Source organism: Melampsora larici-populina, assembly GCF_000204055.1.
Source record: "Melampsora larici-populina 98AG31 unplaced genomic scaffold MELLAscaffold_17, whole genome shotgun sequence".
NCBI classification, from domain to species: Eukaryota; Fungi; Basidiomycota; class Pucciniomycetes; order Pucciniales; family Melampsoraceae; genus Melampsora; species Melampsora laricis-populina.
In genome coordinates, this window is record NW_006768781.1 from 531,426 (window position 1) to 663,231 (window position 131,806).

Consider the following 131,806-nt stretch of genomic DNA (forward strand, 5'->3'; position numbering starts at 1 on the left):
AGCCGGGCACGTGCCCGGGCATGTGCCCACAAGTCGAGATCCCAATTTTACAGCCAAAATTCAGGATGTGGACTTCCGGGCACATGCCCGGCTACGTGTCCACAAGTCCAGATCCCGATTTTACAGCCAAAATTTGGGATCTGGACTTGTGGGCACATGCCCGGGCACGTGCCCGGCTCTCTACTTTGTATCCCCTATTTGTCATCAGTTACATATGTCAAAGCTTGTCTTATCAGGCTGTGAAAGGTATCAACCATAGCAGAATCATCTTTTTAGTAATCTACAACCTTCAAATCAATAGTAACTGAAGTGTTATGAAAAAGTTATAAAGGATCAAAGTCAAGATATCACCAAATTTGGCTTACATGTGCATATGTAAAATGGCTTTTAGAGATGTAACTTTTTCAAAAAAATTATTTCATCAATCTTTACAGCTCAATTACCGTCTTTCCATAAAAGCTTGTCCAAAAAGCTTTCAAGAGTTAGAGCCTTGTTTGTAAATCTAAAAGGCAATCGAGCCAATCTCGAGTAAGCCAGGTCAAACCTGACCTGGCTAAAGACCCTGACCGTGTCCTACCCTTCCCATATTGAGATGAACGGGGTTCATTTCAGGTTGATCATCTTTGGTTTTGAGGTTTCTGACGAGAAGGTTTTTGACCACCTATAAACTCTTTCCGACGTCATTGATTCCCATTGCCTCACCTTGCTGACTCTTTACTTTTGATTTCACTCTTGTTCTCTCACTGGATGATGCTACACTTCATCATGGTGGTCAGATTGTTGAGCTTTGTGCAGATTGAGTTCTCCTTTTTATTTGAAAGTTTAAAAATTGAGGATACATACATACTGACATCCTTTGAATGGCTTAAATCTAGGTGTTTGCCTAATGGTGTCACCATTCTGTCCTGAGTTCAGCCCTATTGATCCATGCTTTCATCCGATCAAGTCTGTTCAAACACAATACAATTCTGGAAACTTTAAATAAAGACCCTTGGCTGATTTGTGATCAAGCTTCCAAAAGCCTCATTATCATATCATCTTTATTAGCATGTCTCTATAGATGTAGTTATGATTTCCCCTCAGGATATTACCATTTTGAATCAAAGCATATATATCTTTGTTTTCCTTACTGCTGTTTGTTTTTTGTTATTCTAGAATTGATCTACTGACTATCTTCAAATTCTTTTATTTTCAAATGTTCTATTGTAGGTCTTGTTTTCCTTATGTGATCTTTGTTGGGCCATATTTTCTGCTCAAGTTTTGAAATAGAAAGAGTTTGAAATTCATGCAATTGATGAACCTTTCTCATCTTTTTGGCTTAATCTTAGCCTTGCATGATCTCATTGTTTGTCTCACATAAGTGGTTTGTTTGTTATTGTTTTTTCAGAAGAATTTCAACTTGTTTTATAATGCATTGATATACACATTCCACTTCACTTGATTGTGTCTGATAGTGTCTTCATCAGTTGAAAAAGTGGTAAATCAAGTAAAAATATGTACAAACAAAAGAGCTCAATTGACTGGTCAAAGAAAACTAAGAACAGGCCCAGTACTAAAGTGCATTATTTATCATTTCTTAATGATCTTTCTTACTACAGAATCTCATCATGAGAATAATTGATGAGAACTGTTTCAATCATATAAAAATGGTAACATATAATATGACCTGCTGCTCCACTGTGAAGCTTGCTATATCCTATACCAGCCAAAACAACAGGGTAGCAAAAATTGATCCGTGTGTAGGAGGAAAAATGTTCACATCAGCTTGATGAACAAGGAGTCATGAGGTATAAACTACATAGCATCTCGCCAGTCCTTGAGGATATACAATGCAATGCAAATCAAACTTTTCAACAATACCTAAACAAACAAGATGGCTAGTAAAATCAACGCTGATTTTGGAATAGCTGATGAGTACTCACTTGGTAGTTCCTGTAAGCCGCCGTCACCTAATCCATACTTGATAAACATCCAAGAACAGCTTATCCTACAGCTTTTTGGGACTGGGTATGGTGTGCTCTTCCCTAAGAGTCAAATTGTTCGAAAATCAATGATGAATAGGCAAAGTTCAAGAAAACCAATCAGCAAGGTGTATCAAGCTCTTCATCTAACAATTCAAACTGCACTCACCTCCTTTGCGATATACGCAACAAATCAAGAAATAATATTTTCTATGACTTGCAGCTCCTTTGAATAAAGGCCCGCATGATTATGGCACACATGATGACAGATGAATTCCCACAGTGGGAAGAGTTATAAAACGGCGCTGAGTGAGAGAACAAGAGTGAAATCAAAAGTAAAGAGTCAGCAAGGTGAGGCAATGGGAATCAATGATGTCGGAAAGAGTTTATAGGTGGTCAAAAACCTTCTCGTCAGAAACCTCAAAACCAAAGATGATCAACCTGAAATGAACCCCGTTCATCTCAATATGGGACGGGTATGACACGGTCAGGGTCTTTAGCCAGGTCAGGTTTGACCTGGCTTACTCAAGATCGGCTCGATTGCCTTTTAGATTCACAAACAAGGCTCTAACTCTTGAAAGCTTTTTGGACAATCTTTTATGGAAAGACGGTACTAATCCATCACACATCAGAGATAACTCTTGTGATGCCAACCATTGATCAGAATCACAAGATCTACAAGATGTTTGGTGGTACCCAAAGGCACGACGGTACCACCGCTTTCCATGAGACGGTGTAGATATTGCCCCACGTCAATTCTGGGAATTGTATCCTTCTACTGAGGATACAGATTCTCTGACGCGCAGGGATCAACATCCGTCCGGCCCGCTGTAAATAGTGCTACATATTACATAGCGGAGCGCCATACACTATACTCATAGCGTTATATTTATAGTTGCCTGCTGGCCCGCTATCCGTCGATCACGAGTGGTGTTGTAGGATTTCTGTCCTGTTATAACGTAGTGATCAGTTGTATAGCGCTTCAAAGCGTTATCAAGCGCCATATGTAGCGCTATGTGTATTGCCACATGTAGCGCTATACACAGCGCTATGGGTTAGGACCGCAGAGAGCACCGGGGTCGAATGATGAAAACCCCTTGCTGATTTTAAGTAGGTGCATCCGAATTAGGCAACACAATCCCTCAAGCATGTCTCATACTACCAATCAGCACATTCCTCCCAATTGAATGTACCCAGACGCAATCAAGCCAGGGGCTAGACTCTACCAGGTGAGTACAAGTATCCTAGTTCCATTCACATTCCTTTCCATCATTCCTCCCCACCTCTTGAATCTTCAGTTTTTTTATTCTACCTAACTTCCATCGTCATTATTGCTAATTATCTTACCTTTCCTTCTTATTATTCATTTATATTTAATCTACATCTCTTATATCTTATTTTATATTTGATAGATATCTAGCCTCCAATTCCAGTTCCGTTTCCTAATTCTGCTCTCCATCATGTCCGGAACACAATCGACGCCTTCTAGCTCACTTCTTCGCCTGCCAGCTTCAACAGTTACCCCATCATGTCAAAGCACACGAGCACGTGTACCTGTTATATCTCCCAATATGATTACTACATCGCAAGATTCTCGTCTATCTCTCTCTGTATCTCACCCAGCACATCTTTCTTCTTCTCGTAATCAAGGAGATCTGGACAAGGACACATCTTCTCACAACAAAGGAGAACTACAACAAGATCTAGGTTTGCAACAGTCCCCTACTCCAAAGACTCAAACAAAGAACGGTAAAAGACCCCGGAAATCAGTTGAATTGGACCCAGAAGGCCCTGTCTCTCACAAGCGAGGACGGACTAATAAAGTTAGTTGGATCCTCTTACCTTTCCTTTTGTTATTGTATTTTACTGACGATATTGGTGTGGCCTTGCTAAGCACATACCTGTTCCCGAGGTTATTGATGTGGACCAGGACAATGATCATGATCAACCAAAAACTTCCACTCGATCGAAGGGGATCCGAATTCAATATCAGGAGGACGCCGAAAATGTTCAATTATACTTTCATGAGGCAGAATACATCAAAGGCGAGGTAAACAAATTCCATCCCTATCAAGACTTTCCTCGATTACAATTCATAAACCTGTTGCTATATGTCTTACTAGGAATCGACCGGGATCAAGAGGGGTTATCCGTGCAAATACTGTCCTGGAGTATTTGCCAAAGGACCTGCTGGATGGTCCAATCTCAAAGGCCACCGAGACGGAACCGAATCACGTCCAGTTTGTCCAGGCCGTCGACTAGCTTCAAAGGATTTACCCAATCTGCCACTTACTTATCCCAAATGCATGGCTGCTGCTGCTAGAGGCGCGAAAAATAATGCGACGCTTGACAACTTTGTTTCAAAAAAGAAATTTTGTCAGGAAACATTGAATGGGGTAATGGTGATATGGCTCCTTCGACACGCGTTGCCATGGGCACGGATGGACGATCATCCACTGCGAGCAGCCTTCAGATTGGCTAACGTGTCAGCTGCTATTCGTTCGAGTGTATGGGCAGCACAGGCAGCTACCACCATATTCAATGACATGCAAAGTAATGTGGTCAATATGTTAAAGGTCAGAGGTTTTGCTCTATCTTGGTTCTCATTTGTATTCACATTTTTCTTTGTCTCAAACACTAGAACATTCCTGGTCGCTTCACTTTGGTCCACGACGTGTGGACAACCAAAGGAAAGCGCCATGCCTTTATTGGAATCACAGCAACTTATATCGATAGCGATTGGAAGTTCCAAAGCGTCCACTTGGCTTTCAAATTAATCGCTTGGCATCATTATGGAAACCTCTTAGCTCGTCCTGTGGCTAAGTTCCTCATTAAGCACGGACTACATAAAAAGATGAGTGTTTCCTTGGTATGAAAGGAAATTTGTTCCAAATACGATCCTGGATTGTTCACTTGCTGACTTGTTATCATTCATTTGTTTACATGTACGCACAGACAACTGATTCAGGATCCAATAATGCGACATTGGCCTCTGAGCTCGCAGATCAGTTTGCAGCGGCTCAGCAACCCGTCAAGTGGAATGCCGATAAAATGCAGATTTGATGCATCGCCCACAAGTTTGCCTTGGTTGTAAAAGACGGTCTGAAGTCTCTCGACCTTGCAGCCGGTCACATCAAACCTACAACCCCTCACAGTTCTCTTCCGACTTTCACCTTAAATCAAGGTCAAGACGAGGTTGTCATTCCTGAAAATGAGGAAGATTCAGATTGTGAAGATCATGGGATGCACGCCGAACTGAGCGATGACAAGGAGGGCACTGGAGTAGACCTAGATGAAGACGTTGCAGTTCGGGGAACTCCGCCAGCACCAGCGGACCCAGTAATGCCCTCTGGTGGATGGAAGGAGGTCGATGTACGACTCGCTGTCCGTAAGGTACGCTCGTCATCCTGTAAAAGAAACCTTCACCAAATCTTATGATCAATCTTTTTAACAACATGTATTAAATCGTTTGATTAATTCATCCGGTGGCAGGTGGACAAGGCAATCGCGTTGATATCTTCAAGTGGACCGCGCCGTGATCAATTCAAGGCTTTGAAAGGGGGTGGCAAAGGCATAGTCTCAGGAAGCTGTCACCGCTGGAACGGGAAGCATGACGCTCGGCAGCGTGCATGCGACGGTTACAAGGTATGTTCTCTGTCATTTCCCGTATGTATCTTGTCCTACCTACTGATTCATTTTGACTTTGGGTTTTCTTATCCAGGTTATCAATCAAATGATGTCGGACGAATCGGGTGGCTCTTACTACGGTGACCTTCACATCACCGGAAGCGAGTGGGCCGCTGTTCGGGCTCTCAATGAAGTGACCGAGGTAAGTGTCTTTCAAATTTGCAATCCGCTTGGTTGAATATTACTGATGTATCGAATGAATTATTGCAGCTTTTCTTGAAAGCCACTTACCGCGTCGAGGGGGATCATCCCACAGCTGCTATCATGTTGCGCGAGTATGAAATGATATCGGCTGCGCTGCGGGCTGCCTGTGCTAAATGTCCTTATCGGCAGATCCAGACAACCATTCAGCGAATGTTAGTCAAGTTGCATGGATACCAACGTGAAGCAATTGAGTGCGATGCTATTGCACTTGCAACTATCCTCAATCCTCGACTGCGAATGTCCTACATCGAAAATCAATTCCCAACCAATCATACCCGGATTCAAGACTTGCTTCAATCTGAATACGATAGATATGAAGAGGAGTGGATCGCTGAAGGTGGTGGCACTGCCACCCCAGAGACGCCTGTAGTCGAGACTTTGGCTGACCCACATCTGGCCGAAACGTGCAATCCAAAAGCTCGTGACTTGGCCAGTAGGACAATCAAGTCTGAGCTAGCAAGGTATCTCGACTGGGATCATGACTGTTCAGATCCGAAGATGACAATGCTTGACTGGTGGAATGTATGTGACTTTCTGTCTCAGATTGGAAACTTACTTACCACTGCTTCCGATTTGCAGGAACATGCACGTTCATATCCTGTTCTCTCAAGGATTGCGCGTGATGCTTTGGGATGTGCAGGTACCTCATGTACTGTTGAGAGGACGTTCTCTTCGGCGGCAGATGTCTGCACTACTCAACGTGGCGCAATGGCTCCAAAGCAGATGGAGCGAGCTGTGGGATGTCGCCTATGGTTGAAATCAGAGATCGTGAAGCCCGAAGGCGACTTCAAGGAGGCATGGGCCCTCATTCAAGAAGAAATGTTGAGGAGTATTGAGAAGAAAAAGGCGTAGTTGTTATTTGTTTTACTTCTTGTTTTTTCGATCTCATGATTTGTCCTTTATCATTTTGAATCTTCTCATTCTACTAATTACACTTTAATATGATTTTTCTTAACCTTAATTTCTCTTCTCTTTAATTACAATATATACTTTTTCTTCCACTTCCTACTTTAAAATTCAATAATCAAACCTTTTGGTGCTATGTTTGTTATCACAGCGCTACAATCTGGTCTCACAGCGCTGTAACTTGGGGTCATAGCGCTCTGTAACGGCGTATCTCCCGAGCGCTCCAGAGCGCTAAATATCGTATAGCGGCGTGTGTATAGCGCCTCGGGCGAGCCGCTATCTTCAAAAGCCATACTAATAGGCATGATATTGGCCAATAGCGGGTCGCTATATAGCGCCCGCGCGCTCCACTACGAAAATTCTACAATATAGCGGCTCATAGCGGGCCGGACGGATGTTGCAGGGATAGGGGAATGCTGAGCCGGAAAATTTCTTTCCGTTCCTCTCTCCCTAATTCTCCCCACACGTCAGAATTTTCTGTCCGCTATCCTTCTCTCACCGCCGACTTGGAAAGCCTCTCTCATCCCTTCACAACTTCTCTCTTTTTTTGAAAATAAACACAGTGTTGTTTTTCAACAACCTGCGCTGTCAACCTTTGACACACTACCTCAGCAGTGTCATTTTTCAATAACCTGTTTTTTCTCTAAAAACCTTTTTTCTTTTATATACAAAACTCCTCAACCATGTCCGAAGAAAACAGAATTGTTACCAACCTAGAGAAGTTCAATGATAATGTGAAGAGGACCAGTCAGCGACTATCTAACAGAGCGGGATCAGCACCTTTAGAAGACAGACCTTTTACATCTGGCACAACCATTGAGACCAATAAAGGCACCGACACCACCAACAGCGCTAGAGGTGCTCCGTCAAGAGGCAGGGGTAGAACCCGGGGGAAAAAATTGACAGCTGTCAATACCAGAGCTAGTGCCGCTGCTCAAACCCTCGCCACCGAAGCTGCAGCTGCAGCTGCCGCCACTGCCTCAGCTAACACAGACACATTGACCTCTGATGCTTCTGCCAACCCAACCAGGAATGTTGTGAATCCTACCAATAAGGAAAACCCAGCTTTGAATACCAATCCAGATGAGGATCTGAGTAACAGCATAGGAGATACCTCGGGACCTACAGGTCAAATTGAACGAGACGAGACTACTGAAAATTTGACTTGTAAGCAAATTGTCACTGCGACCCTTTTAACTTTACCCACCAAGGTGCTGCCATGCAAAGCAATGCCACATGTCATCCATGTGTAGCCATCATTTTGATGTTGCCTCCAACTGAGAGATGTTCCCAAATACGATGGATCCTGACCTGGTTTGGTTTTACTCTTCATAATTTCTGCTTGTCTGGGTTCAGCTACACAATCCCCCGCACGTCAAAGCACCATTACCAGAGCAGGTATAAGTCCTCCTAGACTCTAGAGGCTTCCATTCTTGGCTGGCGGCCAACGGCCTCGCAGTCTTACCAGCATCAGATCTTTTGTCTGCTTCAGTCACCGTTAACACCTCCGGCAACGTGAACTCAGTCACTAAATGCACGTCAGTCCCAACTGCAAAGCCTGTGCAGAAGAACAAAAACATTGGTTTTGTTGATCTCTCGAATATCGACAACGCAGAGAGTGACGGGGCCAAAAACTCTAGGGCGGCCGAGACTACTAAAGGACCTGAACCTACTACCGCAGACAAGGATGGTAAAGCTGAGGTTGATGACAAAGGAATTGATTCAAACGGTTTAGTCTCTCTGTTGGACTACTTTGACAAGAAAATGAAAGGCCCCAAGGGCTATATACCTCCAAGCGTCTTCAACACTCAATGGCTGAAACAAGACCTCATCCAACAAAGCTTTTGTAGTTGCACTACTCAAGAGAAGGTCAATCACGTCCACATTGGAATGCCTGTTCCTCTAGAGTGGAAAATGTTGTTTGGGGAATGGGTTGTTGTGTTTGACCTATTCGTGGCCTATCTTTGATTCTACGAACACGGGAATCTAGCGGATAGATTTGTCACTCATAAAGCAACGGTCATGGAGATCAAGAAAGAGAATTTCAACTGGCCCATGGCCTTCAGGTACAACATCGCCATTCGTACCACGGTTATGACTGTTTGAAATGCCAACGTGAAAGTTGCGAACCCTGCCGTTAGAAACAAACAAATCGAGCGTAATGCCTTTCGAGATACGGAACAATTTGGAGATTTTTTACCAGCTTTCAACGACATCAACCCTTACGCTGATGGGTGTGTCAAAGCCACCTTCAATCCAATTACTGGAGAAGATATGCACAATGCTCTGTTATCTCAAAACTCGGTCACCGGCTCCTCTGCCGACGTGCATAGTAACAACCTGCACTTTGAAAATGTCCCTTTCGGTACTGGTTTATACAATGTCAGCAATCACGGACCTAGCAAACCAAACGCCAGGTCGTGGGCTCACACCAACCAACCGATTTACAATGGACCAGGTGGCTCACCCCACACCTATTGGGAGGATCGTTGAACCGGTGGAAGAAATGTTTGAGGTAGAGGTCGCGGGGGTGGATGGCACAATAATTTGAGCAGAGACCGTAGTCCCCCCACACGCAGATCCAATGAAAATTCTTGCAGAGGCGAAGGTGGCGGGTCGTGGTGTCGGGATGATAGACAAGACAACCGTCACGCTGAAGACCGAGATCATCACGGTGGGAAATATTTCACTGGAAATGGAAAGGCGAAGTAAGCCTTGCAAGAATTTGGTTTCTTTTGAATTGGTTTACTCTTATGAGTTCCCTACATACCTAGGGTGTTTTGAGTACCTTTTGGCAGCCATCATGTTTTCAGCCACTAAAACATATAAAAAAATGTTACTTCTTGTTTGTTTGTTCCCGCTTTGCAATGATGATCCTGTGTTAGATTGGGCACTCTGTTGTTGTGGCTTCCGATGTTGTCCTTGAACATTCCTATTGGATTGTGATCTTGCAATTCATTCTGTGTTGATTGGTGTCAATGACCGCATGTCTGACGTAATTTTGCCTACCTTGTCCGTAAACTTCTTTCGACCGTTTCATAGAGAGCCTCAAGAAATTGAAGGTGTGCGTCCAACACCTGGACCTTGTCATCAAACCCTTCCACGTGTCGTTCCTGAGGTACAAAAGTCAGGGAAGGTCAAGATGATTCCTTATGGGAATTCGGGAAGCTCTTGCTGTGGAAGGTGGCCTGATGAAGAAGCAAGCTGCGAATTGAATATACCTAAGTGGCGCTCCTTGGTAGACCAACTAGAGATAGGAGGTGACGCACCGGAGGTCTTGAAGGGTTGCAAAGAAGGTTTCCACCAAGGTATCCCCCAACACGACATGGGGTCACGTAGGTGGTTCACTCCAAAGAACCACGAGTCAGCTATCCTGGCTGAGGAGAAGATCAAAAACACACTTGCAAAAGAAAAGAGAGCTGTGCGGATCTTCGGTCCTTTTACTCACAAACAGGTGTATGCAAAGATTGGTTTCTTCCGTTCAAACCCAATGGGGAGCGTCCTTAATGGATACGGCTCCTTTCGGATTATAAATGATCTTTCTTTTCCTCATGACAAACCAGAGACACCATCCGTAAACAGTTTTGTTGACAAGAAAGAGTTTGAAACCAGCTGGGACAATTTCAAGGCGGTGATTTGGTTTTTAAGAGGAATAACGTAGACTTAATGTTAGCGTTGTTTGACTGGGAGAAGGCATATTGTCAGATAGCCACTCACCCGTCCCAATGGCGTTATCTATTCAACCTAGACCTGTACAACCAATTGTGGATGGATACTTGAGTGCAATTCGGTGGTGTCTCCGGCTGCGGCGTGTTTGGACGACCGGCAGATCTGTGGCGGAAAATCAATGTAAAAGCCTTCAAATTGGAATCAGCCTTTTGATGGGTTGATGATAATTTGTTAGTAAAGGAAAGAACGAATAAAACCACGATTGCTGACATTGTCAAGTTAAGCAACAAAATTGGTGTTCCCTCAAAACCAGAGAAGGTCCACAACTTTGCCGATGAGCAGAAATATATTGGATTTATCTGGAATGCCAAGGAGAGGACAGTTAGACTCCCTGTCGAGAAATTAGAAGAAAGAAGAAAGCAACTCACGGAATTTCTCGCACCAAGAGCATCCTTTTACTTAAAAGATGCAGACCAATTTGTAGGAAGATTGGTGCATACTTGCTATATAGTTCCTCATCTTCAGTGCTGTATGCCTAGTCTATGGAGATGGAAAAAGGGATGGAAGAACTTATCAGCAAAAAGGAAGATCCCAAATGATGTACATGATGACCTTCAAGAATGGGATGAGGCACTGTGTACCTTTGATACAAGGAGAATAATTCCGTACACCACACCAATAGACCTAGATTGGGTCGGCGACGCATCATTGAATGGTATAGGTGTTTTGGTTGGTGGTAAACACTGGGCGCAATTTACTCTGATAAACGGTGGGAACGTGGGGTCTGGCAATGGTATTGTCCGAAACATTGCTTGGGCGGAAACTGTTGCGGTCCGTCTAGGCTTTATCATTATTAGCAAACTTCATAAAGTAGGTGGGCAACGTTATGTTGTACTCACCGATAACACTACGTCCCAATCGGCTGTAGAAAAAAGGCGATCAGGTGACCGGGCGGTAAACATGGAATGGAAATCCATTCAAAAGCTACTCTTGAAGTTGCACGCAGATGTGGTTGCCCATCGAGTGAAGTCCGGTGATAACATGGCCGATTTGCTCTTGAGAGGCCTTGATAGTAGAGATGTGGCAGATATGATTTTGATTGACATGCCGGTTGATCTGAAACCGTTTGTTGTACAATGCCTGTGAAATGCATCTGAATTTGATTCCTCTACTTCTTTTTGTGACACTTGTGACACCTCAGAGTTTTTGCACCCAACCCGATAGCTGGAACTCTTGGGCCATTCAGGTTGACTTAGATCACGCTCACACCCGATGCCCTGATGCCTCGTGGCGCCACGGCAGGGCTCAGGGCAAGGGCCGGGGCCTCGGCCTTGGCCATGCCCTGGCCCTTCTGTGTGATTTCGTGTTCTCTGTGCTCCAATGAGGGCGAGTTGGATTTGTTCCGTCTTTGCGGCAAATATCATGAAGGATGGTGGCATTATAATGTGTATAAATTGTTGAATTGTGCCATGTTTTTAAGGCCATGCGTGGCATAGGCCACGCCCTGGGCCACAAAAAAGTCACCGGGTGTGAGCGTGAGACTTAGATCACAAAGCCTTGTTCACTCACAATCGCTCTTCCACCCCTTTTTTTGCTATCAATTGTTTTTAATCCTTGCTTGACTCTGGGTTTGACGTACCACATCATTCTGTAACATACCAGGTTCCACCCCATCAACATGGAGTTCTTAAGGGGACCTGATGTGACGGACTCCTCTACAGACGATCACATTAAAACTTACATCTTAAACGGTACCTGGGCATCTACAACTTTGAAGCACTATAACGCTGGAGTCGCGAAACTGATGTCGTATGCTTTGGAACGATGTGTTCACCAAAGTCGCCTTCTACCGTTACAACCCGACGTTCTCTATGACTTCGTCGTATGGGCTAGTCCACTTTTATCCATGAATGATTCAACCCAAGGATCTCCGCTGATCAAGTCAACAACCGTTTGGTCTTATCTATCGGGCATAAAAGCTTGGCACCTCCTGCACGATCTCAAGTATCCCCACGACGCAACACCACAAGTAGAGGCCATACTGACAGCAGCGGCAAAACTAGAGCTACTGAAAGCCCCAAAGGTTGTGAAAAACCCAGTCATGGTAAAACACTTGTTCATGTTGTTAGAGACTCTCTCCGGCGGTAGTTTACAGCAGCAAGTAGCTTATACCGTGGCACTGGTGGCCTTTTGGGGCATGGCCCGGCTGGGCGAATTGCTGAAGTCCTCGACCAAGGTGAATCAAGTAAAGGTCAAAGACATCATATGGCACCCAAATTATAGATACTGCATTATCAGGATTTGAGAAGCAAAGACGGCTACGGTCGGGGAGGTTCAGGAGATTCATTGTAAACATCAGAACTCTTTGTTGGACCCAGTAGGGGCTGTTAAGTGTTTAATTGCCAGTTCAGGCGCGACCAAGGACAACAACTTATTTTCTTATCCAACCAACGGAAAACATGTGACTCTGACAAAGGCTTGCGCCATGAAGTTATTTGATGATGTATGGAAAGACAAAATTGGTGGGAGACTCACGGGTCACTCTTTCTGTGTAGGAGGTGCTTCGTTGAGGTGAAATTTAGAAACTCCAATAGAAGAGATTGTAGCAGTAGGGCGTTGGAAATATAAAGCTCACAAACTTTACATTAGAGAATTTGATGATCATGATCTGTGTAATACTGTCAATTTGTTGAACAACCTTAGGTTTCCTTGATAAGCTCGGTTAATCTGTGCAGCTACGAAATGAAGGAATATCTGTGCGCCCTTGTTTAGAGGCCTTTCGGTATTTTTTTTTGTGTCTCTTAGCAACTTTAGTTTGCAGAGCCACCGTGTTTGCTTGGAGGGGACCTTGACACTGGCCACCGTAGTTGGGAGTTCTCAGGCTCAGGACGATGCCCTGAGTCAAGGGGAAGAGCTCTCCCATCTACAGAGGCAGGTGTCCCCTACCGCCCCCTTCTCAAAGCCCCCCCCCAAGAAACCTAAACCTCCCCAACATTAGGGAAGTTGTGGTTTGCCTAACCAGCAATCTTGATTTGAATTAATACATTTGAAATATAATTCATGTCTTTCTAGTTTGACCAAAACCTAGACATCTCTTAGTTTGAGAATGGATGAACTTTAGTGATCAAAAGTTAGAGCACTTTGGATAAAATCTCTATTCTTACATATACTTTTCAGCTCAGTTTACATCGATTTGAAAGCTTAATTAATCATAAGAATAAATTAACAATATTCACAGTGGCTTATTTAAAGTTGTATTAATATTCATAAGATCATACAAGGATTGTTATTAAGATGTGTAGAAGTGGTTTTTCAGAGGTTTTTGTCCAAAAGGATTGGGTTTTTGAGGCTGTTGACCATTATTCAAAGATTCTATTTGAAGTTATATAGTATGCCAGGTTGATGATTTTGGATATTTTTTTCACTTTGCCCTTCATCATTTTGCTTATCATTATAAACTTATTTTAATGTTACCTGGTCACTTAAATCAACCCTTTATTACAATTATAAAGAGAAATTCACTTTAGTACTATAGCTTTGTGACTTGTGAAGTCTTTTTGAGAAAAATACCAAAAAGATATTGCACTTTTTTCTCTTTGTTATCAGACTGGAATAACTCTAAAGGTGTTGAGAGATGATTAAATCAGTTGCTTTCATTTTAGAAAACTGATGCTTTTGGTCCTTTTAAACATTGAGATATATTTCACTTTGGTTCCTTATCAGTACTCAGATCAACAGAGATATTTCAAATTGCAGGTTTGTTTTAGGAGGGCAGTTAGTAGACATCTTCTACTATCTATTTTATCAGTAAATTATCCCCTCTCAGCTTTCTATAACCCTTGTTGGGGTATAATCTCTAGACTGTGCCTATTTTGAAATCTTTCCTTATATTTCAGACACTTTCATAATTTTTCAGATTAAGTATTCTTTTTTTCATGTTTCTAACATCTTACTTTCCAATCTAGGTCACAACTGATTTGTATAGGCTAGAAGTCTTGCTTATAAACTTACCAACAAATTTGTGACTTATCAGGCCAATAATAATAATCTTTGAAAACAAGAGACCTACTCTCATAGCCCCCCCAAAGATCACTGTCAATCTGTGATAGATTAAATAATCTCCGCCTATTTTGACATCTTTCCTTATCTTTCAGGTCACAGGTAATATTACGGTACTCAAAGTTGTGTATACTTTGCTGTGCATAGTTTTCTTTTCTTTTTTCACAACTTCACACAACCAGGGAAAACTATGTTTTTGGCTTAAAAGTACATATCTTTGAGCTTCAATCAAGAAACATACTTTTTCCAAGTTGTTTGTAGTTGCGAAAAAACACAAAAAAACTATGCACGGTACCCCCTGCTTTACCTTAAACAAGTCCTTATTACATTGTGTCCCTATCCAAATGAGTTGGTTTCTTTCTCCCCAAATTGGCTTTACAGGTACCAAACTTGAGTATGTAATGGCTTGTACCACAAATATACATGCTGGCCTCCTGAGAGCCGAGTTATAGGTGGACATGGCACGCTTGATCAAGGCTGTGCTATGCTTTTAGGTAAGCAGTCAGCGGGAAGAAGTTGTGGTAATGAGTTAAGTCATGTGGAAAATAATCCATTGTAGAGGGGACTTCTTGAGCTTCGTCCCTATCGAAGTTCACGGAACCAGACAATCAAGGTCTCCGAGCCGAGCCCATAGATTCAAGACTCTTGAGCAAACTCAACATATTGGGCCATGCGTTGGCAGAGAACATATCATGTGTGATGATATCGATTCGGATTCCTACTCCTCCACTTCCCCATGATACTTGTACATCAACGAGCTAGCTCTCACGGGACCGTAAACTGGTTCATTATAGACAAAAAACAAAGTTTTGAAAACAGAGTGATGATAAACGGGCAAAGAAGTTACATGGCGTGCTATTTGATAGAATAGAAAAAGAGATGAAGAGATAGTTGTGAGAGCATCAAGATAAAAGGGATTCCAGGTGATTGGTGATCGCGTATGATAACAGAACAGAAGATAAACAAAACATGGGAAATGAGAATGTGAGATTCCTAATCTGTATGAAAGCGGTGACCTGTGACGTGGAGCAAGGCTTACTTTACGGGTGTGTTCGCGAGCAGTTGCCTCGTATTTTGCTCGGTCGGTTTTGTACAGGTTGGCTATCTCCGGTACGAGTGGATCGTCCGGATTCGGGTCGGTAAGCATCGAGCATATGGAGAGTAATACTGAAAAGGACGGCATGGTTCATGAACATTGGTAGTCCAATCAAAGTAAACAATCAGACTAGTGCAAAGCAGGAGGTTGACTAACCTTTGGAGATGGTGAGAGCTGGTGACCATTGTTCCCTCAGTATATCAAGGCAGATAGAGCCGTTCGCGTTGATGTTAGGATGATAAATTTTGGTTTGAAAGCAAACCTTGGGTGGCTACAGGCAAAGATGATGAATGCGGTTCAGCACATTCACATAGAGAGAGTACATATGAGGCTAAGAGATGTACCTTGAAAGGATACTGGGGGATCGAAACAAAATCGGCATTAGTCAATTTATAATCGAGGAAGTCATATCATCAACCAACTCTCTAAAATGCACTTACATCGGTTGGAAAAGTGATTATTAAGAAGAAAACACCACCAGCGTAGGGACTGTCGGCGGGTCCCATGATAGTAGCTTGCCATCTACAAGTAGGAAAGAATGATCAGATTTGAAATAAAGTGCCTGGACAGAGTAGTAAGGAGGTTAAGTGAAGCATATCTTACTGAAACATGTTATCGCCCTGTGGACCAGCTGAGCAAGAGGAGGGAGGGTCGCGGCCGAGATCAAGCAACTCCTGTGAAATTAAAGTACCTCGGATCAGCAACTTACGAAGGGTCAAGTTGAGATATTTGAGGAGTGATCAGACCTTGTTGATACGTTTAAGAGCCATGTTGAAGTTGAGATGCTACACAAGTTGAGTAGTTGATAAACCTGTGAACGATCGATGAGAATGAGTCAAAAAGGACCGAGAAAAGGGTGATATCCGGATATGAGAGGGTAAGATGATTGAGGCGTAACCAGCGAATGTGATGATGATGATGACGATAATATGTGGTAGTAATCGATGTGTAGGAGAGTGAGGAAGGGGAAGACGACTTACCAAACCTGTTGTTGAAGTAAAGTTGATTGAAGTTGAGATATTGGTAATTGGTAATTGGTAAAGTCGAAGTGTTCAATTGCCAAAGAGATAACAGCTGATATCAAATCAATCAATTAATAAAAGAATCCTTAAGTTCTAATTTGTAATTTGAATTTAGAGGTTTAAGTTTCTAGAAAGGGTTATTGACTTTCTCAAACAAAACACTTAATTCAAATGATCTTATCTGCTGTTTCCTAAACTTTGATGAACTTTGGTATTTTAACTCTTTTGGACTGCTTGCATTGTCCTCATAATCCCGAGGCGGAGAAAGCGTTTGTCTAACTAAAAAATGTATATCTTCAGAAGGGTTAGGTCCATCGATCGAGATGGATATGGTTGACAATTCTTTCAATCTCTATGAACTTTCATTCCTTGACGACACCGTTTTAACTCAGTTTCCAGAGAAACTTTGATCGAATATAGATATGATGGTCAAAAGAAGAAGTGAAAGTGTTGGTTATTTGAGGATCATTAAAGGACATCTTAGCATCCATTCAATCTACCAAATTCACGCAAACAACGGGCTGGATTCATGCATGGTGCTGAATAATCAAATGAACTCGCTTCATCTCGCTTCATAAACAAGAGGCCCTTTCCTCCAACCCTTTATGAAAACAATTGTCAATAAACAGAGAGTTGACGGAGTTGGTGTACCAGCCGGAAACAGCAAAGACAGAATGGAATACGGTTTCCTCATGTGATTGCGATTCTAGATTCCAAGGCACGCTGTCATTCAAGACTTTTGACCAATTGCTATGCATCATATTGATCCGCAATCGATTTGAACTTGAGATCAGGAATCACACTTCTTCATGTATGTAAGAGGTTGCATCTATGGATAAACTTTGCTGTGGGACATCCAGGAATCTCGCTATTATGTATCATCAGGTATCATCTCGTCTGGCATTCCCATGTGAAGCAATGAAATTTCTTGTTTTGTGTTTGTGACACTCGAAAATGTTTCTGGTGCAAGTTGATGTTCCCCATAAAGCTTGGCACTGCAAGATGAGCCGACGTGAAACGGAAGAAATTGATCACCGAGTTGTCCAGAGTTGCAGTCAGTCTTGGTTTCTATGTTTTTTTCCAAAATGTAGCTCATCGTCTTGAATGTATTGCCTTCATCCTTTGTGCTATGTTGGGTTATTGATTTCCACAGCTTTTAACCCTGGATCATTCTGAAGATCTCAAAATATGTTGATACCATGATGTTGAGCTTGGAGATAACCTTCGGCTAATAATAATGCTGAAGCTCTACTCTCAAGGGATCAATGACACTCTTTAGGAATCTCAACTGACTTGACTATATGATAAACTTTAGTAAAAAAAAACGATATTTACAAAAGAAAGACCAAACTGAAATCTAAAACAAAGATTAATCAAAAACATGACAAAAATCTAACAGAGATAAAAATAAAATGAATGATATATTAAATTAAAAGATGGACAGGAAAACCCCAGAGATATGAGAAAAAGATTGGCTCTTTCAAATGCTTTGATTGGTTTTTTAATGGATCTCTTGCAAAATATAAATAATTTCTAATTTCTTTTGAATACGAAACATTAAAGGAAAGAAGAAATGGAAAAAAATATATTAGGATTTAACATTCGAATGGGATGATGATCACAACACTATGAAATTTTTTAAAAAAAAAAAAAATCAAATAGAAAAACCAAAACGTATTTATGTGTATGTGTATGAAAAAAAAGTTAAATTTTTTAAAGAAAATTAAACACAGATATCTTCCTTTTCTCATTAAATCAGTTCCTAAAAATCACAAAAAAAAGACAACAAAATAAAAAACTAATATGAAATGAAAGATGAAAAACATAAAAACCAAAATCAAAAAGAACGAGTTAAAGAAAAACTCAACAACGATAAGAAATTCAAATCATAGAATATATAACAAGTTTGATCAAAATCAAAAGGGAAGAGAAAAACAAATAAACTCAAGATCTTCTTGGAGCAGGTGGAGGTAAATTCGAAAGATCCATAGATCCAGTTGCCGGTCTTTTCTTACCTTTGATGACTCCATCAGAACTGTTGGCTTGTAGATCTGATCCAGATGTACCAGGTCTATCAGGATAAGCTGGGGAACTAGGATAACTTGTGAGAGTTAATCCATTGAAGGCAGTTGGATCTAATGATAATGGTCTGTTACGTTGTTCGGGAAAATCGGAAACTGATGGTGAATGATCTTTTTGTGGTAATCTTTGATGGTCATGTTCGGTGATTCGAAATGTCGGTTGAGTGTCTTCTGTAGGTCTTGCAAAGAGCTCTTGGGTTGGAAATGGGAATCCAACTTTACAAAATAACAAAAGTTCATATCAGTTCTTGTTGATGAATGGTCAAACAACGATCAAAACAACTTACCATTTCCGTTGGTAAGCACTTGTAGCGTACGATACATCCTACCACATACATCTACTAGAACATCCTGACGTCGTCTAGTCTCATAAAGCTCTCGATAAAGAGCTTCATAACCTTCACCGACTCCATGAAACCTAGCAATCATTTCATTTCTAAAGCTCGCAAAGTTTTCGTTTGGTTCACTGTTCATTGTGTTACATGAATCAAGTGGTAATCCCAAAAGATTATGATTCATTTGTAGATTAGTAGGATCAAAGTGACCACTAAATGGTGATAATACTTCAGGCTCAAGTCCTGCTGTATCAACCGTACGAGGCGAATAAGATTGAGATCCGTTTGTATGTAATTGATTCGAAGGAACCGATAACTTTTGCGAATAAACTTGAGATGGGATCGATATGGATGATCGATGTGAAGCCGAATCAGGAGGAAGTGATGAAAAGTTTGAAGTCATCTCACCATCAGGTTTTTTAGATTTTTCTGGTAAGAGAGATTGAGTTGGATTGATTGAAGGAGGAGGGTAAGAAAAAGATGGATGTGGTATATGACTCATGCTGAATGCTCTAGTAGGTGAGATGGGATAAGGTGGTGGAGGTGGAGCATGAAGATGTGGATTAAGAGTTTGTAACGGTGATGGACCTCCACTAGGAATAAAAGCACTATGATCATTGATCATACTACAATTCGTCGTAGTCCGTGAAGCTTGAGGATGTATAAAGAAATTCGTAAGGTTCATAGAAGTTACATCCTTGCGTGGGAATGAGCTTGATTCACTCTCGAGAGGTTTCCGTCTGATTTGTTCAAGTAGATCTGGTCTACCTCTATGGAATTTATGATGAATAAACTCCCATGATGCGTTATTATCATTCCCACGTTGACCTCGTGGAGTTTTATTGACTTTGTGAAATCCATACATATTCAACTGACGAACAAAGCTCGAGAAATTGCTAGAGTGGAACTCAAAGGTATGGTAAGCTCAGGTTACACATATATGAGCGTATAAATGAGATATTTGACTGACTTGTGTTTGAAATGTTTGGGTAACACAACTTTACTAAACTCCTGAACGTTGGTGACGGTAAATGACTGACCATTCGAGTTGAACGAAATTAAATGTTGAAATGAGGGATCGAGTAGCATCTAGGTAAAAATTGTAAGACTGCGCTCAGTCGACCATCTCACATATATGCTCAAAGTCGAACCTCGCTGAACATATTTCAACTCACATTGTAGACCTTGTAGACAAATGCACCGGCTCCTACTCCACCCTTCTGAGCAATGATCGCAGCCGAGTTGTGGGGGTCCACCATCATATTACCGCCCACGCCAATCCGACCAGCAACATTAGGACCGATAGAGCTAGTGGAGTTACTCGGATGACGAACATGAGACGAAGTTGGATGGGTAGCAGAGCCATTTGATTGTGGTGATCGGGTATCTTTGGTAGGCAGAAGTTGAGATACAGGTACCGAAGAAAGTGGAGTTGATGAAAGGAAAAAATTAGCTGACGGGCCATCTTCTGAAGAGTTTGATGACGAAGAAGATGAGATCTGGGATAAATCATTGGGCCGCAAACCAGATGGAAGTGATTGATAGGTGTTTGTGGTTGTACTTGAACAGGTTGGAGGAGGTGACATGAAAGCCGTTTGAGAGTCGGTTAAAGAGATTGGAATGAGCGGACGAGGCGAAAGAATGAATTGATGAGCTGCTTGAGCGCTCAGCGGAGTAGTAGTCCCACTCTGATCAATCTCAAGGTGAGTATGAGGTAGGGTAGAACTAGTAGAGATGCAAAGTGAAGCCTTGTTTCGAGCAGAAAACCCTGTAGGACGACGATATTGTGAGCCATGGTTGGAGATTGAGGAGGCAGATTGCTGGAGATCTGGTTCATTTTTGATGTGATCATTATAATTTAGACTCGAATGGGATTGCTGTTTCTGAGGTTGTGAAGGTTTGATAATATTAGAATTAGGATTAGAATCAGAATTATTGGAATTAGAATCCGTGGAAGTAGTAGCACTAGGATCACAAGTATGTTGGGTAGACATGCTATTATTATTGTGAATATGATTAGTATTGGAAGAAGTCGTGATTTCTGATCGATCTAGTTGATTAATGTGGTGAGGAATTTGAGAGTGAAGATCAGTTCTAAGTTGTTGTTGAGTTGAGAGTGAATGAAGAGGTGAAAGAGGAGATGAATCGGATTTAGGTAGATGACCGTGAGCCGAGTAAAATGTCAGATCGGGATTAGTTGTTGGTTGAGGTGGGATTGGAGAGGTGGTAATGATATTATTAGGACTGAGCTTGTTAGTATTAACATTATTGTGATTTCCATTGAGCTTTAAATGTTGATGCTGTTGTTCTTGATGATGGTGATGATGATGATTAAGTTGATGAGATTGAGGATAAAGCGAAACTAACAATGTCTGTTTTGTTGAGATGGTGGATTGGATCAAGTCATCAGTTTTCATTCAAAATCAGATCACAGCTCAGCAAGATGAGACTAGAGGGATACGCATTAAATTCACATTACTGATCCCATTGTTAATTTGATTTCTATACGTTTGTCCTTCATGCTCACTGTCCTCGAGATTAGGTGACTTCAATGGCTGATTGAAGTGATTTAATTTTAGTCCATTCGATTCATCTTCACACTTTTTAGCCTTGCCAAACCAAAAAGTTTAGAAAAATCAAACCAAGTTAGAATCAGTTACTTTGAGCTATTCGCTTTATTCTCCGCGTAATTCAAGATGGTCATGGTCAAGATAATGATAATGTTGTGAGACAAGGCGTGTAGATAAATATATATATCGTAGGATTAGAGTAAATGAGTGCATATATCACTTGATTTATTTCCTCACAAGGATTATCAACATCTCAATTAAGCCTAGTCACTTGATTATCATTGAAGCAACTAGCAATAACAAAGAAATCATCACGATTGAAAGTATCACTACTATTACTAGGATGATCACTAACATTATCGCTAACACTACCATTACTACTGACCAGACTAGTATTACTCGATTCGTCGGATTCCATGCTTTAATTTTGTTTTGATCAAATGTTGGATCAAATTTGCTAAAGAAAAACAACACCCAAACAAACAAAACAAACAAACAAATCAAGTCGTGATCAGAATCGAATGTTCTCTTTCTTTTTTCGATGAATCGAATACAAAGAATAGAAACTTACGTATCTGTACGGTGAAAGAAGGCGTCTCACGAGACTGGGTCGGTACCGTTTAAAAAAGAAAGAATCTATAAAAGATAAATTGGTGACAGCTCAAATGAAAGACAGAGAAAGAAGGGCAGCAAGTGAGACGGAATAGGATGGGGTGCAATAGGGTTTTGGGGACTGGGTTGTGAAGGAATTGAAGAGTCAGATCAGGAAAGGATAGAAGCACGAAGAATCGAAGATGGAAATGGAAAACTTGGCTTAGATGAGAAAATGGTTGAAGGATGGTGAATTGTGATGAACTGAGAGACTGCAAGTTGAATGGGAAATCAAAGTGAAAGAAAGAAATGCGAGAGCAAAAGGAAGTCAGAGATCGAAAGCAAAGGAAACGGAAAACTGGCCGAGGAGACAAAAGAGAGTAGAACCCTTCTTCCTTGCCTCCCACCAGAGACCCAAGCCACTTTGAGCCCCACACCAATTCTATTGCAGACCGTGCACACCCTAAAAGTTATCCACAACTATATTGGTATCGGCACAGACAAACTCAAATTCAATTCAATCAAATCAGTTCAAACTTCAAGCACCAGAACATAAAAAGATGGGAATATCATTTCATCAAAGATTTTGAAATGATTTATTTTATTTATTTTGGAATTGTATTCAGATTGGCTCAATTCATCTCACATAGTCTGCTAAAATTGATTTTACTTACATAATTCCTCTTCAAATGTGAGTTCTTTTGACTAAAAAATATGTTCAAAATAAAATGAAGCTTTCTCAAACCATCATCAGATTCAATTCAATCAAGTCGTTAGAATTGGATATGGTCCACATATCATGAGATAAACTTCAATTGAGGATCATTTGACAGTTCATGACTTTGTAAAAATGATGATTTTAAGCTTGGCATGGTTTTGTGGTTTGCTGTGGTGTCTTCCAACTGTGCTAAAAAATTTAGATGAACCACCTGGCTGTTTGAGATGACTGATGAACATCATTTCGAAAAAAAAAATCTAAAAACTGATTCATCTTAAGTTTTCTCCCGCAGGCATGTGGCATGGTGTTTATTGAATCATGCTGATCGACACAAAAGTAAGATCCATGACCTCATCGGAATTGACCGATCTCGTGGTCCATGGAGAAGAAAGTTCAAGACAAATCGGTCTTGTTTTGCTCACCGATGAATCAGGATCATGATACAGTCAAACCGGAAAAGCTTGCCACCAATTCCCCGCCAATTTGCTCGAGTTTTGCGGGCAAAATCGGTCAAGCTTTTCCGGTTTGACTGTACAAAGGGAGATGTTTACTCACTCTGTAAGCTCGTTCCGGTCTCCCTTGGGCCTTGAATCCCTATCATAATCAAGATTCCTGCACGTCTTGAACATCAAGCACCGGTCAAATCCCGGAGTAAGATGACGTCAACCTTCATTTTGGGTGTTTATTTGTCACTTGGAAGTTGGTAAGGAGCGACTTTGAATGTTCGATGTGTTGTTATATGCATGTTGATATGTACAGAAAAGTGGTAGGAAATGGCTCCTGATGGCTGACTCCGGGGATGGATTTTGCGTCAGAGTTCAATCAAATCTATATGTGTCATTATGGTGGAGGTGGTACTTGACTAGTTTTTGGCTTTGGCTTAGAAAGTTCAAAGCGTAAGCCACCTTAGAAAACCAGTCTTGATTCTCTGGATGACCGAATTTGCCCATGCTCAAGCCTCACTTCTGGAGCTTAATCATCATCATCATGGCGATTTCGTAGCCGGTCGAAAGATTAGATGTTCCTGTAAATGAATGTATCCACAAAGTCAAAAGTGCAGAGAATCACCAATTTAGGTTGAAGGTAAGATGTCCGAAACTAGCACCAATTTGACTCTCAATCAGACTTAACAAGCAACCAACCCATATGAGTTTCAAGCATGTTGGTTTTTCAGAAAGAAGGTGTTGAAAATATCCAAGGGATGTTTAAAGGTGTTGAACATATTTAAGGGATGTTTAGAAAACCGCATAGATCACACTAACCAGAAAAAACTTCTTAAGACAGATTCAGTCGTACATAGACCAAATGAAGATGGACCATGTTGAGAAAATACCTGTGTACTTCAACTATGGAGATATAACCTTCATAGATACACGGAAACTCAGCTCATCAAGGGTATCTACGAGGTCATCATCACAGGTTGCCTTCTTAAGTAGTGGATTGAGTTATGGTCATTGGCTCCTCGTACCTTTTAGTGTAAGATTTTTAAGCAAGATGCACTCTCAAAGTTATACATTGGAAAACCAAAGCTTGTGAAAATAATTAAATAAAAGCAAACTTCCCATTGCAAGCAAAAGGTTAAAACACTAAATAAGATACATCTCGAGTGGATAAGACATAAAGAAGAAACCAAACGATCAAAAGTGAATTAAATTTATTCAACAATTGGACTTAACACATGATCAAAGATCAAAGTACCATGATAAAGTTCTTCTAACCTATCTCTTGTACGGTCCAAAACACTAAATGTATCCGAAAAAAAGCAAATAGGATAAAGTAAGTGATCTTAGATATTGGATTATAAGAAAACAAAGAATTCAAACTGACTTTTGATGGATTCCTAGTGTACTTGAAACGGTCAAAACGTCTTTCCATTTCAAACCTGGATCTAAATCTTTCTTAACCAAACCTGGATCTAAATCTTTCTGGATCGATGGATTCGAGTCTTTAAGTCGGATTTGTTTTGATTTTCGATTGACCGGATTCCTTGGTACATATTTAATAAGTTCGGTCAAGAGTGATTCGAAAGTAAGATGGATTTGATTTGAAATAGAATTCGATTGACTTTCATTCAACTCGAAATCGAAATCTTCATCATCCTTCAATAAGTTAGATTTAATCTCATCTTTTTGAAAATAAAATCGATTTAATAATCCTATGATTTCTTCATTAAATGTCCATTCAGATTGAGGACAAGCTGATAAATTTAATGGCCAGAGTGTAAACGTTTTAGAATACATATCGTATGGTTCAGTATGGTTTCTTAGTTCATGATCCCATGTGATTAGTGAAGTTGATAGGTCTTTGGAGATCAGGTTGGATAGTTGTGCGATCGTATCTCTGTAATCTTTGGTACTTTTCTTGCCTTCATTGTAATGATTTAATAGAACTTGTATCTTTGAGTTCTTGTTTGAAATGATATGAAGGTCTTGATCCTGTTCTTGTTGATCTTTTTCCTTTTCTAGTTCTTGTTGTTTTTGATTTGATTTGTATTTTGATTGAGTTGGAGTGATTTGATCTTGTTCTTGTTCTTGTTCTTCAGATTGAATTGTAGTGAATCTTGATAGTTGTTGTTGTTTTGATTGAGTTGGTGTTGATGGTGATGATGGTCTGGTGATTTTGATTGATTTTGATTTGTTTCTTGTGATTCTTTGTTTGGTTGATTTGGTTGTTAGTTCTTGTTCTGAATGTTTTCGTTTCATTTTGTTTTTGACTGAGTTTGGTAATCGAATCTGAAACTGAAAACTGTTTGACTATTTTCAGTTAATCTCCAACTCCATGTCCAATTCCGATTCCGATTCCATGACCATGACCATGTTGATGACCATCTCCATGGTTTGTGTAATCATTTGCCATCTCCAGGGCTGAGAGGGTTCTTCATATCTTCAATCCATTTAAGTTTCTTATCTCTTTCTCTTTCTTCTCTCTTTCATCCTCGCATTCACATTCACATTCACCCTCACCCTCACCAGTTACTCAATCAGCAATATGTTATCTTCAAATCATCATCCATTCTCAGCATCTTATAAATCTCATTCATCTCAAATACCTTCTTTCTCAAAAGAACATTATACCTCTCCTCAACATCTTGAAAAGTTAAGTAGATCATCACAATCTATCTCATCTCTTGACCATCACCAACCTATCACCAGTATCATCGCCAAAAAACCAAAGAGTTGTCATCATCAAGAAAGAAATTCAATCCATCTTAAACATAGACCATCTAGTATCTTTTTCCCTGAACTTGTTTCGGCTCAAGATCGTGATTTCAATCGAGTCAAGACCATAATCCGAAAGGCTATTGCTAACCGCACATTGGTTGTAGATCTTGCGTTGAGTTCAATTTCCATTCTCTTTCTTCTTTACCAAACTTAACTTACAAAGATTGCTTTCACTTTTTGATTTCAGTAATCAATCTCTCTCTACGATTCCAAGTTGTATCAACGAACTTGAAGTCTTAACATCCACTTCACGCTTAGAAACAAAACCTAATGATCCACCCAACCCATCCATTCCAACTTCTCGTCATCGTACTTTAACTCGAGTTTCATCAGCACCTTCATCATTTCACAATTCATATACATCCAATCAATTCACAGGTTTGAATTTGATTTTATCAAACAATCATTTAACGAACATCAAACCAATAATCACTAACCTGAAATCGATCACAAGACTTATTTTACGATCTAATCGAATCGAAATCATTCCAGAAGAAATTCAAGAATTAAATCAATTAATCGAATTAAACTTAACTAATAATCATCTAAAGTTCTTACCAAGTTCAATTCTTAATCTAATCCGAAATAATCATTGTCAGTTACTTCTTTCAGGTAATCCTTGGTACCCAAAACCTTTGAAAACTTTAAACCTTTCCAATCAAAGAATCGTTTCAGAACCCATCTATGATCCTCAAACTGATTCATTACAAAAAAGTTGTATCAGAAGAATCTGTGTAAATCAAAACACCGAAGAAGAACCAGTTTTGAAATCATTGACCATTCAAGATTTGAATTCAGTTCGGTTACCTACCCCTTTAATTCATCAAATCTTAAACCCAATGGAATCCTTTTGGAAATGTGATGAGTGTAAAACTTTAAAAAATCATCAACCAATCGAATGTTTTGAATGGATTGAAATCACTAAAGAAATCATTCCGATCCAATTCAAGTTTTGTCATCCCAGTTGTTTAAACCATTTCTTTACTTAAGTGATGATTTATTATCACTCATCAAAAATTCAAGCATCCCTCTTGTTTCTTTCAAAAAAAAAACCTTTTGTTGTTGTTGTACATCTCCAAAGAATTTCTTTCCTTTTCCTTTCTGTATTTCTTCAATTCTGTACACTTTTGCTTAGAAAATATATCTATATCACATGTATCTGTTATTGTAAAATCAAGCATTCTTTTGCTTTAAACTATCTGTTTATCGAATCCAAAAAAAACTCCAATGTACTATATTTTTTTCTTATAATCTTTCTCTTTGAAATTTATATCAACCTGACGCAAAATAAAACTAGAGAATTTATAAAACTTTTGAAACTTCTTGGATGTTTGTGTAGGCATTTGTGTGGTGTTCATTGTTTAGATATCTGAGAGGACAGTTATCCAAACTTTTAGAAATCGAGCCAGCTTCAGCACCAGTGGCCACAAACTGTCACAGTGTTAGCTTTCCATTCGGTGACATTGGACAGTGACAGGTTGTGTATGTAACATATGGGTTTAAAGAGGTTAGCCTATCACTCAAGAGTCAAACGGTAAACCGATCATCCACATCATCACGATTCACCACCTCATCACCATCACCACCACCATCCTCAAAGCAAATAAAATTAGAAACTTCAAATCAACTTCATCAATCAAACCTCAATCACAAACAACCGAAACGAAAAACTCATAGAAAATGATCAAATCAATCATAACAATCTTTTTGATTTTCTTAACATATCAAACTAAATCACAATTCGGTAATATCTTCGAAGTAAATTTCTAATCCAAAATCCATTCATTTATCTTAATATATATGTTGACTCATTTATCTTTTTTTGTTATATAGCAATTCTTTAATCAAGGAAATGAAGAATCTCATCATCATCATCATCATCATGAACATCAAACAGGTTCATCTTCATCAGATAAACTTCGACAAGTTTCTGAAAAATCAATTTGTTCAAATTACCTTTGTCCAACGTACGTCAAACACCATGATTTCCTAAAACCTTTTCTCCTTTTTCTGAAATCCAAAATCGAAAATCCAAAGAAACATATCTTTCTAATGATCTGTTTTTTTTTTCTTTCGGTTGGGGTGGGTATATTTTTTTTGTAGATCATTTGAATGTGTTTCAAAACCCGTCGATTGTCCTTGTCCAGATCTAGAAGATATCAAATGTTTAATTAATGATTCATCGAGTTCTGAACCCATCACTTTTCTTTGTACTCGTTCTCCTGGTTGTAGTAGGGTTGAAGAAGCTCTTAAACTTAAGATTCAGTAATTTGGATTTCACTTTCATCAGTTTAGATTTACTTGTGAGGCGAGGGTTGAGATCAATAGTTTGGTATCATGCAGATGCAATTTAGATGGGTTCTTTATTTATCTTTGGTCTCAACCTATATCACAAAGAGTCTGCAATTCATTGCCATCATTGTACATCTATTCTAGTCATCACTTGTAAAATACCCATCTGGAAAGATTCACACGTTTCAAACTTGGTCAATCAAGAACCAAGATGAACAACAACAAAAAACCGTCGTCATCATTACATCCTCATGTTACCCATCCCTTTAGTCACTCCTCCTAGACCACCGGATTGAAGGTTCCAAATCACTACCTTTCCATCTACCCCACTCGTACTAACTTGATTCACCGAACCCGAAGCCCCTGAAAAAGGTCGAATGCTAGTGATCGTATTAGAATGAACTGTATCGACTCCTGCACGATTGCCTCCAGCTACGGCTCCACCTGATGGTCCAGTCACACCACGTGAATCAGCAGCTCTGAATAAATTAAACGCTTCATTATTCAGTCGACCGATCCCTCCAGCCGGATTCCCTCCACGTTGTTGTTGAGCCGATCCACCTCCTTTCTGTTCATCTAAACTCTTGACTTGTTGCCAACCATTTCCTTGATCACCCGAGAACAAAACCGGTTGACAATCATGACCAGCCGTCACAAAGACATCCTCGGTACAGAAACAGAGTGAAAGGAGTGGTAAGCTAGCTAGTTTGATCGTCCAGATGGCTGATGGAGGTTGATCTGCTCCAGAAGGATAAACGACTGTGACGGTAGCATCATGAGAAACGAAGGCTAGAGCATCACCACTAGGAGAAAAGGCGACATCGTGAACCCAACCACCAGCCGGAGATCCGAAATCGCCACAAACCGTATTAAAAGGTAATCTTTCACCCCATTTATTCGGTGCAGGTTTACTATCTACTCCTTTGATAAATGCACTGAACACACGACAACGACCATCAGCAGCACCAGAAGCGAGTAAGACGGAATTCGGATGCCAATCTAAAGCCAAGACGGTCGATCTTAAAGGTTTCTTGATATGTTTTGCAACCCACCAATTCGATTCATGATCATATTGACAAACTGCAATGGTACGAGAACCAGAACCGACGGCAAATTTTTGTTCATCTGGTGACCATTTTACTACAGTAGCTGATCGATTCAAACGTAACAAAACTAAGGTTGGATGCCATCTTGCTTTGGATGATGGATCTAATGGATCGATTTCGTAATTCCAAACATATGCATTACGGTCTTGTGAAGCTGTAACGATTTGGTTTCGGTTTGGTGCCCAATCTATTGAGGTGACTACTTTATCATGCTAAAGAAAAGATCAAGTTTGAGTACAGATTAGTCTTGATAGATTGAATTCTCAAATCAAAGTAGAATTCGAATTCGTGTAGATAGTAGAAAGTAAACTTACATCTGTAAGGGTTTCAGTTAAAGACCAGCCAGATCCTGATTTCGAATAAAGTTTCACTTCATTTGTATTTTCACAAACCGAAAGTTCTTATAATCGATCAAAAAAAAAAGACGTATGATCAATAACTAATCGGATCATGAATAGGTGTTTTCCCAAAAAAAAGAGACGTCAGAAGAAACCAAGAGACTGACGAGATCGATCTGCATTAAAGGCATGAGCAGTAATAGCTGTTGTACTGAGTTGATTGACTTGTACTGCCATGATCGATGAAGGGTTGGTTTTGTTGTTCTTTGTTCTTTGAAGGGAGGACTCTAGCAGTCTACTACCCAAAGTGAAGATGTGAGGATTGCTTCAGGTTCGATTGATCGATCACCATTAGAAGAGAAGAGTCAACAAGACAGACTGATGATGATATAATGAACCCGATCAGATCGGGTCTTGTGTCGAGCCCCGAGGGTGACAGGCCCGACTCCTCATTGTCACAGTCTTGGAATTTGTTTAAGATCACACAATTCAAATATGAATGAGTCTTTTGATACGCTCATCATTAGGATTTGATAGCGGACATCAACTATACTGACAAGAGCTAATTAACTTTGTGATGAGATTTCCACACAAAAAACAAAAGATCTTTCGGACATAATCAAATGAGGTTTTCAAGAGTTTTAAATCCATATTTCTGAATAAAGCTGTTATGAAGATTGAAATCAATTCAAAGATATCATAAATCTTCATACATTCACAATAAAGATATAAGTAAAAGATTTTTATTCAAGTGATTTTTTTTGGTGAGTCTTGGTAATTGAAACATTGGAATGATCTTGAAGGAGTCCTTGATGGTGATTTTATCAGTCTAATTCTCATATTAATATTCTGATAAAGTTGATCAGCAATGGAAGAATCGAAGTCCATTTCTAAATCAACTTGTTCATGATCTTGGACACGCTTTTGCACAAGATTTTGATCACTATGTATCTTCCACACTACTACTTCATACATCAGCTTACATAATTTATTACAAAGATAGAGAAAGATAGAAAGGATATGAGTCTATGACTGTATAGACACAAATATAAAAACAATACAAAAATTTTTAGATCTTTATATCATCCAAAAATTGAGCTGGGTTTTTTTACTTTAAACCAAGATCTCATATCAATCATACAATACATAATGAGAAAGAAAAATCAAAAGGAAAAAAGAGTTTGGAAGTTTAAACAAAGATGAAATTTTGCCGATGAACCCTAGAGAAATAAGTAAGCCATGATGAGAATGAGATATAGAGACTAAAGAAAAAAACCAAAGTATACAGATTTATAAAAAAATGTAAGTTTGAGTTGGTAAGAAAAAAATTGTGAAGAATTGGACGTGAAATTTCAGAAAAAGAAGAAAAATCGACTGTGAACCCGAGAGAAATAAGTAAGCTACATAGAGAGCTATAGGAACCAAAAAAAACAAAGTATACTGTTACAGAATTTAAATAATGAAGGTCCGCGTTGGATTTGATTCAGATTTGGATTGATTGGAAAAAGAGATTTGAAAAAGGTGATCATGAACAGAAATTCACTTGAAGGTTTTGAAACGCAAGGATGAATAGAAAGACAATGATGACAAAAGTCAATTTTATAAAAAAAACTTCGCTAGAAAGTTGGGTTGATTAAATCATGGGATCGGAATTCGGTGGTTTTTCTATTGGATAACTGGAATGAATTTCTTGAAATGAAACCTTTTCGTCTTGATTCAAAAATTGATATGAAGTTGATGAAGAGAAGTTCGATTGTTGATTCCAGATGATCTTAAGGGATTTGAATAATTTAAGAAAACTCTTTAGTTTTGGAAATTGGAGACTGAGTTGATTGAATTGATCATTTAATGCAAAGTGAGGTTGATTTTGAATGAGAATTGATGGAATCCAAAGTTGATCGTCTTCTTCACTTAATCCTAATTCGAGATCGAATTCTTTCCTTTCTTTTTGAAACATTTGATGATTCCATTTGAACTCCTCAAGTTGAGTGAGGTGAATCATTATTGGGGTTTGATTGATTAAAACTTCATCTGGTCTATCAATTGTTTTGTTTCTCTTGATGGTGTTGAATGATTTGATGATAAACTGTACATGTCAAGAACCCTCAGTCAGGTCAGTATGCGTATTTCTTTGGAAAAAGATATGAAAGTGATAAGTAAAACTTACGTTGGTGACTGGAACGAAAAAGTTAAGTGTAAGTAAGATCAAAAAGATTTCCATCAAATAGAAATAACCTAAAATGATAAGTGAGCTATGTTTTTTTATAAACACACAACAAAGTTGACAAAACAAGATAAGTAACATGTTCATTCATAAAATAGCAAATCAACAAAGGCTTAGAATACTTACGTTAGAGACGAAAAATAAAGTAAGGGTGAAGTCTTTGAACAAGTAGTCGAATTCAATATCAATAAATTCCCCATCAAAAACCAAACCCACGAGATAGTTTTCAAAAAATCATAGAGAAGTTGTAGATAAAAATGATATTCGAACTCATGATCATCATCATCATTAGAATCATTAGAATCTTGATTGATGCCTGATTGTTTGAATTCAATGAAATTAAAATAAACTTTGATTGGAAGAGTTAACGAAATTTTCATCAAGTACATCGTTAAGTATATTTTCAATGGTTGATCACAATTTTGAGCTTTAGTTAAGATCAAAATCACTAAAAAGCTTATCATTTGAAATAAGTCAAAGACTATTAAACTTGAGATCTGAAACGTTGTTCTCAAATTATTAAGCGAAGAAAAAAAATTATATAGCTTAGAAATCATTAACTTTGATTTGATTTTGTTTAAGAATCTTGTGTTCGAATCAGGTGTTATAGATGTGATGAATTCTGAAGTATTTATGATTTCTTTGGTTGTTTGAGGTCGAGTGAATGAGAATGACATGATGTTTTTATTCTTCAAAAAGGCTATAAAGACGAAGATGTCAAGGTAAAAGAGTTTATCGATTAGAATTCTGTCTACGAATGAACAGGTATCGAGAAGAAATGAATGGATGGTCGAAGTTATATTTAAATACACTGGTGAGTGAGAGGTTAACGATGAGATAATCAGCTGAAGAGAATCGATCAAGTATCATGGATGAAGTGGATTAGGTCATTCAAGATTAGCTCATCATGAAGTTTGACAATTGATGAGATCATCAATCCTATGAGTTTGTATCCATTAACTGATGTTTCATAAATCATTATCAGGTAAATTAAAATTAACTTATCAGGTAACTTCGCTAATTTGATCACAACTTGAACTTATTCACAGCTTTATACTTACACTCATGACTTAACAATGGCACTGAAGTCAACCGCTGATTATCTATTCAAGTCCTAAATAGTGATCAAAAGTAAGGAATACGTTACGAGCTCGGCCTGGCACAGGTGAGCTGGCGTTTACAAAACAAGGTCTAATGCTTGATACACAACAAAGGGAAGTTTTGATCGAGGGCGGTTAGAGGGTGTAGCTAGTGCTGTGGCGTTTAAATTGTTCTTTGTTTTGTAGACGTTTTTCCTTGAGGAGAAGTCATAAGTTACAAATAGAACGCAGCAGCACAGAAGATCAAAGCTTGCGTCGAGTCAAAAATCATGGGAGAGGGTTATCGACCTGCAGCTCAACTCAATCGATGTATTTTCTGGGGCTATTGACAATTGTCCTATGTTATGGAATCCCTATCTCCAATGATGGGGGTCATTACTAGTGATCATCGAATTCAGATCTATCGGTTAAAGCTTTTATCACTGATAGAATTTTAATCCTATCTTGGCGCACGTAAGTTGGGAGTCACTTGGTGTTGTTTTTTTATGTGCGAAATTGCTTGAATTATGGCCATCTAGTCGGAACTCAGAGTTTGCAGTGTCTATTGATTTTTATATCCTTTGACTATCAGTTTTACAGAAGAACCTCCACAGACTTAGCTTTGATACTCGTCCGCAATCTTATAGAGGTAAAACTCAGCATTCCAAGTGCTTGATCGGTTCACAAATGGCAGCCTTCAACTGTAGACCGCCATTCGGTGGCATTCCTATTGCGATTATTTTTGAAAAACTTTCTATCTGTTACCTTATTTGTCCTTTGATCAATCCATATTTTCGATTCCCTTCCGCCCTTATCGCGATGACTTGATTTGCTTTTATGGTGGTTATCTGTCAACTCAGTTTTTTGTTCGATTGTTCAAGCCTTCAAGCCTTTCTGCTTTGTATTTTTCATTTCATGTCCTTGTGTTTTTAATCTTTTCTATATTTCTGTTGCACTGTCTCGTAAGTTGTCTTATGGTCATCGTGCGGGTGTCTCTTTTTTTTTGGTTATTTCGGTCTTCTTGTGTTTTTTCCGACGGGTTTTCATTTATGCCAGCTAGTCACTCCGTGGGATGTTGTCTATTTCACAGGACATTCCCTTGGAAATCAGCATTGGGAAATTTATCCAGAACTGTTCCATTTCCTTGTAAAGACCGAGTTTTCGTGACTTTGCATCTCTTTCGCTAAAGGGTGTCCCAGCCGTTGTTTTCGGATTTGTTTTTCATATCCGCGGTATTCCACCTTTCAGGGGAAAGCGCAGAAAAAGCTAATCACAGGGCCTGAGGTTGAATCAGGTCGAATCTACGATGGACGAGAGAGGAGGGTGGAGGACAAACCTCAAACCCCGAAACACAAACCTGTATTGCCCTGTACAGATACTCGATTTTCGAGTAACTCTCATCAGACCTCACCATAACATCAGAGAAAGCATCTAGACGATGCCAAAGACGATTCCAGACGGCTCCTGATTGAGAATGCCGTTGAGCCATTGGATCGAAGCAAAAAGTAAGTCTTCAGATGACCAAAAACAATTCAAAATCGAGGTGATAAGTAATAACTATGGATTCTTTTGACTTTTTATCGAACAAAAAGATTAGCTTTGAAAAATTATCATCTTTCACTTTTCATCACAGACAAATATCAATCAATATTTGTCTCACCTTCTCTACATCAATCAGTATAATCAAAATGGAAGCTATATTCAATGGAATACATCATTTTTGTACGAGATCTGTAGATGAGAGTAGGCATGCAAAATTAAAAATCTGTCTTTTTGCTTCACATTATTCTCCACAAGAAGATGATTAAGACATTCAAGTTTCCAACTTTACAAAGACTGCTTAGATTGGAATTTGGATCACATGATTGTTACAGTCTGTCATAATCCAAAAGATCAGCCTTAGGAAGAGATGGTAGAGAAGGTGATCAGACTCACCTTGAAGATAGTAAAAATCCCAAAGTTTCAATCCAATGCGAGAATTTTCAATTCATCATTGATGTCTAAACAATGATCAGAAAAAGACCTAAGTGTAGACATCGAATCCAAAAGACTATTTGGATTTGAAGCAACGAATTGAAGTTCAACAGCTTGTGGAACAATGTATATAAAAAGGGTCCGCATATTCAAATGCGCTAATTTCATGTCTTTCTCTCCTGCTCTGCTCATAAAACACAAATTTGAATGTTTTGTATTATAAGATCAAATCAATTAAACTTGTGATTGATTCATGTATGTATGTTGTTTTTTTAAAAATTTGCTGAGTGACGTTGTTTGGAATTCCCAATGCATTTATTCCTTCATTGTTGGAGTTGAAAACAGCATAGTTTGGTTTATGTTTGAGACTTTGGCATTTAGGGTACTCAAAGTAAGTATGCACACGTGCATGCTTTTCTGTACATACTTTTTTGTAATTTTTTTGGCGGGGAAAAAAAAACTATGTTTGGGTCCAGGTTTGAGGACACCACACATACTTTCCCCAATATCACCTACTTCCATCATGCCTCGTCCTGGCTGAAGGCAAGAAATATCCAAGGATCTTGCTCAAGCCTCTGCACAGGTCTTATCTGTGCTCCATTCCACTGCGCAACCGCCGTCTGATTTTGTTTTATACACCTGCCTTCACCTCAATTTGATAACTACTACGACCTCAATGTTGTTGGACGACTCTGAAGAAGTCTGTGTGTTATCAATTCTCTCCCTTCTTCAAGTGTTCAATGATTTCCTCAAAGGAAGCTGTGACCTACAAGCTATCACCACATCTCAGCAAACCATCCATCAACACCATCTCAAAATAGCCCTAGCAATTGGTGAAGGTTTTGATGATCTAACTCACATCCAATATGTTGAACCTCAATTTCATAATTGACTTACTATGTTGCAACATCTAAGATTTGGGGCGGTTTTCAATGGATCTGAAAGAAACTTTCTCCATCATGTACATTCCATTTCTTCCGTTGGCTAATCTGACACCAATCTGATATTGTGCATTTACTTTAACCAGGCACAAATGTCCAAAGAAAACTTCTACCGGTTGGCCGGCCTCATTCGAGATGATCCGGTCTTCTTGAACAACTCAAATGTGCCTCAAGCACAAGTTGAATGGCAGTTGATGGTTACTCTATGTAGGCTGGGACTTAGCAGAAATGGTGGTAGTGATTATATGATAGGGCAGTTGTTTGGAATCAGTGGTAGGTCAAAACTATCCAGCGTTCAGGTGACAATAGCGACTGACCCTTGGTGTTCTTAGAAGGGTCAGTTCACAACTACACACTTCGATGTTTAGAGGCAATTTTAAAACTCGAAAAGGAATACGTTTACTGGCCAAATCAACATGAAAGAGACCAAATCAAGGCTCATTTTGGAAGCAAGTCTTTCTTCAAAGACTGCGTAGGCTGTATATATGGAACCCTCATACCTTTGGCTTTTGCACCGGTCAAGAATCACAAAGACTTTTGGACTCAAAAGCATATTTACGCCCTCAACACCCTGTTAGTTAGTAATCACCAAGGTCGAATGATCTATGCTAAGTGTGGTAGTGCTCACGGCCAATGTGTCTTTAATTCAACACATGTAAGTGAAAATACTCGTGGTTTGTCATTCAATTTGGTCTAATTGAGACTTTTTCTTTAGCTTGCTCAAAAACTAGATCTATACTTTGGGGAGAATGAGTATCTCTTGGCTGACTCGGGTTACACATGCTCAAAGAACATCATACCGACTTTCAAAAGCCCATGATTACAGAGTTTCAATGCTTTGAAAAGAGATTTTAACAGGGCACTCAGTGAACAAAGAGTGATCAGCAAACATGGAAATGGCCAACTCAAGCTTTGATTTCAGTCTTTGCAAGATTTACGGATCCTAATCAAAGACGTCCTTTCAGCTACACACGCAACCAACTGGCTCCAGGTGTGCTGCATACTGCACAACTTTTCAATCAAATTCAATGATGTTTGGATTCCGCAAGCCCCTCCAACTCCAAATATGGATTATGTAGATGTAGACAATGATTACGAACCAATTGTTTTGGAAAGAAACACTGCATACCGCAGACGGAACAATCTCTTGGGTGAATTTGGAAGGTATTGCCAACATCATCATTAGCTGATTCCCTTAGAGTTATTATGGAAGTGTATGATACAAAGCAAATTCTAGGCATATAAACGTTAGCAGTTGAAATGCAATGATTTGGTCTGTTAATTTAAACATGAATCACGTACCCAAAAAGGCCCTTTTGACCCCAAAAAGACTAGTGACACATGAGTGAGTGAGGTCACAAAGTGAGCCACTTGATTAAATTTTTATGTAAGGATTTAATCAAATACATTTCATGTATCCTCAGAAGATAAGTATTTCATAAATACATATCATTATTTTTTTATGTGATCAAATTTCAAAACACGCAATGATGCTAATTTTCAAAGAGAAAAACATGTTTGATATCATTTCATATATAGTTAATAAATTCTTTTTTTAAGTAGAAGACAATTTTTTTTGAGTACCTTGTTTGATTTCTGATAGATAGAAGAATAAGAAGCAAAACACACAAAAAAACAGAAACATGACTATTTTATTTATTCATTCTCAGAGACCAATATTTGGTAGTTTAGAGAAATGATAACAAAAATCATATATCACAACTTTTTTTTCATTTCTGATAGATAGAAAAATCAAAACTCAAATATGAAATAAATATTTCAATTGGACTAATTGTAAAATCATCATGATAAATTCTTGATCACTTCATCAGCCATTCTTTCAGCCTCGGCATATGGGATGTTGGAAGCAGAAAGTTCAGCAATCATAGCAATCCTTTCTCGAGCTAAATCAAGTTTGGACAACCCAGATCCATGGCTGTTCTCTTCCAAAGCTCGTTGCTCCTGGGCCAATTCTCAATCTAGTTTCAGCATTTCGAGCTCATCTTGCTTCTTTCTTTTTGACTTCCTCAGTTCAATGTCTTCAGCTGATAGGTCATTCTTGTCCAAAGCGCGTTTATCAGAAGGGTTTGTAATACCAAATTGAGCTCCTAAGATATTGGCCCTTCCAGTTGAAGCGCCTGCCACTTGTTCTAGCATCAGTCTTTGATTTTCATTGGCCCTTGCTTTTTGCAGCCCACACAAAATCCATGTAGGCTCTGCCAAAACAGCGCCTACATGGCTGTTTCCCACAAAAAAGCGCCTGCATTTATGATGTAGGCGCTCAAAACATTGTAAAATGACGCCTACAGATCAAAAAACCCATGTAGGCATTGTTTGGCTACGCCTACATGCTAAAAATGAAATGTAAGCGTAATTTGATTACACCTACAAATTGTAGGTGCTTCAAATTTACGCCTACATCTCATTTTTGAATGTAGGCGTAAAATTCAAGCGCCTACATATGTGGGCACTTGAAAATTACGCCTACATGTCTTTTTTTGCATGTAGGCGTAGTTGTCAAGCGCCTACATCTATAATTTGAAATGTAGATGCTTGAATATCCCGCCTACATTTCTTTGTGGGGATGTGGGTGTCATTTTCAAGCGCCTACATGTGTATTGAGGCAAGGGACTGCGCCTACACATGTGTGGATGTGGAACTTTGGTCCAACTTCTCTTCCGTCTTCCAATAATCTCTTTTTGAGTCCAAACTGCTTTGTCTTTCTTCCGATACTCTCATTTCAAGTCCAAACAGCTTTGCCCGTCTTCCAATACTCTCATTTCAAGTCCAAATGGCTTTGCCCGTCTTCCAATACTCTCATTTTGAGTCCAAACTGTGTTTTCTGTCTTCCAATACTCTCATCTTGACTGGAAAATAGTTCTTCATTACCTGTCAAACCAGTTTGGAGTTGCAGGTGCTGGAGTTGTAGCGCCTACATATGCAAGACTGCAAGTAGGTGCTTATTTGAGCCAAAAAATTCATGTTGGCGCTTGTAATTTACGCCTACATGTGTTGAGATTCAATCAACACAAGCATACATCATATTATGCTTATAGGATATTTACCCCAATATTTGTACATATATATACAACAACAAGTTATCCTCTATCAGTCTTCTTTTCTCATAAATGAAAAGAAGACTGTGAGTGAACTATTTCTTTAATTCTTCAATCTTGATCTTTGTGACCTAGTCTGACCTATGTTACTTTCTTATAGTCTTGCTTGTTATCTTTATCAGACTTGTGATGAGGTTCTGAACTTGTTTGTTTTTCCCAACTCAGGTACATTTTATCTTATCAATGAAAAGAAGACTTCTTGCTTGTTATCTTTATCAGACTTGTGATGAGGTTCTGAGCTTGTTTGTTTTTCCCAACTCAGACCGTATTCCAAGACTTTCTCAACATGCCTTAAAAACCATGTAGGCGTAATTTCCAAGCGCCTACATAGCAGGTGCTCAATTGCCAACGCCTACATACAGAAAATGGAATGTGGGCGCTCAAAAATTACAAAAAATCATGCCTACATGTTTTTTTTGAGATGTAGGCGCTTTTTTTGAGCGCCTCCATTGAATTTCCCATGTAGGCACTATTTTCAAGCGCCTACATGTTGAATTGCATATGTAGGCGCTATTGTTCTTCTGGTTCTGGTATTGACTCTTGAGTGCTGGACTTAGGCAATTGATCAAGGGGTTTTAGATAAACCCAGCTCCTTGTGAGTAATCTCTGTGACTCAGTTGAATCAGTGAAGGTGGAGAGTACACTCCAACTTACAGGGACGGGTGAGGATTCCGACTCTTGGGACATCAAGACCCGCATATGTCTACAAACAAGTGACTAGGAGAAAGAGTTTAAAATTCAGTTTTTGTTCACTTGGCTCAAATTAAAAAGAACATACGTGAAGTTGATTCATCTCATATCTTCAGAGAATTCCAAGATCATTGTGGTTACGGACAACACGAGTCCATCGCTTGACACTTCTTGTATGGCTAGGAGATGTTTTGTATGGTTTGAACAGAATTTTGGAACACATTTGGGCTAGACTTCTATAATGAGAATTCAAAATCTAGATTATAGAAAACTTTCAGGGTAGGATGATGTTTGCGTGCAGATGATAACAGGGAAACTAGGAGGTGTTAGATCAAGCGTCACAATGAACTTTGATGGTCTTTCAAGAGCAATCAAATGAAGTATTTATATGAGCACCCAGATCAATGGGAAGTGCTCAAAGTAGTCCTTTGAAGGCGGGAGGGCTCACCAAAGCTGGATTGGTGAGGATCTACTGGATGTCTTGCATGATACCAAAATCATTTCCGCAATTTGGTCAAGGTAATATGTAGGCAAGCAACATCTGTCTGGTGTTACCCATGCAATTGAATGAAAACCTATCTCATGAACGTTGCATGAATGTTTCAGTGCGGACATACATACAAACCTCAACATAAAATAAGAGACAAGCGATATACTGATATTATTGGATTCAAGAAATTATCTTTGATATGTCAACAAGACAGCGGAAGTCTTAAACCGTCTGTTGTAACAAAGGAAAACGGATGTGGTGCACAGTGGAAATTGTTGATCTTACACTACAAAAAATATAATGTTTTCCAGGCAGAAAATGAAAATATTGATCTACAAAAATATTGGGTGGTCAACAGGAGGGCAAAAAATACAAAAAAATATGGCTGTTGTTCCTGGTGTTGAAAGCTTCAATCTGAGTATGTTTTTGTATCTTTAGAGTGCATATTGTTGAACGTACTAACAAAAAACCCCATATTCATCAGATGTATACCTGTAACAGATGCTGAAATTTGGTTCCTCAGATTGGAGAGGACAATTTGAAATCTACAAATGCTCATAACTTTGGCAATTGGCAAGGAAAACACTCAATTATTGGTTGATTAGAAAGCTGAACTCTGTCTCCAGATCTTTCATTAAGGTGATGGGGCTGTGTCCAGCTTTGCAAAGAATCTATGTGGCTTTGAAGAAGATATTTCAAAGTGACTATAGCTGCCTTGTGAGATAAAATGAAGCCTTGAATCATTTTGAGACATTTAGAGAGAGACTGTGGCTTTCTAATGAGCCTAAAAGCAAGTCTTTTGACCAAGAATTGTGAATTTTATGAGCATTTGTAGAATTCAAATTGTCCTCTCCAATCCAAGGAACTGAATTTCAGCATCTGTTACAGGTGTATATCTGATGAATATGGGGTTTTTTGTTAGTACATTCAACAATATGCCCTCTAAAATACACAAAAATACTCAGCTTGTTGCTCTCAACACTAGGAACAATATCCATATTTGTTTGTATTTCTTGCCCTCCTCCTGACCGCCCAATATTTTTGTATATCAATATTTGTGTTTTCTGCCCAGAAAACATTAGCCGTGTTCAAACCTAACCTGGTTTCCCAAAAACCCAGTTACCCACTTGATTTTTACACTAGGTTTACCCAGATGTACCGGGAAGGTGTAAAAAAAAAGTCAAATAACAACCAAGAGCCTGTTTCCCTTTCTCCACAATTAATCAACACACCATGCCACGCAAACAGAAACCCAAGAATCCCCCTCCCAACTCCAATTCAACAACAGATTTCCATCAAAATACAGCTACACCCGCCGTCTCGAACACCCAAACTCCCAAAGAAACTCCCAGCGCGAGTAGCTTAGTATCATCTATCCCAGCCTTCCAAACTTTGCCCTTGGCTTCCCTTTCTCAAACCAATTTGATTCATTTGGGCCAGGCCCTGGCAACCTCAGCCACATCAGCCCCGTTGCTTTTGGCTTCAACTCAAGGTGTTCTTGATTTTCCTTCACCAACCCCACCTGCTATTTTAAATCCAGCTTTCTTAACAACTCTGGGAGCTCAGCCAACTGTAATATCACCTATCACCTCAATGAGTCAAGTCACAGTTGCTAAAAGAGGACACAGACGACCTAAGAAATCTGAAAGCAAAAAGATATCTGCCATTGAAAAGAAATCCAAAATTGATGCTAGTGAAGAGAAGTCAAGTGCTGCTCAAGCCTCGTGGTTTGTGGAGGGAGTAGATGGCTACTCTGACATGGACATAGTTGCCTTATGGTGCGCCGAGTTAGATAATTTCAATCAATGGAAGAGCTGTACTCCAAGCAAGATAGCAGTAGCTTCACTTTTGAGTGAACATATGGCACAGAAGAATTGACCCGGTCAAAACGCACAAGAGTGCAACAAGAAAGTATGTACATCTTGTAGCTTATGATTCATGTTCAGCAGTTGGTTCATCTTTTTTCAATCATCTAGATTGGATGGCTTGAAACAAAGTTCAAAAAAGCTTGGGAACAAGTGCAGTCGACTGGCCAAGGTATTCTTGACAACGAAGATTACAAGAATGAGTTGAAAGAATTGGACTTGTTATTGGTAACTGTAAACAGTGATGGTGAAGAGCAGTTAAATGGAAAGATTTATCAAAAAACTTTGGAACAAGGCCGTTCCCGAGCCCCTGCAAGAGGTTCTCCTTTAGGTACGTGTGTTTTGGTTATCCTGTACATGTAAGAGGTCTGACACAGTGCTCAAATCATGTAGAGAAGGCCTTAGGAATCTGTCTGTGGTATTGCACCTTGAAGTCTGTGATGCTCGAGCATTTGAATATCATACCTGAAGCAACACATGATACTCTAGCAAACACACCTTTGACTCCACTTGACTTCAAGGACATTGATAAGCAGATCATTTTGGATGAAAGTGAAGACAAAGACGGCAATTTGATCAACAATTTGGTGGCTTCAGATCTTGAGGATCAGGAGGAGAAAGTTAAGGTTGGAGATGTGATGAATAAAAAGGGGTTGCCTCCACACAGAATGAACAAATTAGCAAGCCGCCAATGCATTTCGAGTTTATTTGAAAAATATGATTTTGATGTATGCAACTTTAGAGTCCAGACGAGATTCCAGGAACAGCTCTGCTTCACAAGACCCGCTTGGTCTACAAAACCTTATCACCAATATTCTCCCCTCAAAAGCGGAATGTCTTGCTTTGGCAAAGGAAGAACACAAGAAAGAGAAAGAGCAGTCAAAATTGATGTACAAGATAGCCAATGCAATTACGGTCATGTCAGAAAACCAAAAAGAAGACTTACAGCTCAAAAAGGCTCAACTCCGTTCCAAGGCAGCAACCAAATTCATCGGCATGGGCAATACATTTGAGGATGCTTTTTGAAAAGCATCCATTATGTTCCCGGACTCTCAACCAGCTCAAACTCAGGAGGTTATTCAGGGTAGTAGTAAAGACCTAGGCTTACATGACAATGAAATCCACAATGACACCAATGACTCCACCTACGGCTGTGGTTCACCTGAACTTTAAAGTTCAAAGACCTGAAAGTGTTTCAAAAAAGGTCTTCTTGATTTACAACCAAAATCATTACAAAACAAAACTTCCAATCAATCTACTCTTTTCCAGCTCTGTGCTATTTGGCCAAACTGGTCCTTTGTTGGACAAGTTTTTCAACTCTACTTCTTCTCACCTCAAATGGCTCCAAAAGAAAAAAGGAATATTTAAATTGTTCTTGTTGTTTAAGACTTGTTGTTTTCAAAACAGGAAATGCTCGTTGTTCCATTTCTGGTTAATGGTCATCTCAAATTGCTCATAGACAAAGAAATAAAGTTATTCTTGCTTTTGATTACGTGTTGGTGCTTTAAAAAACTTAGACTTATTGATTTGAAAAGTGTGGTTTGCTTTCCTCTGATATTTCTCAAACCTGATAAATCAAAATCCCTCTTGTTTTTCCTCTTCCCAAACTCGTTCTTGCTTTTGAATCATACTTGTTTGGATTCATCTAGTGAATCAAACACCAATATAAAAAACACTCTTGTTTCTAAATTCAATTATTAACATGTTCTTCATCACTCGAATTGATTTTTGTTTACCCGCGTTCTAAATGAGCCAAAAAGGGTTTTTTTGTTTTAACCCGCTTGATTGCAATTGAATCCCCCTGAGTTTGTTTCAACAGTAATCAAACAAAATAGAGGATAAAAAAAATTGTTTTAAAAAAACAAACACAGTTGATAGCATGGAGTCAAAGAGGAAAATGACAATTCATTACAAAAACATCACACAAAGTCACACAAAGTAAATGTGAGTAGCCACAGGTCCACACACATTTAAAACCCTCATGTCATACTTAACACATATTCCCGAAATAAACCCTCTCTAGTTTGATCAGCTAATTGCACATTCCCCATTGCTGCATGAGCCTCAGCTTCAGCGGTGGGAGGGTCCTCTCGGTGTTGATCCCAATCATCTGGCAAACCTGTTTCTCCAAAGCCTTCGTGTTTGTTCACGAAGTTGTGTACCACACAGAAAGCAGCAAGCCATTTTGTGAGGCGCTTGGCAGACTTTGGGCCCTTGATGATCACTCGAGACTCCTTACAGGACTGAGTCCTACCTTTCCAAATTACATTTGTATGTTCAGAAGCTATTCGAACCAGACTTAATTCAAAGTTGAAATATTGGTGTTCACGGTCGAGTTGCTGATTTCTTGGTTTTTTGAAAGCAGGCAGAATACACTTTGAAGCACTGTAGCCCAAATCAGCTAACAAATACTCTCCTGGACTAAAGTAATTTTCAATGTGTTTGTAGAACTAAGATAGATATCAGTATTTTGTTTAAAACATCTAAACAAAAAGGATTAAATACCTCAGTAGATTTGAGCACTCACTGATTGTGTGCAGATCTGCACCATCCATGATGAGCGTATAGGATTTGTTTACGATGATCACAAATAATTAAAGAATTAACTGCATAAATCGATTTTCTGCAGTAATAGTTCTCGCCATTCTTCTGTGGTGCATAAGCTAGTGCTATGAGGGTGCCGTCAATAAAACTGACACCATTCTTGAAGAAAGAATTGGCTCCAATTTTGTTTTTGATGCTTGTTTGTTCTTCAGGTGTAGGCCACCTCACGTATCGTGATTCCAGTTTGACCAGTGCCACAATGCATCGGTTTGTATAGCTGTCAACACTGCCTTCTGCCATTTTAAAAAGTTTTGCAATTTGACACTGCCCTCCATTTCCGGAGAGTCCAAAGCTAGCCATGGCAACCAAAAGTTCCCACGCGACTGGAGCTTGGGGGCAGTTCGAATTGTTGTGGAAAACGGGATTGGGTGCTATCTCATGTACAAGTTTCATGAAGGTGTTTCGTGACATCCAAGCCTATCACCGAGTAACAACAGTTTGAAAACAAATCAGGCAAGTTGAAAGGTAAACTTGACAACGTGAAAAGAAAACATGAAGTACATACCACAACACTCCATCGCCGATCAGTCTCATGGAACCATTTGTCGAAGAATTCCTGCTTGTCACAGCAGTTCGACAGATCAACCCTAGAAACGAGATACCGTTGCTTCTTAGCACAATCCAGCCCAAAATCCACAATTGCAAGCGTTGCTTTGTCCTCAGAGTATCGACGTTTGCAGGATCTTTGATTTGATGCTAGAGTGGACAAGTTTGCTAGAAGTAAGTGACAAGCCATCAAAATGAGGTGGTCTTGTTCACTTGTATCTTCTTCTGAGTTGAGTTGACCAAGGATGATATTAGCCGCCAATGTTGTAGTGAAATTGGTGGGCTTCTTGAGTGAACGGTGATATCTGTGGGCCAAAGACGCTACTTGAAGTGCAAAGAAGCACAACAAGCAGTTCAGGACGACGGTACGGAGGGTGGTGTTGGGCATTTGTGGTGGTGGTAGAGTCACAGGTGGAGTCTGGCAGTGGTAGAAGGGTATTAACGGGTCAGTGGGCAATACAATCTGGGTACTCAGCTCTGAAACATGACTTGTGAACCCGGTTTACCCAGTACCACCAAACTCCGCCAAAAGTGCAACTGGGTAACCGGGTTTTTGGGAAACCGGGTTAGGTTTGAACGCGGCTATCATATTCTTTGTAGTGTTGAAAGGTCCCAAACTCATTTCTGTGATTTGACCAGGTGAATAGGCAAGCAACATCCGCCTGGTGCTGCCTATGCAATTAAATGAAACCATATCTCATGAACGTCTCATGAACATTTCAAAGCCAATATACAAACATCAACATCAAACAAGAGACAAGCGATACCCTATTTTGATGGATTAAAAAAATTCTCTTCAATATGTCAATGACACAGTGGAGGTTCTTAACCGTCTGTTGTAACAAAGGAAAGTGGGACACTGTGGACGGTGGTCATTGATGATCTTAAACAAAGGTCTGAAAAAGTCCAATCAGACTTGAGTTTGCACAGTCCTTACTGTCACCATCTGAGGACCTCAACAAAGGGGAGTCTGACTTTGGTCGTGAAAATGTTTCACACTCATGTCCACCCTCTACAACAACTCTTTGGTGTGTGCACGTCGACGTGCCACACTATAATGGACACGGTGAATGTGAAGGATCTTTTATCAGAACTTAAACTTATGACATCATTACAGATTAATGAAGTAAGCAAACAAAACAAATAAGCGCATAACATAAGACGCGTGTAACAATCTCAATTAGATGTCAATTGGGCCTAAGTTGACTTGGGTTGAGTTTTCGAAGTGTAAGTGATCATCAGAATCAATGTTTGAGTCTATGAGTTTACAATTCATTGAGTAGACATTTTTGGGAATCAACGCCTCGGCAGTTGAACCGTGAGCAGTGACGTTGATTGGGTTGACAAACGGAGCACCACCGTTCATACCGGAAGTCACAATAGAGGTGTGGTGAGAGATAAAACCCTTGTCCTTGGAAAGCAATGCAGCGACCTGAAAGCGTGGAATCAACATCATAAGCGTGTGCAAAGGGGAAGACATGCCAGTGCAAGAACCAACCTCATTGCCAGCCTCTCCTGTAGAATAAACACAAAATGGATGAGAGGGTGAACAGGGTTCAGATTGTGACAACATAAGCTTGTAGCGTAGATATGCTTGGGTGATAGGTGGAAACGTGAGACGTCAGACAGAAAGACTACATAAAGTAACAGTGACGGATAAGCATCAATGTGAGTCAAGCGGCAGCCAATTATATAGGAATGAAGTCGATGGCAGCAGAGATGTGATGCAGAAGGAAACATACAGTGAATATGGAATGTTTTTGGTCCGTGGGCAAGGTCAGGGTGCTTGTGCCCCTGCAATGACTGTGACACGCACTGCGCTTCATGTTGACGGCGATGAGGTACCATGTATGTGGTGATTTGTGAATTGTGTCCAAGTTGGGGTACCATGAGACACAAAATCATGTGAACATCAGACTGTAAGTACAAAGGAATGTGTGTTAGCTTCTGAGTAAAGTTGAGGAAGAGTGTGTGGAGGAAATTGATGTAGTCAATGTGGCTCCATCAAGGAAAGTGGTTGGTCACAGCCCGAGGCGGTGACTTTTGTATGATGCTGATAGAAGGAATGAGCTGAGTTGGGTCAATGATGAGGGAATCCATGAGAGCGGGCCAGACTTCGCCATCGACACTGAGTTGGGTCAAAAGTAAGATCATGGAAAGCGTAGTTCAAAACGTTCATCAAGGGGATTTGACGCCATCGGTGGTGGACCCTAACATTGGGTCAAATTGACACATTGGTGGAGAGGCAATGTAGGACAGAACACAGTTTCAGCAGTAGGTACGAAGGTCAACAGCTTGTTATACGGCCGAAAAGAGGGAGGCAATAATGTCGAGATAGGACGTTACAACCAAAAGAGGCCTGGCCAGAAGGCAATTGGTTGGACACCGTTGGATGGCAGTGGTGATATGCAAGGTGGGGAGGTGTGACATGTTACCTTGTGTGACCGGGAGGGAGGTACCGTTACGACTAAGATTACACATCAAGTTTAGGAATACGGGTAGAGATGTCTTTTTTTCAAAAACATCAAATTTCCTTCTTTATGTTTGATGTTTTACATAACTATTATCAAGATTTGATCTTTTTCAAAGAAACTAATACAATATTCATTTTTGTGAAAACTTGATCACTTATCCTCATCCAATGCTTCAATTTCAGGAAGAGGTCCAATTGGAATAATTCTAGTAGGATTGATTTGTGGATGAGAAGTGAAATCTAATTTTTGAAAAGAAAACAAGATAAAGTAAAGATTAAATCAATTAAGCTTGAAAGAAAGATGAACATAAGGATTTTATTTAAAAGACTCACAATGGAATTTGATATGTTCAAAATTAGTTGTATCTTTAAACGCAGGATTCTTCCAATACAAACCTAGAAGAAAAATATCAAAGATGATTCAATATCAATAATCTGACTGGAAAAAAAGAATGCAAGTAGAACTTACACTTTAACCAATGATTTAAATTAGGATAACCACCTCTAATAGTTTTCAAATTACATTTAAAATGAGTAACATAAACCACATCAAATCTAATCAAAGTGGTAAACAATCTAACATCGACTTCAGTCAACTGATCACCCATCAAATACTTTTGACCACCATCCAAAACTTTTTCAAGTCTATCAAGCGCTTCGAAAAGTGGTTTGACTTCACTTTCATATGCGCTTTGAGTAGTAGCAAATCCTGATTTGTAAACCCCATTATTGACTTGATCGTAAATCCATTCATTCATAGTATCAATTTCTTGTTGTAAATTTTGAGGATACAAATCGATTTTTTGATATTGTTCTTCAATCAATTCATTGAACTGTTTTTTTGGTCAATGAGAAACCTTTCATCAGTCAATCCATTTCTCTAAACGTTTAAGAAACCGAAAAAAGCAAACCACTTACACAACAGTTTAACATTCTAATAATCTCACTAGACTCATTATTCACAATCGTTTCCTCTTTCTTATCCCAAAGTACAGGTACAGTAAACCTACCCTGATATTGATGATTGGCTTTAAAATAAATTTCTTTAATCTTTTCACTAGCATATAATGTATCTTTAATCACACCTGTCATAGATGGATTAAATTCGCTTGGAGCATTCCAACTCCATCCTTCTGTACCCATAAATGGATGTACAACTGAGACACCTACTAAATCTTTTAAACCTTTTAATTGTAGGAAAATCAAAACTCGATGTGCCCAAGGGCATGCTAAACTAACATACTTTAGTATCATAAAATCAAACACTAAATCAATTTCTTTCTTTCATCTTTTATAAAATCTAATCAAACTCACAATATGATATCTACCTTTCTCAGGCTTGAATTTACCTTCATTTGAGATTTGATCTCTAAAACTAGATGCTTGTCTTCTAAAATGACCATCCTCACTTGCCCATGTTGTAATCTCTTTTCGTGAGCTTTGTATCGAATGATCAAGTTTTGAATTTGAGTTTGCCATTGTATGATTCAATTTGCTATGAAGGGATAGGTTCAAGTGGATGTTTGATTTGGAAAGTAAAGGGTATTGTTTGATTTAAGAGATGGTAAACAGCTATTTGAGTGGAATGATGATGAAAGTGATTCACTTTACTAATCCCATTACGTCATCACATTGCCGTCTTACTAAATCGATTCTCATGATTCTCGTCGTGTGGTAATTCAAACTCGGTTGAAACAATTCCCGAATCCGGATCATTCGATGACGGTATCTCATCATATCGTTGATCATTACTATATCCGGTCAGGAGTAAGATGAAGGTGGAGCGTGGAGATTGGGAGGCTATCTTGAAGTGGTGTCGACTTTTGAATGAGGTTGACTACAAACTATGGATGTGACTCAGTCCGGATTTACTGTTGACCATCGTTCTACCTTTCCGTGGTCTTAGCTGTCATCTCACTGTAACACATGCTTCTTATCAATGATCCGCTGCTTATGGGCTCGTAGCACAATGTCTTTGACTATATATTCGATTAATTTCATTTCATCACACGATCTCATTTTTGTTTCTATAACGATCACAAAAAGGAGAAAGAAAAAGAAATTCAAGCAAGCCAAGGAAAATGATCATCTCTAGCTAGCCATTTCACATCAGGAAAACTTCTAAAAAATTATTTAACAAACAAATGTTACGAAATTGACAAGTGAACTAAAGATTTTTTACTGTGTTTTAATGCAGTGTTTTTTTGGAAATTGGTTTTTTGGTTATATCAACTGAATTACAAACAACTTCTAGAACGACGGAAAGATTTTTTTTGGTGGCGTTTGTTCGACAATAAAAATAAATAAAAAGGTCTTTCGAACTAACAGACCAAGAAGAGAGAGCTTTTGAGCCGAGAAGATGGGAAGACGTTAGGGTGAAATGAGATGAGGAACCATTGCAGTGGGCTTGGAAGATGGGAAGAGGTAGGACGCCGGCATTAGGTTTCGATTTATGAGAGCCCACAATCGAAACCAGTTCTTTCGTCTCGGTGAGGGTGAACGAAGAAGGTTTAGTTGGCCATGATAAGCGTGGCATAGATGGTATATTCCTCCGGCGTCTGAAATGGCAATGAGCATCCTTTTCAAGATGAGCATCAAAAAAAGAAAACGACTGACCATGTGATGCTCCATCTCCTCCGTCACAGAGCTGATGTCAATCAGCTTGCCACCCAACATCATCGTCTTCACTTCATCGGTATCATCTTCGGCAGATGGAGGCGCAACAACCGCAGGTACATCAACTTTGGTCTTCTTCCTTGATTGATGACCATGAGTTCGATGATCTTCCGGACTACTCTTGAGGCTTCCATAACCTTCATCAACGTAATCACGATTCCGTTTGATTCCAGTCCCGTTTGATGAGGCACAAGACTGTGAAGGCGAATTCAGTGAACAGGTGCTATCTGACGGAGATCGTTTGGGATCAAGGGTCGATGTCGTCAGTGACCTTGATTGATTTTGAAGTTTGGCGAAGTAAGCGTCGTAGTCGACATCTCCGTCAATCTTGACATCAGCTGGCTCAGGTACAGTCGGGTTGACGAATGAAATGCCAGGTCGTGCAGTGGTGTTGGTACCTTCTTTGATACCAGCCCCCGTCAATTCACCGCTCACTGTACTTTGAGCGATCCAAACCGGCAGAGCGTTGGCCTGTCGTTTAGCCTCTGCCTGCTGCTCCTTGAGGAGACGTTTGTTTTCCAAATCACCCTCCTGCGCCATTTGAACAGAGACGGCAGCCTCCTTAGCACCACCAGTTGCCACAGCCAAACCATCAGCCGAATCGACCGGTTTCTCGAGAGGCATGTGTATAGCCACCCATTGAGCGATGTCAAACCTGCAAAAAGATCAATCAGTTTTGGCCGCCATGAGAAAGTGGAGGCAAACTCACGCAGGTACGGTAACCTTGTCTGCCTTTTGCAACGTTTTCTTGATCAACGTCGATTGCGAGTTGAGGCGTTGCATGCGGTCCTTGTTCTTCTGCACCTCGATGTCATTATCATTGTCATCGAGAGGAGTATTGCAGATCTCGCAGAGAAAGCTCGTGGCTGTCATGGCTAGCCCAGAGATGTCGAGAGTAGAATATGTAGTCTTACACCGAGGACATACATAGCCTTGACCGTCGATGACCTGTGGGACAAATGCAACGTGTAAGCAGCCGCAACAAATACGGCTGCAAGTAACTAGCAGTGAAGTAGCCAACATTTCGCTGCTTGTCATCCAAAACCTTGCTTATTTTCCACAGCCTCCATTTGATAACGTCCACACAATGCTTGTAGTCAATGTAGTAGTACGTCCGTTGAGTGGCTTTTGAAGCCCCAGGCTTGACCTCGGCACGCAAGTAACTAAAAGACAGGAATGTGAGAGTAAAGAGTTAGTTATAAGAAACTGCAACATATCAAGATTAGGGTGAATGACTTACACTGAGACCAACTGGTCCCGAATCAGCATGTTTGCGGCTTTGGCAAGTTCCTTGGGACCAACGCCAAGGCGAGCAGCCAGTTCCTCATCTTTCATGCTAAGACAGCGTGAAAAACGCAGGTGCGTTCAGTTCCCAGACATTCATGACATAGTGGTCACATAATCAAGGGAAAGGAGAGAGGGAGACGAGCCGACAGGCAAACGTCTCTACTTTCAACTCACGCTTCTTTACGAATGAGCTGGTCGAGGAGTAGGATATGTCGTACTTCGTAAAAAGCACGGGAGACGTATTGGAGGAGAAGACGGATGTCTGCGAGTGTGTCGATGTTGTCGTCTGGCTTCTGGATCCCATCAGTCTGGTTGTGGCCAGCTGAGACGTTCCCATTTGTTATCGACGAAGGACCGGCTTGAATAGGTGAAGCGGTGAATGAGGTATGAGACATGATGACACCGTTGGGAAGATGAAGATGTGGCGAGATGTTGATAATGAGGTGGAGGTTGATACGGTTTGGAAGCGAGTAGTTCGGACTTGGCAAAGCGAGTCGTTGAGGGTGCAAGAAGATAATTTGACCAAGATCAAATGATGAGAGACTGATTGAATCGAATCGAATCGAAAGTTGGTTAAAGTGATAGAGAGAGAAGTGAATCGATATCGAATGAATCAGTTGTTGATGTGAGTTTTTAAGGGGAAAATTGTCTTCGAGTGGGCTGGACTAAAAGTCAGGGCAAAATTGAAAAATTGAGACAAAATCAAAATTAAACTTGCCATTTCTGGTCAACAAATCATCCGCCCTGATCCGTTGATTCGTCCTGATCAACAACGGATCTTCGCCGGCCCGTCACACAGAATCCAGATGGCTGTGGGGCGGAGGCTCGAGGGTCATGCACAGGCACAGTCAGGGCGGCCTAGTGCATGATCAGGTCCGATAAATCGTCAGGGCGGGGGCCGCGTGTGATCAGAGCCATGCATGATTAGGCGAGTTTGTCATTCAATTTGGACCAAGCAGGACCAAGCCAATGAGGCTGAAGTTAACTCGCTTTTAATCAAGAATACCATCCATCAGTCGTTCTCCATCTTGAAAAGACTTCATCATCAGGGGGCGTGCTGCCCTGCCCACTATTATCACAACACCCATGTGGTCCTTCATCTGATGTTACCTACCAGTGCAATGGGTGTGGTGACAGTATGTAGGTGACAATGTTTAAGACAGATCAAGCTGCCGATATATACAATTGTTGGCCTAGTCTTAGTGGAAACAAAGACAATCATAAGTTTTCATGTGCGTTGAAATCATCTGGTAAATATTTGGAAAGAAAAAAGTTAAACCAAAGACGCTCTTAAAGCTGTTGTCATCAATAGCCAGCGCGACTCCAAGGGAACGGAATGCTAGCTGTCACAATGTGATTGACTGATTGACCTGATTGACCGCCTTGTGGATGGCAGAAGCGGGGCAGGCTTGAGGTTTGCGCGTAGCTTTTGATTGGCAATACGGCAACAGGATTTACGCGAAACTTGGAAGTTTCATCAGTCATGAGACTTGTTACAATAACCTTGTCAACTGTGATCATAAAATCAATCATGAACTTTGGTCTTCGTATTGGGTCTGAGTTGACGGCTACAGAAAGTCTGTATACCTAAAGACTCCAGATAGACACGATGCAATCAGCTGTTTTTCTTCCACTGGGACTTTCTCTGAACCTCAGCATTTTGCGATGGGGTTTTCAAGACCATAATCAGCCAATGTAACAAACTGGTAACTAATCCCAATTAATTAAGCCCCTTTTTGAGATATGAAAGAAATGATATAATATACAAAAGAGACAAAAACTCTGATCGACAATTAATCTATTCAACCATCAGATCCAAAGTTTCCAATCGATCAGACTCTGCCAATTGTTTACTATGAGAAGCCTGATCAATCAAGTAACGCATCATGTGCGTATTCGAATTAGATCTACCGATAAATAACGTAATGATGATCAGTTCAGCGCTTCTTCTTGTTAACAAATCACAAAACTTGACTTACAGTTTGGCAACCGATGAATGGGTATCCAGTAAGGCCTTTTGAACAGATCTCATCACAGGGGCGACCTCGTGTGAATTTGCTTTCAGGTATCGGCCATGAGCTGAAAGGATACTATTGATCCATATCAAATTGAATTCGATACGATTTGAGCTACTATCTGTAACCTCTTGGGCGACAAATCCCATAAGCTTAGATACATAGACCTTTGGTAATTGAGAAGCTACAACTTTGATCTGATCAAAAGAAACAGTTTGGTATACGAGCTTGATCATTTTATGTTCATTTAATCTAAAAGCCATCACTAAAGCCTTGAGGAACTCTTTACATCGGACACTTTCAAGAATCGATTGTGGTGTGATTTCGAGTGATAGATCAAAAGGATCGAAATGAACTGTCTCATCTAATGAATAAAGTAGTAAACCATCCGTAGAAGCAGCACCCCAAGTGCGACCAGTCGGAGAAAACTTTACTGCCTTAGTTCTGATTTCTGGCTTGTATTTTCTTCTTGACATATCCCCACCTTTTGATCCAGGTAAGACTTTGTTCGCATCCAGACGGTCGTCCAAATCTGAAAGATCTCCAGTATCGTTGATCTCATCAAGTGGTACACCTGAGCTTAATAACTTTCTGCTATCTAAGAATTCTTCTGTACCATCGAGACTCAAGTTTGCAGAGATCTCAAATCGTTTCAGTAACATCCCATCACGACAATCATAAAGACAAACATATTTGCTATTTCCTCCAGCAATTAACCGTAGTCCATCAGCAGTATAACAAAGACTGTTAAAGCTTTTACCACTCGCACTGTTTGCAGCAGTCACACGATCATCAAACTTTCGGCCACCGGACACATCCTTTCGTCCTTCGATCAATGATTTCTGGCTACCGTTAATCACATCAAAAAAAGCTATCTGACCATCCAACGTCGAGGCTGCGATTTCTAATCCATCAGGACGAAAGGCTACCGCTAGACCATCCGAGGGTAATTGAAACGGTTCAACTGTAGTCTTACGTCCGTACATCTCCCAAATCCGCAATGTCTTATCCCAACTGATACTAACTATTTTATCACCCAGAGGGGAAAATGCTAAAGCAGAGATAGGACCTTCGTGCCCTGACATGATATCTACTAGCTTGCCGGTCTGAACGGACCACACAAAGATTTCAAAACCTTCCCCTGTTCCACCACCTACTACTACTTCCCCCGACGGATCCACAGCGAGAGCAGTAAACTGGACAGGTGTTGGTGAGGTGAAGGTTTTGAAATTACGATACCGAGAAAGATCAAAAGCACGGATCGTACCGTCCAGGGAGGCGGAAAAGATCACCGATCCTTGTTTGGCGAACTCAACAGCCGAGATTGCAGATTGATGTTCGGTGAAAGTGACATAGCAGAAACCAGAATTCGCATTCCAAACTTTAACTTTGCCATCATCTCCTCCTGTTACGATGTTTTGTCCGTCAGTTGAAAAGGCCAAGGTGTTCATATCAAAGTAGTGACCCTGTTGTTTCAAGATATAACTCTCGCTTTGCCATTCCCACACTAACAATTGGCCGAGTTTTGAAGCACCAAAGGCTAGCCATTGACCTGTTGGATCGATGGAGACACTAGTGATATTTTCCTGAGAGATGGAGAGTGAATGGATATTGATGAACGAGCCGACTTCCTTTCCAACCTCGTATAGACCAAACACTCCATTGGAGAATCCAACAATCAGAAGGTTGTTGGCAGGATGAAAAGTGCAAGTGGTGACATATGTGCCTGGAACATTAAAAAAATGCCGTGTTGAAATTCCCCATCGGACTCGAGCCAAGGGATCGCTAACAGGAGCCTTGGAGACGGGAGCCGATGAAGTCATTTTCTGGTCTTCTGAGTCTGTGTCGTCGTCTGAATCTTCTGGCTCGTCTTTATTTCGCCAGACAAAACAAGCTCCATCTTTGCTGACGGTTATCACTCTTGGCTCATCATTCACATCGCCGATTTTACCAGTAAACCAAGCTCCAAGGACTGATTCCTTGTGGCCAGTGAATGTTCTAGGTCTAAAATCCTCGACTGGGTTCACAGTGTACATCCTACTGCTCATATCTTTGCTGGTCGTTAGGAAGTAGCTTGAGCACGCGGACCATGTTACGGATATCACGTCGTCAAAATGTCCAGTGTAAGTTCGATGTAGGTGAAAAGGGGCGAATGATTTGACTTGATGGGATGGTGTCAGCCATATCTGAGCGTGTTGGCCATGAGTGACGAGGATATATCTTATTTGTTGGTAAAGAAAAGACATTCAATTCAGCTCTCGTCGGATGCTTGCTGAACAAGTGAAATGAGTATTGATTTCTTGTTGGGAGTAAAAAGAGACGAACTTGCCATCTGGCGAGAATTTTATGTCTTCAACCCTGCCTTTGAAGTTTATGTGATGCAATACCACTGATTGTTTGAAGTTAACCAATAGTGCTCGTCCGTCTAAGTACGCCATTCATAATTGTTCAAGTCAGCATGCACTCTTGAAAGTCTGATTTATAGTGAGAATGAGGAGCTACCATCATCTACACTAATCAGGAGTTTTCCATCGGGTGACAAGGATATCCGGCGGATGTTCTTTCGGTTCTGAAAATTCAAAGTCCTAGATTTGTTGCTATTTAGAAAACGGATCAAAGTATATTCCAGTCAGCAGTTGCCTTGAATCGAGAACAAAAATTCTGATAATCACTTGACAAGATCAAAAATCGAAACTCGATTTCCAACCGGACTAATCACGCTCTGTCCGTCAGGTGTAAAGATAACATTTCCCTGCAAGAAACATCGAGCAAAGCGTCAAGACTGGTTCCAAGAGTCAAGTACATTGATTTCTGGTCAGAGTTCTTACCTGGCGGTAAACGGTCCCTAGCAAGTTGGAGAATTCGAATCGAGTGGCCATAGTTGATTACGCTTGAGGTTGAATTGATGATGCCTCGGTCTTGATACAATGTGTTGTGCTCTGAAAGAAAGAGAGTGTCGTGGACAAAGTTGACAAAAGTTGCGAGTCGAAAGTCTGAAAAATTTTGAGACTGTATTCCACACTGTAGGTTCCCTCTCTTGTAGCATAATATGATCCACAAATGCTTAAATCCCACTCAGCCACTTCTCAATGTGGTCATCAAGAAATCGAATTCGACTCTTTGATAAGTTTGTGCTGCTCGTGAAAAGATGTTGTAATCTTGTTTTGATTGAGAGCATATTTTGTTAAGCATACATAGAATTTGCGAATTTGTGAATACAAAAGAAATGATAAAAGAAAAAGAGAGATTTGATGTGTTTTTCCCCATTTTTTTTCCAACAAATGTTCAGAACTTCTGTTCTTCCTGTGTGATTAGGATATATGTACTTGATTCGTAGATTCAGAGGGGAAAGCTTAACAACAGAGATAAGGAAGCCTTGGATGATTTTGTGTGTAACTTTGTGCAACTTATCAAAAACACGGGAGGATGGACATTGGGATGGAGGTGCAGGTGCAGGTGAAGTCAAAAATAGCACCACTCTATTAATTTGGTCTACCACTGAGAGAACTCCTAAAGTTAGAGTACCAAGCTACAAAGAAAAAAAACGCCTCCTAAGAGTTGATGAAGAAATAAAGTATTTTTTGAAGAAACCAAACCACTGAGCGGAAAGGATTACCGAAAAAAGACTTAGAAAGTTGGATGGCATCGTTCCTTTGACAAATTCTTGGTTAGAGACTAAAGATAGATTGATGAGGCTGTGAGGATGTTGACTACATGGGTCACAACTCGCTTACGTTTTGTGAAATTCAAATTGGTGAAGTCAGTTGATCTTTGTATTGTCTCGCGTTAATTGATTTTTCATTTTTTATAAACAAAGACATCTTTCCGCATCATCATTTTTACTTCTTAGCTTCAGAATCTCATGAGCGCCTAAGTCTAAGTTTGGTCCAACGTACCCATTTTTTCAAAAACTTGTTGAGTTTCGATTTATTTCATCTCGTTACTTTTTTGTGATTGATTCTTCTTATAGCTTAGAGAACAATCGTGAAGGATTGGTTCTGATTGAGAAACTTGTCAAGTACAACATATTCAATTTGATTTCAAAAACGACTTCTGTAAAGTGATAACAAAGAATTACAACATATTTCGCCCGTTAGTCCCCTTCGTTCAAAAGCGACTGTTTTGTTCGTTCATATTTGACTCGACATTAAGTAACCACGTTTGAGTATATCGCTAGAACCGCCGGGCAAAGATTTAAGACTTGGATTTTCGGGTGCAGCAAATTTGATCCTGTTTTTATTGCGAACGTGTAGACTGGAACTCGTGTGGGCAACAGAGGTTATCTCATTGGTCCAAAGTAGTGTCCAATTTTGCATCCAATTTCTATTAAACCATCACAGCAATCGAACGACAGCATTAGAAGAAGTGCTTTTAGAGGGAGCGGGTACTCGGAGGAGAGAAGTGACTAACCATGATTTCATCCGGTTTCAACTCGCCAATTTCAAAACACTTGATTCCAAATGCCTCAAAGTCTTCAATCAAGCTTAGAGGGAGCTCTTTGTCATAGGGTTCTCTTTGGAATAAACATTGTTTCAAGTTGGGTAAGTTTCGAAAAAGGCCCTCGTCACGTGATGTAGTCGAAGGCATGAAGGTTTTTCCTTTTCGAGCTTCCTTGAAGAAGTGTAGCCATGAACCAAGGGCGTCCTGGATAGGGAAAACAAGTGTTCGTGCATGTCGAAGTATCGGCCAACAGAACCAGCCTTCGTATGCGTCATATTCGGCAGCGTATAAGCACATGTCACTCCAGGGAGAAGTTGAAATCACGCGGAGCCGTGGACACTCCACTAAAAGCGCTTCACCGGGCCAATGATGGCACATACTGCCAGTGAATAGACCTTCCAAGGTTTCTTTGACAGCTGTTAACACAGGTTCGAGTCCGTTACCATTTTCTTCAGCTACATAGCATTCGATGATCTTCAAGCTCGATCGAGCCTTCTCGCAGATGTTGACGATCCCACGGAGGTCTGCATACTTGCGACTGTCAAACTCTTCGTCTTCGTATTCTGATTCTTCCGCATATGTATATAGGAATTCCAGATGGCGCAATTTTGTCAGGGCTGACTCGGAGAACTCCATGGGAGGTACGGCAGTATATTTAATTGTTAAAACTTCAAGATCGGGCGCGGCGTTCAACAGATTGGCTACGTTTGGAGATCCCCCTGAAGTAGCGGAACCGATGGTGAGTTCTTTGAGCGATTTGGCGATCCTCACAGCATCCAATAGTGGAGTTGGAAAGTCCATTGCGTAGTAGAAATTTACATCTAGTGCCTGAAGGCTCTCGCTGAACAGTCGTATCAATTCGGCAGCCTCGCTGGTAGACACGTGTGGCTTCGGGATGGGGACCTCGACCAGCTCGCATAGTTGAAGCCGACGAACAGGAAAGGACCGTGGTTGAGAATCAGGGATGTAAAAAAAGCTTGTCTTCCAATTCTTGAGGAAATTTTGTGCTTGCTTGTCATTTGTGACGCGGATGGAACTGAGAGCTATCGGTATGACTGCAGCTGACCAGGATTTGCAAACTAAGCGAAGGTCGAGAAGGCTTTGAGATTTGCGACCTAGGTATTCATCTTTTGCAAGCTGGGTTTTGACCAGAGTGAAAATCTGAGTCAAAATTTCGGTGGGTAAGGACCTAGACGCGTTCCCTGCGATGCCATTGTCTGCTGAGGTCAACATGGTCCAGAAAGTAGCCTAGGAAATGTGGGTATGATCTTAGACGAGCGATGTTCACACAAGAGAAAGGCTCAGAGTCAAGGGATCAGATCATCAGGCCAGCACCCGGTCCTGGTCCGTTCACAGAAGCCCCGCCAAGTCTGGGGACACGTCAGGTGGGCCCTGGGTCATGCGGTGGGCGCGGCGCGTTTGGCGCGCCCAGGTAGCGCCCGCAAAGCTCATTTTGGGGGTGGGCGCGCCCAGGGTACTATCTTGTCATCGGAAGGTGTTGGAACCTGTAAAAAAGCCCATCACACATATTCCCACCTTCCTTATTCTAAAAAAAACCTCGAAGGCCGCTCATCTTCCACATCAAAGTTCAGGATCAACAAACTTCATTTCAACATGCCGATTGAAGTTCCTGTATCGGCATCATGGATCAAACCACCTAGCAAAAGCTGTACCAGATGGACTGGTTTCCAAGCTTTAGACGAACGTAATAACGGACGACGACTTGTTAAGTGCATGAGCTGCAACTTGGTGATGGACGGAAAGCCAGCCAAACTTTATCTTCATATCACCCAAGACTGCAAGTCCGTCTCGGCCTCCGACAAATCGGCATATGAGGAACTTGAGCTAGTCCAAACTGGAAAAAACACACCCTCAACAGCCGATATGAACAATCAAAGCCGCGAGATGTCTGAAACTTCAGACACCTCTTTGATCAAGCGACCCAAGATTCAGCACGACTTCAGTCTATTCTTCAAGCATCGTAAACCAGATAAAGTCCAAGAAACTTATGAACTTTTGCTCAAAGCTTTGATTACTGGCCATGTGCCCTTTCGGTTCCTTCAAAATCCGTCTTTCCAAGCTTTTCAACAAAGTATCTCGATTACACCATACACTCCTGCCTCCCAATTCATCATGATGGATACGGTTCTTCCTCGACTTCATGCTGCGTATTCGGTCAAAACCAAGGCTGAACTCAAGCAACAAACCAATCTCACCATCTTGCTTGATGGATGGTCTGACTGCTCACGCAACAGTGTCTATGCTCTCCTCCTCCTTCGTGGTACAAGTTTCAAAAAATTGATTGATGTATTAGATCTTGATGATGTTCGACACACCTCTGAAAACATCTTGGTGGCTTTGAAAGACGTCCTCGATGGACAAGGTGTCACCTGGGAACAAATCGGTGCCATTGTCACCGATTCTCCTAGCTCAATGATCAAATTACGTGTGGGTTTCAAATGTCCCTTTATTTATACATTAACATTTACAACTGACAATGTTTTCTTTACAGAAAATGGTGAACACCGAGTTCAATCATGTTATTCCATTGGCATGTTGCTTACATGTATTCAATCTCATTGCGAAAAAGGTGGTTGCACATGTGGATATGAAAGGAACGGTCGAAATCGATTGAGCACTAGTTAACTTTTTCAGCTCGTCAAGCTTTTGGAGTCACAAGTTGTTGAAATGGCGAAAAAAAGAGGGTGTTGCTCATGGTCTTCGTACATTCTGTGAATCTAGGTGGTATTCAATGGCTAAAGTTGCAATGTCCGTGGAAAGCCACGAAAAAGGATTTCAAAGCTGTCTTGCGATGTTAAGGGACAAATCGGTACCGACTTCGAACATCAACAAAAACATCATCATTGCCATTGAAAATGGCGATCATTTTACCTCAAACTCAATCCTGGTTAAGCTTCTTCGACCTATTGTGAATGCTATCGGCCAATTAGAAAAAGCAAACACCTCAGTTGGAGATATTTGGAAGGAGATCGGTACTGTCTATCAGCAACTTCTAGCGATTGATCTTTCCAGCTATCCACAATTCGAACCCTTCAAAGCTCACTGCTTGCAAGTCTTACACGAGCATGCCAAACTCTTCAACAAACCAATATATATAGTTGGATTCTTCTTAAACCCTATGTTTCGTCAAGTTGCTGTTTCAAAGGCCTTTACAATTGATGATATAATCAAGATGATCATATCTTTAGCAAAATCCTGGAACTACAAGAAGGCTGATGCCTTAAGCCTTTGTGAGCAAGTGTTACACTACTTCAGCGGTGTTGGAATATTTCGTGTTTCAACAAAACGTAAGTGTATCTATTTTTCTTTGTAATATTTCTATTAACTGATTTGTTTGACACTACAGTTAACCACCCAATCGACTTCTGGCTTGCTCTTCCAACAACTCCACAAACCTTTCAACTCAAAACCTTTGCGATCCGAGTGAACAAGCTTGTTGCCCATGCTCTAGGCGTTGAAAGCATATTCTCGATGATGGGTGCCACCAAAACTAAAAATCGCCATTCCATGAAGATATCTACTTTAAAGATGATCTCACAAATTGAGCTCAGTGTGAAGGATGAGCACGCCGCTGCTAAAGTCTATCAAAAAGATGTTGAGAAAAGCAAGAACAACGATGACGACACTCACGATGGAGCGATCTTCACGGGAATTGATGATTTACAAGAATTTGAGCAAGGAGTCTTTGCCCTTCATGCTTTGGCTGAAGAGGAAGACAATGAAACTCGTGACCACTGGGGATTCATTGATACCCTTTTTGATTTCACTAACTTCACTCGCAATCCAACCATAGACTCGATTAATAAAGATACCTCTAACACTCAAGGAGAGAGCGATAACGAGTCATGGGACATGGATGATATATGTATTTGACTACTCCAATAGTCTTTATATTTTGTTATATTTCATTTTATTTGTCTCGCGCCTCAGCCAAACTGCTAGTTACTTTTTTTTGTCTTATTAGGGTGTTTTCCTACTTGTCTGACAACTTTTGCGACCCCAGCCAAACCCCTGATAGTTGTTTTTTGGTTCAATACATGTTTTTTTCTCGCTCCTCTGGCGCCTTTCGCGCCCCCAGCCAAACCGGGCGCGCCCAGCCTGTACAGGCGCGCCTCGGGCGCTCCCTTTTTGAAAAGTCGCGCCCACCGCGTGAGCCCTGGGAGGACCCTGGAGGGCTCTTTCCTACAGGCTGCACTACACACACTTCCCCACAGTTTGCATTTATGAAAACTTGACCAAATCCCTTGCTCCTTGCTCACCAATTCCTAGCCAGGAGCAAAGTACTTTGTTAACTGTGAAATTCACACCCACACAATTGTGAAGAGTTTTCAATGTTGTGAATCTACCTAACCTAACTAAGTCCCTCTCGGGGAGCGTAAGCGCACACCACGAAGACGCTTTTGAGCGGAAGGACGTCGGGATTGTCCGAGATCATATGCTTCCGTCGGCACCCCCGTTTGGGCTGTCCTCTGGATGTCAGTGCATGCGGACGTCCGCAGCACACACTCAGGATGCCAGGCTGGGCCTACATTTAAATAAGAACACCCTTGGAAGCCCGTGGGATGTCCCGAATTTTGATTCCGACCCGGGCTCCTTGGATCAGTTTTGTCAGGATATCCCTTCCCCTGCAAAAAATCCTGACGTCCCTAGGACATCGGCATGTCCTTGTGGTGTATCAGTCTTCACGGGAGACAATAGACGACCGGGAGACAACCAAGAGACTAAGTACCAAAGACGCCACTACCCGCAGACACAAGCACCAAAAGAGATGCATCTCAAGAATGTAAGATGCATCCCAGGGATGCAAAGTCTGATAGTCACTTTTTTGGAAACTTTCACTTCTTCATTGAAAATCTTTTCCCTCTTTATCTTAGAAGATAGCTACATAAGTTAAATTCTTAGATGGACTACCCAATACTACTCGCGAGGCATCAATAATAAGGACCAGGCGCGGAAGTGAGGTCGTCGTCGTGAAAGGAGTATCGTTAGTAGGCTCGTTTTAACCGGGTTTTCAAGCAATCTTTTCAAAAGTGTCTTATAAAGCACTTTCAAACATTGTTCAAGCAAGATAAACGACTTTTTATCGTCGAGCCTCACATGGTTTCAGTGAGGCTCGTGATCAAACATACTTCTGTTACAAGGAACTGATGTAAATCAGTCCTCTAATTCAATTGCTCTTCGCTCCATTGCAATGCATTCGTGAGCTCCAATTTTAGGACCTCACAAATGTGTTGCTATTTGATCTTTTTCGACTCTGAGAATATGGTTTTGGCACATTTGATAGTGATGCAACCTGTGCATCTTTCACTCGAGGATGATTTGCACAGGCTTTTTAAGCTCAAATGAGAAAGAAGCTCTATGGGTTTTGGAAGTACATCCATCACCGGACAGAACATGGTCGGACTTGAGGAGGTTTTGGAACGTTCCTTAGACACATAAGAAACTTTAGTTCCAAGGCTCAATTCGTTAATTGAAATGTAGATTAGATACTGTATACGTCCATATACGTCCACCATGATTACACTTTCCGACACTCTTCCTAAAGCAGCTACAACAACATCTCACGTACTTGTCCACCAAGTAAGAACTGCATACCACCACGCTCCAACCAATAGACTATTCAGTTTCACGACTCATCCGTACACTCAAACCACCTACCACAAGGACTAATGCACATATCCAATATCACCCAACAGTTAAAGGAATTCCCATCAGTACTAGCCACTGTGGACGCCGACGCCCTGTTCCGCTTCGTCACAGTGGCCAGTCATTTTGTAAAAATCAATCAACACTCTATTCAAATCGACAAGTACAAAGCGCCGTACAAATATCTCAATTCCGCTCTCCCTGCACCTGCAGTACCTGGCATGTGGGAGGTCCTATGGCACGTCCTGTACTCAACGTTATCCTCATCGTATGTGGAACCTGCCGCACTTGTCAGAGATAAAGGACTCATACACGAGGCCGGAGCTCTTCAAATTCCCGAACGAATCTTCTGGCCACCTTACCAAGACAAATGTCCCAATGCCTCATGCAGGGAGACTGGAATGGGGAAGCAAAAGCTGGAAAAAAGGCCAGCCATATGCGGATATCTTTACGACCTAGATGGTGTCCATTCGATTCGACGCCATACAACATATTGTCGACGTAAGCTCACATCATACCTTATCTCCCTACTCCAACGGTAAAACTAACCAAATGCTCACCATGTAGATTGCAAGACCAGTTATAGGGCCTCATACTTCTCAACAAAGAATGGACCACGCACGTACTACTTGGACACAGCGAGAAAAGATCCTGACTGTGTCCAAGTTAACATGCATTATTTCATGTCCATACGACTGCTGGAGTATTTCAATTACAGCCAATCACTAGCCCAGTACGTCTCCACACGAATATAATCAACAGCGGCGAACAAATATAAGATTATTAACATTTGTTGCATTGATACCAGCGTTTCCATTTACAATTTGGTAACTATCTACAACAGCTCCCACAAGTTGTGCGAAGAGGCTTCAAATCATTTCCCTGGGGAGACTTTCACACCAATACTATCCGACCACTGTTGCACTACGGCGCTGGATGTGCATCAACTCCTACACCAATTCAACCTCCGCAAACGCATGATGAGTGTCTCCAACTCTGGTGGTTCTTGCCACCGCTTCCGCGAACCAAAAATGACTGTACTCATGTGGACGGAACTTGAAGGAAGTCCTTACATCAATCATATGTGTTCCAAATGTACTGAAATACTAGAAGACCCAAATGTCGAGGGCATGGTCGGACTCGCGGAAGTTTTGGAACGTTCCTTAAAAAGAGTTCCTTAATATTGCTTAGGAACATTCCTAAATAAGTGTCACACACATGTGATAGACGATGTGACAGAAATTAGCCGAACACGGTTGACGCAGTGTGACAGCCACTTTCCCAATCAAATGACCTTCCCAAAGCATACTATGCTTCCAGCGCACCGTCTACATACCATTAATATCAAATCGTTCCAGCCATACCCTCTCCACAGGCATTCCCGCCATTCGCGCTTTCATTGTTTTACACTCATCTATTTTCCAAGAAGGACAGAACATCTATCAAGCACGTGCAACACACAACTTAGGACCCAATGATAACCCTGTAGGAAATGTATTGCTCACGAGTTTTGATAACATTTCATTAAAACAGAAGCCTCGAATCATAATTCATTGACGGGCAGCGTGAAGGAGCGGTGACCCAACCATCATATGATAATTTATATGACCCCATACGATTGCTTTCCATGTCATTGCCTTTCACCACCACACGTTTATTGTATATTTGATATTCAGCCTTGCTCTCACTCTGGAAGTACAACTCCATGCCCAACCCTCAATTACACTATACCAAACTTATTTACGAACGTCGCATCAATCCACAACGGCCGTTGAAAGTAGAACTCACCCAACCAACCGGGTTTCATTGCACAGGACCCTGCTGTAGACATTGTCCCACCCACTCGTCACAGTACTACAACCCACGTCACCAACCTAACAAGCCATTAATAGGATTCAGGGTTAGTCACGTTTTGCAATGTTCAATGTGCAGTATGACGCTTGATATTTAACAAATTAATTTGTTCACACAGTGCCCGCTCGACAAAGCACAAGGTGCTTTCCGGACATATAGTCGGATCGAGTACCTTCAGGATATTTGCACACTGAACGACTTACAACCCCAGTTGTGTAACTCATCCAAAGGCACAGTTCAGTCAAGTCCTCTATTGGTTATCACCAAGCAACACGGAAACCACCTTATCAATAATATGGAAGACCCGAAACGCACGCGCTTACCTTGCGCCGGCATCCATGACGTACGTCCCCACGTAGGCAAAGGCAAGCCCGGCAATCGCAAATGCACATGGCAAGTGTGTCCTGACGTACGAGGCAACATCTCTTTTTTCCACGTAAAAGAATATAACTTTATACTGACTATCTTCAATTCCAGTGCTGCCGTCCTCAGCGTGCGGCCACTGGAACTCAATGTTACACTCATGAATCAGCCGAGCGTGCAAAGGCCAGTGTGGTACCAAATACTCAACCATTCCTTGACAGCGTAATCGAATCTGCCGCCAGTACTAGCACCCAAGCCGCTATCGATGCCCAGATCTTGCCAGAAATCGAAGTAGATCAATCTCAGCTCTTAGGGCCACCCCCTCCACTTCACCCTTTGGCGCTGACACCTGCAACTATGTGCATTTACCACCTTAACCGATCCAAGAAAGAAGAAGCCAAGCGAGCCAAAGAAGCCGCTGAGGCGAGTTGTGACAAAAACATCTCGATTTAGCTATGGCTCAAAGTAAGCGCAACTTAACTATACCAAATGTTAACACTGCCTAATGTTACATTGTTTCATCCACATGACAGGCGGACAGCGACCCCATTTCTTTCTTGTTTCCTTCGAAATCAATGAAGCAGTATTCATTATCGGAATGCGAACCTCTGATGATCTTTATAAAGGCTACTGAACCACATTGGAATCAGTTACTGCGTATATATGATGTGAAAGCGGACAGATGGGTAATAATTTCACTAACTGGCACTATTTGCAGTATTCTCGATTATGACTAACAAAACAATACTATTTTGTATAGAACATAACCTTAGTAGGTACATCAATTCCCATGTTGACACCAATTTGTGAGGCTCTGGTATGCATGACTACCGTCAAAGAGCCCAAGATGTGCCGAGGCCTGGCCGATTTACAGGAGAGACTCATTCCAGTTAAACACACTTCAATCAGAAGTACGCTGGACTCGTTGAGAGCCACACCACCTTCCCAGCGACGGTCTGCAAGTCCTTCAGACCGCTCAAGCTCAGTATCATCCGGCTCTTCCGAAAGCACCAATCAACAAAGGCAAAGGCAAAGAACGCCTCTCGCCACACTCTAGATCTCCTTACCAATCGCCTCAACCAACTCCTAGTTCCAACCCAATCGCCCGCGATGAGGCAACCCAGGCAACAGCCATGACAACTAACCAATCACGTCAACCTCCTTCGAACTCAATGATAGAGGTTGCGCTGGTCACCGAACGCACCGGTCCTATATTTTCACATAACATATTCAATGATCCGGACAGCACTCCTCCCCTCCCCCATGAGGACAATATGTTCTTTTCGAGCCCACCCCCAATCATAGACCTAACTGGCCAGCTGGATACTTCGGCTCAAGATAGCAATGTGACACCTCACGGAGAACCTGTACCTAGCTCTTCTTGCGATGGGCCCCCAATGTCACCACCGCGTGACACGGACTCGTCAACCCTCCTTGCCAAGAAGAAAAAGAAATCTAAGCCAAAAAGGAGGACGAAACAATCTGGACTGGTTAGTTTCAAATGCTTGTTCGATCTTTGATAGCTATATCAGATTTACATATTTATGTTAATCTAATTAAATTATGTAGTGGCCACGCCCAGACACGTCAATGAAGCTTATGCTTGAGTGGCACGCCAAACATATCTCGACCAAGGGCAAGGAGCAAGTATGGAAAACCTTTTTTGAGGATGAATATGAATGGGATCACACCGCAATGTTTCGCTACATCCAATGGATTAACGCAGTAAGTCAGGAGCGATGGGAGGAATGGTCTAAGCAGTGTAAACGAGACCAGGCAGAGGAAACATTTGCAAATGCCAAGTTGGCTTTTAGTGAAGAATTATCACGCATAGGGTAGAAGGCACTGGTGTTACCCTTTCAAATTTCTTAAGTGTTACGCAAAATTCTTGTTGTTTAAAGTGTTATATAATATTTAATATTGTATTCATTATATATTTCTAGTATATATTGCCCAAATCCGTAATAATTGTGAATGCTCTAATTCATCATCTCTGAATTTGACATTATTTACTTAACCATTTCAACACTCTCATTAATGCAATTTGATAATATATTTGGTTTTTGATGTTTCATGACTACTTCCTTCATCAATAAAGTGATAATAATCAAGTTCAATAGACTTGTATCGGCACACTGGGTCGCAACGAATCCATACACTTTTACGATCAAAAAATATGTAAGGTGATATAACCAATGGTCATCAATCATTTGATCGCCAAACTTTGGCTTCATCAATTGTCCTCGTACTCACGGATGAGACCTCGATTTGGTGAGGCCTAGGGTTTAATGACCATATGGCATTACGTTGAACATTGATTAGGAAGTAGGATCAGATCCCGTTTGATCACTTCGGCAAATTCATTTTCATCTCATATTACAAGATTGAATAAAATTACTCAATATATATTTATAAATTTATTACTTACTCTCCTCAAAAATTGGCTAACATTCTTTTTATCTAGCATCCAACCATTGCCAATGTCTCCTCGTATGATCATTGATTTAACTAAACCAGATGCAGCCGAGCAAACAGACGGCCAATCCAATGTTTTGACATCGACTTCATCCTCAACATGTATTGATAATCCCCCTCAACATGCGAAGGAGACAGCACAGCCTCATAAATTGCTGAGTGAACCAGGTATTGTGACATTATCACACGGCCCTGAATATTGTGTGATACACGCAGCCACTGACTCACCTTTGTTATATTTGAATATATCAAAGCACGACCTGAACCTACGCCATACTACAAAATGATAGAAAATCTAGGCCGTAAAGAGGAGGGATGCGTCTACCGTTTAAAGGCAGGCCGCGTTAGAAAATTGTATTACAAAGTCTATTACGACCAAGATGAAGATGTTGAATATTATGATGACCACATCACATACAAGACTTTTGAATTAGTGAAGACGCAAGCTAAAAAGGATGGATGGACTGTCCGTAGGATATATGTAGGTTATCAGGAGGTCCGTGGTTTTCTTCGCGGCCATTATTTCCTCAAGTTCCACGAATCGTGGAATGCTATGGAATCACAAGCATTCCATGATTTTTCGCGCGTGCCGAAAGCAATCGTCACGCGGCTATGGCATTGAAATATTTTCAATACCACTTGTTCCATAAACGAAGGAACGATTGTGGAATGCTGATCACCAAGTACCAACAATGGTACTCGGATTCTTGCGGGATGTCGGTGAGGCCATCTGTTTGATCGGCCTCAAACTATACTCAATGACTGATTATGATGATTGCAGATTCAGCCGTGTTACGTCCTGCAAGGGGCAGGATCAACATACGAGGCCGAACCTAGGTGGAAGATTTTAGACGGAGCGACTGATCGTAGTCATACGTTGTCTCTGGAAATAACTTCAACAGCAAGCCTGATGAACCAAATACTTGGACACGACTCATACACGCATTCATTCACTATACATACGACCTTAGTGGCAACCAAACGTTAATATCACATCTGGATTGTGACGAACACGGTAAAATTAGCAACTCGATTTGCTATGACCAAAAGTAAGTTAGCAATCTCAGCTCAAATGGCCTGCGTATGAGACGTCACTGATGCTATATGTCTTACCAGTTGCCCTCCATACCACAGCCGCGACAAACCGGAAATGAAAGTTTCAGTTGAGCGCGCTTTCAAGTTGTTTCGAGAGCAACACGTGTGCAATGATATATGCGGTGTTATTGGCAACGTCAAGATGGGACCTATGTAGTATGGCCAAACTCGCACAAGTTTGTATTTATATTAGCTTATTTTCTTCTTGTTCACGGTGACTCTTTGTTTCCAATGTCTATCCTATCATATTTAGTATGTAGCGTTTAAATTTTGTCTCATCCCATTTGTTGGTGGAATCCAATCCTACGTATTTGTTTAGTGGTATATAAGTCTTGTTTGATTTGAAGTTTGTCAATGTTCATATATATACACAGGGGCCAAAATAGATACTCACATACATGTGAGCGTTGTAGACTTTTTGGAATTCTCCAAAAAAGATTCATTTTCTTTCAGATTGATTCAATTCACAATCTTGTTTGTGTTCAGGTGATCATCCTGTGGTTATCATATTTTACTTGACATTTATTGAGAAGGCTCATTTCCATCTTGGATGAGCAATAACTGATTCCCGATGAGTACTCAGGATCAGCTCATGAGGCACTGAATACTCAGCAATTTGTTCAAAATGAAGATGAGCACATGAACTATACCTTCCTGAGGCTTCATTTTTCAGTGAAGAAGCCTGCCCAGAGGCGTCCCATTTGAGCTGCTCAGCAAATACTCAGTAGCATCCCCTGACTGGATCACTGATGGGCCGGACTTTTCTCAGACTTCCTTGCTAAGGAATGAAGCCTGATAAAAGTGTCATCCCATCTGCTCATTGCTCAGCTAATCCTCAGTGATATCCCCGGATAAAGTTTTTCACACTGAGGGGCTGAGATCAACTGAGCAGCCCCTCAGCCAATACTCAGTGACATCCTTTGGATCCTTCTGATCCGGCCAGGAATGCCCCTGAGGACTAGCTGAGCAGGCCCTCATCCAATGAGCAGTGAAATCCTCCGGATCCTCCTGATCTCAGGGATGCCCCTGAGGAATAACTGAGCAGCCCCTCATCCTGTTGATACAACACTTGTATCTCGAATCGTACTCGACACTTAGTGGCCATAAGTATTCAGACCATCATGCTGAGCTTCACTCTGAAGACTCTAAGCATGTTCTCATTTCCTTTCTACGAACACTTCTTGTATTCTTACTCATCCAATGTTCAGACCGTTCCATTTGTATATAATCCAAATGATTGTTGTTTTTCCTTCTCTCTCATTTTTTTGGCATAAATAATATTCATTACATTTCTATTAAAAACGCTTCCACTCCGAGAACACTGTCGACAGCTTCTCGAAGATCTCGTTTGTGACATTCGACTAACAGTCCTGAAGCCCGCATGCGGAGCTTCCACGACCTGCACGTAGCCTGTCTCATTAGGTTATGAGCCCAGCGCTCTAGACGCGTACTATATATTTACATAATACAAACCCTTTGTCCATCAAAGGTACTATCAATTAATTCTATCTCTCTAAAATTGTTTTTCTTCCTCAATGTCGAAAGATCACGACACCAAACCATCCGAACCCCAAATGAAATACAATATGTCCAATCCAAGTTCAGGAAATACCCATTTCAGCACCTCTGCAGTTGCCTCTATCCCTAAACTAACCACGGGAAATATCTACGCATGGAAAACTGAAGTGAAGATCTATCTTAAAATGAACGGACTATACGACTTCATCGAAGAAGAAATCGAACGACCGTCTGAAGTTCAAGAAAGATCTCGATTCGACATGCGACAAGCAGCAGCTTTATACGCAATACGCAACTCCATTGATTCAGCAAACTTGGCATCCATCGAATCTATCGAAGATCCTAAAAAGGCTTTCGAAACTCTTGTTTCTCAACACGGCTCTGACAACGGCATAACAACTGCAAATACTCTAACTGAACTTTTCAGCTTAAAATATGACCACTCGATCGGTATCACAAACTACATTGCAAAAGTCCAAGATCTGCACAGCAAGATTCGTGATATGACAGCTGGAGATAAGGACCTTCAATTATCAGACAGGATTTATGCTATACTTTTAGTCAACAGCTTGCCTCGAAATGAATTCGGCCTCATAATCCAACATTTCTTGTCAAACATCAAGACAATCTCCACAAGCGACGTATGTGCTCGACTCCGACTCGAAGCCAGTTCAAACACCAACAGCGAAGAAAAATTCAAAGAAGTCTATTACACCAAATCAAAACGACCTACGAGAACTGATAACAGAAAAGTTGGAAAATCACCGAAGGATCTATGTCATATTCACCCGAACTCAAAGCACACCAATGAACAATGTCACACTCAAAAGAAAAATGAAAACAAAGACTCCAGCTCACTGTCCGTTGAAGAAATGGCAAAACGGTACCAAGCTATGATGGCCAAATCAATCGACACCAATTCCGCATCTGTACATGTAGCAGTTGAGAATGACTCAAGCAACGATTTCATCACGTACTCCGCTTTCAACGCAACAACTCACATCACTCAAAAAGATCAGTTTCTTATCGACAGTGGTGCAAATACCCACATAGCCAGCAGTGCAAAACTTTTATCTAACATTCATACCATACAACCCGTTAACATTTCTGGAATAGGGGGACAAAATGGAAGAATCACTGCAAAACTCTCTGGAATCGCGTACATTCACGGAAAAACTCATACCGGCGAAAATAGATTGATTGCTCTTGAGGATGTACTTTTAATCCCCGAAGCAGGAGTCAACATAATATCCGTCTCGGCTATGCTTCGTGAAGGTGCAAACCTTACCAGCAATCAAACCAACATCATATTAGAAAACGAACTTCAAGACTATATCATCACTGGCAAAGGATCTGACGGACTGTTTCTAACACAGGCACGTCGGTCGTCTGCTCTTTTTGCTGCTCCTGCATCTATTCCCGCTGACATCTGGCATCGTCGATTTGGTCACCTTAACTACAGATCCCTTTCTAAAGTATCACCAACATCCACAAGCAAATTGGACTGTGAACCATGTACTTTGTCAAAAGCCCATCGATTACCTTTTTCCTCCCATTTTCCCAAATCTGATGTTCCTTTATTCCGTATACATAGCGACGTTTTAGGACCAATGCCCACTGCATCCTTGGGAGGAGGAAAATATGTTGTTTCTTTCATAGATGACGCTACAAGATACAATTGTATTAGGATCATGCGAACAAAATCTCAAGTTTTCTCATTTTTTGTGCAATACATCACTGAAGTTGAACGTTATCAAAATAAGAAAATAGCGATATTTAAATCAGATCGAGGAGGTGAATACACCTCCAACCAATTCACAGAATTCTTGTCACAAAAAGGTATAACCTTTGAGCGTGCTCCAGCTGAAACACCCGAACAAAACTCAGTCTCTGAACGTTTCAACCGATCCATCCTTGAGCGAACTTGTTCCACCATGATTGAAGGAAATATCCCAAAATTCCTGTGGGGAGAAATCATGATGGCAACTTCCTACCTGCTTAACATATCTCCTAATGCTTCAATTGATATGGAAACTCCACTTGTACTATGGAATGCTGATATCGCAGGAGCTCATCCACCAAATACAAAATTTCTTCGTGTTCTAGGATGCGCCGCATATCCACTCCTGAAGTCAACCGAACTCAACAAACTTTCTGCAAAATCACGTCTGTGTGTTCATGTAGGATATGAAAAAGGTGCAAGGGCGTATCGTCTGTGGGACTTAACAACCAAAAAGATAATCATCTCTCGTAATGTGTTTTTCAACGAAAGACTGTTTCCCTTTAAAAACAAAAACGACGATGAACAATCTTTTATTACTGATGATGAATTTTTCCCATTCAATGAAACCATGCTTGAAGCAAACGAAATTAACAGTGAAACAGCTCAGATACCATTTAACACTACATCAAATAACTCAACAACTCAAGAAAACACCACACACTTGGCAACTTCAAACCCACAATCAGCTCAAAGACCCTTCTCCCATTTTCAATCACAACCACGTGGCCAACACGAATCCCTATCTCAGTCTTCATCACCATTTTTAACTCCACAACAACTATCGCCAATATCCCCTAATTTCTCTGAATTCTCGCTTTCTGACAAAGCTTCAGATTTAATCTCACACAACATGTCTCCAATAGAATTTACACCCAAAGAAATTATACCCCTCTATCATTCAATACACGCACCACACAACATTAACAAAAAGAAAGAATCACAAGAAAAAGAATTAAAAGAGAAAGAAATGAAAGAATTAAAAGAAAAAGAACTAAAAGAATTGAAAGAACAAGAACTGAAACAACTAAAAGAAAAAGAATTAAAAGAGATAAAAGAAAAAGAATTGAAAGAATTGAAAGAAAATCAACTAAAAGAATCAAAAGAAAAACAACTGAAAGAACTGAAAGAAAAAGAATTGAAAGAACAAGAACTGAAACAACTAAAAGAAAAAGAATTAAAAGAGATAAAAGAAAAAGAACTGAAAGAATTGAAAGAAAATCAACAAAAAGAATCAAAAGAAAAACAACTAAAAGAACTGAAAGAAAAAGAACTAAAAGAAAAAGAATTAAAAGAACTGAAAGACCTGAAAGAAAAAGAACTAAAAGAAAAACAACTTCAAGAAAAAGAATTAAAAGAATTAAAAGATAAAGAATCAAAACAAATTAAAATTAAAATCACCAAACAAATGAAAACTGACTTAGAAAGTCTGAAAGCAACAGAAAAATCGAGAGAAGAAGACAACCATCAAAAGTACACATCAGATTCAATCACCAAGGAAAACAACAGCGAATATCCAAAAGACAAAAACGAACCCTCACCTCATCCTGAACCTCCAATCCCGAATCGACAACCAATCCCAATACAGAACTCAACCACTATATCCCAACGACCAATTCGAGATCGTAAACCACCTGTAAGATACGGTAATCTCACATTATACGCTGCAAAGAAAAGTGACGACTGTCCCACTTACACCGAAGCCATGCGCGGAAAAGAGCGAGACAACTGGCTCCAAGCAATGGAAAAAGAATTTAACTCTTTGACTTCACATAACGTAGGTGAACTAGTCGACGCACCACCAGAAGCCAATATCATCGGCGGTATGTGGCGTTTCAAAAGAAAGCGAGACGAACACGGAAATATCATCAAGTACAAAGCTAGGTGGGTCGCCTTAGGAAACCATCAGATTTGGGGGGTAGATTTCGACAAAACTTACGCATCAGTTGTGCAATCCGACACTATGAATATGCTCTTCTCCCTATGTGCATCTGAAGATTGGGAAATGGAACAATTTGATATCGCCACTGCTTTCCTAAAAGGAAAGATGCATATGCCAGTATACACTCGACAAGTTCAAGGTTTCTACAACCCCAAGGACCCTAAGAAAGTATGGCTACTTCGACAATCGATCTATGGAACTCGTCAAGCCCACAGGGAATTCAACACAGACCTGGAATCAAAACTACGCAGCATAGGATTTACACCGTCAAAGGATGACAATTCCCTATTCACTCTTCGACGAGAAAAAGAACTTGTTCACATCCCGATGCATGTAGATGATGGACTCACCTTCTCAAACTCCAAACCCCTACTGAAAGAGGTAAAAGAAAAACTGCACCAATTATACGACCTTGTATGGACAGATGAACCCACCCTACATTTAGGAATCAAAATCACTCGAGACCGCAAAAACAGAACAATCCACTTATCACAAGAACACTACTTAAAGAACGTTCTCGACCGCTTTGACATGACGCACTGCAACACCGCTCCCACACCTTTTCCCACCTCCGTCGAACTAACTCCAGGAACCGATGAAGAAATCACTGACGCTGCCCACCTACCCTACCAACAAGCCATCGGATGTCTGAACTGGGCAGCTGTGCATACTCGTCCCGACATTCAATATGCAGTATCAACTCTTGCAAGATACTCTTCAAAATACACTCTCCGCCATTGGAAAGTACTCAAACACCTCCTACGATACGTACAAGGAACCCTCGACAGAGGGATACTTTTCAAAAACCACGAAGTTCCTTCCACCGAGTTACGTGCATACGCTGATGCAGACTATGCTGCATGTACAGAAACTCGAAGATCCACAACCGGATATGTTTTCACCCTAGGAGGATCCCTTGTATCATGGAAAAGTCGGCGACAACCAACAGTAGCTTTATCCACCACTGAAGCCGAATATATGGCCCTCGGTGACTGTGCAAAGCACTGCCTATGGTTCCGACGAATGATTTCCCATCTCACTCAGACACCTATACCAACATCTCCCATCTCTCTACCTCCACTCAGTATTTTCAATGACAACAACGGAGCCGTTTTCCTCTCACAAGAATCTGCAACTAACTCACGCTCAAAACACATCGACATAAGGCATCATTTCATCCGAGATCTTATAAACTCACATCAAATTTCTACGCACATGATTGATACCAAAACGATGCCCGCCGACTTTCTCACAAAGAATGCTCCAAAAGATATGTTGAACAGGTGTCGGTTTTTAATCGGAAACATAAGCTCAAACAAGACTCACAACATTACCACACATCTACTTCCGAAACCCACGAAAGTATCGAGCAAGGGGGGATGTTGATACAACACTTGTATCTCGAATCGTACTCGACACTTAGTGGCCATAAGTATTCAGACCATCATGCTGAGCTTCACTCTGAAGACTCTAAGCATGTTCTCATTTCCTTTCTACGAACACTTCTTGTATTCTTACTCATCCAATGTTCAGACCGTTCCATTTGTATATAATCCAAATGATTGTTGTTTTTCCTTCTCTCTCATTTTTTTGGCATAAATAATATTCATTACATTTCTATTAAAAACGCTTCCACTCCGAGAACACTGTCGACAGCTTCTCGAAGATCTCGTTTGTGACATTCGACTAACAGTCCTGAAGCCCGCATGCGGAGCTTCCACGACCTGCACATAGCCTGTCTCATTACATCCAATGAGCAGTGAAATCCTCCGGATCCTCCTGATCTCAGGGATGCCCCTGAGGAATAACTGAGCAGCCCCTCATCCAATGAGCAGTGAAATCCTCCGGATCCTCCTGATCTCAGGGATGCCCCCAAGGAATAACTGAGCAGCTCAGTTGAACGAGCAGACGGGCGTCAGGCTTCATTCCGGAGCCATTGAGCTTGAGGCAAGCTTGGCGCTCTGTGATCCATCTGGGGGATACTTCAGAGACTTAGCTAAGGGAATACTCAGTTCAGCTCAGCCCCTAAGCTGTACATTGGTGGCATCCCTTGGAGCTTACTGAACCAGGGAATGCCGCTCAGGATCAGCTGAGCAGATGGATCAGCCCTTCCTCAGACTTCTTTGCTCAGGAATAAATGCTGAGGAAGGCTTAGTTTGTCTGCTCAGTTCCTGATGATCACGTAATCAGCTGACAAACAGAAAGAAAAGGGAAACAAATGGGAAACAAATGGGAACAAAACAGGAAAATTTCAACGCTCACATAGTTGTGAGCATCAATTTTTGCCCCTGTGATATATATTCCTTTGCTGCAATCGGTATAGAGACCGATGTAGAGGTCTGGCATCCACCAAAGGCGGTAACGTACATTGATGCAATTCGTCGTGAGCGTTTGCACACCTCATTAATTTTTATAATTGATGCAAGTTCAAAGTTTGTTTGTAAATTACGTCTATAACGAGATATCCTTACTTTCCTTATATAAAGTTAGGCTGTTACAGAATGCACAAACGCCACTGATTGTATACATCGTGTCACATTATTTTATCATGCCCCTTGTTCATGCATCTTTTATAAGAATATGATATGTCCACTCGCAAAAGGTACAAGTAAGTGATCCATGCCCGTCTTTTGATTTATTAAGCTTCCCAAAACTCAAAAAGTGACAACCAAAGAGATGACTCGATAATATAAGTAGTTGAGTAAATGTAAAACTATGAGCACTGCCAGCATTAAATAGGTTCCCTGGTCGGAACATGACCTAGGCTGGGAATATCATTGAGAGAAGAATGGAGCATCAAATCATCTTGCACTGCACATCTGAGCCATAAAGCATACACTACATATGTGCAAACATCTGAATAAATCCTTAGCTATCAGCTACATACAGGTCCGCTCAGTTATCTGCTCATCTAGATAAGAAAATCATGTGTAATACATGCTGTAACTTTGTTCAGATTGAGACACACATTTCAAAATATTGACTACATATATCACAATGGCTACTCAGGAAATATTGATGGAACTGTGTAACAGTAGCAGAATGGGAATCTGATCACTAGGACCCATATTCCCATCTGGGAACCTCTTTAATGCTGGCAGTGGAGTGTTGATGTTTTTTTACCTAAGTTGCAGAGGTTTACTTCATATGATTTGGCGTGATCGGGGAAAAAAATGTCCTGAAAATAAAAGTTTAAAGCATGTGATCACGAGCTTCGAATGATGATTGTTTGCATCCCGGATGGTGTTACCAAACATGATTATTAGTGAATAAATAGAAATGCTACTGGCCTTAGAGTGAAGTAGGATATGATATCCTAAGATTGAGGTATGAAGTCCTCAAGATATCCACGCGTCAGTATCATACTTGATCTGTACCAAGTGATAGCTCCCAACTTATAAAGAGCCGATGACGATGTAAACAAACCCGTAAATCAATCACACTTTTCCTAATCCTTTTCCTAATCTAGTGATAACATTCTACGATATTATTTCCTGAACTTCTCTATCTCGTAACCTCGTAATGGCGCCGAATGTCAGCAAATTCAGGCATGATCCCAATCCCAGTGCTGCAGACTTAGCATGGTTCAATAGCCTGGATCCTTGATCTCAGTCTGAGATATTCAATATCGAAATCACCAAACGTTCTCATCCTTTGGTTTGGGCAGGTTTGGCCCAGTGTTTCAAATGTGGGGTTTTTGGCCACCGCAAGGCCACATGTGAGGCCTTTGGAGGTGCCATGGCTTTCAAACATTGGAGAGTCGCCAATAACGGCATTTCATACAGCTTGGACATGCTCAATATGAGTGATGAAGCTCTGAAAAAAGCTAATGCTGAGTTTCAGCCGGGTACACTCTATTTACCTTCTTTGAAAGAGAAGGTAATGATTCTAATTGTATTGGACTCTCAGATGAAAGTGACAAAGTAAAGTCTTTGGTTTTGACCCAGGAGGATATGGAACTTTTGGACGCAATTGAGAGCGCTGGTGTTACACCCTGATGTTTTACCTCTTGAAACATCATTATCCTGACAAGAAGTATATTCCATATGTTAGCTTCAAACCCGAGTCAAGCTGAAACATTTGAGGAACAAATCATTAATCTCACGGGTGAGTTAATTTAGAAATAGCTTAACAGAAGAATGTACTCAAGGCTGACTTGCTCGTCCACTTTAGAATCAGGTGCCCCATTCTATCTGTCGATGATGATTGTCACTTTACAACTAAAAGAAAAGCTTACAATTCTTGTGATATCAATTGTACAAGATTTGGCTGATGGCGATCATCAACAAATCGTGGAACCAGCCGAAGTTACCTCCAGCTTGGAGGAGGTCAAAGCACAGTGAAATTTTACTACTCACTGGCAGGCCAGTGAGTACGATTCACCTCAAAACAAACTCAAAACAATGTCAAAACAATCTCAATTCAATATCAAATTGACCTCAAGATCAGTTTGAGTGGGGGATATGCATAGGCTTCAGATCCACCTGGAGCTAGTTCAGTGTTACAGCTGCAGATGAAAATTGATCTTCCAAAATCTTCTGGAGGCTTCTTTTGAATTGCTCAGGATGGTATACTGCATTCTGAAGTATCCATATGCAGCAAAGTTTAAACTCATGTAGCATCTTTTCATGGTCTCCATCCACATATTTATGGAGTTCTATTTCAAATTCAATTACATGCTTTGTAACAGAAGTATATCATCAAAAATCAAGGATGTATGATTTTCAGCAAATCTGATGAACAGAGTTGTGGAAACCAAAGTGCAAGACCAGAAGTAACACATTGTGGTAATCAAAACTGCTCAGAGCTCGGCATTTTATAGCTGAAGCTCTTCCACCTATTCTCAATTTTATATATATCATTATTTCATCTTTGCTCACAGGCACAGGCTCTCAGCAAGTGTCAGCAAGCCAAAGCTCAGCTGAAGTTCATTTAAACTCAAGATTTTTTTATGATGACATATCACATAATTTTAATATATTCTGATCAAGTTGAATTTGAAATATTACAATCAAGTTTAATATCTTTTACAAAGTTTGATAGAACAAAATTTAAATTTATAGGGAAAAGAAACAAGATCAGAAGATGTTAAATATAACATAGAAGAATGTCAAAGGCGAGTTGGGGTGAGATCAGATTGATCAAAGTGAAGATTAAGAAAAAGGAAGAGACAATTGGCGAGATTGTGATTGGTCAAGAGATCAAATCAGAAAGATGAACAATAGAGCAAGTAAAGAACAGATCAGTCAAAGTAATACAACTAGAGTTAAGGAAAGAACTTACACTGAACAAAATAAAATAAAATATTTAAAATAATAATCAATCAGCGAGACCTCACAAGCAAATTAAGGAGTTGCGAGGGGAGTGATTGATGTGCATTCAAATGAATCTATAAGTGAGATGGATTGAGGTGAATATCAGCAAGATCGAGGAAGGATTGGAGCGGAAGGGAACGATTGGGATCTAAAAGCAAGAATCCAGTAGATGAGATTAAGATCTTGAGCTGATTATGCTTTGATGTTTCTTCAGTACCTTGTTTCATCGTACTCAGAGGACATAAACTCTTTTCAAAGATTGTAGGAGCCCAAGGAGATCGATTAGAGGCTGATGTGGAGAAGTTGTTGAAAATTGACTCTGATCAATCTTCATAATTTACTAATGGGAGATATGAGCCTATCAGCAGTACCACCCAAGCACCCGAACCACCCATGGCCTCTACCGCTTCAAGGTAAAGATCTAGATAACCAACCTAGCAAGACCATCAGTATCAAAAGACCAGAAGATTGAATGAAGAGAAGGATAAATTGACTCACCAGACACGAGTTGATCTTAGAGAGGAGCATTGATGAAAGGTGTCAAAGTTGAGTTGAAATGAGGCGGGTGTTGAAATTGCGAACATCAATCGTAGCCGAAGACCTGAAAACATGAGCGAGGACTCCAAGCAACGCTGCCCGTTGCTGTTGAGGGGCGTTGCGCTGCGGTTTTTACATCCAGCAGCGCAGCAATCGTTGCGGTAACTTGTTGCTCCCGGGTCCGTAACGCAGCAGAGCCCCGGGAGAACCATGTTTTAATGTACCGCAACGTAACAGCTGAATTAGGCCCCAGGACCGCAACAGTTGCGGTTGTTGTGGTACCAAATTTCCCGATCCAGCCGGAATTAGGCAAGGATGCCCAAAGCAGCAAGAAATTCCTGCATCTACCACCCAATCCACCCCTTGCTACACGACCTAGCTTTGATGTGGACAGCATACCTCCCAATGTGGACTCGGGCGAGGCGAGATTTCCGCCAAAAACGATCAATTGAGGCAGGCAAGGGGGTCAAGGCCACAAAAAAAGAGGATCCATACTCCAACTTGAGTCGTTGTAAGTCCCTCTGCCCACCGATTCACAACTTTCATTTATTATCTTATCCTTATCTTCTGTCATCTCAACATACTGAAATAAATCATGTCTACCCCTGGAGGTTCTAAACGTTCTCGCACACAAACCAGCAATCCAGGGATGGTGAGACCGTCACCCGATTCTCAACGATGTGTCTCGATAGACAGCAATCATTCCGTACAAATCTCCTCTAAAAGCAAGAATCCTCACCATTTGATCGATGACTCCGACAACGAGTCTGTGATTGAACTTGTGACCAAGAAAAGAAAGCGCCAAGAAGAGGAACTCAATGAAGACGCAACTGAAGAATCCGCTAAAGTAGTCAAGAAGAAAGGTAAGGAGCCCGCGAGGAAAGTAAGGAAACAAACGGCAGGCCCCTCAAAGGCTGATAAGGTCAGCCTTTTTTCATCCTTTGATTTCCCTGCAAGCTGAACACTGACATGTTTCCAATATTCTAGAATCTTTCAACTTATGTCACCAAAAAAACTCTGCGAGCCGATTCCGACGCCGAAGATGCTGTAATTCAAGCTAAGAAGAAACCCAAGAATAAGGCAACCAATCTGGGCAAGCTTCGGGATTACTATGGTCCACCTTTCCGTGATCCTGGTGATGTAAGTGTTATTTTTTAATTATTGTAATCAAAATGAATATTAAAGTCTTATCATTCGGTTCCTATCTTCTTCCACTTCCTTCTCTTCATTCACATTTATCGTTAAAATGATTCCATCTTCTCTTCCAACCCTCTTTTGCAAACAGGACATAAACAAGCCCCCCTTAAGTTATCCCTGTCGATTCTGTCACCGAGATGAGGATAACCCAGTCAGAGTTAGTTACACCAACATGACCGGCAACCTGAAAGTTCATAGAGACGGATCAACTGCAGATGGCCGGTCAGATGTTGGGTGCACTGGACGACTTCGAGCCAAAGAAGAAGAACCCGATCTCGAAATTCCTCTATCAGTAGCAGAAAATCGACAAGCAGAAAAAAAAACTGGACCTCTTGATTCTTTCGTTGTCGCCACAAAGAAAGTACAGTTCTCAAACACAATTCTCAATCAAATGGCCTGCATGTGGCTCATTCGCCATGCTCAGCCTTGGAGCCGGGTAGAAGATCCGATCCTTCGTGGTATGGTGTGCTACCTTCGAAAGGAAGCACATCTAAATGGTCGTAGGTGGGCGGCTGACGAGGCCAAGAATATCAATGTTTCTCTCAAAGAATCGGTTTTCTCTGAGCTGAAGGTGAGGTTTCTTTAACTAACTCAGTCATTTAATCCACATTATACATCACTAATTGTAATTTCACTCATTAATAGGCGCTGAAATCGAAGATCAATTTGGTTCATGATGGTTGGACAACCAAAGGTAACCGCCATGCGTTCATTGGCGCGTCGGTCACCTTTGTCGACGACGATTGGAACTACCGGGTTCGTCACCTCACCATGAAGGTTGTTGAATGGCATCACCACGGACCGTGGCTGGCAGAACCAATCGCCAACCTCCTGATCAAACGTGGCCTTTACCAAAAGATAAGCGTTTCTTTTCCTTCTTACTCATCTTTATATCTTATCATCATCACCATATGCTGACACTTTGTTTTATGTGTCTTACTTGCTCTGCCAGACTACAGATTCGGGGTCTAACAATAAGACCATGGCTAAAGAAATGCACCGACAATTTCTTGAAGAAGATAACCCTTGGTACCAGTGGAATCCGCAATCAATGCACATATTTTGCTTCTGCCACAAGTTGGCATTGATTGTCAACGCGGGTTTGGAGGCGCTGGGAGTGAAAGCACCTCCTCCTATCAAGGTGAAGCAAAAAGACCGTGGAGTCTTCCCATCGATTGGCACAATTTCCGAGGAGGATGAGGAAGAAGAACCAATTAGGTAAGCTTTGAAATTGATTTTGTATTGATTGGGATTATGACTGACTAACTTCCTTTATAACCTCTCAATAGCAAACCATCAAATTCTACTGACGCTGAAACTGATGATCCTGAGCACGATCCTCAAGAGCTCGACGATCCACCGGCTGCTGCTGAGATAGTTGCAGAACTGGACGACAAGGGTGAATGGAATTCTGCAGATGCAGAAGAAGAAGATAATTATCCTGAGCTCACAACGGTCAGTAAAGAAGTTTTACCAACACACCGTCAAGAAGCAAATAATGTTGACTACATATTGCGAAAGGTGTGTATTTCTTTTTCTTCCTACTCTTCTTCCTCATTTTCTTTTTGTCTTGTTCTCAAGATCTGATTATTTTAAACAGGTCGACTTCATCACCAGGCGAATTACTCGTTCTGCAGCCTGGCGAAATGAGTTTAAGCGCGTGGCCGAGCAGAAAGGTTTCAAAGGTTCGTTGATTGCGGGGTATGGGATACGTTGGAATATAAAGTATCAAAGTTGGCATAAAGCTTGGTTGGCCAGAGCGGTAAGCACCTTTGTTCTTCTTACTCTCTTGATTTGTGCCCAAGTTGACATTTTGTTTTCATCTGCAGGTAATTGATGAACTCTGTCGAAACGATTTGAATTTGGTACACTCCAAAAATCGACCTGCACGAAAAAATAAAAAACCTCACGGATATTTCCATGAACTCGAGATGACCACATCTGAGTGGGCTCAAGTACGCAAAATCAACAACGAGCTTGAGGTAATTTTTCTTCTATGAATTTCTTCTTTCTTTGTTAACATCAATGATGCTGTGCTATTGCTGACGTTTGATTAATTGTCGATCAACTGGTCAGCCATTCCTCAAGACAACTTTGCTTATGGAAGGGGACGGACCGACAGGATGCATGGTGATTCCACAATACGTGGAACTTCGTGACTCTCTCGACAAGAAGATTGAGCCTTTAAGCACCACCGATGCCATTTACCCGATGCTTGCAAAAATGAAGGAGAAGACTGTTGAGTATTTGAACGAGGCCCTTCAATGCGAAACCCTCATTCTCGCGACGTTGCTCCATCCCTTCTTCCGACTGTGGTTCTTCTCCAAGTGGTTTGGAGATACATCTGCAGTAACGATGAATGCTGAAGCCATTCTACGACGTGTTCATCGGAAGTACGAACTCGATCATCCTGCAAACGACAAATCCAACCCCATCCCTTGTACCGAGGGCAGTCAAACTCCTGCAACATCTTCACCGAGGCCACTCATCTTTTGCGAAGACTCTGATAATGAAGCTGACATTGAGGAACCCGAAGATATCCAAATCAAGAACTATTTAAACCGACTGGATAAGATGAGAGCTGACATGTATGATATTCAAGATCCAGCCGCAAGTCTCAAATGGTGGAACGTGAGCTCAATTGCATTGTTTTTGTAATATCCTTGTTATAGATACATACTGACTTTCATTGCATCCCAACCGATACTTAGAAGCATGCAAAAAGTTATCGCATCCTAGCCCTTATGGCCAAAGACTATCTGGCCTCAACAGGGTCCTCGTGCGCTCCTGAGCGCATCTTTTCCTGCGCGTCAGATGTCTGTTCAAGTAGCCGAGGTGCTCTAATTGCTCGGACAATCGAACGGCTGGTGTCCAGCAGGTTATGGTTGAGGGAAGGTGTTCTTTTGGGGGAGGATTATGAGGAGCTCACCCAGATTCTGAAGGACTTGGGAATAGTATTATAACGAATTGTTTTTTATTTTCCTTCCAATTAATTTGATTTCTCTCGAGTTACTTTTCTTATATTAAAAAATACTTTCCTCACTTTTCAAACAACTATGCTACAAATCTATCTATCTTATGCCTTATTTTCCTTTACTTATGCTATGCTGTTCCTCTATCACACATTCCAATTGTTTATATTTTGTTTATTTTGTCAATAATTCAATTCTACGCTTGGGTTGCGGATCAGCGTTGCTGTTACGCTTGCGTTGCGTTCCGAGCCGATGTTGCTCCGGAGCGTTGCTGATTTCACATGTTGCGTTGCTGGTCGGTGCAACGCTTCAACATGGCGGGTTTTGGTCGTTTTTGCAACCGCAACGCTGCCAAGAGCACCACCGCAACATATGTACTTTCGGATGCAACGCAACGCAAAAGACGGATGCAGCGCGTTGGTGCGTTGCTTACCCGGTGTTGCTCCAAGCGATGTGATGCTCAATGGCTGGGGTCTCCAAGTCGCGACTTGGCGGCCCCGTCCGATGATGGTCTTCGGGTTTTGACCAAATTATGAATTCAAACCAGTTACCAGACCCTACCTAGAATTCATTTAAAGCACTTTAAATTATTGGATTTCAGACTTAAAGTCTTGACTATGCACAGATGATGATATCTTTGCATAGTGGTTTTGGAATTGGCTCAAACTTCTGCTACCCAGAGCGGAGCCTGCGCACTGCGCTCCGAGGGTAGAAAAGTCCAGAGAGGAGCATATCTCTCCGCTCCGAGCTGGGGCTCAGGTGGCTTATATATATTTTTCTAGACTTTTTGAGTCTTTTTGTAGCAATGAGTGCCCCTTATATATAGCGTTGTGATGGGGACTCTCATCCATAGAGGTGTTTTGTAACCCTCAACAAATTGTTTTATGTCATCTTTGGTGAGGTGTTGCACAGGGAGCTCTCAAGTTGGTCAATGAGTCACATTTTCAATCTCTATCAAGTTATGTTTTACTGTAGAAGTCTTTGGAAGGGGCTCAGAAGGATATTTGGTTGTGGCTTATCTGAAAACATTCTCATACCTTCCTGACATTATGACACCTTCATGTGTGGACGTGCAACTAAACTCTATTTCAGTTTCTTTTTGGAAGACTGTTTGGCTGCTCCTCTAGGCCAAACATTGAGATTGGATTGAGGTTGAATTGAGATGGAATTGAGATGGAACTGACATTGTTTTGAGGTTGAATTGAGATTGGATTGAGCTGGACGTACTCACTGGCCTGCCAGTGAGTAGTAAAATGACACTGTGAAGGTAGATGTTACTCTACCTTGCGTTACCAAGAGTTCCTTACGATTTTCATTTCTTATGTTGATGTTATAGCAGGCGCCCAGCCCTCGTCTGAAGGTCAACAAATTCAAGTCAACCAATGTGCGGGAGCGGGTGTTCATCATCATATAATGTTTCCCGGAAACATCTGTTTCCATTGTTTTGGAATCGGTTTCGCCAAAGGTACAATGTGGGCGGTGGGAAAAGGTTCCCTACTTAAAAAAAACGAAAGGGAGTAGTTACCGACAGCAATGGTATGTGCTACCACTGCTTTGGTAAAGGTTTAGGCCAAGGACAATATTGGGCGGTCACTCGTGAGCATCTTCTTGGTTTTCCATTTAGCTTCTTGATTAACCCGTTTGCATGATGTTGTTAGGATCTATGCAAGAACGTATGTGGTCAAATAGCAATCGAAAACGCAAATCCGAGTTATTGCAGTCGATGTGATTTGTCTACAATGCGGCCACTTCTATATATGACATCATGAAACAACATTCTCCAAGATTTCACTGCGCTATGCGCAAAACTCCAGCTATTGGATCCGTTAAATGTAGAGATAAATGGAAAATACTCGGTGCAGTTGTACAATATTATATTGAAGCTCTCAAAAGTGATCGAGAGTGATTGATCTACATAATTTTTGATCGCTATACCAAAGTTTCCTATTTGGTTTTTTTTATATATCTACCACAAGTTGGTTAAGATTTGTTTCATGCGAGTTTTTACGCGGTCAGATCACACACACCCACCCCGCCTTGTATGATTATCAGTGCGAAAACTTACTTGCAGCTATGTTTCAATGATTTTGTCAGATTGTATATATATACGTCAATGTATAGGTCATTCTGTGTTGTTATCTGTTCTGCGAATAAATTATATTTATCTTCCTCGTCATTATTTATAATTCCATTCTCTACAATGCCATCACACGACATCTTACAACTGTCAGGTGAAGCTTTCCTATCAGAGAGTGCTTCTGTGGTTACCACCCCAGACCTCACGTCAGGTGGCTCTTTGATGGAGATTCCCGTCAGGGGAACATCGTCTACTGGGGCTGAATCTGTGCATGGTTTGGTTGAACCTGCAGAAGCGGATGCAGAAGGGGATGGAACTCTTACCAAATCTAAACAAGCCGGCACGACTTCAGCTCTATTGAAAACAAGCAATCGAAGCGTCTACAAGGTCAGGGCGCGGCCAGCTGCGAGACACAGTCCGTCAGAAGGTGCGTGAATTTTTGATATATTATCTTTTTGTGGTTTGTTTTAGGTTAAATTTTTTTCTTTGCCTTTGCAGTTGTGGTTGGTGCTGGGACTGTTATACAAGTCTCCATGCCTCAAAACATCTTGACCTTCCGACTAGATTTGCCTTCCAAACACGCCGCTTTCCTTTACCAACTCGTGGGTTTTTACGATCATGGTTCCGTCCCAACTTATGTGCCAGAAGGCGGAATGGGTTTTACAGAGGCCGTTGTGGTTTAGGAACTGGGTCGCACTGTTGATTTATCGAACAGCAGGGATTGCAATGAGTGGTGTGTCCGTGAAATGCAAGGCAACGGTGTGGCTTTGCCTTTTGAAGGCATAGTGCGGTTTCATGGCCGATGGTCCTCCTCTGCTACGTCTGGTAGAGATCATGCTGTCAAGCTGGTTTCAGCTCACTCGTATGTTGCCAGGATGTTACAATTATTTAAAGCGCGGTTACGCCAATTGTGGCACGTCAAGAGAGTTCCGGAGTTCCATCATTGGTTTTTACGCTGCTCAGCTTTGCATGTCAGTTACATTTTATTTTTATGTTTATCAGATGTGCAAGTTACTTACAATCGGCTGCATTATTTAAATATAATATAGGTGCCACAGGTGTATTTAATGCAGACCATTGGGTCACTTGATGATGACGTTCCTCGATGGGTTATGTGCGAAACAGCCCGTGACCCCAGCACTCAGCGATACGTGTATCCGTCGTGTTTCAGAGACACTATGCCGGCTTCAGCTCCTTGGAAGCATTACATATATGCCTTCATACATTATGTTTACCAAAAGAGTGGTGGTGATACTCCTATTGGTCAAATTGACTGTGACGAATCGGGCAGTATTTCGAGCGTCATGTGCTTCAATAAATTGTAAGCTTCCTATTTCCTTTCCTTTCAATAATCGCGCAAAGCAGCAGTTTAAGTTTATATCTGACTTTTCCAATTGTTCAATCGCAGAGCGTACTATTTGGATAACAGCGACACCACAGATCAGCCTTTTTTTGACTTCAAAGTTGGTCATACTGCCTGTCACCAGATATGCAAAGAAATCGGCCTTGTACCTTTGACTCAATAGATTGAGGAGTTCTTGATATTGTAATTACTTATGAGCTTTAATGATCACTTATGTTTATCTTATACATTTTTCCTTGTATTCACGTTGTGGTGATCAATTTATGGGATCAATTAAAAAATTCATAATTACCAGTTTACCAGTTTATTAGCAGGATTCAGCAGGAAAGAAAATTTGAAATGAGGGTTTTTAGATCAATTGAAGCTCTTGTAGGCTTATGGATTGGTCATTAGGTTAACATTACATCATTTTATTTCACATTATTCATTAAGATCATTATAGTTTACTTACAAACTCATTACAAAAAGAAAGAAAGAAAAACATAAGAAAAATTCGAAATTATAGGTATATAGGTTGGAAAATGGTTTTTAGGTTAGTAAAAATAAAGTTATGGGTATTATGAGGTTAGAATATGAAAGAACAACATTATATTATACTATGACAATTTTAATCTTGAAGGTTGATAAGGAGAAACAAAAGTTATTAGGGAAAAGGCACTTTTTCGAAGTTGGTAAACAAGAGGTACACGTGTAGTTTGGTTATGTAATAGTGGTAGTAATGGAATTTAAGGTTGCCAAGAGGATTTTCCGGGATTTTTAAGGTTATAGAGGATGATTTCATATTACATGAGCAAGAAAAAGAGAGTAGCAGCTGTGAAAAGTGGAGAAAATGGGTGAATTTCGTGGAAAATGGAGGTTTTCAGCTAATTACATATGTCAAATGACGTCAGAATAGGTTGGTAGATGGCTCATTCAACGCAGAAGAGTGGATTACATAATGTACAAACTTTAAATCAATAGTAGCGGAGGTTTATGAAAAAAGTTATGAGGCAAATAAAGAATTGGTGTGAATCTTGAATTTACAGTCACAAGTCAACATGTAATGCTCAAAACCTTAACTTCACAACTCAATATCTTACTCATCACTCATCAGAAGTAGGTCATATAGGTGTCAGAAATGATCAGTAACACGTGGGCTACAAGATTCACGTGGTGGGCGTGGCGTGAAAAGCGCGCCCACCAAGCCTGGATTTGGGGGTGGCGCTCCCTAGTTATATAACTAGGCTAATGGGCCACGTGAAGCAAGATAGCTTCCTTCAAACCACTTCACTTTTCCCTAATTAACGCCTTCGGAAGACTTTCAAAGTTAATTGATTCCATCCTGAATTCAAACACTGTAAAGTTTGCACCCACACGTCATCAAGATATGCCCAAAGTTAAAAAGAAAGATACATCTGACTGGATTCCACCAACTTCGGCATTTGGGAAGCGATGGACTGGGTTCTACATGTCAGCTGATCAAAACAGCTCCAAACACCGCCGCCTCGCAAAATGTCAGCACTGCCAGGAGACGATGGACGGAAAACCAAATAAATTGGCTGATCATATGATCCACAAGTGTCGATCAATCTCCATCTCACAAAAGTCCGAATACAAACAGTTGATGATTGCCGAGGACAATGCAGCAAATGGTATTTCCGCTCTACCACCATCTGTCTCCGCAACTGCTACAAAGGATATCTCTGTTGTTCCAGATGATAAGATTGTTCACAACTTTGGTATAAAGCAATTTTTCATGCCTTATTCACCTGATAAGATAGCAAGACTCGATGAAGAAATTCTCAAAGCCCTCATCACAAGCAAAGTAGCCTTCAGATTTCTTCACAATAAGTATTTCATAAATTTTCAAAACATGTTAGCAGTCTGTCCGTTTAAACCGCCAACCCGATATTGAATGATGGAAAAAACACTCCCCCTTTTACATGCTAAACATGAAATGGCTGTCAAGGAGAAGTTGAAAACTCAATCCAACTTAACAATCTCATTAGATGGCTGGACCGACATATCCAAGAATAGTATATATGCAGTTCTGGTTTTACAAGGCACTGAAGTCAAACACTTCATCGATGTACTCGACCTTAATCAACTTCGTCATACAGCGGAAAATACATTCAATGCATTGAAGGACACTCTTAAAGCTCAAGGCCTTCAATGGGATCAGATCAGTGCTGTAGTCTGTGATTCCCCCTCGGTGATGGTCAAGTTTCGGGTAGGTTGTTTAATCTCATCTCTTCCTGGTATCCTGAAAATCTGATGATGTTCATCTTCTTTTTAATTCTACCAGAAAATGGTTTCTGAAGAATTTCCGGGTATTTTCACATTACCTTGCTGTTTACACGTCCTCAACTTGATTACCAAAGATATCCTGGCTCATCCGATGATGAAAGATGTAGTATCGAGCAATAAAGAACTCGTCAATTTCTTCACTAAAGCACATTACTCGATGACCTTCTTGGAGAATCGGCGCAAACAAGAAGGTGTCCCGCATGGACTTAAAACTTTCACCGAGACCCGATGGTTTTCTTTTGCTAAAGTTTGCTTGTGTGTTCAATCTCATGAGCTCGGCCTTAGGAAATGTATCAAGACCTCTGAAAATCGATCGATCGACAGTCCTTCCATCAAGAAAATCATCCGCGACCTCGTCTTCAATTGATATCACTTCGCTTCAAATGATATCTTGGTCCAAACACTACAACCAGTGGTTAACGCCATAGCGGCCCTAGAGCATGCCAAGACTACAGTTGGTGATGTGTGGAAAGAAGTTATCAATATGTATATAAAGCTTAAGGAAATTCAAGTTGAAACTATATACTCACCTTTCATATCTCATTGCATCACTACCATTAACAAACGCATCAAAGTTTTTGAAGAACCAGCCTATGTCATTGGCTTCTTTCTTACACCGAGCTTTCAAAAGATCGCTGCATCTCGCAAGTTTAATCTCGATTACATGAATCGCCAAATCGTCAAGAACGCTAAGAAATGGAAATACAGCAGAAACGAGTGCGCAAATCTAATCGACCAGGTCTTGCGCTACTACAACTCAGAGGGCCCGTTTCGGATGGCTCCCAAATGTGAGTTTATTCTTCAATATCTACAATTGAAATGATGCCATTTCGATACTGACATCAATCTCACTGTAGCATTCTCAGCGATGGAGTGTTGGCTGAGACTACCCAATACTCCAAACACTCACGATCTCAAGACTTTTTCCGTGAAGCTGTTCGAGATTGTAGCTCATGCTGCTGGTGTCGAAAGTCTTTTTTCTGGAATGTCCGCTCAGAAAACAAAGTCTCGCCCACGCATGAATGTCACCACTCTCAAAATGATGTCTCAGATCGAAATGAATCTTCGATCTGAGAACCCAAAACGTTCAACCGATTCCTCATCCAAAGACCTCACTACTGACAAATCCGATGATGATCTCAACAACCAAGATGTACAATTTGAAAATGGATCGCGCTATTTGGCGCCCGCTTTCAAATTACCCGAAGCCCGGTTTTTTCGGTACATCAACCGTGCCTCCAGGCCAAATTTGGCCGCAGCCGCAGCTGTATCACAAAGCGGGCTGTCATATCAAGAAAGCGGGCTCTAATACCCTTTTACCGGGCTGTCACTCATGAAACCGGGCTGTACCTTATCAAACCGGGCAGTATAGGTAGTGTTCTCTCTACCTATATTCGTTCGACACATTCTCTCTCAGCTGCTTCGACACTTCCTTCCTAAGTACAACTTCCAATTCCCAATTGGACTCACCCAAAGAAGCAACGCCTCCCAACCCAATCCGTCCGAATCCAAAGATGGTAAGTCGTTCACCTTCACCTATCTTATCTTGTCTTAGTAGTTTCTACCCTCGGTGTTTGGAAACCGCAACCCAGATATGTTGGAATCAACTAATATACCCCTCTGGATCAAGGAGTATAAAGATCAGTTGGCTCGTTGGAGGGATCAAAGATCAGGGTCAAAGGAGGTTATTGGGTCAAAGGAGGTTATTCACGTAGAATGATTATCTTGTGTCTTTAGTAGTTTGTCTTTAGTACTTTTTTTTCTGTTGTTTGTGAGACACGTTTTAGTTTAGTTTTGTTTTGTATCTCTTTCTACCACGCTCATTACTCATGTCACGCTCGTTAAGTTATATTTGGAATGGTCACACTCGTTTACTTCCATTTCAAAAGTAACATTTGATGAGAAACAAGCCAAAAGATGAGAAGTCGAAAAAAGAAGTAAGTCAAAAGGGTGGAAATTAGAATGGGAAATAAGGGAGAAACACTGGCAAGTGGAAGTGAAATCAAATCTGAAAACCGGGCGTCTCTGATTCGAATTCACAAACCGGGCTGCGTAGATGTCACCGCCCGGTTATACAGTTCAAAACCGGACGGTGAGTGTTTGAAAGCGGGCGCCAAATAGCGCGATCCTTTGAAAATATAGATCAACTTCAAGAATTTGAAGATGGAGTTCATTGTGACAATGATGAAGAACCCGATGATTTTCAATTAGATGAAATAGAATACATGGATACACTCTTTGACATCAGTCTATATAAAAATGAAACAGAGTTGGATAAAGAAGGCGATGCAATTATTATTGATGTATCTACTCCTGAAGATGATGATTGGAATGAGGAAGATCTTTTTTTGTGATTACTATTGTATCTACAGTATAAGGTTTTCATACAAAATCAGAAGAAAGCTAAAAATATGTAAGGTATCGTCTTTTTTGAAAAAAAAAACATTCTGGGCGCACGCCCCCACGCCCCCACCAAAGGCGCGCCTTTGGGAAAGCGAAAAGGCGCGCCCTGGCGCGCCCCAAATTGAAAACCCACGCCCCCCACGTGATACAAGATGCACTTTAGTAATCAAAAATTGGAGCACATCTGAAAAAATCCGTAATCTCAAAAATTGGTTTTCAGCTAGTTTACAAGGAAAAAATCACCTGTAATCATCATAAGAAGTGCTGTACATCATATTATTGCGTCATTGATCACTTTTTGCTGTGAAAATTACATCATTTATTAGTAACAAAATCATTACATTGCGTCATCATAGGGTTTTTAGGGAATTTTGGGCAGATTTGATTGGTTTTGAGGTTGTTGACCATTGTAAAAGTTGTAGTACATTGATATATATACTTTGAGAGGGTTTTGGGACTGTTGTTCCCCTTTTTTCTTTATCATTTACGCCATTATTATTTTGTTTATCATTATAAACTTATTTTAATAGTACCTGATCACATAAATACGCCCTTTATTACAATTATAAAGAGAAATTTACTTTAGTTTTATAGTCATAAAGACTTATTGGGAATAATATCAATCAGATATTGCTTATTTCTTTAGTTATCAATTGGGAATAACACTATAGCAGTGTTGATAGTAATACAAAGTGTGCTTTTGAAGTTAAAATACGTGTGAAGATATATTTCTCTGGTGCCTTATCTGTACTCAATACAACAGAGTCTCTCCTGATTGTGTTGTTTTAGAAGAGCAGTCTCAGACAACTTCTACTAGTCCTTATATTAGTAGATTATCCTCTTCCAGCTCTGTATAACCCTTGTTGGGTTATAAGTTCTACAACGTTTCTTCTTATTCATCACCATTTGCAACACGGATGGCAAATGTCTTGGTTGCTTTGTTCAATTTTTTTTGTATATGTTGATCGGGACTGCAAGAAGTAACACGTTTGAATTTCAAATTAAATAAAGGTGCAAGTAGGCGCACTACACAATTTAGTTGTAAGAAGAACAAGATTTGGGTACAAACTTTGATATCAAACTGAAAGGGGGAAGGGACTTTGTTGAGCAAGATGAGAAGGTATGTTACAGCAGAAGTTAGTTTTTTGTACAAGCTTTGAGAGCAGTGATTCATTCCGAACGCGTATCATCTCCTCTAAGAAGAATCTGTAGTTTATCTCATGCATGCCACGGCATATTGAGAGAAACCCACCATACCATGCATTAGTAATCTCCGCTGCCGAACCATTGAATCACCAGGATCCATCTGCCTTCTTGAGAACTGGCCACCGCTTGGGGTCGTTGTATTTGCGGCACTGTGCGTCTTTTTCGGAGTGTGTTCGCATGTGAAAAGGGTCCACTGGTCGGATTGTGCCCTTGAGTCTTTCTGTCGCTTCAATATCCTTCCTAAGCAATTTGTCGAAGGTGCACGAGTTATCAAAGAATTGAACAGGTGGTAAAACCGGTAATTTCCTTTCTAGTATTTCCTGTTTAGAGACAGACACAGAGACACATTAGCACTTCCCAGGTTAATTAATACGTGATGCAGTACTAACTCTGACCAAAATGACAGACTCAGCGCGATACATTGTCTCCCGAGCCAATGTTATACAGTCAACTCTGAAATAACCCATACCACTTATAACACATACTCTTGCCTAACCCATACTTTTTTTGGTCCATGATTTTCACTTTTTAGCCCAAAAGCCCATTGTGATAACACATACTCTATGAAAACCCATACCTTTTGGGGTCCATAAAAAGGTATGGGTTATTTCAGAGACAACTGTACCACAGGTTGCGACAAACAACATGTCGTTGTGTGTCTTCGCATTGGAACATACCGGCTTCTTCCCAGCGGATCAAGCAGTCTCCTCCCCATCCCGTCCAGCTTTGTGGGCGCAATCGGACTCATCACCCACAACTAGGGCATCCTCGTTGAAAGTGTCAGTGTCGGCGTTCAGTGCTGCAGTCGGATCTTCGGGAAGTTTGGCACCAGTTCTTTGGTTGAAAGCCAGTGCGGCCAGAGAGCAACGGGTCTTCTCGGATCGTATTATTAGTGCCTCTTGGTGTTTGGGTAAGTCACATGCTTTGGTGTTTTGAATAGCGTCTTGGGTGCACGGCTGTGCGTGACACAGTCTGCCTAGCAAGGGGGTGTGGATAGGGCAATAGCAATCTTTCGGTGTTTCAAGCAGAACAGTGCACGGTTGCGGGTTGGTATCCAAAGGGTTGATCGATATGAGTTGTTCCTTTGTAGCAATACAACGTGGATGTCCAATGGTGATGCCGTCCATAGTGATAGCACAAATGGCTGTTGTTATCATGGATAAATTATGTTAGTTCAATGTTCGTACATTGCATTATGAAATCAAAATGGAGGACATACCTAGCCCTCCCCCGGTGACATTCAGGTCTTCTAGTATTTCAGTACATTCGGAACACATATGATCGATGTAAGGACTTCCTTCGAGTTCCGTCCACATGAGTACAGTCATTTTTGGTTTGCGGAAGCGGTGGCAAGAACCACCAGAGTTGGAGACACTCATCATGCGTTTGCGGAGGTTGAATTGGTGTAGGAGTTGATGCACATCCAGCGCTGTAGTGCAACAGTGGTCGGATACACCACAAAGACACTTATTTGCGTCAGGGCATCGGGCATGTCCCAAATTGGGGACACGACGAGACATCCACTAACGGGGTGCTGGCTCGACGTCTGGATGCAAATATATCCATGCCGCATCCTGAAGATGCTCTGGCGTCGTCCCCGCCAGGATGAGATTCGAGCACACTGTGCTCGGATCACCTACGGATGTCCAATCAATGGAACACCCTTACAGAAACCCCTAGACAACCGCTAGCGATCCAATGTCTGTTGGCCATATGATGGAGGCAGGACAGCCACCAGCAGTCTCAAGACTGGGTGCCCAATTAGCACCACAGCAAAGGACCTTGATGAGGAGGACAGTTAAATTTTAAAACTGATTTGGTCAAATGACATCATCATCACATGGTGACTTTGACACTTTGACCTGTACCAAAGCAATCTTCATCCTCCTTCATCTCTCACTTCCTTCTCGTTTCCGTCTTCCACTTTGATCTCGTTCGATCTACATCCCCTTCCCCCTTTCTTTTTCTTCAACTACATTCACACCTAATCCAATCTCCAAAGTCTTAATCTGATTTTCAATCGCATCGGAACATCAAACTTTCCTTCACTCAATTCATTTTTCATAACAATTTCTGAATTCTGTCTAGTAAGACTTTCAACTGATTGGCAATAAACCAACCTTGCGGAAACTTTTTTGAAACTTTTAATGTAGATGAATATGTTTCTTTCAATGCTTCAATGGGCAAATGATGGATATGAACTCCAGAATGATTGATCGTAAGTCTCTTTCTATCTACAGATGTTTCTTACTCGGGTGTCGTTGTTAATGGAATTGGTCTGCTTTGAATTCCAAACAAGGTATGAAAGTTTGTTATCGATCAATTTACAGAACACGATGAATCCATCAAATCTTACAATTCAAGTCAATGATCGAGAAAAAGACAATTATTCTTATCAGCTTCAGTGATAGATATCATTCTTTTTATCATTTCATCGTTTTATCACTTCTTTGTCTTTATCATCTTTTTGTTTGTATCATTTCATTAAAGTTGGCCATTCAGATTACAAATCTTTTTTATAACAATGCTTAATAGGAAATTTAAATGCACTGTTGTTGATCAAAACAAATCTGAAATAAACGAACTGAAACCCAACCCGTAGCTTTCTTCAGGACAACCTACATAAGTCCAGGGAGATATCGAGAAGTCATTGACCCTCACGACAAACCTCGAGGGATGTCAGATGGATGTCCGTTTGCGGGTCCTGGGCAGCCCGATGGGCTCTGCTCAGGTGTCTGAACGTCGGAATCCGACGGACGTTTCTCGGTGTGCTGTGGGGGGACGTCCGTCCCCCACCAAGCAAACTCGGACATCCGTTGGACATCCAAGTGTCCTTGTGGTGTAGTATTGGTGTGAAAGTCTCCCCAGGGAAATGATTTGAAGCCTCTTTGCACAACTTGTGGGAGCTGTTGTAGATAGTTACCAAATTGTAAATGGAAACGCTGGTATCAATGCGACAAATGTTAATAATCTTATATTTGTTCGCCGCTGTTGATTATATTTGTGTGGAGACGTACTGGGCTAGTGATTGGCTGTAATTGAAATACTCCAGCAGTTGTATGGACATGAAATAATGCATGTTAACTTGGACACAGTCAGGATCTTTTCTCGCTGTGTCCAAGTAGTACGTGCGTGGTCCATTCTTTGTTGAGAAGTATGAGGCCCTATAACTGGTCTTGCAATCTACATGGTGAGCATTTGGTTAGTTTTACCGTTGGAGTAGGGAGATAAGGTATGATGTGAGCTTACGTAGACAATATGTCGTATGGCGTCGAATCGAATGGACACCATCTAGGTCGTAAAGATATCCGCATATGGCTGGCCTTTTTTCCAGCTTTCGCTTCCCCATTCCAGTCTCCCTGCATGAGGCATTGGGACATTTGTCTTGGTAGGGTGGCCAGAAGATTTGTTCGGGAATTTGAAGAGCTCCGGCCTCGCGTATGAGTCCTTTATCTCTGACAAGTGCGGCAGGTTCCACATACGATGAGGATAACGTTGAGTACAGGACGTGCCATAGGACCTCCCACGTGCCAGGTACTGCAGGTGCAGGGAGAGCGGAATTGAGATATTTGTACGGCGCGTTGTACTTGTCGATTTGAATAGAGTGTTGATTGATTTTTACAAAATGACTGGCCACTGTGACGAAGCGGAACAGGGCGTCGGCGTCCACAGTGGCTAGTACTGATGGGAATTCCTTTAACTGTTGGGTGATATTGGATATGTGCATTAGTCCTTGTGGTAGGTGGTTTGAGTGTACGGATGAGTCGTGAAACTGAATAGTCTATTGGTTGGAGCGTGGTGGTATGCAGTTCTTACTTGGTGGACGAGTACGTGAGATGTGGTTGTAGCTGCTTTAGGAAGAGTGTCGGAAAGTGTAATCATGGTGGACGTATATGGACGTATACAGTATCTAATCTACATTTCAATTAACGAATTGAGCCTTGGAACTAAAGTTCCTTATGTGTCTAAGGAACGTTCCAAAACCTCCTCAAGTCCGACCATGTTCTGGGAAGAGAAGGGCCAATGGAAATTTTCCATTGGACCCTGACTATATGCGCCTAATCACAGCTATCCCTCTGTATAGGGATAGTCAAGTGTCTAACCCTAACGATACCCATATGCTTATCCGTGGAAATCGATGGTACCGTCGTGCCTTTGGGTACCATCTACCATTAATGTGCAAGTCCCTCGTGCCTCGGCTTTGGGTTACCGTGAGCTTTTGCACGATCAGACTTGGGTTAAGTGAGAACTGACACTAGTCTTCTACAAGGTTAGAACTTTGTTTTTCTCTTTATATGCTATTGTCACAATTCACGTTTGTTTCAATAGATCACAACTGACACTACAGTGAGTTTCCTTTATAAGCATGGTGATGGTTGCACCAAATCCTATGCTAATAAAGAATATGCTTCTTATCGAACAGGAGCTCATAAGAGCATAAAAGCTACACAGAAATATGCTATGCTTAAGTATTATGTTTAGCGCTAGGAAGGGCTTTTTTTGGGCCAATAGATGGAAAAATTCATTTCAAAACTCATTGTTTTCATTTTTGTATCATATGTAAAGACATGGAGAATTTAGACATGTTTTGTGGCCAGATTGCAGTGATTGAGCGAATATAAAATCGCTTTAAATGGGACTTGGGGGAAAGAGACATGAATCGATAGTTTTTTTTGATGAAACGGTTGTAGATGTTCAAAAGGAACCACTTTGAGAGCCAGTAGTTTTCAAAATGAGATCGAGCAAAAACAGTCAGAAGGAGCCAGATGGGATGGAGGTGAGAGGAAGAGACATGTAACTTACAGTTCGACATTTGAGTCATCATCATCACTTTCAGCTGATGATGAGGATTCAGAGGAGGAAAAGAAAAGTTCGGATGAGGCAGTAATCGATTCAGATAAGTTGGTCGGTGGTGGTGATTTTGATAACAATTGGGTGTCCGGTACACCTGGTTGAACCGGATTTGTTACATGAGTGTGGACTTGAGAAGTGTTCTTGATGGAGAAGAAGTTTGTGATTTTTGGCTGAGTTAGGTTTTGGTTCTGTCTGAGGGTAAGATCATCAAGAAGCTTGTTCAAAGCTCTTATGTGATCGGCCTCCGATTGGTTGATTTCAGGATTGAAGTACTGGGCTGGACGAGAAAATAAAAAGTATTTGAGCTCATCAACAGCGGATTTAGCCTGTGAGATAGTCAATGGTTGACGAGGTTCATCAGCATCTTCGGCTGCCTCCTCTTCAATCGGCAAGATTTTATGGCCAGCAGCAGTGGTGCCAAGGATTTCAAGGTCAGTTGGCATTGGAACCTCAGCTTCGGTAGGTCGAGCCTCAATTTCGGGATTCAGAAGGGCTTCAATACTGATTCGGTTTGATCGACTGCTTTCTTCAAGTCTGGGGCAAGAGTCGAGGTAATTCAGTTGGTCTTCAAGTGCTATAACTGCTTGGCCAAGGCCTGTATCAGGGGCAAATGGTGGGACTTCATTTTCATCGGAGTCCATGTTTTTGTCTTGATAAGCAGCAATAACACCAGTGTGCTTGTTACAATTTGTAATAGTATCTTGTGTGATTACGTTCCAAGCTTCGCGGGCCATGAACATGGCCTCGAGTTGATTAATTGCAAACACATCTTTTGCCGGCATGTTGGGGTTGTCCTCGTATCTTCGGATGGCTTCAGCAACAAGTTTGCGCCGGTAGATAGCCTTGAAGGCCCAAATGATACCAGCATCACAGGGCTGAAGATGACTGGTCATGTTAGGTGGAAAGAAGACACACTTGATGTGACTTAGAACTACAGTCTCAGCTGCTAGTGTATGTCCGCTAAAGTTGTCGAGGAGGAGAAGAATTTTGCGTCCCTCATCGGCCATCCGATTATTGAAGCGCAGCAACCAGTCACCAAAGATTAATGCGGTCATCCAAGCCTTTGAGTTGAAATGATAATCAAAGAACCAGTACGAAGCGTCTTGTCAACCGAAGCAACGAGGTCGCCGGGCATAACCAATTACGAGTGGTTCGAGTTTATCTGATCCATCTGCATTGCAGCAAAACAGATATGAAAGACGTTTCTTTGAGCCTTTCACTCCGGCAGTTGAGACTGTTGCTAGTGTTCGATTAGGTGGCATGCTGAGGGATGTCACAAGGGATGTATAAACATAAGGAAAGGATAAGGAGGTAATTGAACAGAAGAATACATACCACCACAGAAGGCCCGTCTCGTCAGCGTTGTAAATATCTGAGGGTTCAAACCCCTTTGTAAGCTCGATCATCTTCTTTCTTGCAGTCTGAACATCAGTCGGATCAGCAGCCCCTGCTTCACCATGCATCTGAAAGTCAAAGATGTTGTATCTTCTCTTGAACTTGCTGATCCAACCACTTGAGTATTTAGCTTTGATACCAAGAATCTCGCCAAAATGACCAGCTTTGGTTCGGAGTACTTCAGCGGTGATGACAAGTTTGTGAGCGTGAGCTTCAAGAATCCAATGAAATAGAGCTTGTTCAAGAGCAGGGTGTTTACTGGACCGAATGCGCTTGACTGAACCATTTCCAAGGGTTGAGGTGACATGAATTGATGTCTTTGATTTGAGCCATCGGCTGACACAGCCTTGATCAAGGCCAAAGTGAGCAGCAGTCTCTGCTTGGGTTGTTTTGTTCTTCAGATGCCAGCGGATGACTTCTTCTTTTTGATCAAGTGAATGATTTCTTTGCTTTGGCTTAGTAGCTTTCTTTTGGCCTTTAGATTTGACCAAAACACTTGATCAAGTCTTTTTGTGTGGTGGAGATAATCTAGAGCTAGGTGATTTTGAATTGTGTTTATTTTTTGAATTAACCTTGCCCTCATTGTTGTTCGGTTTAGCTTGATGTTCTGCTTCGCGATCTCGTTTTGCAACTGCCTTCTTTCCTTCAGAAACCTTTTCATATCCACATAGGAGGCGAGGTGCAACTGAGGTTTCAGTAGCACCTGCTTCTAAAACAATAAAATAAGAATATCTTTTGTTTACTACGATGAAAAAACCACCACGTTGGAGAAGGGAAAAAAAGTGGGCTTACTTATTAAACCATCAGCAATCTTTTCAAGTTTGACTGCCAGAAGGTCATCATAAGTGGTATTCCAAGTTTTGTGCTTACGAGCTTTACTAATATAGCTCAGAACACATTCCAGGCCATACTTCCCACCCTTCAAGTGCTCCTTGAAATCTGCTTCAGGAACACCCTTATCATACGCAACATCCATATTGTTGTTCACTACACCCCACATCCCCGTATCTAAATCAGAAACAAGTGGTGCACAGCTGAATCTGGTGAAGATTGGACCTTCACGCTTGGCTAACCCAAGAGGCGAGGTCTGGCTAAGAGAAAGAATGCGTGCAATGAGCTGATCAAGTTTGGAAGCTGGCATGGTTGCAATGGAAAATGGTTTATGAAGTGTATATAATTTATTGGATGTTGAACCTCTGAACTTCTGAAGAAATTGGGGTCAGGGGGATGGAAAGTTCATCTTTTGAACACGCAAGGAATTATTTTTCACTCACAAGGTGCTGTAGGTTGTCAAACTTACCTTTTCAACACAATTCAGTCTGATTTAAGCTAGTTTGGCTTCCTTGCTCACATCAAATTGAAGCATAATTGCTTCTGTCATATATGTTATGCTTATTCTCCCATGCTAACCATAGAATTTTACAAGCATATCAACCAAAACCTGGAGCATATGTTTAAAATGCTTATAAATCTGATTTTACCGCCTACCAAAAATCGTCACATCATTTTTGATGCTTAAATAGAAATATGCTTGTATAGTGAATGCTTATAAAGGAAACTCACTTACGGGATACAAAGTTAAAACTGGGTTTTTTTCCCAGTTTCCCAGTTCTTGTTTTTGGCTGTGTTTGGAACTTTCCCACGTTCTCCCAGTTTCCCAGTTTGCGCAAACACAGCCAAAAAGTCCGAATTGGGAAACCCGGAACAAATCCGGGTTTCTAGTTTGTATCCCGTAACTGTAGTCTTCTACACTACGGGTCAACGGTTGACAGCTCAGGATGTCCGATTTTCATCCTCCCCAAGGACATCGCACAGATGACTGCAAGAGATCCTTGCGATGTCCTTTGGGTTCTTGCTGTCAACAATTTGAGTCCGGTTGACACCCAAGAGGGAACCCTGAGACAAGTCCCACAGCTTGCTCAGGCCTTGACAGGGGTTCGAGATTGAGAGAAAGTTGTGTTGAAGGACTTCTCATAAAAGAGGAACTTGTGAGTTCGGTCGCGCTTCTTCCTCTTTCTCCCCCCTTCACAAATTTCAAACTTGATCATTTTTCCTCCTTTATACTACACATATCCTCATCCACCTTTGCCGTTTGGCATTGTTTGGCTTCATTTTATAGCCATGCTTGTTGCTTTATGTTCTTTTACAAATTTGTCCCCTTCATCTCACCATCCGATTCACGAGTCGATCCGATACTTCTAAGCAGGTCTCTTTGTTTGTCCTTTTATATTTACGATCCCATGTTATACCACTTTCAACTTTCGACAGATTTCTTTTTTTGTTATTGTTTTTGTTTTGTTTCTACTCCATACATCCATTTAGATTGATCTCGAGTCATTTTTTTTTGTTATTCTTTTTCATGATCCCTTGAATGAAATAAAAAATTTGTTAATTTTCTTCTTGCTCGCTCAATACATATGTAATTCACGACTGGTCAAATGACCCTTTGCCCAAAATCGAGAATTACAACGGTCGCACTGGGCTACCGGAGGTCTTACTGGCCTGCGGTTCCTGCACCCAGACCCTATTGAATGCATTTCTGCAATTCAATCAGGTCTCTCAGCGTCGCGCGGAACCTAAAGCAAGGATATCGCGCCGATGTCCTCGCTCTCATCCGCGCGACCTCCTCTGCGAGGATAATCAGCGGAGATCGGCCGGATCTCCGTTGGATGTCGCGAGACAGGACATCCGACGGATGTCCTGATTGGACCGTAGTGTAGTCCTCGTCCTAAGTACCCTTTGCCTGTCTACAATCTGGTCATGTGACCTGCTGGAGAAATCCCTTTCCCTTTATTGTATGTAGCCGTCCAGGACCCAGGAATGCGCCTACAGAGGTATCTGATGAAACCTGTTTTTCAGTTTTTGGGCTCTACACAACACACCACTCCTTGTCTCAAGGTCCAGAGCACTTCAAAAGATGCGCATGGACTAGGGCTATCAAATGAGTCTACTCCCAGCCCCTCAACTCCCCTCACTTTCGCGCAAAATCGATTGGCGCAATTTTTTTTCGTGCCTCCAAGGCCTGATTCCGACGTTCGATTTTAAGGCTCTTTTTGACCGTTACATCCCATTATCTCAGGAAGTATTGGTGCTATGAGGTGGAAAGCTAGCTTAAACGAAAGCCTTTAATGTCACGCACATTTTGCACTACTGTAGGTGCTGTGAATGTGTCGTTTAGTGCCCCAAAACCCGCCAACAAAACGTCGGAATTTACATCAGATACCTCTGTAGGCGCATTCCTGAGTCCTAGCCGTCCTTTTCAAACGTGTTTTGAGTTTTCTTTGTCACAAATTATTGTTTTATTTCGCACAGATCTCACAATTGACTTCTCAGTCTCTTGTTCACTTGGCTTCGCCTCTTCAAACTTTACACCACGTTCTGTTTCAAAGAGACAACCTCGTATAAGTGCATGGCTCAATGTTTTAAACCCAAGCCTGGTCATGATCATTCCTCTGTGATATGAGACGTATCTCCCAGTTCCGAAACTGAGACTTGTAATCCCGTGGTCATCACGGTCATGGCAGCTCTTTCGCATAAAGTTACCCCCCGCTTCAGCACGTTTTTCGGTGTCCACGTACATTATCTGCCCACTTTGGAGATGCAGGATGAATCGCTATCGCACGAGCTTTTGATGGCGTATCAGCTAACCCGGTAAAGTAACAACTGAAACAGCCTCTCGGCATCCACTGGATCCATCAAGCTAAGCAAGGGGAGTCGAAATTGTCACACGACGTGTCTCACTGCTCCATTCGATTGCACAAGCTTGTTTGTACCGTTGGATGTCAATTAGTTCAACAGCACCTCATGACCAAAAAAACACTCCAACTTTGATTTCCTGCCTCCATACTTGCAACGTCGCCTTTGCAAACAAAGTGACGGTGTTTCTCGCTTCAAGATGTCTCCAAGTTTCTTACTCGTCACTCTTTATCTTCAGTCATTATGCTTCGTGCAACCGATGGAGGAGGGCGCAAGGCTTACAACGAACATCATGGACAATCAGTGGGGTGCGCATGCAACAACACCAGTACAAATCTTCCCAGGTGTCATTTCTGGAGGTCCTCCTTACGAAGCACCTTCCCATCCTCTGATTGGACAAGCCGCGTCCGACCAACATTGGCTTCTCACTAAACCCCTAAAAGGACCAGATGGGTTTATACCTTCATATGCAGCTGTTTTCAATGACTACCGCGATGGTGTATTGTACGAGACAGTCAGACAAATGCGAAACAACGGTTTGCATGTCTTGGACCCTTCCGACTTACCACCTCTGATACCTATCAAGGGCCTGGGAACCAATGTCGCCCCCAGTGTGCCGCCAACCAACTTTTTTCCACCCGGACTATCAAGGTGCAAGCTTTTCTAGCTGTTCATCCGATCTATGACCCAGACGATGTTGCTTATCAGACTTCTCGTGTTTTCTCCAACAAAAGTCATACGAGCCCGCATGTACAAAGTTTAACAGGTCACCATATGCAAAGCTATCCAGCCTCTCACACCCCGGGATATTTCACTCATCAACTGCAGGGCAATTCGTACCACCAAGTACAGGCCAATCCGGACCACCAAGTACAGGCCAACCCGTACCACCAATTACAGGCCGACCCGTACCACCTACTACAGAGTAATGCTTACCACCAGGTCCAAAGCCCTTCGACCACAAGCTTTGACCAAACTCCACCACAGCTTTACCCGCCGGTTGCAGGCCACCCCATCTCCAACTATCCTGCCTCTCCGACGCCGGGTTATGAGACCCATCAGTTACAAAGCAATGCTCACCACCAGGCTCAAACCCTTGCGTCCACAAGCTTCGAACAGCCTCTACCAAAATATTATCGACCACTTTCCAAATCTCTTGCAGATCAAGCAAAACGTCAAGCAGCTTCGAACACGCAGCGTCTGCGACCCACTTCGTCCGTGTCAGGGCACGATGAGAGCATGTAAGTGCAATCATTCTATAAATCTACTCTCAGGATCTGATATTGTTAGACGCCGCGTCGCAGGACAACAAACAGCCAGGCTTCCGTTGAGAGCACATCTACTGAAAGAGACGCATATGAAGCGTTTGTATTACTCTCCTTTGACTGGACTCGCTACCCTTCGAAAATCGGTAGCTGATATTCCACGTTCACTACATAGATTCGTAGCCAAAGAACACCTCATTGATCCTTCTGGCAAGGGAAAATTAATTTACATCCCTGGTCAGAGAGAAATGCACCGCGCCGGTGGTTCAAGACAACATATGTCAGTATTATGAATACGCAGGCTGATGTTGACATACATTTGTCTTCCGCATACAAGGAAGCTAATATTGATCGATCCAGCGATTCCAATATTATTCGAGGTGCAGAGATGTCAGCAGCCACCGCAAAGAAGATTAAAGAGAAGTCATCATCAAGAACAATAGCCAAGGGCGCAAGCCTATATACCCAAGATCCTCAAATATTGAGAAGCGCCGACGAAGAGACATCAATTGACAGTACGGCGCGGGCACGGGATATGGCTCAAGAAAAGATGTAAGTGAAACCAACTTACGCGCGCGGTATTCACGTCTTGATTATACCCAGAATTCTTGACTCTCGCAGAGCATACGATATACTCGTTGCCGAGGCCTCGTTCAACAAAGTCCATCATCTTGATAATATCAAAGCAACTGCCATATCACCGCATGGAGATGGCACCGCAAGCCCTAAGGATAACGGAATTATGAAGAATGAGGAGAAAGCGACACCACTAGACAACACAGCGCACACACAAGCTCAGGATCAGGAGAGATTGTAAGCGGGATCTTAATTGGTATATGCATTATTCGCTTTTGGTTGATTGTAAATCAATTTATTTCACCTACAGAGAATCCAAGATGATAGCTACCGAGGCTGCATCCAAACCCATCAAACAGCTTGACACTACCAAGACAACTGCGATAACCCCACAGAAAGATGACACAGCATATTCTAAGAATCCCAAGATCATAAAGGGAGAAAAATCAATTGAACGCACGACCCGCACACAACCTAAAGAGAAACCGTGAGTAGGGTTGAAAGCTTCTAATACGATATTCACCTTTCGCTCATCATACGCGAAAACATTTCATTTGTAGATCACCAAAGATAATACCTGGCGAGGACTCATTGAAAGCCGAACAGCTCGAAGCTATCAGAGTAGCTGGAACCGCTGCGAAGAAATATAACACGGCTTATAGCAAGTATCCGGATACATTGAAGAGTTGGGAGGGCGAGACATCACGTGACACCACGGCGGGTACATACGCTAAAGAGCAAGAGCAAATGTCAGTCCGATTAAAAGGTCTTTTCAGCACATTTTGTTGATTTCAGAAAAATTTCTTAACCCATAGAGCACCAAATGTACTAGCTGCTGAGGCATCAAAAGAGGCCAAGCAGCTTGATGCTCCCAAAATAGGTAAAGTTTCTCCGAAGAAGGATAACACAGAAGATTGGCAGGATTGGAAGAACATGCTGTGAGTCAAGAGGTTCTTCTTGTCGAGACCGCGATTGTTAAACTTCATCTCTGATTTTTCCGCTATCCCGAAGAAAAATCGGTTCGATCGATGTGGACTTGAGGGAAAAGGACGCAGACGCTGCGGAAACTGTATCCAAGACAGCTGTCACTAGTAGTCAAGAGAACGTTGTCAAAGATACGAAGAGCAAAAGGTGCTTGGTGGTATTCCCTATCAGTTTTGAGGTAAAATAGCTGCATGAATCCATTCTAAAACATGTTTGAATTCCGGCATTTAACATTAAAGCGCAAATGAAGCTCCAGAGAACCCAATCTTAAACATGGAATCTGACAACGTCGACACCAAACTTGATTTGACAAGGGACTCTGCGTTGGAAAAGTTGTGGAATGGGAATCAACCAAGTAGGCAGGGCATACAAATTTCGCCAAACAAGTGAGTTGAATTCTTTGACAGTCATATAAGGAATGGACCCTGTGTCAATCCATAGTTTGACCCCTTACTTTTCGGCTATCAGACAAGAGGCTAACACACTTCAAGTTGGCGAAAAAAGTACAGCGTGAGTAGTCTCTGGATTATCCAATGATCTGTATGAATGGGGTTAAAAATAGAATCTTTCTTATAAAATCTCAAGTTCGAATTCACCCAGCGCACCTTTGAAAACCAACCCCAAAGAAGCTGACCCGAAACGTTCTTTGACAAAAGACCCAGCGCTATCAAAGGCGTTGAATGGAATTCAATCAATCAGGCAGACAGTACCAAATTTTTCAAACAAGTGAGTACAATTAGTTTACAGTCATCTTTGCAAACAGCCCCGTGTCAGCCCAAATTTCAACTCTCATTTTTCGGCCAACAGACAGCAGACCAGTCTCAGACAACCCCTAGTGAGCGTTAAAGACACAACGTGAGTAGAGCCTTACTTATTGAAGCCAGTATTCCCTAGTTTGTTGGTTGATGAATATTATTTATAAATGCATTTTGTAAACGTGTTGGAATCATCGAAAAAGCCCAATTCCAGCTCCACAGGCCCCACTTTCGAAATTGACCCCGAAAGGAGACGATCCCAAGCTTGCTTTGACAACAAATATAGCGCTAGCAAAGGAGGCGACAGAAGGTCAATCTAACGGACGGATCGTACAAATTTTGTCTAACAAGTCAGTTCCATTCTCTGAAGGTCATCTCTTCCAAGAGAGACTCGGCCCTGTCGACCAAAAGTTTGATTCCTACTTTTCGGCTATCAGACAGCGGACCCACTCACCTCCAATGGACAGTACGAATCCAACGTGAGTAGTCACTCACTTGTTCAAGGCAGAAGTCAAGTGTTTTTTGGTCGCTGAATGCTTCTTCCGAAACTGTTTGAATTCTTCAATTCGGCGTAAAAGCTCAAGTTCAGCTCCACAGAACCTGCTTTTGAAAAAAAAAACCAAAGCTATCGATCCCAAACTTGCCCCAAAGATCGATGTGTCGCTAGAAAAGGCCGCAGGCGAAAGTCAATTCAGCAGGCAGAGCATCAAAATCTTGTCAAACCGTGAATCTTACTACTCGCCTATCGCACAGCCGGTCAGGCAACCTCCCGTCAGCATCAAAAACACGCTGTGAGTTTTCTGCAGGTGTTCCTTTTATATCGCGAAACAGATTGAATACTGAAATAAAATACCAATGCTAGATCTCAAAAGCTGGAGCAAAACAGCATTCCCAATAAAGACGGTTGGATTCCTGTTGGGTACAAGAAGAACAATAACATTGGGAACAATGCGGATACTTCATCTCAATCTACTCGTTTATCAACACCCGATCAAGGCTTTCGAAATCTTGAGAACTCGAAGAAAGCTACCAAGCTAGGGGAATCAATCACACCAAAGCTCATCGTCACTACACCAAATGAAAAACCTGCAGTTGGAATTGAAACCGATCAAGAGATATTGACGAAATCAGCCGACACGAAAAAAGACCTGTTGAATGATCCCGCTGAGAGTAAAGATAAGGCGCCCGAAAGTTCCAATTCAAATGTAGATGAAGTATCAAAGAATACTGAAACTGCGCGAGATATCCCAAATCCTATTTTGTCACCAGCAAAAATTACAAAGAAGTCCAAAAAGAAGAAACCCGTCAAGAAGAAGAGTGAAGATTTCATTACTATGCCAGAAACATTGGACGACCTTCCCTTGAGTGACGAAGGGATTATACGAGAAAAACGCTATCACATCATGAAATCGAACATCAAAAGAATTCTGAAGGCGGACGACCTGACTCCCTTTCTTAACATAGACTTCAATCTCAAGGTCGATGGAGAATTTCTACCAAGGGCGACAGCACTTGGTCATCGCAATGAACTCTCACACGCCCTCTCAGTTGCTGCAAAAGACGTTGCAGCTGAGATATCGGATCGAGCCGGCTTACCGGAAGGTGAGAGACGTATGAGAGCTCTTGAAATCCAACGAGAGCAAGAGCTGGTCATCCTTCGTTTGAACGAACTCAAGAAAGAGTTGACCGAACGCGTCGACACGTATCTCAAACTTTCTGGCGTTGATCAAGAATGGAACGTGTTTTATGACACTACTGCGAAGGAAGTGAATCAGTTGAATAATCTGATCATGAAAATGGATGAAGAAGACGAGAAGCAAGTCGGACAGATCTTGAGTCAGACTGTATTCGGACTGAATCACGACAAAATGGAAGTGAGCGCCCTCTTGAACGAAAGAGGAGGTCCGAGATATTTTCAAAAAGACGATTTGGAGGACTTGATGCATAAAGGTCTCCCAGTAGCAGACCTTTATCACTTTGAGGACATTTTAGAATTGTCATCTCCACTCAAGGCTTGGGACAAATACAAGGACGGTGATCTCCATTCGTTGGCCGATCGGCTGTGGAAAGTGATGGGCTCTCCGTCCCAGGAAGACGCGAGGCGTCGTTTCAAAGGAGACTGGCAAGAATCGCCGATCCGAATGTTAATTATGACTCGACCAAAACTATTGGAGCTCTTCGAAGATCGTCTTCGGTACTTTGGCAGAGCTGACGCCGTTGAGAATGAGATCGACGTTTGGAGGTGGTGGAGCCACGAACCCAAAGCAGAATTGAGCGACATTAAAATGACTCCTACCGAAATGATTATCAGAGCTCACCTCGGAATCCCGATAGAAGACTTGGCAGCCATGAAACGATTATTCAAGCTGATGAAAAATGTAAAGGGAGGCCGAGCTCAAGACTCTTCACATATTCTTCATTGGCCGATGCTAGTCAATGACCCGGTTCCTATGAGTTCACAGCTTAAAAAGTTTACGCGCTTCTATGAGTTCTTTGGTCTTAAAGTTGTTGTCTCTCCAAAGGCCTTGAAAAAGTTGAAACTCAAATCTTAGACCCTCGAGGACATCTCTGGCACTTTTTGGATGCTAATGGCATTTTAGGGAGGCAATATCATTTCGTATTCAACCTTCTTAACAATAACTCCATCTTTCATCTCCCGATGATCTTGAATGAAATTTGTCACCAGAAATATAGACTAGTCGAAAATGGATATCGGTTTGATCACTGATCATAAAGAGTTGAGAACCTTTGATTCATCATCCAGCTTGTTGCGATTCCCATGTTACTTTACTTCATAATTAGTCAATACTCTTGACTCATCAATCAAGTTGTCTTTAAGTTGTCTTTTCTCATACATCCCTGCAAAATTATTTAAACCTAATCCAGCTTTGATTGTAAAGTGGTAATACAGTATCAAAAACTGTTTGTCTTTTGATTACAACTAGCTAATTGGGCGGCGGGTGCTGCCATTTTAGGCTCTGAGAAGAATGAAGCTTCTGACTGCTTCCAATGCTATCAAAGCTACCCAATGTGAGCAAGAATGCATGCTAATTCGAAGTCAAGTCTATCACCAGGGGGGGTTTACATTTCCAAAGCAGGAGCACACTAATGTGCATGATCATATCCATCTTTGGAATATGGGATTTTCACATCAATTGTCCGAGAAACAAAACCAAATAAAATTGTCTCTGTTAATCTATGACACATATGGCCACATCTTTTATCTCAATATTTGATGTGTGAACTTTGCAAACTCATTAAGAGCATCACCAACGCGCCACAAACTGAAAACCTCGTACAGAGCAGTACAGTTGTCAGTATGTCACTGTACTGCTCTATGTATTTTGATCCAGCGACGCTTCTCTGCAGCGCGCAAACTGGAGCCGTCTGGAAACCAGATTTGGACTTCCACAGACGTCTATCCTTGCGAGTTTAGCAATCATGTACTATTTTGATCGCTGTTCAAGAGGTTTGAAGTTTGGACCGCTCTTTGACAAGAGCTGGTCTACATGTGTCCGAACTATGTCCAAAACATGGGAAAACAGGTTTCCAGAGGGACCCAAAAAGAATCTGGTTGAACCCTGTGAAACCTAATTGTTCGGAAAACAATGCTCACACACCTGGCCAACCGTGCGACCTAGGTTGCGCGGTGGAGGGTGAATTTCGGAAAAATTTGGAAAACATATTTTTTGACTTACGTTTCTGTCAGAAATTGTACGTTTCCAGGCGCCCGTTGGTGATGCTCTAACATGTTCACTGAAAGTGCAACATACACCAAATTGTGGCCTATTGAACACAGGACATTGTAAAAGGATGTCCAGGTTCAATGGCTTAGATGTGTATTGATCATTGAATTAGGTGCTTAAATTCATTGAGCCATTAGTGGTACACAAACTTAAACACCCAAAAAAAACCTGTGGACAAAACCCATGACAACCCAATTGTTTTTGAGGTTTTGCCCATTGGTTTTCCGCCTCCAAGTTGGACAAAACCCAAAAAACAATTAGGTTGTTATGGTTTTTTTGTTTGGGTGTCCTTGTTTGTGTACCACTATTGATCAAGGAAATTTCAGCTGGAAATGTTCTCAATTTGAAATTGCATGTGTTCCCAAAGCCTGAGAGGGTACTCAACAGTCCATCTCACTTCAGCACATGTAGAGTTGCAGGTACATATTGTGTGTTGTCTCAAGCACCAAAGTTTGTGACAGGCCCAATACAGAGGCATGTGAAGATTCAAGTGTGGGTCAAGTAGGGGGAGAATTTTCCAACCCCACTCGTAACACCACACTCTCCAAATGTCTCACCCTGCAATCTTCTTTTGTTAAGATGTTGGCGCAAGGCCTTCTGGCACCAGCACCTGAAGCGCTCTGCTTTTAAACAAATTTTTTGGAGCGTGACAATATGCCACTCACGCTCTGCCACAAAGAGCAACCTGCTACACAAGTCTCGGAGCATGGCACACTTTTGCTCTACCCTTGCTCCGCTTGGACAGTTTTTAGGCTGATAAAGCTGCTGGCGCGCTCAAAAGTATTCACAATATTTTTTCAATATTAATAATGCAAAAAATCAAAAACAGAGAGCAACCAAATCATCATAACATTTGATCCCATGAACAGTTCAAAAACAAAACTTAACAAAATTCACCAAAGTCTCTGATATCCCAGCCAAACAAGTTTGGGCAAAGGTCCAAAATCCGCAAGGAACGCAGGGAAAAACATACGTCCATTGAGTAGTACATTTCAACTACCCGCAATGTGGCGCATACCACAACATTTGGTGGGTATTTCAGCCATGACATGTGCAATGCCCATCACCACATCTTTCAGCAATCAATCTCCAGACTACCATCACATCACAGATAGCCTCTCAAACCCCAACAAACCAACTCAAATAGGCCAAACAGGGTCACCGAGATCACCTCATGTTTCAGCAATCAATCTACAGGCTACCATCACCACATTCTTTATTGTCTCCTAGGCCCAATGAACTAAGCCGAACAGGCCAAACTGTGTTCATGTTATGACATTAACCCTATAAGGCTTACTGAGAATATGTCTATACTGTACATCTCTATATCTCTTGTATTGTGTCAATTAGAGACTCTTCTCCTCACTTAGCAATCCAACTACCTTACTGGAACAACCTCAGTGCTCCCTTGCATCTCCTCCACGTCCGGGTTCCTATCATATTGCTATATACTTGATTGGTCACCGTGAATATGACAAAAATAAGTCCGCACTAGACTGGTGGGATGTAGGTTTTTTCCTTAACTTCTAACTTCTACTCTCAATTCTGACTCATGTTTTAATTCTCGATCTAATAGACAAACAATGTCGTTGTCCCACTGCTTGCCACATTGGCAAGAGACTACCTGGCGGTGTCAGGTACAAGTTGCCCGGCCGAGCGGGTGTTTTCGAGCGCAGCTGATATCTGCACACAGGATCGAGGAGGGCTGATTCCTTCAACAATGAGTAGATTAGTTTGTTCACGCGAGTGGCTGAAAGACGGAATTGACCCGGGAGGTGATTATGGAGCAGCCATAAAATACATAGCAACATACTTAGAGGGTGTGGAAAAAAAGAAAAAGAAACAGATCACCATTGTAGACAATTGAATGAGGTGATTTCTTTATTATACAAATGCTTGACTTGAAATCGTAAATGTTTATTAAGTTTGTGTCTTGAAAATCAACCCATAAGAACAAGTCCTTTTCTCTTGCCTTCAATTGTGAGAAAAAAAAACCCCCGTGAGGCGTTCTGCGGCGCGCTGCGGTCATTTTTAGCGCGCCGCTGTCGCATCGAGACTTTTCCTCACTGCAACAGCAGTGCGGTGTGATACCATTAAGACTGGGGTGAATCGCACCTCCACCTCAGTGGACCCAAAATCCGCCGCGCTGCGGCGGGATTTGGGAGTTGCTATCAGAGCTTTAATCCAATTAATTTTTGGTGTTTTTAGAGTCTCTTTTGATGAATGTACTACCAATAAACCTTCAATTTCCTCAAATTACAACCTGTAACAAATGCTGAGATTTGGCCCATGAAGATCAAATGGACATTTTGATTTCTACAAAACCACATAACTTTTGCATTTGGGCATAAAAAGCCTTGATTTTGAGTTCATTAGAAAGCTGAACATCTGCCCCAGAGCTTTCATTGAAAGTGGAAATGTGTGGCTAGTCTGGTAAAGGTGTAATGAATACATATGTGTAACTCATTTCAAACTTCTATAACTTCTTTCACACAACAGCCAGAGCTCTTAGTCCATAACAAAGTATGTCCAGAACGCAGTCAGCTTTCTAATGACTTAATGATCAAGTCCTTTGGACCAGAATTAAAAAAGTTATGAGTTTTCTCAGAAATAAAAATGTCCATTTGATCCTCATGAGCCAAATTTCAGCCTTTGTTACAGGTTGTAATTTGATGAAATTGAGGGTTTATTGTTAGTACATTCATCAAAAGAGACTCTAAAAATACCAAAAAAAATTGGATTAAAGCTCTGATAGCAGGCAACAAGGTGCATATTTTTTTGTATTTTTTGCTCTCCTCCTGAGATCTCAACATTTTTCAATGTCAAGACTTTTCTTTTCCGTGCAGAAAATATTATCTTTCTTGTAGTGGAAGTAGCTGATGGTGATGTGATTTGGTGCTGAGGTGAGTGGGGATGAGGGGTGAGCTGGTGGAGTTGGGTGTGACACTGATGGGGTTTCTGGAATTCTGGAAGTGTGGCGCATTCAAATTTGCCTAATGCCAGAACGCCAGAACACACCAAAAAAGAACTTCTGGTGTTCTGGAAAAAACCTTCTGGAAATTTCCAGAAGAACCGTATCCTTTCCAACTTACAAGGTACTCAATCTGCTTGCCTTTCATTCTTTTGTCAAGTATTTCGTTGATTTCAAATTCATCATTTTCTTCATTTACTATTGGCGGTGGAGGTTCTTTCTGTTGTCCCAGGATCTTGCTTTGTTGAAATTTTTGTAACAAGTTGACGTGGAAAACCGGATGAATTCTGACCATAGACTTGGGCAAATTGAGTCTGTAAGCATTGTTTGATATCTGTGAAGCTATTGTGAAAGGTCCTAGCCAGCGATGTGAGAACTTAGCTGTAGGCCTTGTGGTTGACAGGTGTTTGCTACTTAACCACACTTTTTCTTCCTTACGCCATTTTGGTGTAGTTCAAACTTTGGAGTTGTACTGTAGTTTCATTGATTCTTGTGTCAACACCATTGTGTCTTTCAATTCTTGTTGCACTATCTTGATTTGTTTGAACCTTTGTTCTACTAACGGCAAACATTGTTTGCTTGCTGGAACGTCAGTAAAATTCACGTCATACCCATAATTAGCCTTAAATGGAGAAACACCTATTGCCACATGCTGGTTATTATTATACAAAAACTCTGCTAAAGGCAGTAGTCCATACCAATCATCTTGTTTATATGACGTATAATGCCTTATGTATTGTTCCACCGCTTTATTCGTTATTTCAGTCTGGCCATCCGTTTGAGGGTGATACGCCGTCAAGGATTGAGTTTTAATTCCCAGCCTTTTATTGAAGTCTTTTGTAATTCTTGAAATAAAGATATTCCCTCTGTCTGAGGTGATTGTGCGTGGTGTGCCATGAAGTCTCCACACCTCCTTTACCATCAGCTCAGCCAGTTCACTTGACATCATCTCTTTCTTACACGCGATAAAATGCGCCATTTTCGTCAATCGATCAACCACCGTCAAAATGCTATCATATCCGTTTGAGGTCGGTAAGTCAGTTATCAAGTTGTAACAAATGTGTAACCGCCTCATCCCCCTCTCTTACACAAAAATTGTTATATCCGTTACGCATGTCCAATGATGTGAACTCATCTGCGTTCAAAAGGCTATCAATTAACTCCATCGTAAGCGGTAGGGGATATTTGTTCTTGACAGTAACGGCGTTCAGTTTTCGGTAATCAAAACACGGTCGTAGATTACCGTCCTTCTTTCCAGTGAACAGTACAGGAGCTGCCCAGGTAGACGTTGTTCTTCTGATTGTTCCATTTTGCAAACCCTTTTCTAGCATGTCATATAGAACCTCACTTTCCTTTGGCGACAGCGGCATGACTTTTCCCGCTTGAGGAGTTGCACCAGGTACCAAGTCCACCCTAAAGTCGTATGGTTTGTGGGGTGGCAACGTGTTTGAGTTAGACTTTTCGAACATGTGAAGGTAGTCGTGATAGCATTCTGGTACTAGTTCTGCAGCGGTCTTTGTGGGTGCATCTTTAACTTGCTCAGCAGCCAATTTTGACAACACATTCCAGGAGGCACTTGCAGCATCAATCATCACAGTTGTGGGTTGCATTGATTTTTGTAGTTGACTGAGTGTCTTGCTGACTTGTGGTAAAATCGTCCGCAATTTCCTGATGATTGTCTGTTTTGGAAGAAACACTTGCTTGCCAGCCTGATCTTTTCTCAACTGTGAAGGAGCAATTTTACACGTACTCTGCGGGGGTTTATTTGAGTCTTTTAAAGTCTCAACCCCCTTGTCACTTTGCTTAACATGCCTTGTAGGCTCCACTTCTGGGTGTGTCTCCGAGGTTCTTTTCAGCTTGGACAAAACTGTGTTCACAGTTGCAGGTTGATTTTCATCGTCCTCTTTGTCGTCGGTATCTGTATGAGGTTCTAGGAGAGAATATGGCTTGCCAGCTGATTCTTCAAACAGGGATTCTTTAGTTATAGCACACTCACATTGCGGGGGTGTTAGTGAGTTATTTAACTCCACCCCCTCATCAAAAATCCTAGCGTGCCTCTTGGGCTCCAGTCCTTGGGCTTGCAAGGTTGTTTTTGGATCCGACGAAGTTGTCTCAACAACTGCAATGATGTGTTCTTCAGTCTTCAGTCGGCTATTGGTCCAATCAATAGTCTCATGATTTAATTTGATCCACGGCATTCCCAGAATAACATTGTATCGGTCTCTTAATTCGGTCATGATGAAGGTGGTTGGCAGTTTATTGTTCTTGGTTGAGTTCACAATGAAATCTCCTGAATGAGTAATTGCAGTCTTGTGTCAATTGAAGCCTGGTACGCTATGTTTCTGGGGTAGCGGCTCAACATTCAATTGATTTTTGAGGACAAAGGATTCACTTATGGCTTCATGAGTGGCTCCGCTATCAATTAGCGCTCTCGCACTCAGTGTTGTGGCATTTTTAACATCAAACAAGGTAATATCACTGATGATTCTAGTGTCTTTCATTACTAAAGCATTGATATCACTACTGTCTAATGTTAAGTTATCACAGCTCGGGGGGGCACAACTAGCACACCCGAGCACCATCATTTTTTGAATCTTCACTCCTCCCTTCTAACTTCTCCTCTTCATTCACTACATCTACTTCTGCAACTATATGTCGGAATCTACTACCACCTCTACCCCTCCATCCTCCTCTGAAACTTCTTTTCTTTCTATCTGGACACTCTCATATAATGGTCAGTCTTTCCACAATTATAACAAGCTCCTGACATGCCTCTTCTTTTATACTCATCATTTGAAATTTTTAATCTATACAATGAACAGTCCATTGCGTCTGGATCAAGGGTTGTCCTTGAGGTTGATGGCACTGGCATCGGCGTTTTGGATTGGTGAGTTGGTTCGTGATTACGCTCATTGACCTCGTTGTCGATTTTAATTGCTAATTTAGCCATCTCCTCCACTTCCTGAAATACATCACAAACCATATGCACCCTAATTTCACCTTTTAATCCTTGCTTGAATTGAGATACCAGTACACACTACACAAAATGTAATCTTTACCGGGTGGTAAAGAAAACTACTGACATAGAAAAATCCTGACGCAACAGGAAGAGAGCTAAAAATCTGAAAAAATATGCACCTTGTTCCTAGATGTTGGGGCATCATGATGAGTATTTTTTTGTATTTTACACGCGGATATTGGTTAATGTACTAACAATAAAGGCTAAAGATCATCAACAACCCACCTGTAACAATACCTGAAATTTGGGTCATGATTATGAAGACAATATTTTGTGGTCTAAAAACTTCAATAACTTTTTCAATTCTGCTCCAAATGACTCCATTTTTGGTTCATTCAAAAGCTGAACCATTCTCCTTTAAACTTCATAAAGGTAGTAAGGTGTTATCTAGTCATGTAAACACTCCACATATGTTCAAACAGTTCTGAATAAATAGCTCTGTAGGATCTTTTGCAGACCGGCTACAGATGTGATGCCTCAATGATAAATGTAGAGGAAGGACCCACCTTTTTGATGAACTAAAAATCGAGTGATTTGATTTGGAAATGCAAAAGTTATTGATGTTTGAAGATTTCAAAATCCTGTCTTCAAAATCATGGGCCAAATTTCAGGTATTGTTACACGTGGGTTTTTGATGATTCTCAGCCTTTATTGTTAGTACATCAAACAATATCTGTCTGTAAAATACAAAAAAATACTCATCATGATGCCCCAACATCTAGGAAAAAGGTCCATATTTTTTCAGATTTTTAGCTCTCTTCCTGTTGCCTCAGGATTTTTCTATGGCAGTAGTTTTCTTTACCGCCCGGTAAAGATTACATTTTGTGTAGTGACACACTCGGGCCATTTCACAATCAAAGAGAGCTCAGAGAATTTGATCCAATAGTCCGATACCAAACGAGTTTGATGTAGAGCGCGTATTTCTTTCTCAGCTTTGGAAATACGTTCAGTATCAAAGAAGGTGGCTTTGAAGGAGTCTATGAATTTTTTCCAGGTAACTGGTTGCATTTTTTCAGAGTCTAGGAGTTGGTTGGTTAAAGATTGGCCCCATAAACTGGCTTTTCCATCCATATATGAGAGAGCAAATGCCACTTGGGCTTGTTTGTTGACAAAGGCGGAGGCATTCATTTGCATATATAAGCTTATTTGATTTACAAATACTTCTGCCTTTGGGCCTTTTGCTCCATCAAACTTGTTAGGGGTAGCAATTTTTGGAGGTTTCACATGGGCGACTGGAATTACGGTAGGCGATACGGCAGGTACAGGGATTGATTGAGTAGTAGTTGACTCCGTCTGCTGAGTTTCCATAGGTGATGGCTGATTACCTGACATGTTCGCACCATTCTGTTCCAATGTCTTCTGCAATTCCATCCACTTCCTCTCGGCCTCTTGCCTCAATCGACTCTCCTCGTTCAACCTATTGTTCATCTCCTCTAACTTGTTCATCATCTCTTGTAAATTGATTTCCGCCATCTCAGTGCTTTCCGCGTCTTCAAATTCTTCTTCTTGTCCTGCAGGTGGACTATTGGGTATAATAAAGTCTGGCGTGGTGAATGCGTCCAGCGGGGTTAATAAGGTTTAGGATTTAAACTAGGACAGATTTTAAAGTTTTGAGTTTTAGAGTTTGGTGATTAATAAGCTTTTGAAGATCTATAGAGTTCCCTCGGATTTCTTCTTTGTTAATCTAATGTATTACTTCTTTCTTTTCTTTTTTGATATGGTCTTCTTTGAACTTTTTCTTTTAAACTTTTTTCTTTTCTTCTTTCTTCTTCCCCTTGGATCTTGAGTGAGTAGACTTAGCAATATGTTAGGACCAGAATGGCTTTGAGATGCAAGGGATGCGCTGAAGGGTGTTCTGGACGTATATATGGATTGTGTTATGGTCCCATTAGTAGCATATGCTTGTACACACACTTGGCACATTTGACTATTAGTCTGCGCACGCTCTCACTGAGCTTTTAGTCTTCATGTTGCAATCCAGTTCTTACGCTACTATCATCCTTGCCTCGTTGTCATCATCAAGCCATCCAAGTCTTAACATATTGCAACATCTACAACCTAGGTGAACGAGGAGGACTCTGAAGTAAATCAAAAGAAAAGAAGAAAGGAAAAAAAGAAGAAAGAAGAAAATCAAAGGTACATACAATCCAAGTTAGAAAGTTTAAAAGAAAGTTTAAAGAAAATTAAAGTTGGAAGATTATAGATTCCAAAAGTTAAAATCAATTTAAAGTTTAAAGTTTAGAAGACCAGCCCGAGGGATCACACATACAGTACCACCTAATCCTTCGACCAATTTATCACCAATCAACTAATTCTCTTGAATATCCTGCAGTCAATCAACTAGGATCTGTTTTCAAAACGCCTAACTTTACATTACCCCGCAGCTCCACCCCAAGTGAAGAGGAAGATAAGTTTGTAGACGCACCCAAAAACAAAACTATGTCTAATATAAATTTAGAGGAGGTGATGAAGAAGCTTGAGGAGCTGCGCACAAAGCTAGCTGAGGAAACAACACTCCGTCAGAAAGCGGAGATGGAATTGAGCCTCATGAGACAAAATCAGAATGCTCAAATGAAGCACAAGCAACCATCGGCTAGTGTACACCATCAACCGACTAGCCCCCAGATTTCTCAGCCTGCGAGACCTAAACCTCCAAAGATAGCAACTCCTGACAAATATGACGGGTCTAAAGGACCAAAAGCTGAAGTTTTTATGAATCAACTGGGTCTCTATATACAAATGATGTTATGAGCTTCAGTAATACAAGATCAGAGATGGTGATGTATTATAACTAAGATTGAACCGTGAGGATACAACAAGAGCAGAGCGGCGTGAGTCTAATGCCAGAGAGCTCTACTTGATACAAGCATTATGTTTATATGGGATCATAACACTACTTCCCCCTTTACGTCCGGCTCCCTCTTGCTGAGCTGACGTCTTTCCCCGGGCTAGCATTAAAAAACCCACGTGGGGAAAAAGCATTGCCCTCACTTTACCCTTCTTGTCCTCTTATAATTCTTCTCCGCATCAGGGTATCTAATATTAAAATCTTGAACTATATCTTGAGCGTTCTTTAAATTTCTTTCTGGCTCCCACGAATCTTCCTCTGCACCGTACCCTTTCCAATTGACTAAATATTCAATTGATGATCCACACTTTCTCTTGTTGAGGATTTCGTTGACTTCATATTCATTTTCTTCGTCAATGACGACAGGCGCTGGTGGAGGTTGGACTTGCCCATTGATGCTGCTTGGTTCGTAACGTCGTAATAGTCCTACAGAAAAGACTGGATGAACTCTTTTCATTGCTTCTGGCAATGTCAGTTTGTAAGCATTCTCTGATATTCGCTGAGATATTGAAAACGGCCCCAACCACTTATGGCCAAATTTTGCACTGGGTCGAGTTGTTGATATGTGTCTTGAGTCCAGCCAAACCTTGGTGCTGACTTCCCAATTTGGAGTTGCCTTTGTCTTCTTGTCGTAGTTATGCTTCATTGTTTCTTGTGCTAAGGCTAAAGAGTCTTTCAATTCGTTCTGAACGTCAGCTAGCTGTTTAAGCATGTCTTCAACAGCTGGGATACATTGCTCATCTGTAGGTATCCGCGAATATGAGCTGGGATACATTGCTCATCTGTAGGTATCCGCGAATATGAAACATCGAATCCGTAATTAGCCTTGAATGGTGAAATTCCGGTTGAGGTGTGTGGGCTGTTGTTATATGCAAATTCGGCCATATCGAGCAAAGTGGTCCAGTTATCTTGCTTGTAACTAACGAAGTGTCGGAGATATTGTTCGACTGCTTTGTTTGCTATCTCAGTTTGTCCATCCGTCTGTGGGTGGAATGCTGTCGACGCCTGTGTCACTATTCCTAGTTGATGATTCAGCTCTTTTGTGATTTTCGATATGAAAATGTTACCTCTGTCCGATGTTATTGACTTGGGGGTGCCGTGATACTTCCATACATGTTTGATCATCAGTGTAGCTAGTTCTTTAGAATCCATCGTTGTTGTGCATGGTATAAAATGACACATTTTTGTTAACCGATCCACCACTGTTAATATACAGTTCTTTCCCTCTGATATAGGAAGGTCGGTGATGAGATCATAGCATATATCAGTCCACGGTCCCGCTGGTATTGGGAGTGGTTGAAGGCTTCCAAAGGGTTTTGACGTTCTTGTTTTCACACGTTGACAAGAATGACATCCATCAACATAGGCGTTAATATACGCTTTCATTGAGGGCCAATGATATTGCTGTTTGACCAGTCGAAGCGTCTTCATTCTTCCTGGATGACCTGCTAATATGCCGTCATGTCGTGACTTTAAGATTTGAATTTTAATCTCATTATCATTTGGCACTTCTACCTCTCCTTTGAAATAGAGCACTCCATCCACATAAGTATACTCCTCCCAACTTGAATCTTCTTGCTGTTGACATATGTACATTAGTTGTTCTAATCGCTTATCTTCCTTAGACTTCTCTCTTATTTTGTTCATAATCAGCACGTCGTCCCATACTTTCTCAGGGTTTTCCTTGTTTAGTGCATAAACCATAGCTTCTCCCTTATGAAGTTTGTCATATTCGTCATCAAACATTTGGGACCAGTCGTCCTCCGGTACAAACCAATTGTCCGCGATATCTAGTTCTGCTATGAAAGCATCACTTGGTAGATTACTAGGCTTGAGCATCTGTCCGAACGTCAGTTTACAATCATCGGTTGGCTTCAGGTCCGGTCTCCGAGATAAGGCGTCCGGTTTTGCTGATTTCTTCCCAGGACGGAATCGTATCTCAAAATCAAAGCAGCCAAGAGTTTCCGCCCATCTAGCTTGACGGCGGGTTAACTCCTTCGTCGTCATCAATGATTCCAAATTCTTATGATCCGTATAAACAATTACATTCAGACGTTGTGGATTGCCTTCTAAATAATGTCTCCACTCTTTAAACGAAGCAATCACCGCTAGTAATTCCTTATCAAAAATCTCATAGTTTTGTTCTGCTTGAGCCAACGAGCGTGATAAGAAGGCTACAGGGTGGAGCTCGCTATCCTCGTCAGATACTTGAGACAGGACTGCTCCTAGGGCGTAATCCGAACAGTCGCACTCCAAGACAAACTGCTTGTAAGGATCCGCGATCTTGAGTACTGGTGCCTTAGTGAACGCGTCTTTTAAAGTCCTAAAAGCTTCATCTCTAGCCGGTGTCCACTCAAAGATGATGCCCTTCTGCGTCAATTCGTGCAATGGTCGTGCGATTCGTGAAAAGTCTTCTATGAATCTTCTGTAGAAGTTAGCAAACCTGATGAATTGTTGTACTTCCCCTGTGTTTTTCGGGACAGGCCATGCAGTGACGGCTTTGACTTTTGATTTAACCATAGAGATTTTGTTGTGTGATAACCAAAGACCTAAGTATGAGATTTCAGACTGATTGAACTTGCACTTTTCTGGTTTTAACCATACATTTGTTGTTCAGTGTTTCCAGTGCTTCTTTCACCGCATTCTCATGGTCTTCCCCTGGTCCTGTCTAATCATTATATCATCTAAGAGAGCCGGCATGTCCCTGCCTATACGATTGCCAAAGATGTCTTGTATGAAGTATTGGAAGTAGCCGGGTGCTCCTGTCGGGCCAAACGGCATGGTAAGAGGTTTGAACTGACCCGCTTTACATATGAAAGCCAGCTTTGCCTCGTCCCCTTCCCTTACACGTAAATTATTATAACCATTCCTCATGTCTAGTGCGGTGAACCTGTCTGCGTTCAGTAAACTATCTACAAGCTCCATGGTTAGCGGTAGTGGGTACTTGTTCTTCACTGTGAGTGCGTTCAATTTTCTATAGTCAAAACAGGGTCTTAATTTCCCGTCTTTCTTGCCTGTGAATAAAACCGGAGCAGCCCATGGCGAAGTTGTCCTGCGGATAGTACCCGTCGTAAGTCCTTCTTCAATCATCTCTTCCAACACTTCATTTTCTGCTGGTGATAATGGAATGACACGGCTTGCTTGAGGCGTTGCTCCTGGTAGTAGATCTACACAAAAATCGTAGGGGCGGTGGGGCGGTAGGACTCTGGATTTGGATTTCTCAAACATCGACAGGTACTCGTGGTATTCTTCCGGGACAAGGTCTGCAGCTGATACCTTCTTTACCTGCTCAGTCTTTTCTGCTGCCAGCTTCGCAGAAATATTCCATGACGCTCGCGCTGCATCCAATTGAGGTGTTTTCAGCACTGGCGGTTTCGGCAGGTAAGATCGTGTGGAGTTCAACTGCGGTGTCCTAGTTCTGTGAGTGAAATTCATGGAAAAATTTTGCTTGTTCACTGGTTTCTTTGAATCATTGACTGAAATTCTATCACACTCACGTTGCGGGGGTGCTAATGCATCAATTTTGACGCACACCCCCTCGTCATCTTTCCTAGCATGCCCTAGTCCATCCTGGTGGTCCGTAAGGGCTTTTTTCGGTTGTGACGAAACCAACTTGTTGGTTGCAACATGCATCCCTGCTTCTTCGGTGAGTTCTTCTACTTTTGTGATATTGTTATCGGTTCGGTTTACATATCTATTTGGGAGGGAGAAATGCTTGCTCATTGTTTTAACGGATAGTGTGGAATCAAGGCTTTCGAACTCACATTGCGGGGGTGTTAACGTGTCAACTTCGACACACACCCCCTTGCCACTTTGCCTAGCGTGCTCCTTCGACTCCACTCGGGACGTGATAGGAGTTGTTTTCGGTCCTGGCAAGGCTGCACATGCAACCGCAATGCTTGATTCTCTTGTGGGTGTCTTCAATGTACGCTCCCTCCAGTTGATCAATTCATGGTTTTTACTGATCCATTCTACACCTATGATGCAGTCGATGTTGTCCATCAGGCGAGAGATCAGGAAAGTGGTGGGTGTTGGTTCATTGGTGATTTTCAAAATGTGATGAGCCACATGGGTGATAAAGGATTGAGAGCCATTGAACCCTGTGACCGGTTTTGGTTTCTCAAGCTTGGTTGTCGAGATTTTGGTTTGTCGGACGAACTTTTCATTCATAACGTCATGGGTAGCGCCCGAATCAAACATGGCACAAGCAAAAAATTTTGCTTCTTGGGATGGGTCAAATATAGGGATGGTGGCGAACACACGATTATCATTCATTGCACAAGCATCAATTTCAATGTTAATAGCGCCTAGATCTATATTTGAATTATCCCCACTTAAGCTCAGGGTAGGAGCAACCTTCATCCCTGAGCTACGCCATTTTTCGACTCTTCAGCTCTTCCTTCCTTCACACTCTCTTCATTCTTCACTTCAGATGTACTAATCTTCGCTTCATTTCCACTCCTCATCTTTCCTTTCCATCCTCTTCTAAAGTAACTTCCCCCACACTCTCTTGCTCTATGACCATTCCTTCCACACTTGTAACATAAGTTCCCTTCAGTTCGACGGCGGTATTCCTCCTTAGATATTTGGAAACTCATGGCGGAACAGTCCATGGCATTTGGGTCTAGAGGCGTAGTTGTGTCTTTGGTATCAATGATTGGATCGTCTCCCCTTCGATGTAATTTATTGTCGATCTTGATGGCTAGTTCTGATATCTGGTCTAATGTCTTGAATTCATCCCTCACTATCAATACTTGAATTTTGGGTTTAAGGCCTGACTCAAATTGACTAATTAAGATATTGTCTGGCCAATTCACAATAGGGGCTAGATCGCCGAATTTAAGTGAGTACGCTAGAACAGTGCCAGTTTGCTTGAGTGATCTAATGGACCTTTCCGCTTTCGCCACCCTTTCCGAGTCAAAAAATGTTGCTTCAAAATGCTTAACAAATCCATCCCACGTCATCTTATCCTCCTCATTACCACTAATCAGCCGTTGAGTGACTGGCTTTGCCCATTCAGCACCTTTACTTGTCATATAAGATAAAGTCCAACCTATTTTAATCTGATCGTTAGGAAAGAGTGCTGGGTTCATTAAGATGTAAAGTCCTACTTGATTAGCGAAAATTTCCGCTTTTCTCCCTTTTGTTCCGTCGAATTTATCTGGTGTGGCGATCTTAGGAGTTTTAGTTGTCTGAATTACCGTAGGGGCGGTAGTCGTAGTTGAGGTTTCTACTCCTGAAGTACGGTGCCTCTCGGCTCTTAATTCAGCCAATTCTCTATCAGAATGTTGGCGTAACCGCGTCTCTTCGGATAACTTAGCATCCATTTCTTTAAGGCGCGCTTCCATCTGCGCCAATAGAGCTAACATGGGGTCGGATGTTGGTTCCGCGCCCGATTGTTGTGAACCTTCCATACTGTTTGCTCGGGATGGTACAGCTGACGAGAAGGCTGTACTGTTCGACAGGCTAGTGGGCCGACTCCGGGGTAATGTGAAGTTTGGCGTGGTGCTTGCGGTTTTTCAGATTAAGTTTGAATCGACTTGAGTTCACTGGATAAGAATAAGGTTGGTCGGGGGTAGTGCGGGATTGAGAATTGTTCTGCCACTGAATCAATGTCTTTAAGGTTTGAGATCTGGATTGATTGCGTTTATTAACTTTAAAACTTTAAACTTTGCTTCTAATATCTAATAACTTCTGATGATATTTTCTTCGATTTTCTTCTTCTTTACTTGTAATTTGATTTTTCTTCTAACTACTTGAATTACTTGAGTCTCTGATGTCTGATTTTGATTATGGACGGTTCAATATGTTATGAGCTTCAGTAATACGAGATCAGAGATGGTGATGTATTATAACTAAGATTGAACCGTGAGGATACAACAAGAGCAGAGCGGTGTGAGTCTAATGCCAGAGAGCTCTACTTGATACAAGCATTATGTTTATATGGGATCATAACAAATGAATCATGAGTCCTTCAGCAACGATCAGGCAAGGGTTGCGTTTGCGTTGTCATACACGACAAGCAAGGCAAACACATGGGGTCAAGTCTTTACAGATCAGCTCCTGGATACGGCCACAGCTCACTTAGTCACGTGGAAGATGTTTATCAATTCGTTTAAGGCGACCTTCTTTGATTCTGAACGAATCCCTAAGGCTGAAGATAACATTCGTGCGTTGAAACAAACCAAGTCTGTTACCAAGTATTGGATTAGATTCTCCGAATTGTCTTTAATAGTGAAGTGGCCAGAGTCTGTCTTGATATCACAATTTAAACAAGGTCTCAAAAGGGAAATAATGGTGCATATGGTCAGAGATGAATTTGAGAAAGTAGAAGATGCTGCTAAGATTGCAATTAAGATCGACAATAATATCAACAAGCGACACCAAGATTATTCACCAGCAAGTCAAGAGCAACATGCACCTTCAACACCTCTACCAGACCCAGACGCGATGGATTGTTCAGCCTACAAACTCAACATATCAGGCGATGAATACCGCCATCGAGGGAGCAGTGGAGCTTGTTATGCATGTGGCAAAACGGGTCATTTCATAGGAGATTGTCCATCGAGAAAGAGAGGAAGAAGTGGTTATTCAGGAGGTTATAGTAGTAGGTTTTCAAATAATTATAGAAGTAATGGAAATTCAGGAGGAAGAGGAGGATATTCAGGTGGTAACAACTCAAGAATAGATGAATTAGAAACTCAATTGAAAGCAAGGTTAGATGAGATAGACATTCAATTAGGAACAAGTTATAAAGGAAAGGAAGTGGAAGGGTGTGCTGATAATTCAAAAAATGGCGATGCTCGAGATTCAAGGTTGTGCCACCCTCGAGCATAGAAAGTTTGGGATTAGAAGGAAATATTATTGATAGTTTAGAAATGCATGATACAAGAATTATTGATATGATCCACCTCTTTGATCCCAAAACTGCCACAACAAAAATTGCCCGTGCCCTAGTTGACAGTGGGGCCACTCATGAAGCAATGAGTCAAAAGTACTTAGCTCAGACGTGCTTTCAAACATCTGAACTGCCACAGAAGAGAAGTGTGACCGGCTTTAGCGGTCACAAATCAGTTGTGACTCACACTGGAGACTACTGTGTCAACAACAAGAATGAAGAAACAACATTCATCATCACCGACTTACGCGACAAATACGACGTCATTTTAGGAATGCCCTGGATAAAGCGAAATCATAAGCTGATTGACTGGGGAGCAAGCCAAATTGAAGAATGAAGAACTCACTGAACTTGCAACTGCAACAGCAGTTTCGTCCTTACCGTCAACATCCTCGAAGGACCACGTACTGAGGCCCAAGGGGAACACTAGGTTTAGTGACAAGGGGGTAGGCTCTAGAAATAGCCCACACATACCCCCGCAATGTGAGTTCGCTATTCAAAACAATATCAAAGTTGAAGAAAAGATTAGCGATCAGGATCCTCTTTTGAATTTTAGGACAGATTCGACAGCAGAAAAGAAGACGACTTGCTCACTCAATGATCCGACAAAATCCTTGATAGACCACAAATTGAGGCTTGAGAGGAACACTAGGAACATTGAGAAGGGGGTAGAGTTTCAAGACAACTCACACATGCTCCCGCAGAGTGAGTTTGTTACTGCTCCTAAACACTTGAGTCTTAGAAATATTGGCAAGCATTTCTCTCCTTGTGTAAGATATGGAAAGACAGGAACCCAACGAGCATATGGACACTCGATTATGCCAAGACCCACACAATCAATGATAGACACTGCCTCAGCCTTGTGGAATGTATCAACACGACTAGCAGTGGAAGCTTCCAAGGACAAGATCAAGAAATCAGTGGCTGATCTAGTACCTGAATGTTATCATGAGTACCTTGGAATGTTCGAAAAGTCAAATTAAAATGTACTTCCTCCGCACCGTCCGTACAATTTTAGGGTTGACTTAGTCCCAGGTGCAACTCCACAATCAGGACGCATTATACCGCTATTGCCGAAGGAAACAGAAGTATTGAATGAAATGTTAGAAAAGGGTTTGTCGAATGGAACCTTACGTAGAACTACTTCGCCATGGGCAGCCCCGGTCCTATTTACGGGAAAAAAAGATGGAAACCTAAGGCCTTGTTTTGACTATCAAAAGTTAAATGCGCTGACAGTCAAAAACAAATATCCCCTTGCCTTAACTATGGAACTTGTGGATCGTCTACTTGATGCAGATGAATACACTAGCCTAGACATGCGGAATGGGTATAATAATCTACGAGTCAGAGAAGGAGATGAGGCAAAACTGGCGTTTACATGCAAAGCTGGCCAATTCGAACCTCTGACAATGCCTTTTGGACCTACCGGAGCACCTGGATTCTTTCAATTTTTCATACAAGAAATATCAAAAGCACACATTGGAAGAGATGTTGCGGCGTATCAGGACGACATTCTCATTTATACAAAACGTGGCGTGGATCATAAGAAAGTTGTTAAAGAAGTCCTTGAAATACTTAGAAAGCAGAATGTCTGGTTGAAACCGGAGAAATGCAAGTTGTCTCAGAAAGAGATTGTGTACTTAGGTTTAATCATTTCAAAGAATCAGATTAAGATGGATGAGACAAAGGTGAAGGCGGTGAGGGAATGGCCAGCACCAAAAAACCTCTCAGAGGTGCTGACGTTTCTAGGTGTCTCAAACTTTTATAGGCGGTTTATTCATCACTTTTCCAAGATAGCTCGTCCCCTTCACGAATTATCAGAAGACAACGTGAAATTCGAATGGACCAAAGAATGCGATAACACTTTTGAAACCTTGAAAAAATCCTTCACCACGGCTCCAGTCTTGAAGATTGCAAATCCGTGCAAACCTTTTATATTGGAACGTGACTGCTCGGATTTTGCTTTAGGAGTGGTTCTGTCGCAAGTATCTGAAGAGGACAATGAACTACATTGTAAGACCTACGGTCATTACACATCACCCAATACAAATACTTAATACTTAACACTTAAGCTTAAGCCTTGTTTTCATTTACTTATAAAGTTGTTCACGCGTCCCTCTGATTTCTGGTTCCTTAGAGATATCGGGACTAATCTCTTGCCCTTTATCATTCGGAACCAGGTAGGACTTCTTTCTCTATATTTCTCTACATTTCTCTTTTATCATTTAGTATAGCCTTCCTTAGGGATATCGGGACTAATCTCTTGCCCTTTATCATTCGGAACCAGTGCTTTCGTTGATATTGCAATTCACAGATTAGATCTCTTGGGTTCTAGAAAACCCTTTGCCGTGTTCTCACGGTGTCCCGTTCGTAGTATCGAGTGAAGGTTCCTTCGAACCTTACACTTTTTTTTTCTCAAACCCAAATCCGAGATTTTTTATATCATTCAAAATCAATTCAAAAAATATAAACCTTAATTGATACTCCAGGAAACCTTACTGAATGCACCACCTCGATTCTATTACGATCAACACCATTCACTGAGACCTGAAACCTTACATTACCCCACGTTCCGACCCCTCCTCTGTTCATCGTGTATGACGACACGACGACAGGCTCCACCCCCCAACCCAAAAGCACCGCCAGTACCATTGCCAGACCCGGAAGCCATCATCCGCGAGAACCGACGATTGGCACGCAGCTCTAGACCAGACCCAGCCATTGCCAGACTAGCCGCGTCGCAACTTCTTCAGACATCTTCTCGAGCCAGAACCGATCAGCCACCGCCTGCTACACCAAATCGTACCCATATCAAGCCTTCTACGCTACCACAGCTGCCTGAGTCCCGAGAAGAATCACCACTTTCTTCTGTACCTTCGTCGCCTACTCCTTATCAACAACACCCCAAACCCTTCCCAACGATGAGCGCACCACCTGACAAGCCAGATAATCCAGATACGGATCTGATGAAAGCCATAATCGAATCCCAGCTCGCCAGTAATCGTCGAATGGAAAAATTCGAAGATCTAATGATGAAGCTCATGACACCCAAAGAATCGACTCCTGGGACGTCTACCCCGGAAGAATCCAAACCGTCAGCTGGATTAGATTTAACGAAGTTCCGAACATCTGACGGACCGGTTTATAAAGGACCGTACCGTGACGCGGAGCCTTTTCTTCTATGGTACTCGTCGTTGAAGACGTTCTTCCGAACTAAAGGTGTGACGTTGGATACAGACCGAATCACACTAGTTGGATGCTTCTTGGAGGAACCGAACGCACATGCCTTCTACGAAGGAGGATTCGATCGTTTCATCAAGGGAACCTGGAAGGACTTTCTCGTTCAACTTTTTGACTCCTGCTTACCTAGCGATTGGAATAGTCGCCTGTTTGAGAAAGCTCAGCACTTGAAGATGTCACCGTACGAAGACTTCATCACTTACAGTACCAGAGCTCGAGGCATTCAAGTCTTGATCAACTTCCACACCGTCGTGATAAATGATCATCAACTGGCAACCTTTGTGGAGTACGGTATGATAGAAGAGCTGAAGACGGCGGTCAAGCTATGGGGATTTACGAAATCAATCAAAGATTTTGCTTATCATACCTTCGAAAATCAATGTGAAACACTTTATGCGTCATTGGTAGCCTCCCACGCCATCACCAAGAAGATCAGAGCCAATCCGACCACGTCGTACAACCACAACGCGTCGTATAGTCGCCCTCGAGCCGCTCCGACCAACACGACAGGCCGGCTAACCGATGAGGAGTTTACATGGAAAATTCACTTGTACTTAGATGTTCTGGGTAAATGCCACTTTTGTAAAGGCTATTGTGGCAGCGAATACCGAGGGTGCAAAGGCCCCTATGTCAGAGAGAAGGTCATCTTCCCTCCCGGGTATGTAGCTCCTCCCAAACCGGCGAATTACATTCCACCGAAAGCTAGATCGTCGCCTCCAGGAACTCATAATCAAGCCGGCCGTACCAATCAACAACCAGCTAGACGACCAGCGCCATCTTATGCGAAAGTAGCAGCGGCCGGAGAGTTCCCGGACCTTGACGAGGCTTCAGTAGCTGCATTACAAGCGCTAGACGAAGAGCTCGACCTAGCGGAAGCTGAAGGGTGCGTCCCCCCCCCAAAGTCCCCTCGCGTTATACTTGAATTCACCTGTAACGGCAAGACGTTACGAGCCCTCGCTGATCCAGGGGCCGAGGTCAATCACCTAACAGATCGGGCGGCAGAAGAACTTCACCTTAAACGGCGAAAGCTCGTGAAGCCAACGCACCTCAGCTTAGCGGTCGCTACCGAATCTTCCCCACCTCCTTTGACTCACTTCACCACAATTGATCTGACCGAATCCACGTCTGGAAGACAATTCAGCCGAACATACTGTAAGCTAGGAGATGTGGGAGGAGGATTTGATATGATTTTAGGGACTCCATTTTTCAATTTATTTCAATTCTCTGTTTCTA

The 131,806-nt window shown here is 41.5% G+C and overlaps 17 protein-coding genes across 17 annotated transcripts; 7 read left to right on the top strand and 10 right to left on the bottom strand.

The window, feature by feature from the left end:
- Window positions 1-7,441: 7,441 nt before the first annotated feature.
- Window positions 7,442-9,309, top strand: MELLADRAFT_62997 (uncharacterized protein; the record flags this gene model as incomplete). The annotated part of the gene is made up of 4 exons (XM_007409697.1): window positions 7,442-7,925; window positions 8,115-8,156; window positions 8,251-8,604; window positions 9,092-9,309. 4 exons carry the CDS (start codon window positions 7,442-7,444, stop codon window positions 9,307-9,309), a joined length of 1,098 nt encoding a protein of 365 aa, XP_007409759.1.
- Window positions 9,310-15,163: 5,854 nt separating this feature from the next.
- MELLADRAFT_48301 (uncharacterized protein) lies at window positions 15,164-16,601 on the bottom strand (the record flags this gene model as incomplete). The annotated part of the gene is made up of 8 exons (XM_007409863.1): window positions 15,164-15,341; window positions 15,526-15,653; window positions 15,739-15,853; window positions 15,927-15,938; window positions 16,023-16,104; window positions 16,186-16,256; window positions 16,329-16,393; window positions 16,563-16,601. 7 exons carry the CDS (start codon window positions 16,350-16,352, stop codon window positions 15,330-15,332), a joined length of 444 nt encoding a protein of 147 aa, XP_007409925.1.
- A 3,209-nt stretch (window positions 16,602-19,810) lies between these two features.
- Window positions 19,811-20,109, bottom strand: MELLADRAFT_31826 (uncharacterized protein; the record flags this gene model as incomplete). Its single annotated transcript, XM_007409862.1, has 2 exons — window positions 19,811-19,916; window positions 19,991-20,109. Coding segments are annotated over 2 exons (225 nt in total), but the record flags the coding sequence as incomplete, so codon positions are not given.
- A 4,444-nt stretch (window positions 20,110-24,553) lies between these two features.
- MELLADRAFT_106296 (uncharacterized protein) lies at window positions 24,554-25,601 on the bottom strand (the record flags this gene model as incomplete). Its single annotated transcript, XM_007409861.1, has 2 exons — window positions 24,554-24,641; window positions 24,727-25,601. The coding sequence occupies 2 exons, from the start codon at window positions 25,599-25,601 to the stop codon at window positions 24,554-24,556; spliced, it is 963 nt and encodes a 320-aa protein (XP_007409923.1).
- A 53-nt stretch (window positions 25,602-25,654) lies between these two features.
- MELLADRAFT_116415 (uncharacterized protein) lies at window positions 25,655-27,426 on the top strand (the record flags this gene model as incomplete). The annotated part of the gene is made up of 3 exons (XM_007409698.1): window positions 25,655-26,231; window positions 26,308-26,681; window positions 26,733-27,426. The coding sequence occupies 3 exons, from the start codon at window positions 25,888-25,890 to the stop codon at window positions 27,107-27,109; spliced, it is 1,095 nt and encodes a 364-aa protein (XP_007409760.1).
- Window positions 27,427-28,508: 1,082 nt separating this feature from the next.
- Window positions 28,509-30,194, bottom strand: MELLADRAFT_43380 (uncharacterized protein; the record flags this gene model as incomplete). Its single annotated transcript, XM_007409860.1, has 3 exons — window positions 28,509-29,730; window positions 29,833-29,918; window positions 30,024-30,194. The coding sequence occupies 3 exons, from the start codon at window positions 30,091-30,093 to the stop codon at window positions 28,654-28,656; spliced, it is 1,233 nt and encodes a 410-aa protein (XP_007409922.1).
- A 1,295-nt stretch (window positions 30,195-31,489) lies between these two features.
- Window positions 31,490-32,949, bottom strand: MELLADRAFT_116417 (uncharacterized protein; the record flags this gene model as incomplete). The annotated part of the gene is made up of 3 exons (XM_007409859.1): window positions 31,490-31,942; window positions 32,024-32,108; window positions 32,207-32,949. 3 exons carry the CDS (start codon window positions 32,755-32,757, stop codon window positions 31,490-31,492), a joined length of 1,089 nt encoding a protein of 362 aa, XP_007409921.1.
- Window positions 32,950-48,009: 15,060 nt separating this feature from the next.
- On the bottom strand, window positions 48,010-49,337 carry MELLADRAFT_35938 (uncharacterized protein; the record flags this gene model as incomplete). The annotated part of the gene is made up of 5 exons (XM_007409858.1): window positions 48,010-48,098; window positions 48,192-48,254; window positions 48,328-48,691; window positions 48,777-49,100; window positions 49,173-49,337. 5 exons carry the CDS (start codon window positions 49,335-49,337, stop codon window positions 48,010-48,012), a joined length of 1,005 nt encoding a protein of 334 aa, XP_007409920.1.
- Window positions 49,338-50,368: 1,031 nt separating this feature from the next.
- Window positions 50,369-52,216, bottom strand: MELLADRAFT_106301 (uncharacterized protein; the record flags this gene model as incomplete). The annotated part of the gene is made up of 6 exons (XM_007409857.1): window positions 50,369-50,416; window positions 50,475-51,189; window positions 51,244-51,482; window positions 51,580-51,697; window positions 51,775-51,870; window positions 51,996-52,216. 6 exons carry the CDS (start codon window positions 52,214-52,216, stop codon window positions 50,369-50,371), a joined length of 1,437 nt encoding a protein of 478 aa, XP_007409919.1.
- A 1,403-nt stretch (window positions 52,217-53,619) lies between these two features.
- MELLADRAFT_35901 (uncharacterized protein) lies at window positions 53,620-56,715 on the bottom strand (the record flags this gene model as incomplete). The annotated part of the gene is made up of 6 exons (XM_007409856.1): window positions 53,620-53,728; window positions 53,801-56,056; window positions 56,162-56,261; window positions 56,339-56,433; window positions 56,509-56,588; window positions 56,665-56,715. The coding sequence occupies 6 exons, from the start codon at window positions 56,713-56,715 to the stop codon at window positions 53,620-53,622; spliced, it is 2,691 nt and encodes an 896-aa protein (XP_007409918.1).
- Window positions 56,716-57,834: 1,119 nt separating this feature from the next.
- Window positions 57,835-58,646, bottom strand: MELLADRAFT_71836 (uncharacterized protein; the record flags this gene model as incomplete). Its single annotated transcript, XM_007409855.1, has 2 exons — window positions 57,835-58,159; window positions 58,247-58,646. The coding sequence occupies 2 exons, from the start codon at window positions 58,571-58,573 to the stop codon at window positions 58,121-58,123; spliced, it is 366 nt and encodes a 121-aa protein (XP_007409917.1).
- Window positions 58,647-65,648: 7,002 nt separating this feature from the next.
- On the top strand, window positions 65,649-66,613 carry MELLADRAFT_86203 (uncharacterized protein; the record flags this gene model as incomplete). The annotated part of the gene is made up of 3 exons (XM_007409699.1): window positions 65,649-65,843; window positions 65,916-66,206; window positions 66,275-66,613. The coding sequence occupies 3 exons, from the start codon at window positions 65,649-65,651 to the stop codon at window positions 66,611-66,613; spliced, it is 825 nt and encodes a 274-aa protein (XP_007409761.1).
- A 394-nt stretch (window positions 66,614-67,007) lies between these two features.
- Window positions 67,008-67,680, top strand: MELLADRAFT_63007 (uncharacterized protein; the record flags this gene model as incomplete). Its single annotated transcript, XM_007409700.1, is given in 2 exon segments — window positions 67,008-67,071; window positions 67,091-67,680. 2 exon segments carry the CDS (start codon window positions 67,008-67,010, stop codon window positions 67,678-67,680), a joined length of 654 nt encoding a protein of 217 aa, XP_007409762.1.
- A 1,238-nt stretch (window positions 67,681-68,918) lies between these two features.
- Window positions 68,919-69,887, top strand: MELLADRAFT_106305 (uncharacterized protein; the record flags this gene model as incomplete). The annotated part of the gene is made up of 4 exons (XM_007409701.1): window positions 68,919-69,131; window positions 69,423-69,511; window positions 69,538-69,684; window positions 69,752-69,887. The coding sequence occupies 4 exons, from the start codon at window positions 68,919-68,921 to the stop codon at window positions 69,885-69,887; spliced, it is 585 nt and encodes a 194-aa protein (XP_007409763.1).
- A 17,304-nt stretch (window positions 69,888-87,191) lies between these two features.
- On the top strand, window positions 87,192-88,106 carry MELLADRAFT_106306 (uncharacterized protein; the record flags this gene model as incomplete). The annotated part of the gene is made up of 4 exons (XM_007409702.1): window positions 87,192-87,495; window positions 87,567-87,670; window positions 87,752-88,039; window positions 88,071-88,106. The coding sequence occupies 4 exons, from the start codon at window positions 87,192-87,194 to the stop codon at window positions 88,104-88,106; spliced, it is 732 nt and encodes a 243-aa protein (XP_007409764.1).
- Window positions 88,107-95,021: 6,915 nt separating this feature from the next.
- On the bottom strand, window positions 95,022-95,654 carry MELLADRAFT_86206 (uncharacterized protein; the record flags this gene model as incomplete). Its single annotated transcript, XM_007409854.1, has 2 exons — window positions 95,022-95,470; window positions 95,546-95,654. The coding sequence occupies 2 exons, from the start codon at window positions 95,652-95,654 to the stop codon at window positions 95,022-95,024; spliced, it is 558 nt and encodes a 185-aa protein (XP_007409916.1).
- A 14,386-nt stretch (window positions 95,655-110,040) lies between these two features.
- MELLADRAFT_71837 (uncharacterized protein) lies at window positions 110,041-110,730 on the top strand (the record flags this gene model as incomplete). The annotated part of the gene is made up of 1 exon (XM_007409703.1): window positions 110,041-110,730. One exon carries the CDS (start codon window positions 110,137-110,139, stop codon window positions 110,401-110,403), a length of 267 nt encoding a protein of 88 aa, XP_007409765.1.
- Between the last annotated feature and the right edge of the window lie 21,076 nt (window positions 110,731-131,806).